Genomic DNA, 144,179 nt, shown 5'->3' on the forward strand with positions numbered 1-144,179 from the left:
TCTCAAAATTCATCCGTTGAAGTCCTAAACCCCCAGGATCTCAGAAAATGATCTCATTTGGAACTAGGGTGTAATTAATTAAGAAGTCATTAGCCAATATGACTGGCGTTCTGACTGAAAAGGGGACATTTGAACACAGGCGCACACACAGGGAGAACGCCATCTGGAGATGAAGGCGGAGGTCAGGGGGATGCTTGTAGGAAGGCCAGGGATGGCGAGCAAACCAGCAAACCAGCTTCCAGCAGAAGCTGTGGGGAGGCCCAGCACAGATGCACCCAGCACACAGACCTCGGAAATGAACCACCTGTGCTGACCCCTCAGTGGTGGGCTTCTAGCCTGTGGGATAGGGAGGCCACACGTCTCTGTTTTTCAAGCCCCAAAGTCCGGTGTTTGTTACAGCAGCCCTGGCAGGCGAATCAAGGTGGCGTGCCACATGCCTGCCGGCCGAGCCTCCACCACTTTAGGGGCGATGGAGGGGAAGATCTGAAATCATTCAGACCTAAAGTCTGGCTGCTGCAGAGTCACAGAGAGCACCAGGAAGCCCAGGCAGCACCTCCTCTTAGGTCTCATCAGTCTTCCAGTAAGAGGCACAGCCCACCCAGCTGACGGATGGAAATGGTGTTGACTCCTGTTCAGGCCCAGAGGAAGGGCTTGTGGCTTACACAAACATAAACACGGGAGATTAAAATGGGGAGAAGGACAGGTTGTCAGAGGTCTGGATGGTGGCTGTTCTGTGCAGTGGGGAAAATCCCCACCAATCTCAGAGGACATATTATATTTTCCCCTGTGACATCAGTAACCCTCTATAAAGGTTCTTAAAAGTCCACCCAGAGGATGGCGCCTGGGGGGCTCAGTCCATTAAAGCTGGACTCCTGGTTTCCACTCAGGTCATGAGCTCAGGGTCCTGGGGTTGGGTCTGTGCCAGGCCCTACAGTCAGAGCAGAATCCTCTTGAGATTCTCTCTCTCTGCTCCTTCCCCGTTCACACTTTCTCTCCCTCTCTCTCTCTCTCTCTAAAAAAATAAAAAATAAAATAATTTTTTAAAAAATCTTTTAAAAAAGTCAGCCCAGAGGTCATTTCAAAAGTGCATGAAAGAAGTTTGGGGGTGACATAAAGGTTCTATATCATGATTGTGTTGTTGTTTGTTACATGACTGTGTAAAATGTGTTAAAAATAATTTGTGTGGAATTGTACACTCAAAATTGTTGGATTTACATATATAAAATTATATATATATACATATATATAACAGGCATATAAAATTATACCTCAAATAAAGCTGATTAAAATTTTTAAAAATCAGCTCATAACAGAAAATTCTGGCTTAATGTATTTGCTGATCAGGAGGAAAACCCAAAAACAAAATCCAAAACCCAGTCATTTTGCAAAGTATCTTTTTTAACAAGAAATCAGACTGAAAATAGGCCATTTGATTTGATTGCAGTTTAGAAAAAATAGAAAAATAAAACAAAGATAATTCTATGGTACTTTTACCAGAAAGTAGGAAGAAAACACAGTTGGTTAATCTGATCTCTAAAATGGGGTTAAAAGAAAAGAGGAGCCAGTAAATCCTCTTCACTGAAATGCAGAATAAAAATTAAAAGGACTCATAAAAAAAAATCCCTGAGTATAAATGTTGTTAAATGCAGAAATAAGCAGAGAAGCATTCCCATTAGAACAAAGAACATTTGTAACTTTCAAGTTACAAGTTACAACTTTCAAGTTAAAAGATGAAGGTGAGGAATTATCACATCACTAACAAATGTCTACTGCTCTGACCTCCACACTGCATACTGTTTGGTGGAACATTTGCAGCACATGCTTTTTGGATAAACAAAGTCCCTTTGCATGTAGAAATAAGTTCAAAGAGTTATGTTCAGTATTGGAGAACTGGATGTTACCTTCAGGGTTATGTTCTAGCTTAGAACTAGCCTGAACTTATGCTTAATTTACAGAGGCGTTCAGGGAATTTTGCTCCAGGAAACACCTGCCCACTCCCGTCTCCAGACTTACTTAGCATCATAGTGAAGTAAAGAGGCTTGGAGGGTTAGAAAGCCCACCTCGTAAGGTGAGAGTCCAGAGAAGTTACAGAAAGCACCCAGAATAGAACATGACCCCAAGGGCACTACGGTGTGTAGGTTCCCTTACATTGAACGGTTTGCACACTTCCATCTCGGAGGTTTTCTTACTGCATTTTTTCTTATTACACATTATAGATGAATAGCAGATGTGTTTCACTTAGTGTGGTTAAACAGAAAAATCCGAGCATGGATATACATTGGCCCTGAGAACTGGGGCAAAATACATAATATGCTTGGACCTTTGCTTCCTCATCTACAAAATGGGATGATACCTACCTCATGAGTCTGTGGTAAGGACTATGTTGGACAATATTATATCTAAAGCACTTAGTGCTCTACCTAGTATTAAGTACTCAGTAAGTTACACAAGTATTAGATGATGCTTTAAATGGTTTTATTACAGCCTTTCTACAATTACATGGTAGAATTTAGAAGATCAGCTTTTAAATTTCTCATAAATCAACAAGTTTAAAATTAATTTCATCACACTAAAATAAATCTGTATTAAATCAAGAGCTGCTGAGTTTTATTTCAGTCATTTGCTCATTCAACAACTATTTAATTATTGAGGGTTTGGTAACACAAATACTATGTTAGGCATGAGGACAGAGCAGAGAGTAAGACAGATACAACCTCTTCTCTTATAGAACTTATCATCTAGAGGGGGAGCAGACACTACTCTAATAAATCATCTATGTGTTAGGTGGCGGTAAATGCTTTGAAGGGGCCCCCAAAGTAGGGAGTGTATGAAATGCTAGGGGGAAGGGGAGGAGAAGGATCACTAGGTTATACCTGAAAGGTATAGAATATAAACAGAGAACATAAAGGCCATAAGGGCACAAACCACATAGACATCTGGGACAAGAGCATTCCAGCAGAGGAAAAAGCACACACAAAGGTTCTAAGGCCAACATCTTCTTGATGTGCTCAAAAACAACAAGAAGGCCTAAGTGATGGGAGCCAAGAGAATGGCGGTGGGGTGTGGAAGGAGAGAAGTCAGAGGGGAGGCAGACCATAGTACCCAGGGCTGGGAGAAGAATCCCCTCGAATTTTTACATCAACCCCCAGCACACACACAAGGTCCAGAAGAATCCCTAAATCCTTATATATTACATATACAATTAAACAAAGAAAACTTCTCAATGTCTGGCATCCAATCAAAAGTTACCTTGCGGGGGAGGAGTCAAGATGGCGGAGAAGTAGCAGGCTGAGACTACCTCAGCTAGCAGGAGATCAGCTAGATAGCTTATCTAAAGATTGCAAACACCTGCAAATCCATCGGCAGATCGAGGAGAAGAAGAACAGCAATTCTAGAAACAGAAAAACAACCACTTTCTGAAAGGTAGGACTGGCGGAGAAGTGAATCCAAAGCGACGGGAAGATAGACCCCGGGGGGAGGGGCCGGCTCCCGGCAAGCGGCAGAGCAACGGAGCACAAAATCAGGACTTTTAAAAGTCTGTTCCGCTGAGGGACATCGCTCCGGAGGCTAAACCGGGGCGAAGCCCACACGGGGTCGGCGTGACCTCAGGTCCTGCGGGGTCACAGAAGGATCGGGGGTGTCCGAGTGTCGCAGAGCTTGCGGATATTGGAACGGGAAAGCCGGCTGCAGAGACAGAGCCGACAGTAAGCTCGCAGCTTGGAGTTGCCTTGAACCGGACGCAAGCTCGGTGAGCTCGGAGCGCGGCCGGAGGTTGGGCAGACGCGAGTTACTGGGAGCTGTTAGCTGAGGGCGCACAGGGGAGCGGAGCCCCGGGCTCTCGGCTCCTCCGGGCCAGAGACCAGGAGGCCGCCATTTGTGTTCCCGTCCTCCGGAACTCTACGGAAAGCGCTCAGGGAACAAAAGCTCCTGAAAGCAAAGCTGAGCAGATCACTCAGCCCGGCCCCTGGTAAGGGCGGTGTAATTCCGCCTGGGGCAAAGACACTTGAGAATCACTACACCAGGCCCCTCCCCCAGAAGATCAACAAGAAATCCAGGCAAGACCAAGTTCACCTACCAAGGCGTGCAGTTTCAATACCAAGGAGAGAGCAGCAGAATTCCAGAGGAGGAGAAAACAAACCACGGAACTCATGGCTTTCTGCCTGTGATTTTTCAGTCTTGCAGTTAATTTAATTTTTTTCTTTTTCATTTTTTTTCTCTTCTTCTGCTAAAATTTTTTATAACTTTTACCCTTTTCTCTTTTAACGTTTTTTAACTAGATTATCTAATATATATATTTTTCTTTTTTATACTTTTGTTTATTCATTTTCCTTTTTTTTAATTTTTCTTTTTTTTAATTCTTTTTTTTTCTTTTTTTCTTTCTTTCTTTTTGAACCTTTTTTTATCCCCAAATCAGAAGAGATCCTAATCTCTTCAATCTTTTTTTTCTTAAATCTTTTTTAAATTCTTGATTGAATTTTTAATTCAATCTCTTTTTTTAATTCTTTTTTTCTTTTTTTTCTTTCTTTCTTTTTGAACCTCTTTTTATCCCCAAATCAGAAGAGATCCCAATCAGAAGAGATTGGGAGATCCCAATCAGAGGAAGAAATCCCCCCTCACGATTTGGGATCTCTTCTGATTTGGTTAAAGCATATTTTCCTGGGATTGTTGCCACCCTTTTAGTATTTTACTTGCTCCTTCATATACTCTTAGCTGGACAAAATGACAAGGCGGAAAAATTCACAACAAAAAAAAGAACGAGAGGCAGTACCGAAGGCTAGGGACCTAATCAATACAGACATTGGTAATATGTCAGATCTAGAGTTCAAAATGACAATTCTCAAGTTTATAGCCGGGCTTGAAAAAGGCATGGGAGATATTAGAGAAACCCTCTCCAGAGATATGAAAGCCCTTTCTGGAGAAATAAAAGAACTAAAATCTAACCAAGTTGAAATCAAAAAAGCTATTAATGAAGTTCAATCAAAAATGGAGGCTCTCACTGCTAGGATAAATGAGGCAGAAGAAAGAATTAGCGATACAGAAGACCAAATGACAGAGAATAAAGAAGCTGAGCAAAAGAGGGACAAACAGCTACTGGACCATGAGGGGAGAATTCGAGAGATAAGTGACACCATAAGACGAAACAACATTAGAATAATTGGGATTCCAGAAGAAGAAGAAAGAGAGAGGGGAGCAGAAGGTATACTGGAGAGAATTATTGGGGAGAATTTCCCCAATATGGCAAAGGGAACGAGTATCAAAATTCAGGAGGTTCAGAGAACGCCCCTCAAAATCAATAAATAGGCCCACACCCCGTCACCTAATAGTAAAATTTACAAGCCTTAGTGACAAAGAGAAAATCCTGAAAGCAGCCCGGGAAAAGAAGTCTGTAACATACAATGGTAAAAGTATTAGATTGGCAGCTGACTTATCCACAGAGACCTGGCAGGCCAGAAAGAGCTGGCATGACATTTTCAGAGCACTAAACGAGAAAAACATGCAGCCAAGAATACTATATCCAGCTAGGCTATCATTGAAAATAGAAGGAGAGATTAAAAGCTTCCAGGACAAACAAAAACTGAAAGAATTTGCAAACACCAAGCCAGCTCTACAGGAAATACTGAAAGGGGTCCTCTAAGGAAAGAGAGAGCCTACAAGTGGTAGATCAGAAAGGAACAGAGACAATATACAGTAACAGTCACCTTACAGGCAATACAATGGCACTAAAATCATATCTCTCAATAGTTACCCTGAATGTTAATGGGCTAAATGCCCCAATCAAAAGACACAGGGTATCAGAATGGATAAAAAAACAAAACCCATCTATATGTTGCCTCCAAGAAACTCATTTTAAACCCGAAGACACCTCCAGACTTAAAGTGAGGGGGTGGAAAAGAATTTACCATGCTAATGGACATCAGAAAAAAGCAGGAGTGGCAATCCTTATATCAGATCAATTAGATTTTAAGCCAAAGACTATAATAAGAGATGAGGAAGGACACTATATCATACTCAAAGGGTCTGTCCAACAAGAAGATCTAACAATTTTAAATATCTATGCCCCCAACGTGGGCGCAGCAAACTATATAAACCAATTAATAACAAAATCAAAGAAACACATCAACAATAATACAATAATAGTAGGGGACTTTAACACTCCCCTCACTGAAATGGACAGATCATCCAAGCAAAAGATCAACAGGGAAATAAAGGCCTTAAATGATACACTGGATGAGATGGACATCACAGATATATTCAGAACATTTCATCCCAAAGCAACAGAATACACATTCTTCTCTAGTGCACATGGAACATTCTCCAGAATAGATCACATCCTCGGTCCTAAATCAGGACTCAACCGGTATCAAAAGATTGGGATCATTCCCTGCATATTTTCAGACCACAATGCTCTGAAGCTAGAACTCAACCACAAGAGGAAGTTTGGAAAGAACACAAATACATGGAGACTAAACAGCATCCTTCTAAAGAATGAATGGGTCAACCGGGAAATTAAAGAAGAATTGAAAAAAATCATGGAAACAAATGATAATGAAAATACAACGGTTCAAAATCTGTGGGACACAACAAAGGCAGTCCTGAGAGGAAAATATATAGCGGTACAAGCTTTTCTCAAGAAACAAGAAAGGTCTCAGGTACACAACCTAACCCTACACCTAAAGGAGCTGGAGAAAGAACAAGAAAGAAACCCTAAGCCCAGCAGGAGAAGAGAAATCATAAAGATCAGAGCAGAAATCAATGAAATAGAAACCAAAAAAACAATAGAACAAATCAACCAAACTAGGAGCTGGTTCTTTGAAAGAATTAATAAAATTGATAAACCCTTGGCCAGACTTATCAAAAAGAAAAGAGAAAGGACCCAAATAAATAAAATCATGAATGAAAGAGGAGAGATCACAACTAACACCAAAGAAATACAAACTATTATAAGAACATACTATGAGCAACTCTACGCCAACAAATTTGACAATCTGGAAGAAATGGATGCATTCCTAGAAACATATAAACTACCAAAATTGAACCAGGAAGAAATAGAAAGCCTGAACAGACCCATAACCAGTAAGGAGATTGAAACAGTCATTAAAAATCTCCAAACAAACAAAAGCCCAGGGCCAGATGGCTTCCCGGGGGAATTCTACCAAACATTTAAAGAGGAACTAATTCCTATTCTCCTGAAACTGTTCCAAAAAATAGAAATGGAAGGAAAACTCCCAAACTCATTTTATGAGGCCAGCATCACCTTGATCCCAAAACCAGACAAGGATCCCATCAAAAAAGAGAGCTATAGACCAATATCCTTGATGAACACAGATGCAAAAATTCTCACCAAAATACTAGCCAATAGGATTCAACAGTACATTAAAAGGATTATTCACCACGACCAAGTGGGATTTATTCCAGGGCTGCAAGGTTGGTTCAACATCCGCAAATCAGTCAATGTGATACAACACATCAATAAAAGAAAGAACGAGAACCATATGATACTCTCAATAGATGCTGAAAAAGCATTTGACAAAGTACAGCATCCCTTCCTGATCAGAACCCTTCAAAGTGTAGGGATAGAGGGCACATACCTCAATATCATCAAAGCCATCTATGAAAAACCCACTGCAAATATCATTCTCAATGGAGAAAAACTGAAAGCTTTTCCACTAAGGTCAGGAACACGGCAGGGATGTCCATTATCACCACTGCTATTCAACATAGTACTAGAAGTCCTAGCCTCAGCAATCAGACAACAAAAGGAAATTAAAGGCATCCAAATCGGCAAAGAAGAAGTTAAATTATCACTCTTCGCAGATGATATGATACTCTATGTGGAAAACCCAAAAGACTCCACTCCAAAACTGCTAGAACTTATACAGGAATTCAGTAAAGTGTCAGGATATAAGATCAATGCACAGAAATCAGTTGCACTTCTCTACACCAACAACAAGACAGAAGAAAGAGAAATTAAGGAGTCAATCCCATTTACAATTGCACCCCAAACCATAAGATACCTAGGAATAAACCTAACCAAAGAGGCTAAGAATCTATACTCAGAAAACTATAAAGTACTCATGAAAGAAATTGAGGAAGACACAAAGAAATGGAAAAATATTCCATGCTCCTGGATTGGAAGAATAAATATTGTGAAAATGTCTATGCTACCTAAAGCAATCTACACATTTAATGCAATTCCTATCAAAGTACCATCCATCTTTTTCAAAGAAATGGAACAAATAATTTTAAAATTTATATGGAACCAGAAAAGACCTCGAATAGCCAAAGGGATATTGAAAAACAAAGCCAAAGTTGGTGGCATCACAATTCCGGACTTCAAGCTTTATTACAAAGCTGTCATCATCAAGACAGCATGGTACTGGCACAAAAACAGACACATAGACCAATGGAACAGAATAGAGAGCCCAGAAATAGACCCTCAACTCTATGGTCAACTAATCTTCGACAAAGCAGGAAAGAATGTCCAATGGAAAAAAGACAGCCTCTTCAATAAATGGTGTTGGGAAAATTTGACAGCCACGTGCAGAAAAATGAAATTGGACCATTTCCTTACACCACACACAAAAATAGATTCAAAATGGATTAAGGACCTCAATGTGAGAAAGGAATCCATCAAAATCCTTGAGGAGAACACAGGCAGCAACCTCTTCGACCTCAGCCGCAGCAACATCTTCCTAGGAACATCGCCAAAGGCAAGGGAAGCAAGGGCAAAAATGAACTTTTGGGATTTCATCAAAATCAAAAGCTTTTGCACAGCAAAGGAAACAGTTAACAAAACCAAAAGACAACTGACAGAATGGGAGAAGATATTTGCAAACGACATATCAGATAAAGGACTAGTGTCCAAAATCTATAAAGAACTTAACAAACTCAACACCCAAAGAACAAATAATCCAATCAAGAAATGGGCAGAGGACATGAACAGACGTTTCTGCCAAGAAGACATCCAGATGGCCAACAGACACATGAAAAAGTGCTCCATATCACTCGGCATCAGGGAAATACAAATCAAAACCACAATGAGATATCACCTCACACCAGTCAGAATGGCTAAAATCAACAAGTCAGGAAATGACAGATGCTGGCGAGGATGTGGAGAAAGGGGAACCCTCCTACACTGTTGGTGGGAATGCAAGCTGGTGCAACCACTCTGGAAAACAGCATGGAGATTCCTCAAAATGTTGAAAATAGAACTGCCCTATGACCCAGCAATTGCACTACTGGGATTTTACCCTAAAGATACAAACGTAGTGATCCAAAGGGGCACGTGCACCCGAATGTTTATAGCAGCAATGTCCACAATAGCCAAACTATGGAAAGAACCTAGATGTCCATCAACAGATGAATGGATCAAGAAGATGTGGTATATATACACAATGGAATACTATGCAGCCATCGAAAGAAACGAAATCTTGCCATTTGCGACAACATGGATGGAACTAGAGCGTATCATGCTTAGTGAAATAAGTCAAGTGGAGAAAGACAACTATCATATGATCTCCCTGATATGAGGGAGTGGTGATGCAACATGGGGGCTTAAGTGGGTAGGAGAAGAATCCATGAAACAAGATGGGATAGGGAGGGAGACAAACCATAAGTGACTCTTAATCTCACGAAACAAACTGTGGGTTGCTGGGGGGAGGGGGGTTGGGAGAAGGGGGGTAGGGTTATGGACATTGGGGAGGGTATGTGCTTTTGGGTAAATTGGAAGGGGAGATGAACCATGAGAGACTATGGACTCTGAAAAACAGTCTGAGGGGTTTGAAGTGGCGGGGGGGGTGGGAGGTTGGGGTACAAGGTGGGGGTATTATAGAGGGCACAGCTTGCATGGAGCACTGGGTGTGGTGAAAAAATAATGAATACTGTTTTTCTGAAAATAAATAAATTGGAAAAAAAAAAAAAAGTTACCTTGCATGTGAAGTAGGAAAATACTGCTCCCGGGAAGGAAAAAAGCCAATCAATGGAAACTGCCTCAGAAATTCCTCAGTTGAGGGGTGCCTGGGTGACTCAGTGGGTTAAGCCTCTACCTTCAGCTCAGGTCATGACCCCAGGGTCCTGGGATCAAGTCCTGCATCGGGCTCTCTGCTGAGCAGGGCACCTGTTTCCCCCTCTCTCTCTGCCTGCCTCTCTGCCTATTTGTGATCTCTCCCTGTCAAATAAATAAATAAAATCTTTTAAAAAAATCCCTCAGATGATAAAATGAGCAGAAAATGACATTAAAACCATGATTACAACATATTCTGTATGTGCAAGAAACTAAAGGAGAGAATGAGAATAAGTAGGGAACATGATATATGTATCTGCAAATTGAACTTCTAGAAATGAAATTACAATGTCTGAAAGGGAAAATACAATGGATGGGATTGAGAGATTAAATATTGCAGAAAATATCAGTGAATTTAAAAATATGACAGTAGAAATTATCTAATATGACACACAGGAAGAAAAAAAGACTGGCAAAAATGAACAGAGCATCAGTTAGCTGTGGGACAAATTCAAATGGGCTGATACACACATAATGGAGTCACCAGAGAAGAAGAGACGGAGGGGCAGAAAATATGTTGAAGAAATAATGGCTGACGAAGCAATCCAAATCTGAAAACAACAACAACAACAATAAATTCACAGACCAAAGAAGTTTAATGGAACATGAGGACAAGAAACACAAAGAAAACCACACGGAGGCACATCACATCATATCATAACCGAAATCCATAAACCGGTAATAAAGGTAAAATCTTTTAAAAAGGCATATATTTTAAGAAAACCAAAAAACTGTGTACAAAGGAATGAGGAATAGCCATAGATTTCTCATCAGGAATAATATAAGCCAGAAAACTTTAAGTTAGAAGAAAAAAAAAAAGCTGCTCACTTAGAACTCTAAAGTTAAGAAAAATACTATTCAAGAACAGAAATGAAAGAAAGGCATCTTTAGGTACATGAAGGCAGGAAGAATTCATTCCCAGCAGACTGCCCTTTGAGATCAGCTAAGGGAATTACTTCTGGCAAAAAGGAAAGGATACCACATGGAACTGGAATGTGTGTAAGGGACGGAGGCATCTTAGACATGGTATGTATGTGGGTAAATATAAAATACTTGCTTAAATCTATTTAAAGAGAATTTTCTGGAAAATATGGTGTGTGTATATATACAGGGGAATTTTATTCATCCTTGAAAAGGAAGGAAATCACAAAAGAACAAATACGGTATGAGTCCATTCATATTAAGGTGCCTGGAACATCAAAATCATAGGGAGAGAAAGTAGGGTGGTGGTTGCAAGAGCTGGGAGGAGGGGGACTAGGGATTTGGTGTTTCATGGAGACAGCTGTAGGTTGCAAGAAGAAAAGATTCTGGAGATGGATGGTCGCACAGCAAAGAGAGCACGCTTAATGCCAATGAACTGTACACGCAAAGATGGTTGAGATGGTAAATTTCATGTGATGCATATTTTACCACAACTGGCTGTTTAAAACAAAAATAACAACAGAGTAAGTATGTGGGGTGTACAAGACTTGCAGAAGTAGGACCTCCACTGCACCGTTCACAGGGAGGACAGAAGTAAAATGTTGTGAGGTTCTTACACTCTACATAAAATGGCACAGCACATACAGGGGGACCATGTGATAATTGAAAAACCTATACCATAAACCCTAAAGCAACCACTAAAATAACCCTACAAGAATTTTATTCCTAATCAGCAACAAAGAAAATACAATGGAATCATAGAAAATGTCTGTCCCTAAAAAGGCCAAAAGTAGTGACACACCAGCAGAGATGTACAGCTACACCAAAAACTGTGTCTCCTTCAAATATGTACAACTATGTCAATTACACTTCAATGCAGTTGTTTAAACTCAAACCTGAATAAGCTGTCTGGACAGGTACAGAGTTTTCTGGTAGTCATCACATCTTTCCAAATATATCCTCTTCTCTTTTCCCTCTGGGATGTAACAATATAGCACTCGCTGTTCTCTTTGAAATCAGGTGTAGGCACATGACTTGCTTTGGCCCTTGAAACATAAACGGAAGTGATTCTACCCACTCCTGATGGGATTATCCTGGGCTAATGCATCATTGGTGCTGAGTTTCTTCCCCTGCCCAAGTGAAGTTAGGACCGTGTGTTTCCGTGAGACTTAGGTCAGCCTGGGTCTGCAGGTGCTTCCATGGAGCCCAGCACAAGTGGGGCAGGTGGTCTGAGTGAGAGGTGAACTTCATTGTGTTACTCACGGGCATGTTGGGAGATATTTGTTACTGCAGCTAATTTAGCCCATCCTCAACAAATATCCCATAACAACAGACATGTGCAATCACAGAGGTGGTAGTTTCAGATGACCTTGGAAAGCAAACTGGTCCAGTGGCCTCTGAGGTCTCTGCCAACCTGAAGAGCTATATGTCACAGGTGTTACCAGCTTGGTGTTTAAAAAGATATCACCACTTTGGGCACCTGGGTGGCTCAATGGGTTAAGCCTCTGCCTTCAGCTCAGGTCAGAAACTCCCGGTCCTGGGATCGAGCCCCACATCGGGCTCTCTGTTCGGTGGGGAGCCTGCTTCCCCCCTCTCTCTGCCTGCTGCTCTGCCTACTTATGATCTCTCTGTGTCAAATAAATAAATAAAATCTTTTTTAAAAAATAAAAGGGCATTACCTTTTCAAGCCCCTACCTACCTGGGAAGAACTTAGCTCCTTCGCAAAGTAACACCTAGATATTTCTGAGTCCTCAAGGACTCAGACACAGTTGGCTTATGTTCTTCAACTCCAGCCACCAAGTCAAGTCACCATACCTCACAGACTGTGACCAGTGCTCTCCACCAAGTCTGGCTCTCCCAAGGATGCCATGTCCTGTCATTCCCAATGCCACTGCTTTCTGAAACATCAAGGTCGTGCTGTATTCTCATCCCTAGGCATTTTTAAGCCTCCATCCACCCCCAGGGGACTGGACCACTGTTCGGGGTCCAACCCTATGCCTAGGAGTCTAGAAGTCTCCTCAGTCATTGTCCATCTGTGCCCATCTGTGTCCTGTCCCGTGTGGTCCTCTGCCAGTCCTGAGGAACAGGAATCTTTGGGAGGCTGGAAGCCCTCTGAGGTTCCTAGTGGGTTTTTAAATGTGCAGCACTGCCAGAGAAAAAAGGGGAAAGTACGAGAGACTTGCAGGACCCGCCATCCCAAGGACCGGGTAGGAGTGGATCTATTTTAGAAGAAATCCTTCTCCCTTCAACTCCTGTAGACAAATCTCGGTCACAGACTTCCCCTAAAGAGAATGAAGACAATAACTGGAGAAAACACGAATTTTGCAACAAGTTTTCCTTTCACACAATCAATAGCACCTCAGCATCAAAGCGATCTCTGAGAATTTTTAGGATAAATTTATTTTCTCTCAAAGATCCCAGGTGACTAGGAGGCAAAGGCTCTTCCACCTTATTATTCAAAAAACTTAGCTCCTTCAAATCTCAGCTCAAGTATTTCCTTTTCCAGTTGTGATATCTGGCTTTTTCTTTGCAAACTAAATGATTTCTTTGGGCAGTTTTTCCAAAACAGAGTTGTCCAGAAAGGTTTCTGTAAGTCTTCATGGTTCACAGAATAGGAAACTGTTCTCAGCTTTGAATTAGCAGCTTAATTTTTATTTCTATCACTCTGTCCAGGTTTCAGAGATCTTGAGTCCGGTTTCAGTCAATAATCTGGTGATTTCCTTTCTTACCCATGGAAGCTTCTGGAAGGAAGAAAACTTAGATCTAAAGAATGGGATCCCTGTCTTTCTTTGGAAATAGTTTCAATCAGATTAGCCTGCTGCACTCAGTAGCGTCAATTAAAACTAACGGGCAGAAACCCAAATAAAAAAGCAACAAAGTATCTGAGCCCGTTGAGCAAGAAACATACAAAATAATTCCGGGAAATTACAGTTCTCACAATATTTCAACATGGGGCCTTATCTGTTGTTTAGAAGCAAGGATATATTTATTTGCTATTTGGATCAGAAAGAATAAAATATAGAGCCAAATGGCCATTGGGGAAGAAGAGAAGACCTCAGTGAAGTGTGATGTCAATTTACGTGGAGGACGGAGCCAAATGGACAGGAAAAAAATGTATTTACTAGCACTTCACCACAGTCCAAGTTACTTAGGAGCTTAGCCAAGGCCTATTTTTAGTATTCTACTATATCTTTTGAATAAAGTTGGGTCTTAGGTGATACGAAGTGGCCCTGACCAGGCTCAGGCCAAGCAAACTCCCAACCAAAATTCTCTTCCTAATGTTTCTCGCTGCATTTCCAGCAGAAGAGGAGTCTGAAGACAGTTGTGCGCCTTAAATCAGAATCCCCAGCCAACAACTCCTAACCTTAGTTGAGGACCAAGGGATGCTTCCTGCTTATACGCTAGATTCCCCTACACTGGGCCGCGGAGGGGCCAATATCTATGGGCTTTGGGGGACTCCCAGCACCTGCGCACCATAAGCTTCCGACAGTTTTCTCCAGACACCAGCCCGGCCCTACAGGAGAGGGTCTGGCAGGTTGGGCTGAAAGCTCAGTTTCCCCGCAGGTCCGCCAGCCTCTCGTCTGGTCTCCAGCTGGGCACCTGGAGCTACTGCGTCCTAGTTACACGTTAACACGCTCTCTAACTGATCACAAAGTAGTCCGTGGGAGGAAGTCTTTTCCTGCCCGGGAGCCGCCAAGGACGACGACCAAGTCTTTGCCGAGGAGGGCCGCTCCCGCAGGACTCCGTTCCCACTGCCCGCACTCTGCCACCTCCGCCCGAGAGCTAGACCCCGCAGTCCAACGCTCGGTCACCCGCAAGCCTGCACATCGCGGGCCCCTCCCCACCCCGGCCACCCGACCCGGGCCTGCCGCGCCCCTCCGTCCGCGCCCGGAGTCCAGCCCCCGCCTCCCCGCGCCCGGCGCCCCCCGCCCCGGGTCCCGCCTCCCCGCGCCTCGCACCGCTGGGGTCCGCGTGCGCACGCGCGACCACGGCGGGGGCCGGGCCTCGCGCCCCTTCTCCTCCTCCTCCGCCTCCCCCATCCTTCCCCCTCCTCCCCCCTCCTTCCCCCGTCCTCGTCCCGGCCCGGCGGGGGGGGGGTGGTGGTGGAGGCCGTGCGCCTGCGCGGAGCCGGCAGTCCGGCAGGGCCGCAGCCGCGGGGTGGCCGGCCGTTGCCGTGGGGACCGTGGGCCCGTCCCTTCTCCGGTCCCCTGCCCCGCGCCGCCTCCACCGAGACGCGGAGGACGACCCGGACCCTCCTCTCCCGCCCGCCCGAGCTGCCGCCGGCGACCGGGCGAGAGGCGGTGCCGCTCCCAAGATGTCGCAGACGGCCATGTCCGAGACCTACGGTAGGAGGCCGGCGGGGCGCGGCGGGCGTGGGCGCGCGGGGGCGCGCGGGCTCGGGGGGCCGGGGGCCGGGGGCGCGGGGGCCGGGGGCGCGGGGGCTGGGGACGCGGGCCGGGCTGTGTGTGGCACTGACGTGACCTGCTTTTTCAAGTTTCCTCCCGCCTTCCCTCCGCGCTCGCACCCGTGGGGTTTCCCCTTTCTTCGCCCAGTTTCCTTGGCTCGGGGTTTGGGAAGCCAGCTCCAGACTTTCCTCGGCGAGGTTGTGCCCGGCGAGGATGGGAAGGACTTAGGGCGACGCCTGCATTTCAGTGTGTTCCCCCAGTCTTCCAGCGTGACCTTTCCTGGTTTGGAATTCCTTTCTTTGCCCTGGGATTACAAGGAGAAGTGATCGATAGACTAATCCACGCCTTCCTTCGGAGACCTCTCGCCTCATTCACTGCTGTTTCTCAGTCGCTCCAGCTTTTTAGTCCTTTCTGGGTTGCATTACGGCTATTTATAAATGTGCCTTTTTGAAACCATAAACACCCTGGAAGCAGAGTCCTATCTGTTTAATCTTTGCTTCCCCTAAAACAGCCACCCCTGGAGGGGTCTCCACAAATAATTTTTGAGTAGTGGAAAGCCTTCCCAATTCATACACTGTGTTTTTGTTTTGTGGTGGTTTAGCCCTGCGTGGTAAGAACAAATACTACCCTACACGTCTCGTTTGCGCCAGGCTTGAGGAGGTGTTTACCGGCCTCTAATCACTTGTTCAGATGTGTGCATCCTCAGATTAAGTCTTTGATTGGGAGTTTTACAATCCCAGGGAGAGGTTCGAGTTCAAAAGCGTGCACCTGATCTCGGATCACTTGTGCTGGCCTTGCTGTGCTCCTTTCACAAATAGGCGAGGAATGGCGTGATGGAGCCGGCAGGTGCTGGGAGGCGCTGTCCACACTGCGGGCCGCACAACAGGCGTGGTTCTCTTCTTGGAGCATGCAGTCTAGTGGGGGATACAGAGTTAAGGGCATCATGAACCTAAGAATGAGTAGTTAAAACTTCAGGCAGGAAGGAGTTCTGAAGGAGCGTGATTTGGGAAAGAACGTTAGAAGGAAATCTGACCCAGACTGGGGAGGTAGGAAGCAGTTCTCATGGCTGAACAGCAGATACCCAGGCCCAGACAGCCACGGAGAGAAATGGAGTTCCAATAAGGGGAGCCTAAACAGTGGGACAAAGGTGAGGGTGCGGCAGAGAGGGCCTTTGGAACATTTCCATCTTTCTTCTAAGAGGGGTGAGGTCTCATTTGCTTCACCTTCAGCCCCTCCTGTGACTTGTGCTTGCCCTGTTCTTGGTGCCATTGGACATTACATCTGTTCCTAGAAGAGTTAGGAAACCCTCCAGGAAGTTGATGGCAGTTTTTCATGTTGTCATTGCTATACATGGACCTGTGCACCTATGTGGTCTGGTTCTCCCTATAGAGAACCACAGTCAGAGAATTTGTAAAGAAAATACATTTCTCTAGCAATTTTCAGCTGTACTTTTGCTTTTCTTTATTTTCAAGTGCTCCTTACCCCACATTTTTTTTTTTTTTCTTTAACCTGGAGCCTTGGGGGTGGTGGTGGTGGAAAGTCTAAATAAGAAAACCAAGCGAGGATTATAAATTAGTAAGAAAGGACTGGAAGACTTTGGGAGATAAAGCTTTTTCATTTATCTTATATGAAATAACCTTGATAAAATACCACGCATCTCTACTTGACTTTAGACACAGTTAACTGAGCTCTTGAACATCACGGTTTGACTGATTAAATGATGATCCAAAGGCTTTTTTTTTTTTTTAAGCTTTTTTTAATTTACTTATTTGACAAAGATCACAAGTAAGCAGAGAGGCAGGTAGAGAGAGAGGGGGGAAACAGACTCCCCACTGAGCAGAGAGCCCGATGTGGGGCTCGATCCCAGGACCCTGAGATCATAACCTGAGCTGAAGGTGGAGGCTTTAACCCACTGAGCCACCCATGTGCCCTGATCCAAAGGCTTTAATCAACAGTATTCTTATGTCATGATACCTCCCAAGTACATTTTTACTTTTTTACTTGCAATTTTATCTTCCCCTCTAATAGAGGTAATTTAGAGGAAACTAATGGAATAGAGAATTAGTTTTAGAAACAGCAAATGTGGTAGTTGAAATTGCGGACCTAAAATAAAAATTTAAGAACCAACCAAAAGTCCTAAAGTGTCACCTTCACTTATCACTGACCATATTTGCACAGCATTGTTCCCCCAAAGTAAAACAATCATTTGACTCTTAGATAGCTGGCAAACGAATGTGTGCCTAACCTTTAAACTCCTTTGTGCTCTAGGGTTATTTTTTTCTTCCAGAAAAGGAGGCTCTGTGTAGCTCAACAGGGATAGGATGAAAATTAAAGAGCCAGTGCTTACAGAGTACCATTTATGAGCTATATCTACCTGTTTTTTAGCATGTTAAGGCAATATTTCACCTTCCATAGACTGAGTAGCAGTCAACATTTTGTTGTCTTGAAACTATATAACCATATAATATTGAATACTGTATATAATATTGTAATACAAAATTGAAATCTTAGATAGGTTTCAGATTGAAACCCTGGATCTGAATATCTCTAAACTGAAACAGTGTTTCTCAAATATTGTTAGATTCACTGCACTCTTAAAGCCTTGCCAGTTAGTGTGGCTTAGAACTTCCTGAGGAACTCCAGCCATCTAAGACTTGGGAGGTCAGAAATTGGCCCTAAATAATTCCTGACACCAAGACTTTGAGACAGAATTAACAAGTTGAATAGGTAGTACCAAGCAATGATGGTCAGAAAGGTGCTAAAAAAATATAAATGGTGCCAAAAATGCTAGGGAAGAAGAAAGTAAGGGCTAAAGCGGTCTACCATTAGGAAAAATCTCTGCAGTTTGGAGTTTATGCTTCCTACAGTGAATACAATTTGTGAAACAGGAACACAAATGGTGAGTCTTGGGCTGATTTTTATTACAATATAGTCTTAATATTTTTATTTTGTGCTTTATTTTGAAAGCACTATATTACAGTACTTACCACGTAATTTGGAGAAACATCAAGAGATTTTCTTTTAGGAATACATCATTGTTGATGGTTGTGGTTTGAATTGTATCCCCCCAAAAATATGTTCAGGTCCAAACGCCAGGTACTTGTGAATGTGATGTTATTTGGAAATAGGTGTAATGTAATCATGTTGAGATGAGGTCCTGTTGGGTTAGGGTAGGCCCTAATCCAAAGACTGGTATTCTTGTAAAATGAGAGAAATTTGGGCATAAACACATGCAGAGAGAATGTGATACAGAGATGCAGGCTGAGATCACCAAGGATGGCTCGCCACCACCAGAAGCTAGGAAGAGGCAAGGAAGGATCCTTTCCGGGAGCCTTCTGGGAAAGTATGGACCTCCTGACATCTGATTGCAGACTTCCAGCCTCTAGAACTGTTAGACAATAGGTTTCTCTCATTTTAAGCCCTCTGGTCTGTGGTATTTTGCTATAATGGCCCTAAGAAGCTAGTACATAGGCTTTGATAGTTAGAATATGACTCGTGGAGAATTTGGGGCTTAATAGGTGAGGCAGAGGAAGGAAGATATTTTGGGCAAAGGAAGTAACATCTCTAAAGTTACGTGGAACCAATAAAGTATTAAGTAACTTACTGTTAGAGAAATCGCCAAGACGGCCGTTACCTTAATATCAGAAAAGACAGGGCGTGTAAACAAGATCAACAAAGGAAGTGTATAACATCAGGATAAAGAACATTTCTCTAAATTGAATGCATTTATTATGTTTAATGTTTGTATTTTTCTTTTTCTCATTTGCTGAAAATGGATGAACATTTTAAGAACCAGAGTTTGGGGAACACTACAGCAGTGGGTCTCAAACTGATGGGCCCCTGAGTCCTCTGGTATGTGAAGACACAGGTTCTGATTCAGTAGGTGTGGGGTGGATGAGGTCCCGCACTTGATCAGCTCCCAGGCCAGGCAGGTGCTGGATTGAGTATCAAGACCCTGTGCTATATAATGGCTCCAATGCCATAGACGTTTGAAAATACTGTTCTTTAGAAAAGCAGAAGTTGCTGATAATTTTTCATGGTCATTTGAACTATAAAGGCTATCAGTCCTTGCCAGTGGAAACAGTTTGGGGAAAACCTTTGAATCGTCTGTGTTTTGCAGTGCTTTTCTCTGTCACTGCTTTCTCCATCAGTATGATCTCGATAATGGATATGTCCTGTACATTTGAAGAATACTTTTTTGCTTCTCTGTAGCTGCGAATATAATTTAAAAGCTAAAATGACATGCAAGGTACTGTTATTTAAAGGATAGAGTAAGGCAAAAGTAGAGAATAACCTACGGTGGCACTGTAACACATAAATCAAATAAACACTGTGTAACTGCAAAGTTTCTTCCTTTGTAATCCCCCCATAAACTTCCCAAACTAAAATAAATTTACGTGGAGAGATTTGACCGATAGCAATACATCCCTGATAGCAAGGACTTTGACACCCGGAGAAAGAATGCTTTGTGGCGCAGCCATAGCCAAGAGCAACTCCTCCACTCAGAATGGTCAACCCTTGTGTGACAGTACTCAGTTGTGTCCGTCTTTGGATTCTTTCTATTTCTCTTGTGTGCTGCATTTAAGTCTTAAAAAGCAGCGAATGATATTTAGCTATAGGGGGAGGGTAGAGTATTCATGAAGTCCTAATACATTATGAACGAGAAGATGTGTTTTAAGAGGGAGGTTTGTAATGTTTCAAATATGAATTTTTAATCATGTAGAAAAACATTGGGAACTTTAAAGCAAAGCCTCTCCCGTGTTATTATTATTATGTGTAATGTGCTCCCTTAGTTACTGTCCTGTTTCTCTTGTTCATTTGCTTATGCCTGTTATTACAGGAGTCCTCAGAAAATAAATACTACATTTTGGCACTGCCTGTGGGAACTTTGCATATCTTTTTATTTATTTATTTATTTTTAACTAATCTCTACATTCAGTATGGGCCTCGAACCCACAACCCCGAGATCAAGAGTCACACGCTGTACTGACTGAACCAGTCAGGCATCCCGGGGACTTTGAATATCTGTTTTATAATTTGGTTAAATCTCAATTGTGACAAAGAAAATTTTTCTCTCAAGATGAGACCATAAGTTCTTTAAAGGCAGGGGATTGCTGAGGTGACTTTCTGTCCTTGGTGTGGTGAATGGCTCCCAGACACAGCCTTCAGAGACTGCTGAAAGCACCTTTGACTGGATTCCATTCGAGAGCAGCCTTTTTCCTCTACGGTACAGAATTTGAAACAAAGACCAGGTTAATAGAAAACCCAACTTTAAGACGTAGTCTTCCTTTCATTATGGTAGAAGTCAAACAGTTTTTACATTGTGTGTAATATAAATGCAACTAATTAAAACCCCTTCCACTGCCTTTGGCTTAGGTCATGATCTTGGGGTGCTGAGTAGAGCCCAGCAAGTGTCTGCTTCTCCTTCTCCTTCTGGCCTCTCTCTCTGCCTCTCACCTGGCTCACTCTCTTTCTCTCTTAAACAAATAAATAAAATTTTAAAAGAAAAAAAAAAAACCTTTTTCCATAGACCACCTTTGCTTGAATTGAAGAGGTCACACAATGCATCCTTTAAGAAACAGATTTCCCTTCTGAGGCTTGGACTCTGGAAGCAGTTCCCAGGGTGTGGGAGCAGAGAGCTGGAGGTCCTTTCCGGGCTTTCTGGAGTCACAGGGCTTGCGTGCTGCTGCGCCGTTGAGCGAACCCAAGGAGGGAACATGTTGATCAGTGGGGGGAGTTGGTCAACGGTGGAGGTGAATGAGCTGTGGAGGCAGGATTTGGTGTGTCCATCAGGCACATTGTGGGGAGACTGGCTTCCTGCTCAGTAGCCAGGGGGCTCTTAGGAGCAGACAGACCCCTCCTGTGGTGGCAGATGATTCAGGATCTGAATCCGTGGCCACTGAACACTCAAATGGCCGGTATTTGGTGGTACCTGAGTAACTAGTGGGGGATGAACTCCCCTCGCTTGAAATCCTTGCTTACCTAACAACCTTTTGATTGTAAATTGATTCTCTGTGACCAAAAAATAGAAGAATTTTTATAAAATTATGCTTAACAAGATTTCTGTTTAATAGATAATAGGTGATTAGCTTTTTTGATCATTTTATCAAGTGGAATGCTTTCCACTGCAGGGGGTAGAGAACCCAACTAAGTATGCGGTAGGTAATATGAAAAAGTTTTGTTTTTCAAATAACTATAGATGAGGAGGTTTCAGGATTGGCTGATTAAGAAGCTCAGCTGTATCAGCAAGGACCTAAGTGCTTCCCATGTCTGTCCTCTAGCTAGCTCTATTGGTGTCATTCCCCTTGGTGACAAAATAGCTGTTCCTTGTAATCTTTGTGTGCCTTCCCATAGCCATGGACAAAAGGAGTTCTTTGCTGCGTTTATGGAGTAATAGTCCTTCCTGTTCATCTGGTTGGGCCTCATGGGGTCAGGTGCCTACCCCTAGGCCAATTATGTGGCCAGGGTAAAAAGTCGCACTGTTTAGCCTAAGCCTGTATGTATTTCTAACCAAGTCTCTGGCTCCAAATGACCATAATTGGCTTAAAATAACCAAAACCTGTCTCCAGTTTTGGGGTCACGTTCCCCTGTTACTTTGGCTCCTTGCGGGAGTAGCCATTAGGCAGATAACCTCTACTACAGCAGCATCTACCACAGTCTCCAAAAAATGCACAGTTTCAGCTGTTTGTTCTGGGTAGTGATCTTCCTGAAAATGATGGACCTAAGTGTTCCTTCACGACCCTCTTCCTCCAGTGAGGAAGTAGGCAGAGAAAGCAGCCCAGCAGTTGAGAGAGCGTGGGCCTCCATCTGCCTTGGCTACGTGCACACACATCAGAGTCCCTTGTCTTAGAAAAACTGAAATTTCTCTTGTCGTTTTATAGACACGATATACCTACAGGTGTTCTTAGTTCTTATTGTCTTTGTGAATGGACTAAAAACACGTGGTGTTTTGAAGACTGACAACCCTCTTCAGAGTCACTGTGACCATGATAATACTTTGGGGGCAAACAGAAGTTGGCTATTTGGCGACTGTCATTTTTCCGCTTTTCATATATTAGCACCTTGAGTAACTCGTCATAAATACGTATGTAATGTAGGATACTCTACCTGTATGAGAATGAAGTCCATATTCTTTATATTCAGTTCTGTAGAGACATTCGTAAGTTGAGACATTGCTAAGGCTTTATTAGTAAATTGATATTAAAGTGTCTTTTGTTATTATGCACACAAGTTCCTTTCAATGTTTACACCTATAAAAGCTTGGTCAGTTAGAGTATTTTCTCTGGCATGTAGCATACAATAATAAAGTGAATTTTCCCTATTACATTGTCCTAAGAACAGCATTATTTCTGGCTGTTGCATGATTAAACAAGCTTTCAGAGTGTGGGCTGGTTGAAGAGTCTTCTGGTGTTAACCTCTGGCTCTGTTTCCCTGGTTATACCAGAAGTTGTTCCTCATTGAAAAGCTGTTGGTGTACAGAGGCTGAATTCTCTTACCTCTAGATGAAGGGCAACATTAGAGCAGTGTGTACACAGAGTGCTCTGTGGCGGTGTCTCCGATCCTTGCAACTGCATGAGGTGGACACGGGCCCACTGATGGGTGAGGAACCTGAGAGGTCCAGTCCTGGAGCTGGGAGAGGTGGAACCAGAATCTGGACTCAGATTTGCCCTGCCTCGTGTGCCCGAGGGCAGTCAGGCTGTTACTCGGGTTCTCTGTCTTGTATAGAAATCTCCATAGAATCTAGGGTCAGTGGTGACCCAGAATAAACATTCCCACTGGATGTCATTGCTTTAGTGCATGTTCTGGACAAGCGTTGGACATTTAATATGAGTCAGACTTCGTCTCTGAACTCAGCATGAAACTGGGACACAGGGAATAGCAGGGACTGAAGTGTGGCCCTCCATACCAACGCGGAAGAACTTCACCGTCGATGAGGGACACTTTCCCAGATCCCTGTCATCTCTGTGTGTGTATCATTGTCGTCTCACAATCTGTGTAATTGCAGATATTGTTGTAGAACTTGAGACTTGCTTCATAGTCACAGTTCAGAAAGACAGCATTCTGTGTATGTATCCTCAAATAAAAAACTAACTGTTCAACTTGTCTCTTTTAATTACGCTAGTTGGAGTGTTCTCTGAGACATTTCACAAACCACTTTTCCCTTTTTTTTTTAAGATTTTATTTATTTATTTGACAGAGAGAGAGACAGCGAGAGAGGGAACCCAAGCCAGGGGAGAGGGATCATGATCTTGATCATGGCTGAGCAGAAGGCGGACCCTTAACAACTGGGCTACCCAGGCACCCCACCACTTACCCTTCTTAATACAGTTTTATCCTCATGTATCAGAATCAAATGAAACATTGTACTCTTTAAAGTATCTAAACTTGTTTCTTGCTGAAGGGTAATTGTTTTTATTAGGTTTCTTTGTTTCTCTGTACTGACCTGGCTACTGACTTCCTTTTTGGGACAGTTTTCCACTTCAGGAGCATTATTTCTTTTTTTATATGTCGTTATATCATGTGGAAAACAACTCCGAACTTGCAGTTGCCGTGCTGGGTGGCTAACCAGGCTCAGTCATGCATGCACACACCTGGCCCACAGGAGGTTTGATCCCGATGAGGCCTTCAGCAAAATTGCAGATGGTGTCCCTGACCTTGAGCAACAATCAGAGTCTGTGCTGCAAATGTGAAATCCACGGATGTCACCATTCCTCTCCTCTGGCATTTAATTCAGGCTCAAGCAGACCAGCAGAGGGCCAGAGTTAGGCTTTGCTGTTACTCCTGCCTACCTTTCCTTATTTTGCCTGACACCCTCCAAAGGCCACGTGTTCCACTGCTGCCCAACCCTTCTCCCTTCCCCAAGCCAGTACTTGACCAAGTTTCACAGTGCAGCTCCTCTCTGACCAGTGTGCCAGAACATTTTTTTCTCTGAAGGGCCATCTTCTGTTGCTCTACTGGCTCCTTCTCTTTGCTGTTGCTTGATGACCTTGGGGTCATTCCATATTCTGCGGGGTCACCTGGTGTAGGGCCTCACTCTCCACTCCCACTCCTCACTGCTCCTGGGTGACTGCCGTGTCCCTGCAGAGCGGTCAGAGCGCGGCTCAGTGCCCGGTTCCTAACTTCTTCTCTGCTGCCCCCACTCAGGTTACTTCCCTGGCAGCTCACATGTTCCATTCCACTCATTCCCACCCAGTCTTCCCTGGAGCTCTGGCCTCCTGGGCACCCCCATCCCCTCTGCCAGGTGATGAGCTGTCCCCTCTCCAAATAGGACACCATCGACCTTTCCTCCCACCCTTTCCTTCTCCATCCTTCAGCTGTAGATGCTGCTTCCCAGCCTGCCTTGCCTGCTGCTATATGGACAGAGCTCTCTTTCGATTCAGTTCTGTGGATTAACCGTCTGCTTCCGAGGGACTCTCAGTAGTACTTAGCGATCCTCTCCCTTCCCTGGCCGTCCTGCCCTTTCTCTCCACCTGCTGTTTTAAACCTTCACTAATCTGCTCAAGCCCCTTTTCTCATGTCTGGTAGATGAGAGGGAGGGGGAACAGGCCCTGCTGGGGAACCGCATCTCCTCCCCTTCCCTGCTCCAACCCCGGAAAGTGACTTAACCTCATGCTCTCCCTTGACCCTTCTCTTGTAGTCGCAGAGGCAAGGACGTCTCTCTTTGTGTCTGGGACCAGTCCCTGCCTCCTGCTTTGGCCCTCATCCCTCGAGTTTTCAGACTTATACCGCCAACCATCCTTTCTTTTGCTCCTGGTAACTTACCAGTTTGCCTGCCTCATGCTCTGCAAGCCCCCTGCACACCCGTTTCTTCATCCTGTCACAGCCAAGCTTCTGGGAAGGGCTGCCGTGCTTCTCATCTGCAGCACCATCTTCAGTCGCAGCCAACTGATTTTACCTCCGCCTTAGGTGAGACTGAGCTCGCGCGGGGCCCTGGGACTCGGACCTAGCGGACACTTGGCACCTCCGCCTTAGGACTGCTTCCCCACATCCCTACCGTGTTGGCTCATGGGCATTTTAAGTTCAGTCTCTCTGAATCTGCAGTCATTATTTTGCCATAAAATGGATTTCTCCTTCAGTGTTATCTCCCTTGCTGGTGTCACACACCGGCTGGAAACCACAGAGTCCTCTCAGATGACCCCACTGTTCCCGCGTGACACATTTCTTCTGCCAGGAAATGGAACGTGGACCGAATCCTGTGGTCAAGGCTACACACCTCTGCCTCCTTTCTGACCTTTGGAAATCTGAAAAGCCAAACTGTTGTTTGTGGGAGAAACTAGGAAGGCAAAGGCCATCTTGTCTACTCACTATGACGTCATTTTCTGGAAGATTCAAGGTCGTCATTGGCAATCAATTGCTGAACAAGTGTGCTGTGCTGTTAGAGTCACTTCCTGGCTCATTTCCTGGTCAGTGGTTGCCTTTACTCTCAGGACCTGGTTGTCATTGTGCCTCTGGCTCACTGTCCTCCTTGGATATGCTTCTAATCGGCTGCAGTCTGGGAAGTTGGTGCTTCCTTGAAATGAATATAAAGAAATATAAAGACAAGTCAGTAATGAATAAGTTTTCTCCCAAAGACTGAAGCCTTTGGCTTTGTGTTTAGCTGTTTCGGTTGGCTTGGAGGCCGTTTGTTCCTGATCTGTATTTTGTCTGTGTTCCTGAATGGTCTGACCTTTTTTTTTTCCCCCTTTTGCTTCCATTTATTGTACTTTATTTAAGAAATCCTGCCCTTCCCCTTCAGATGATGAATGAACTTTCAAAATTTTGCCTTTTACACTTGCATTAATTTACCTGAAAACAATATTTGTGGATGTTTTCAGGTAGGGGTTCAACTTCATATCTCTGCCCCACGTGGATACCCAAATGTCCAGCTGTTACTTACCAAATTCTCTGTTCTCTTCTCCCAGGCATTTGTGATACCTGATCAGTCATAAATAAGTAGGCTTGTTTCTGGGATCTCTACTCCATGGTCAGTGTCCATCTTTGCCTGAATGGTTGACTTAAATAGAAACACATTTCTATGTATTTGATAGCTTTCCCTATTATCTCATTTAAATTTCTCATGGAAAATTAAAAGCACATTAATAGCATATATTCATTTCATTTTTTTCTATTTTGGGATATGGTCATTCCCCCCACCTTCTAGCTTAATTCATGCTGAGGAAACCCTCATCAGGTGACTGTAATTATCACAGATTGGAGTCAAATAACCTCTTTGTGATTTAGAGCCTTAAAGTTAATACCCGTTATAATAAAACCACATCAAATTTGATGTAAGTAGACATAAGTATTTAACTAGTTCACATTAGGTTATCTTCTTGTATAACCTTTCTGTAATATGGCTGTTCACCTGCTCCTGTTAAACCCTTTTGTAGCTGTGAAGCCCTGCACACTTAATATATGAAACACATACTCTATATTTGATATATGTGTCATTCAACTTCAAGCAAGGAAAGAGAAAAAGAAAGTCAAGCTAAACAGATTATCAAAACAAAATAAATCAGTAAAATCAATGCACATTCTACTGTACCCACAGAGACGGGGGCATGAGGCCAGCAGACCTCAAATACCTGCTCTCTGAAGAGAGAGCATCAGGCTGTACCCCTGACCTCCAGCTTGAAGGTGAGTGCATGGGGCCCCCATCTCCTGGTGCTCAGCTACAAGGAGGTCTGTGAATTCCAGACCCCCTCAGAAAGAGGAGGGGTATCAGCTGCAAGTCTCATACAGTTGGCTTCTTCTCACTACAAGGAGGAATTCATTACCCATCGTGGTGCTTGGTTTTATCTGCGTTAGCCAAACACAGATCTCTCCGCACAAAAAATATCACACCGGACAGCTTGGCTGCTAACGCGTCCTCCTTCCTTCTGCTCCATTTCCTGCCTGGAGCCCACCCTGTGGTGCTTCCTCCAGGTTAGGACTGTCCGTAGTGGATTTATAGTCAGTGTTGGATATTGTCTCCTCTTCTTTTATTTCTTTTAAAGCTGTTGATTTTGAGATAATTATAGACCCACATAAAGGTTTAAGAAAAAATACAGAGCTCTCCTGTGCCAGTTCCCTGATTCCCCCAGTGGTAACATCACACAAAACTCTCCTAAGAGACCACCACTGGGTATCCACAGGGGGATACCACCGTCTCCGAAGATAACACCATATCGGTGTGGCCGCAGCTGCAGAAACACACATTTCCGTCCCCACAGAGAGCTCTCCTGTAGTCCCTGGGTAGGCACACACTCGTCCTTCCTGGCAACCATTACTGTGTTCTCTATGTCTGTAATCTCGTCATTTCAGCAGTGTCCTTAAATGGAGTCATGCATCGCATCATCTTTTGGGACTGACCATTTCTCTGGGGATCCCTCCAGGTTACAGCATGTACCGTCAGTTCATGCCTTTTTCCGCTCAGCAGGATTCCTTGGTTGGATCGTATGAGACTTTGTTCACCTGTTGAAGAGCATCTGGGTTGATTCCAGTTTGGGGCTCTTGTGACTAACACTACTATAAATGTTTGTGTACAGGGTTCTGTGTGAACATAAATCTTAATTTTTCTGGGATAAATGCCTAGGAGGACAATTGCTGAGTCATATGGTAGTTGCATGTTAAGTTTTTTAAGAAACTGAACTAATTTCCAAAAGTGTGTTCCACCGGCCGTGTGTGGGTGGTAGGATTTCTGAGCATCCTTGCCCTCATTTGCTGTTGCCGCTGTTTTTGATTTGAGCCATTCTGGGAGTTGTATAGTGATGCCTCATTATGGTTTTGATCTGCATTTGCCTGATTATTGGTTAATGGTGTTAGAAATAGTTTCACATGCTTACTTGCCATTTGCCTATGTTTTTCAGCAAATCTCTTTCCATGTAGAAACCATTTTCCAGTTGGATTGTTTGAGTTTATCCTGTGGAGTTTTGAGAGGTTTTTTTTTTTTTGTTTATTTGTTTCTGTTTTTGTTTTAAGTATACAATCTAAATGCTAGTCCTTTGTTGGATATATATATATTTTTTTAATTTATTTTTTATTTATTTTCAGCATAACAGTATTCATTGTTTTTGCACCACACCCAGTGCTCCATGCAATCCGTGCCCTCTATAATACCCACCACCTGGTACCCCAACCTCCCACCCCACCGCCACTTCAAACCCCTCAGATTGTTTTTCAGACTATGGACTCTGGATATATATTTTTTGGTCTTTCCTTCCTCTCTGTAGCTTATCTTTTCATTCTCCTAACAAAATTTTCTTAAAAAAAAAAAAAAAAAAAGAAGGATTTATTTGAGAGCGTGTGTATGTGTGTACACAAGCAGGAGGTACGGAGGGAGAGGGAGAGAGAATCTCAGACCTTGCGCCAAGCACAGAGCCTGACATGGGGCTTGATCCAGTGACCCCAAGATCATGGCCTGAGCCAAAACTAAGAGTCAGATGCTGAGTTGACTGTGCCACCAGATACCCCCAAAATTTTCTACAAAGCAGAAGTTTTCAATTTTGACGAAGTCCAATTTATACCTTTTTCTTTCTCTGGCTTGTCTTTTGGAGTCAAGCCTAAGAACTCTTTGCTTTTCCATAGATACTAAAGATTTCCCCCCAAATTTTATAGTATAATGTTTTGCCTTTAAGTCTGTGACCTATATTGATTTTATTTTGCATAAGGTATGAGACTCAAGTCATAGTGTCATTTTCTCCCTTTATGGATATCCGGTTGCTTCCTCTCCATTTGTTGAGAAGGCTAAGTTTCTGGCATGGAATAGTTTTTGCAGTTTTTGTTTTGTTTTGTTTTGTTTGTTTGTTTGTTTTTAAGATTTCATTTATTTATTTGAGAGAGATCACAAACAGCGGGGAAGAGTAGAGTAAAACGCAGGGCACCCAATACGGGCCTCGATCCAAGGACCCTGGGATCATGACCTGAGCCAAAGGCAGACGCTTAACCAACTGAACCACCCAGGCATCCCTGGTTTTGCCGTTTTAAATTCTGTTGATGACTTAGTGTAGGTCTGCTGCTGGGTTCTCTGTTCTGCTCCATCGGTCTGTGTGTCTCCCAGTGTTGATACCATACAGACATCATTATTGCAGCTGCATAATGAGGTTCAGATCAGGTGAAGTGATTCCTTAGCTATTCGAGTTTTTTTGTCTTTCCATATAAACTGTAGGATAAGCTTGTCTATGCCACAGCCTTACCAGAATGGTGATAAAAACTTCATAAACATGTCAGTTTGGGGAGAATTGACATCTTTTCTGTGTCTAGTCTTCTAATCCTGGAACACAGTATATCTCTCCTTTATTTAGATTTTGTTTTTGTTGTTTTTTCCGCTCAGCATTGTATACTTACTAACATTGAAGTCCTTCATGTGTTTTGTTAGACTGACACCTAAGTAAATGTTTTTTTAAGATTTTATTTAAGAGAGAGAGAGCAGGCGTGCTCCCACAAGCAGGGGGCGGGAGCAAAAGGAGAGGGAGAAGCAGGCTCCCAGCTGAGCAGAGAGCTCCACACAGGACTAGATCCCCGGATCCCAGGACCATGATCCAAGCCTAAGCCAGAGGCTTCACTTAGGTGCCACCTAAGTGTATTTTCTGAGTGATTGTGAGTGGCATTATATTTTTAATTTTGATGCCCACATGTTTGTTGTTAGTATTAGAAATACAGTTGATTTTTATATTCTGTAATCTTGACCTTGAATTCACTTATGGGTTGTAGGAGATTTTTGGTTTGGTTTTGTTTTTTGAGATTCCTTGAATTTTCTTGTATACAATCATATTACCTACCAATATAAACAGTTTTATTTCTTCCCTTTTGATCTGTGTGCCTTTGTTTCCTTTTCATGTCTTATTGCACTAGCTGGAACTTACTATGTGGTATTGAAAAATAGTGGTAAGAGCTGACATTCTTACTGTGTTCCTGATCTTAGGGGGATGTAGTCTCATCATTAAGGATAAGGTTAGCTGTAGGAATTTTTAAATGCTCTTTATCAAGTTGAGGAAGTTCCCCTCTGTTCTTTTTTTCCCCTCCTAGGGAGTTTTATCACAAGCATGTGTTGACTCTTGTGAAATGCTTTTTCTGCACCAATCTCACTTCCCTTTTTTAGCCTATTAATATTGATTTTGAAATATTGAACTGGCCTTTCACCTCTGAAATAAAGCCCACTTGGTCATAGTGTATGATTGTATTTATAAATATAAATAATAGTGAATTCTATTTGTTAGTATTTTATTAAGTACTCAGAGATATTGTTCTATAGTCTTTTGTTTCAATACTGTCATCTGGTTTTTGGTGTCAGTGTAATAATAAATATAAATTATATAAATAAAATTTTCAATATTTTTATGCTATGTAATATGCATATATGTAATATGTTACATAACTTAATATCTACTTAACACATACTTATATTAGCATATTACTTGTATATAGCATGTGAAACATCTTTAATATGTCAAATATATAATGTTAAAATTTTTAAATAAAAACATATAGTAAATTAGGTAATAATAAATACCAGCTTCCTAAAATGACTTGGGAAGGGTTTCCCCTTCTGTTTTCTTAAAGAGGTTGTATAGAATTGTGTTCTTTTTAAAATATTTGATATAATTCTCTAGTGAAACCATCTCAGCCTGAATATTTTTTGTGAGTTTTAAAACTAACAATTCAATTTTATTAATCACTGTAGGGCTCTTTAAATTTTGTCTGTTTTATGTTGAGTTAGCTGTTGTACTTTGTGTTTTCAAAGAATTGACCTGTCCCATCTAAGTTGTTAAACTAATGTATGTGGAATTATTCATGTTACCCCTTGGTTATTTTTTTGATGTCTGCAGGGTCTGCAATGATTGCTATTTACTTCCTGAAATCAACTGTTTGTGTCTTCTTTCCTTTACTTTGTCAGTCTTAGTTGTATAAATGGATTAAAGGTAACCCTCTATAATAGCCCCTATTTTGTTTTCTTCTTCACAGCAAGCTAGGACATTAGTTCAAAGTCTACCAGCACTACACTAAAATTCTTACACCCTAGGTTGCTTAAAATACAGCCCAAATAAGTAATATTTTTAGCCATTTAGAGACTTCCTGCTTTGCATACCCTGTGAAATTAACACTCACCATCTGCTAACCTTTGATAAACAAACTCAGGAGCTATTAAAGACTTCAAGCCGCTGGCTGCCCCCCAAGCTGCTGGGTGACATCGTGTGGACACATAAAGCCTCTCTCCAGACCCTTCTCCCTCAGAAGTCCCCTGCCGTTGTCCCCTTCTGGGCACCTCGTCTGGAAGCTCTCCTGCCGTGAGGGATGTCCCCTCCAGTGCAGCCTGTCAGAGTGCTGCCCAAAGGAAGTGGTGTGTGCCGTCTCCCAGCCATGTCTTTTTCCTGGCTCGGCCCCTAATTCCTTGAACTCGTAACAGTTTTGCCAGAAGTTTATCAGTTTTATTGATCTTCTCAAGGAGCCAGCTTCTGTCTCATGGATTTTCTCTCTTGTTCTTCTATTTTCAGTTTCATTGATTTCTGCCCCTTTTTATTTCCTTCCTTCTGCTTGCTTTAAGTTTATCGTACTCTTCTTTTTCTAGGTTCTTGAGGTAGGAATGTAGATAATTGACTGACGCTTTTTTCCTAATGTATGCATTTAGTGTTCTAAAAAGTTTCCGCTCAGCAGTGCTTTAGTTGTATCCCACAAATTTTGATAGGTTGTAATTTATTTTCCATTCAGCCCAGTATATTTGTTTGCTTTCACAGGAGACTTCCTTAAATTGTAGATTATTTAGGGGATCCTGGCTGGCTCTGTCAGTTAAGCCTCTGCCTTTGGCTCTGGTCGAAATCCCTGGATCGAGCCCCACATTGGTCTCCCTGCTCAGCGAGGAGTCTGCTTCTCCCTCCCCAACAGCCCCCCACCAACTCATGCTATCTTGCTCGCCTCTCCCTTGCTCTCAAATAAAATCTTTTAAAAAAAAAGAGAGAGAGAAATCATAGATTATTTAGAAATATGTTGGTTAGTAGCCAAGTATTTGGAGATTTTCCTGTTGTCTTCATATTACTGATTTCTACTTTGATTACATTTTAGTTAAGAGAACACATTCTTGTGAGATTTCCATTCTTTTTAAATTTGTTGGAGCTTGTTTTGTGGCCCAAGGTATAGTCTAACTTGATAATGTGTCTCATGGGTCCTGGGAAAGAGTGTGTTCTGCTCTTGTTGGTGAAGTATTCTGTAAAAGTCAGCTAGATCGCTTAGGTTTGCTATGATTTTTTCCTTCTGTATCCTGCTGATTTTTTTCTCTAGTTCTCTCAGTTGTAGAAAGAAGGGTGTTGAGGTCTCCAACCGTAATTGTGGATTTGCCTGTTTCTCCTTTTAGTTCTGCCAGTTTTTGCTTGACATACACTTTATAGCTCTATTTTATTAGTTTCAGGTGTGGGTTCCTGTCTTGCTGGTGGATTTATTCCTTTATCATTATGTAATAATCCTTTTGGTCTCAGGCAATCTTCCTTGCTGTGAAGTCTGTTTTATCTGATAATAATAATGCTTTCCTTTGACTAATGTTTGCATGATACAGCTTTTTCCATCCTTTCACTTTCAGCCTGCCTGTGTCATTCTAATCGAAGTGAGTTTCTTGTTGACAGCATATAGTCATGTCATGATTTTTCATCTAATCTGCCAGTTTTCGTCTTTTAATTGGGATATTTATAGTTTCCATTTATTGTAATTATTGGTATATTAGGACTTATTTTTACCAGTTTTTAACCTGCCCTGTTTTTCATTTCTTTTTCCAGTGTTCCTGCAGTTTATGTGAACATTTTTAAGAATTCTGTTCACTTTATTTATATTTTTGAGTATATCTCTTTGTATAGGTTTTTAAAGGGTTGTTCTGTGTGTTACATTATAAATACATTTCACAGTCTATTGCTGTCATCATTTTCTCCATTTGAGGGACATATAAAAACCTTGCCTTCTTTTACATCTCTTTACTGTGTCCCACCTTTGATATAATTGTCTTAAATGTTTCCTCTCCTCATATTTAGAAACACATAACTGTTATTCTTTTTGTTTAAACAGCCAGATCTAATTTAGAAAGCACAATAGGGGAAGAAGAAAAGTCTATTGTATTTATGCTTTTTTTTTTTAAGTTTTTATTTAAGTAATCTCTACACCCAACATGGGACCCAAACTCATGACCCAGAGATCAAGAGTTGCCTGCTCTTCTGACGGAGCCAGTCAGGCGCCCTTACTTAGATGTGTTTTTGTTTGCCGTGTTCTTCCTTCCTTCCTGACATTCTAGGCTCCTTTTATCATTCACTTTCTGTTCAGAGAACTTCTTTACCTCTTTTAAACATGCTTTTAGGATTGGTCTGTTATGGACAAATTCTGTTAGAGTCCCCCCACCCCACCCTGCCCCCAAGAATGTCTTGATTCTCCCTCCATTCCAGACGGTCATTTTCACTAGATACAGGATTCTGGACAGAGAGTTCTCTGTCAGCCCTTGAAAAATGTGCCGCTTTCTTCTGGCCTCTGTGGTTTTTTGATGAAAAATCTGCTGTCACTTGAATTATTTTTTTTTTCTCTGTAGGCAAGCCATCATTTTCTCTGGCCTGTCATTTTCTCTGGCTGCTTTCAAGAACTTTTCTTTGTCTTTAGTTTTCAGAAGTTGAGTTATGATGTATGTTGGCATAGATTTATTTGGATTTGTCCTCAGCTTTTTGAATCTGGATTCCTGTCTGTTGCCAGATTTAGAAAGTTTTCAGCCATTGTTTCTTCAAGTACTTTTGCAACCTTACTCTCTTTTTCCTCTTCTTTCCTGACTCCAGTGATACAAATATTAGAGCTTTTTTTTTTTTTTTTTAATAGGATCAAGGGTTCCTGAGGCTCTATGCATACATTTTCAGTCTGTTTTCTCTTGGTTGTTTAGATTGGATATTTTCTATCATTTTGTCATCCAGTTCACAGATTGTTTCCACTGTCCCTTCCATTTTGCTATATTTTTCAATTCTAAAAACACCATTTGGTTCTTTATATCTGTTATCTCTTTGATAAGATTTTCTCTTTGCCAAAGGTTTGTTTTTCATTTGTTTCAAGCATGTTTGTATTGTTGAAATATTTTTATATTTAAAACTCTTTTAAAAGATTTTAAGTTGCTTTAAAATTTTTGTCATCCATTTCTTTTTTCTTTAAGATTTTATTTATTTATTTGTCAGAGAGAGTGAGAGAAAGCACACACAAGCAGGGGGTCAGCTGGCAGAGGGAGAAGCAGGCTCCCTGCTGAGCAAGGAGCTGGATGTGGGACTCAATCCCAGGACTCTGGGATCATGACCTGAGGTGAAGGCAGACACTTAACCGACTGTGCCACCCAAGTGTCCCTTGTCATGCATTTCTGATATTTCTGTCATTTGGGCATTGGAATCTATTATCTTTTTTTCTTTCAGTTTGAGAGCTTGCTGGTTCTCAGTATGTTGAGTGATTTTTCCTTGAAGCCTGGACATTTTTTATATTATGTTACGAGACTTGAGATCTTTATTTAAATTTTTTATTTAACTGGTTTCCATTCTTGGGCACAACCTCGTTAACTGCCAGGTGAAGGTAGAAGTGCATAGTCCGGGTTGGGCTTCCGTTGACCTGTAGGTGGAGGGAGTGCTCCTTGGTACTGCTTGGTGGGGCCAAGAGTGCTCATGTTCCACGTCTCCCACACCACCACCACCACCACCACTGGGGCTTGGGGTCTCTGCTGAAACTGTAGGGAGGGCTGGGGGCGGCTCATGACCAGCTACCAGAAATGAGAGTCTTGGCTCTGTGCTGCTACACCACCCTGCTGTAATGAGGTCCTCCGGCCTCCCTGGGGGGCATCTAGGCTCCCCACTCAGCCTTTGCTCGTGTGGGTCAGGGTGGGGTCTCAGATTTTCCTGTGCTGCTTGGCTGCAGTAGAGCCGTTGATGTGTAAAAGTTTTTTCCTTGCTAGGCTGCCCTCACCTGGCTATACGACTACATAGAGCAGCGTTGGGGCAGGAGGTGGGTGGGGTGAGGCTTTTTAAGATCTTCACCCATTGCCATTTGCAGATTGCCAGCTTGTTCAGCTCCAGGTCTAGGGTATGTGAGGCGAAAGGAAAATCTGAAAAACTCACCCGTGTCCCTTCTCAGGCCCCAAGGTCCCTGGCCAGTCTGCCTTCTTTGCTACACTTTCAAAGTCTCCTTATGTTGCCTTTATATATACTGTCTTGTGTCTTAGGTTATACTGAGCGGGAAGAAGTATTTCTGTCTCAGCTTCTGGAAGCAGAGGTATACCTTGGTCTTGAGTATAATTTTTGTACATTGCATTCTACATTAGAGAGTTTTTGGTTTTGTGCTCCTCCTCTCAACACTGTGATTATCTCACTGCCTTATTAGGATAAGGAACCTAATTTCCTTTGGGATAAGGAACCTAATTTCCTTAACAGGAATTTTTCCATTCTTCCTGATTGCCTTTATAGTCTTAGTTCTTCCATTTCACTATGGGTCACAGTTATTTTGGATCTGATAGTCCCTTTAATTTTAATTCTGTTGAAATTCTGAGGCATGATTTCTTTTAATGTTGGCTCTATACCGCATTCCCTATTTTCCTGTTCCCAAATACCAATTAGAACTGTATTGGACCTTTTCCTTTAATCCTCCATGTTGCTTAAACCCACACAGTTTCCTCTCCTCTCAATTCTTTGTTTGCCTTCTAGTAATTTTCTTCAGTCCCTATTCCAGTTAAATTTCTCATTTTTGCTGATTTCTTTTTTTTTTTTAAACCCATCCATTCACTATTTAATTTTAAAGACTGAAATTTTTATCTCTGGACACATTCTAGAAATCTACCTAATTTTTTCATATTACTTTATTCTTATAAATTTGGTTCCTTTTTTATGGTATTTGTAATCTTGGGTAAACATTTGACCCATGAATGACACAGGCTTGAACTGTACATGTCCACTTCACATGAATTTTTTTTTACAATATAGCAATGTAAATGTGTTTTCTCTTTATTATGATTTTCTTAGTAACATTGTTTTTTAGCTTGCTTTATTGTGAGAATACAGTATATAATATATAACATAGCAAATAAGTATTACTCTACTTACGTTATCAGTCTAGAGTGGACTAGTAGTCAAGAGTGGACTGTTAGTAGTGAAGCATTTGGGGAGTCAAAGTTGTATGTGGGTTTTTCAGCTGCACAACATAGGATGGGGGAGGGGAGTCGTGTCAGTGCCCCTAATCCCTATGTTGTTCAAGGATCACCTGTACTTTTTTAGGTTCTTTTTTTTTTTTTTTTTAATCAAACTCTTGGAAGTGTAATCCGTCTGCAGGTGGTGGACTTGTGATGGATTGTTTCCTTGAGTGTCTTGTAATTTTATATTGTGAGCTCATCTTCAAGGAGCTGTAAATGTGAGAATTCTAATTCTTGGGTGGAGCACATATCCTTCCAAAGTAATTCTTCCAGGCATCCTAGTCATGTCACTTTCATTCTTACTGTTGCTCAGTTCTTGATTTGGAGGTTCATTGTGCACATGTTTATGAAAATTTGAATTTCAAACCCACCTGTCTTACCAGCCCATGATTAGTCTTCAAAGGGAAATGTTTTTCCCATTCATTAAAGAGGCCAGGCAGAGTGAAAGAAATCTCCTCATCTCCCTGAGCTAGTGAATAGATGTTTTTCCTCCAGCCTACCCTTTCACTTCAGACCTAGTCTTGAGAAGAACTCAGAGTTAGCTCTCTACTCCCTCCTTCGCATGGGCACAAGCTCTTATGCTCTGTCCCATACACATTTTACACTCAATACTGACACATCTGGGCCCCTATTGCTTTTTTTCTGTTTCTTCTCTTTCCCAAGTATCTAGAATTTTCCTTTCTTTCCTAAAAGCTCAGCTATGCTTTTTTTTTTATGTGTATTTTATCCAGCATTTCTAGATGTTTGACCCAAAAGGGTTTTGAAACAAAAAGATTTTCTACTAAAGTACGAATACTTACCTGTTTGAGCTACAAGATGTAGAGTATGAAGAATTTGTTGGAGGGGCCCTGGGTAGCTCAGTTGGTTAAGCATCTGATTCTTGGCTTCAGCTCAGGTCATGATCTCAGGGTCATGAGATCAACCCCCGCATCAGGCTCTACACTAAGCAACTGAGTCTGCTTGAGATTCTCCCCTCTCTGCCCCTCCCCCTGCTCTCTCAGATAAATAAACAAATCTTTTAAATATTGTTGGAGGAATTTTTAACATATGGAAACTACACGTCTTCCTTGTCTTTTGCCCAGCAAGGTGTAGTTCAGTGGATATGTTACTCTTTTGTCTGTTAGAGCTTTGGTACAATCTAGGTAACAGTTACCATAATAAAGTGCATTTAAGCCAAACTTCCAAAGCAGAAAATAACAGTGGAACAAGAACCAAGCCAAAGTCCATGTCTAGATATGTGAGTTTTGTTCCAAGATCACATAGATTTGTGACACTCATCTTTCTGTATACATATAAAACATAAGAAATATTTCCATTTGCATATAGAAATTCTTTTCATTCTCAGTATTTGCTGTTCACTACATATTGGCAGCATCTCTATTTGGCTCTCACCTTTTTCTGTTGGCAAATTGTATGGTTGACTTTTGAGCAACAAAGGGGTTAAGGACACCAAACCTCTGCATAATTGAAAACCTGCCTATAAATTCTGACTCCCCCAAAACTTAACTCTTAATATTCTACTGTTGTCTGGAGCCTTACTGATAACAAAAACAATCACTTAACATATATTTCTGATGTATTATATAACATATTTTTACAATAAAACACGCTAGAGAAAAGAAAATGCATTAAGAAAATCACAAGGAGGTAGGCGCCTGGGTGGCTCAGTCGGTTAAGCATCCCACTCGGTAGCAGCTCAGGTCATGATCTTGTGGTTGTGGCACTGAGCCCTGAGTAGGGCTCTACCCCCAATGTGGAGTCTGCTTCACATTCTTTCTCCCTCCCCGTCTGTTCCTCCCTGCTTTTGCTTGCTCTCTCTCTCTCTCTCTCCAATAAATAAATAAAATCCTTAAAGATAGTCACAAGGCAGGGGCATGTGGGAGGCTCAGTCAGTAAAGTGTACAACTCTTGGTTTTGGCTCAGGTGTGAGCTCAGGGTCATGAGATCGAGCCCCTCATTGAGCTCCACACTAAGCACAGTTTCTGCTTGAAATTCTATCTTTCGCTCTCCCTCTGCCCCTTCTTGTGAGCACGCGCTCTCTCTCTCACAAATAAATAAATAAATCTTTTTTTAAAAAAGAAAGAAAATTACAAGGAAGAGAAAATACAGGTGCAGCTCTGTCCTGTAAAAAATTCTCATGTAGGGGCACCTGGGTGGCTCAGTGGGTTAAGCCTCTGCCTTCGGCTCAGGTCATGATCCCAGGGTCCTGGGATCAAGCCCCGAATCGGGCTCTCTGCTCTGCAGGGAGCCTGCTTCCTCCTCTCTCTCTGCCTGCCTCTCTGCCTACTTGTGATCTCTGTCAGATAAATAAAGAAAAAGTCTTTAAAAAAAAAAAATTCTCATGTATATGGAACCACTTAGTCATTCGAGGGCAACTTTACGATGTGTAGGGCTTTATATTTTAAATAGAAGAAGATGTTGAACAAGACTGAGAAATTCCAGGACTTCCATTTTAACCTGGCAATCTTAACCTTTGATTTCTTAGGTTATAAAAGCTGTTCAGTGAACATGATTGATTTGCCATGTTTTGTTTCATGTGCCTGTGTAGTAAAATTACATGATTTGCCACTTGCCCCATTTTTAAGTCTACAGTTCATTTGTATTAAGGACATGCACATTGTTGACAACCATTGCCAAAATCTATCTCCAGAACTTTTCCATCTTTCCACACTTACACTCATGTCCATTAAACAATACCTCCTCATTCCTCGCCTTCCCCAGGCACTGGCGGCCGCGATTCTACTTTCTGTCCCCGAATCTGACTAATCTAGGTACATTATATAAATGGAATCATACAGTGTTTCTCCTTTTGTGACTGGAATGTTTCCCTTAGCTAATGTCTTTTGAGGGTCAACCTTGTTGTGACATGTGTCAGAATTTCCTCATTTTCAAGGCTGAGTAACATTCTAGTGTATGTTTATGCCATATTTTGTTTATCCATTTATCTATAAATGGGTTGCTTCTTTTTGGCTGCTGTGATCATGAATGTGGCATGCTTTAAAATCATGCCGTAAGAAGTGTAAAACCTGATATAGTTAAATGCTGACAATTCTGATATCATTGTCCTGTAGGTTTATTGCCTGTAACCATGGGAAAATCGTGAGAGGATAAATAGGCTCGTCTCTGAGTGATGCTGAATATAGTTCTGAAGAAACAGGGCTAGACTGAATGTCAGCAAAGAAATAGGCCATTTGAACTTACATCAGGGAGAGAGGAGCCAGGGCCAGGAGAGCTTGGTCTGGGTTTGGAAAAGGTGTGTGGAGGTAACACTTTCACAGGTGCAAACCAAGGAACCGGGGACAGACCAGGGCCTTCAGGGCCACAGAATGAGTCCAGCAGTGGGGTTTGGGGGGGATGGGGGGCTCGTGATGGTAGGATTCTGATCAAGGTGTGAGGGGTGGGGGGGGGCATGGGTCCTCTGCAGCTCCTGGTCTCAGCAGAACTAAAGTTCTTTGCTAACAGAAGAAGCAAAATTAATCATTTAGGCCACGTGGGGCTACTGATGCTACATCATGCTAATTTAATTAAAATTTTACTGGAGAGTCTTCGTTTCCATTATATGGAAAATAATTTTCCAAATTTAATATATTACTCTGTGTAAAGAAGAAAGGAAGAATTCTTTCTACACTGAATGAGACAAATTTCCCACTTCAAATACTGACCCAAACTTGGCTTAAGCTGTCCTTCCCACAAGTTACAGATAAGGGAATAGAAGCAAGACCACAAAAAATCTTCAGGGGTGGGGGAAACATACCTGTTTTTAAAAAGAAGAAGGGAGTGGATTTCTCAAAGCCTAGAAGTTTCCCAGGGTTTTTCTTTTATACAGAAAACTCTTGAAATTTCTAGACTATTTTTGTCACTGCTTATACATATTTCTTTGAATAGTGACTAGCAAAGGGACAAATTTTATTCGCTACAAGAATAGTCTTCAAACTTCCGATATCAAAGGAAATTTTCCCAAGAACAGAGTTCAGAAAACTACTGAGAGTTGGCATATGTGCCCAATACCAAAAAGGTGAAAAGATGAGTTGCCTCTTTTTTCTGTTATATTAACAAGTAAGATTTTGCTAACTTTTTTTGATCATAGTCTAAGGACACCTTTGTAGCACATGTTTTAAAGTTATTTTTCATGATCTCTTTTTGTTTTTCAGATTTTTTGTTTAAGTTCTTGGTTATTGGAAATGCAGGAACTGGCAAGTCTTGCTTGCTTCATCAGTTTATAGAAAAAAAATGTAAGTGACAACAGATGGTCCATGTTTCATGCATGTCTTCCCCTGAGAGTGCTCTCTTGCTCAAATTTGTTTATAGCCAAACTTCTGAACATTATTTCAAGAAAAAAGTTATAGTTTAAAAGTATATTAAAATCATATTAAAAGCTTATATTAAGCTTCTAGCAGTATGACTAAGTTTTTTATTAAGTTATTTCTGTTTTATGGTGGTTCATTGTTCAATATATTATCATACTGTACACTTTCCAGATACTCTAATACATTCCAGATATCAAAATACAACACGGTGAGGCGGAAGGCCACAGAGGACTTTCTTGCCCTGACAGGGAGCCGCCCAGGAAGCCCGAGTAGTACATTGTAGATAAGAGTCCTCTTGGGTCCTCGGTGGCCTTGTACTATAGTGGAGATGGTTATTGTCATCGGTTCTGTTTTGTAGGTTTAGGAAACAGGTTTAGAGCAATTGGGTGTGTGCCCTTGGGAATGGACCCTAGAGTTGGTTAGACTCAAGTCTAGGTCTTTTGACCACAGACCCATCTTTTTGCCATTGACTTACACTGTTTTGGTAAGGGAAGTTGAATATTTTATTCCAAGGTAGTATCAAAGACTTGTAAGTTGAAAGACCCTTAAAATGAACAGTGCTTTTACAATCATGGGAAGAATTGTGGAGGATGACCTATTTCACAGCAGTCGTGTGAAGACACAAAAAATAATTAATTTCACGTACTGAATGTGCACCTAAGTGGTGGTAGGTCACATGGGGAAATAGCAGAGGGAGCTTTGAAAAATACTATAGGAACATATTCTGCTACTTCTGTGTTCATTGTCCAAGAGCTTGTTGGGACTTCTGTCTCGTGACACGGAGCCCGCATGGGCTAGTCACAGCCAATCCTCAGTGAATGTAACAAGTATTTCCTCATTGGGTGGTCCAGGTCTCTTCACAAGGTGCCAAGACTGCACGGTAGCATCTCGGAAAAAAGTGCCCCGAGGACGTTGGGCGCAGAACCCACCTGCCTATCTTTGTGTCCCCTCCCTGTGGCGAGCTCTCCCTTGACAGTCCTCCCCAACTCCTCACCATGGCGACGTGTGTTGGGTTAGTCTGCGTGGTCTATGCATGATGGGAAGGACTCCACTTGATTGGTCCTGTGGCCAAACTGTAATCAGGACGCCCTTGGACTTCAGCCATCACCTTCTGATGCTTTTACTGTGAGGTTTCTTGATAACTTGAATTCTAGAATGTCCACACTAGTTCCCCATCCTCTGGGACAGGCTGGTGTGGTCGGTATTAACTGGTCAGTCCCCCACCCCGGCCCCAGGAAACACTCAGCGCACCTCAAGTGGCATTGGTGATTTCTAACACACTTAGATTCTGCCCTGCGGTTAAGAAGTGTAGGTCAGTCATGGGCTGTGTAGCTGTGTTATTAGTGATAACTTGGCTCTTCATCCCCCACAAGGACTTTTTTCACAGACAGTTCATCCCCGGGCGGGTTTAGTGAGCTGCTCTGTTTGCCTGCCTCTCAGTAGAGACAGTATCAGCTTCTCCAACAAATTCATCCCAAATTACTGTCACACAACCTGCAAATTCATGGAAACTCCACAGCTACGATGTGTTCAGAATTTTTGTTATTCGGTTTTGTTTTATTTTGTCTATCTTTTCCTCCTTTTCCTTTAATCTTTGGTGTCCGTCAAGTTCCTGTTGGGGGCTACAGTCCTTTTCCTTCCCTTTTATTTCTTTGTAATAGTTATCCATTTAGGTAGTGGAGACAGTCACCACCTCAGTACTGACAGAGTCACACCTCAGTGACAGACCTGTCACTGGGCTGTCAGCCTTTCAGACTGGCCCCCAGGTACTTTATGCCGTCTCCACGTGTGAGTGCCCTCGCAGCGGACAGGTGACTGTGACTGTCTGTGGCATGGCCACCTCCAGGCCTAGGCTTTATGATGGATGGTTCGCTCTAGGGGTTTTGTGAAAGAGCCTTATCATCTCCTCCAGAGTAGGAACTGTATGTGTATTCTGTTTAAAACAGTGTGTGCTTCTTATCAGCTGACCACTGGAAAAATGAAAGGCTACAGTAAATTACATTTCCATTCACTTTAGCCCTTGATTTTGCTTGTTTAAATCTGTTAGTCTGTTTCTTTAATGTTCTGAAATTAAATATCTTGTTCTTTTTCTTTTTCAGTCAAAGATGACTCAAATCATACAATAGGAGTGGAATTTGGTTCAAAGATAATAAATGTTGGTGGTAAATATGTAAAGTTACAGATATGGGATACTGCAGGCCAAGAACGATTCAGGTAGCTTTCTCTCTAATGTAATAAAAATATTTGAAAATGGGTTTTGAAATAACCAATTATAGTCTCTTTATGTATACATATATATAGTCTCCTCCTTCCCTGCACAGATTTCAGAAACTTCACCTCCGGAAGCTTTAAGACAAGCCAAAAGTCAAGTTTTCTCCATGCAGCATTGAGGAGGGAATGCATTAGAGTCTCTAAAGAATGCATTAGAGTCTACTAAAGAATGCATTAGAGTCTCTCGAGTGAATGCACTCTCCCGTAGAGGCTGATTTATTCTTTGGGACTAGTGAGTACATTAGAGGGTGTGGTATTGTGTACTCTACAGTATACTTTAGATTGAAATGAAGGCAAAGTAATAGCACAGCAGTTTTTCTCTTCACTTTTTCAGGAGAATTTTTAAAAACCTCTTTTGGCATTTTTGTTTTGTTTTATATTAAGTAGAGCATGTTCTGTTGGTTGATATGCATCCCACCGAATATTCTGTCCTGCACATTTTTGTTACACTACATTCATAACCCAGATCGCTGCAGATGAGATTACATGTTTAATATTCTGTAACTACTACAGCAGGGAAGTGGGTTAGTATTTTAGTTGTGGTTTTTGAACAGATACTCAAAGTCAAAACAGAACAGATAAGCAGTTTTAAAACTTAGTTAAGTAAAACTCACTCTTACTGGTAGCATTAAAGTCAGGTGTATATTGCATTTGAAATGGTCAATAATTGCTTCAAAAAATTTTAATCACAGTTATTCTTCTCTGATTAAACACTGTGGATTCAAGCCAGACTTAATGTGTTTTCCCCCCAAACCCTTACTAAAATGACTTATTATAAAACAATTGAAATGGCATTTACTTACAAAGACCTAGAAAGGGAGAATACATAATGATGATGAAGCGATTTCCCCAAAAAAGAACCCAAATGTCAGTGATCCCGAATGGATGCTACGTGCCTGAAAGCAGAGGGAGCTGTGTCTTCAGGGCCTGGTGGGGGAAGGGCGGCAAGCGGGGGTCGCGTCCTCCTGCTGAGTCCCAGAAAAGGTCAGGATGTGGAAGCCTGGGGCTCTGCAGGTGGGAGGGTTAAAGTGCTTACATCTGCCTGTGTACGCACCCACAGGAGGAGAAGTTCAGTGTGAGTTGAAATAGGGTCAGGACTCGGAATTTCTAATGCCAGCAGAGGGCAAGGTTGAGGGAAGGACGAGAAAAGGAAATTTGTGCAAGTTTGCGATCCCAAGCCTCTCCCCACTTCTTCCCGGTTGCCGGCATCCAGGTGTGTATGTGTTCTCAGGCAAGGTAAACGGTTTTTCTCTCCAGAGAAATGAATAGCTCCAGAGGAAAGGCCAAATATACAAACGTGTTGGCTCCCCCGCCCCAATAAAACAGCCCACTCGCTATAATTCTCCACCAAAGAAACGAGATCCCCAATGTACCAGGCCCACCTCACACCAAATACCTGAGTGGAGGGACAGTCCCAGCCGGTATGTATCATGTGAAATTGTGGAGGACTCGGAGAACTGAAGATGCAAACAGATCCCAAGAGAAAAAGAAACAGTCCCACCGAAGGACTAGCAAGAGGAATGGCATTACACTGTTCCACAGCAACTTGCCTAAGCTCGAAGGCACGGAAGGCTTGCCCTCCTAATTCCGAGTGGAAAACTCCTCTCCAGCCAAAACACCAAGCTTGGCCAGACTGTCCATTAAGTGTGAGAATTAGGGCAGAAGAGCTATAGATAATCAAGAATAGGGGAAACAAAGGTCATCTTTTCATGTATTCTTAGAAATTACAGGAGGAGATACTTTGTCAACACAAGGAAGTAAACGCTGAAAGAGGAAGGTGAACTCCAGCCAACCGGGGACCCGGCTGGGGAGGCGAGCGGGGACAGGGCCAGCGCAGCCATCAGGCAAGGGTGCTGCCGACAGGAGGAGGAGGAGATGCAGGGAAGGGGCTGGGAGCATACGGGTAAGCTAGATTCTTGTCAAAGCAGGAAGGCAGTAAGTCCTGAAACTCATAAGTCAAATGTTTTCACAAGCGTCTTATAGAAAGATGGAAGCAAATACCAGGAAGACAAAACTAAGATCCATGAAAGTAGGGACATTTGTATTTTGTTGTTGTTGCTTCTCCAAAGCCCAGGGTAGAATGTAGCACATGGACGTTCACCATGTATTCCATTAAAGACTGCATTTAGGAAATCAGTCAGGTCTGAAGACGGCCTTGGGAAGTGGGGCTCCCGGGAAGAGTGCGGCAGGAGACTGCAGACTGCAACATTGGGCCCGTTAGCCGTCTTTGCTTTTCAAACTTGGTGGCGGTATTACTTCTGGTTTAAACTACTTTGAGAAAATTAAATACCTCAGAAAAGTACTTTTCTTAAGCATTTAGCTTGTATACCTGAATAATTTGTCAGATGGCACGTGTCAAGGTGAGATAAATGATGGTGAAGTCAACGACTCAGCATGGGTGTAACTTAGTTTCTCTTGAGGAGAACTCTTACATACCTCTTTCTCTAGAAACCTGCTAGTTTCTAGAAACTAAGATAGGAAAAAAAGTTGCCTCTTCACGTATGTGGAAAAGAAGCCTCCCTCCAACTTGGGAGAGGAAAACCCCGGGAAGAACTCACAATCCGGTCCTCCTCACGCGGCGCCTGTCTGCCATTTCTTAAAGCATATGCCCGTCTGCAGAGCAGTCTAGAGGTGGAAAGGGGAAGCTTCAGGCTACCTATCTGCCTTTGGAGTTTAGGAGCTAAAAGTACATTTAAAAATAGCTGCCGTTTTCAAAGTGTCGAAGCGTAATGAATCCTTCTGTTTATTTTTGATAAGGTCCCCAGTTCTCTTTTTACCCTGAAAGGAAGCATCGTTCTGTGGTGCCCATTTTCTGACACCAGATGAGGGAGGCGGGGTTTCCCCTACCAGTTCCTCAGTTCTCCAGTGTCAAGTCTGTGGCCAACAATTCAGCTAGTTCTGACTCTCTGGAATTAGCAGCAGGCCGCAGAGGCTAAGGGCGCCATCCCTCAGACCCGCTCCTACTTCATACACCAGTCACAGGCCCCATGACCCATCTCCCAGGCCCAGCAGTTTGTTAGAGTGACTCACAGAACTTAGGAAAGCGCCGTATTTGCTGCTGCCGGATCATCATAAAGGGCAGAACCCAGGAGCAGCCAAATGGAAGAGCTTCACTGGACGCTGCTGTGGGAGCTGAGTGCTGAGCTCCCAGACCCTCTGTGGGCGCACTACCTTCCCTCCAAGTGTTCACGAAGCAGAAGCTCTCTGACCTCAATCATTTAGGGTTTCTTATGGAGGCTTCAGGAGGTAAACAGGACTGATTAAATCACTGCCCCTTGGAGACTGAACTCAGTCTCCAGCCCCTGAGCACCGGGAGCATTGTAGGTCTTGAGGAATTGGCTTGCTCAGGAGAGTGGACCGCGGGACACAAGTGGCAGTGGGGACATGCATGGTAGTGGGGCCACCAGGCACAGGTGACTGCAGGAGTCCAGCCGGAGACTCGGTGATTTGGATCATGATGGCACCAGTGAAGATGAAGATGTTCGTGCGACAGAACCGACTCGTGGTTCCAGCATGGAGATGGGCAAAAAGAGGAGGCGAGGATAAAGGCGGAGCGTTCTGGCGGTATAAACAGAGGGTTGGTGGTGCCCTCCTCCGCCCCAAACCAGGATGGACCTGCAGCCTGGGAACCAAAGTGTTCTGTCTTCCAAATGTGACATGGGACATGTTCAGAAGGCAGTCATGGAGACGGTGGGGCAATGGCCAGATCTTTCAGAAGTAGTCTGGGCTGAAGAGGACATTGGAGTCAAGGTGTGAGGACGAAAGAGAACGCGGGACTGAGTCCCAGCACTGAGGAACTCCAGTACAAACAAGGCAGGCCTGGAAGAGTGACCCAGAGCTTGAGGAGGAGAGCTGGCCGGTGAGAGAGGAGGCCGTTGTGGCTGCAGAGGTGGAACGAGGGAGGCGTTCAGGGAAGGGTGAGGACCAAGAAATGCTGCTGGGCTCAGAGCTGCGGCGTAAGGGAGGCAGACACCAGAGAGGAGGGGAAGAGAGAGAGACAGCGGGCAAAAATGACTCTTCGGAGGACTTTGGATCCAGAGAAGAGCTCTGGAAGGACAGGGCTGCATATCTTCTTGTATTTTAAGATGGGAGGTATACCAGAGCACATTTTATGTTGCTAATGGGGGAAATATCTAATGAAGAGGGAGAGACTGATAATGCAGAGAAACTGTTAGTGACACTAACCCGCAGGACCGGAGAACAGCTAAGATGCTCAGAGGCACTCAGTGCGGATAGGTAAGCTAGGTAAAGCCCTGTTTCCTTGGTAGTAAGCAGGGAGGGGCTGGAGGGAAGTACTGAGGGGTGGGGGTGGCTGTGGGTTCCTGGTTGGAAGAGAGCGTATTCCCATCCGAGGACTTCCCCTGGGAAAGAGTAGGGAGCAGCTGTGCAGGGGCCTGGGGGAGACTGGAACCCCAGAGGGAGCAGAGTAGGATGGCTGAGTGCTTAGTGGCCACCTAGCTCTCCAGAGTGCTTCTCTCCCGCTAAGTTCAAAGATAACCTCAAGTTCTGTGGGAGAGCTTCATCTCCCTGTTCGAAAATGTCCTATTTTTCTCAGTCTAACGTCCCCACCTCCCCAGCATTTCTGTGACATGATTTCAGACAGAAGAGCCCCCTTACACTCAGATGTCTGAACCGTTTCTGTTTGAAGCAACATCCGTCCCTATGTCGAGGTTTACCCAGAAACATGGGTGACGGTGCTCAGTAGGAAGGGTCTCGATTGGCCGGAAGTCAAAGCAGTGTGATTCTTTCAGGTCTGTGACGAGAAGTTACTACAGAGGCGCCGCAGGAGCTCTCCTCGTCTATGACATCACCAGGTAATGCGCACTCCCCCGCGGGAGACGCAGCTGGGGACTCTACTCCCCGAGTCTCATCTTTCCGAGGCACACCTGCATGTCGTGTGTGTGCTGTGTGGCTGGGAATCTGGAATCCCCTCAGCCCTTTCGTTTGGGGTCTTAGAGGCGATGGAGGCAAGCCCTCCCCCTGCTTACCCGGTCAGGAAATCTGCGGGTGAGGTTCGAGATACATAAAGCATCCCTGGGGTGTGTGTATTTTAGCACGGTGCTTTGACACACTCCTCCAGGCTCGCAGGGGGGAAGCTTACACGTGGTCAGTTAGTAGAAGTAATGGACACTGATGAGCGTTGAGGGCACAGGCTCTGCCCTGCAGCTGCCTGGGTTCAAGTCTCAGTTCCAGGTCAGTAGCTGTGTGATGTCCTCGGTTCAAAGTGCTCTTGCTGTCTGGACTTCAGTTTCCCTGTTATATGCAGTCATGCTGATTGTGTTACACTCACGAGATGTTCTGGTGGTTAAATTGGTTAATGTGAAGCTCTCGGCACATGCTAAGAATCTGAGTGCGCTTCCTATGTGTAGCTGCTACTCACATATCACGAATTAAATTAAAAATTCAGTTCCTCGGTCTCACTTGCCCCATCTCAGGTGCTCAGTGCCCACATGTGGCTGGTGGTGGCTGTATGGGACGGTACAGGTCATAGAACATTCCCGTCCTTGCAGAAGTCCCAGCAGACAGCGCCAGTCTCAGTGTTTGCTGACACCACCTGAAAAACAGCATCTCTGCCCTATCGTCTGGTGGCTGTCTGGGTGGGAACTTACACAGCTAAGAGGGTCACCCTTGTGCTGTGACACACCCCCTGTCTGCATGTTCAGGATGAGGCACGCTGGCCGGGAGGTGGGCGGCTGCTGGTCCAGTCCCCCTGCACTTGCTCAGGTGGTGAAAGGCTCAGCCTGCTCACCAGTGAGGTCATGAGGCTGTCTAGGGTGCCGGCAGGGCGCAGGTATCCCCGGGTGTGTCTGAGCTGAAAACAGATCTCCTGGAGCTCGACAGACGTGGGCAAGCCCTGCCTCTGCGGCTGGCTGCCGTTGTGCCTTTGGGCAACTTAACTCTCTGGGTTCAGGTTTCTCATGGAAAAGCGAGTTACAGTGTATGTCACAGAGCCCTTAGAAAGAATGTGATAAATCCTACAAAACAAAGTACCACCACACTGCACAGAGCCGGTGACCAGCAGCGGTTGGCTCTCACGTCTTGCTTACCCATGTTGCACATAATGGCGCTTAGAGTTAAGAGCTCAGTAAATATTTGTACAATGAGTAAATGAATGTCTGTTTCCTTTTGCACCTTGACTGGGCAAAAACAAACAGCAAAACCTCTGACTTGCGGTTTCATTTTTCTGGAAACAGAACAGTCCAGCCCCACTAGGTATGGTGTGTGGTTGGGCCTTCAGGCTTCCTGCATTAAATTCAAGCTTGTCGGCGATACCCTGACATGTGCAAAAGTGGCGTGTGAGTAGTGTGAATGACTGGAAAGAGTTGCTGGTCTTATAAAATACATGTACTGTTTTCACAATCTTATATTACGCAGCCGAGAAACCTACAATGCGCTTACTAATTGGTTAACAGATGCCAGAATGCTAGCGAGTCAGAACATTGTGATCATCCTGTGTGGGAACAAGAAGGACCTGGATGCCGACCGTGAAGTTACTTTCTTAGAAGCTTCCAGATTCGCTCAAGAAAATGGCAAGTGACCCTTAACCTATACGACTGCTTTTCAAATGGGCAAATTTGGGGGTAATAACATTGCTTTGAATTTACATTATTGGAATTTTAAGATTAAATGGCACTCAAGAAAAGTGAAATTTCCTGGTGTTTTTAGTGAAGTTAGGTGTCTTTAGCCTATTTTTACTGTATTGCATTCTGCCTACAGAAGTCATGATGTTGATAAAGACCAGTGTACTAATACTCTGTAATGACTTTTTGGTCTGAGCACAGGCATTGGTCAGAAGTGAAGTTTGTAATGATATTTAAAGGCCCTAATTGCATGATGTCCTGTCCTGTTTTCTAATGTAATTTGGAGCTAAGTTGGTGGAACATTAGCTCTAAATAGAAGGGGAAAGCAGTGGCAGAAATACTGGGCTTTTGGGTTTTATTTTACTTCGATTAAATATAAGTCATTTGGTTATATGCCTTCAAAAATTCTCTGAATTTCCATGTAGAAAACCAGAGAATGACACATAAAATGAACGGTTGCTTATAGGTAACAGAATGATCAGAGTTCAGACATTTTAAAGAACTTTAATTTTTAGAACCAGTCAAGAATTAAAATACCCTAGTATTGACTTTCAGTTGGCCTCTAGGACTACCAAATTCTATTCTTACAAACTGACCGGTTTTACGCTAAGAAAATAAGCATGTGAGATGAACGTGAGCTATCGTGAGTTTGTAAAGAAGCCATTTAGACGTCCGGAAGCCAGGAGAGCCCGCCTTGACACTGGGCTGGTGACCGCTCTGGTGGGTAAGAGAAGTATGAATCCAGAGAGGACCTCTTCACCGTCAGGAGGACAAGCTGCAGCGTAGCCCCTCCACCCACCCACCCACCCCCCCCGTGTCAGTTGTATCTGTGGTGACATGAAGAGTTTTTGGAGACTCTGGTCTCCTGTCGACAACTGGGTGTCTCCAGGCAGCCTGCTTCCTCAGCGGGCCACGGGCCAGCCCGGCATCCTCCACCGACGAGCGCCAGCACGAGACACCTGTCACTGCTGAGAGGGGCTTAGAATTCTGCTAACATTTAAAAAAAGTATTGACATTTACTGATGCTGTATTTACAGAATTACATGCTTTTGAAGTAACAGAGTCCATTTGCCTGCTGTGGGAAGAGAATGCCCAGCAGGCCGTCGGGACTTGAGCTGTGGTCACCTTCTAAACGTAGCTTCACATTTTGTTTGCTGTCGCTTCCAGAGCTGATGTTCTTGGAAACCAGTGCACTAACGGGGGAGAATGTGGAAGAGGCCTTTGTACAATGTGCGAGAAAAATACTTAACAAAATTGAATCAGGTAAAAGGCTTTCCATTGATAAACTTTTCTTCAGCATATTTTCCTCTCTAGCTCAACAGTACCACTTTTTAATTTTCCAGGAGTGATTTGGTCAAAGAGCACCCTCTCTACACCTGCCAACCTAAAATTGCCACTTACGGTCTTGAAGGTCTCGTCCTCGTGGCTGAGGCAAAGGCCCACCCCTTTTTTCCAGGGGCTTCCTTGCACCATTGGTGAAAGAGAATGGACAGGGTTTCCGCATGTGTTTGCTTTCAGAACCACAGCCTTTTGTGGGTCCGTTGCTTAGAGGAGGAAGGTCCACTCTCTGTCAACAGCTTGCTGGCCCTGCTGGGCAGTGGTCCCATGGTGTGATGGGGGACCACTTGGGTGAGATTGAGGGAGTTCTAGGTGCATGCATGATGTGCATACTTCCAGCTTGGGCATCATGAATTTATTTCTGAAGCTAACTGAGTGTGTGCCTCGGTTGTAACCTGTCTCATTATTGTTGTATTTGTTGCTTCGGTAAAAATAATTTTAAAATAACCCAAATTTAGACAACTACTATGTAATTGTCATTTATTAAAGTTGAATTTTATTTAAATATTACTGAAATTATATGTGGACATTTACTTTTTAATTGATTCCATCAAATATCTGAATGTCTGTTCTTTGTCAGGTGCTGGGATACAAAAATGATTTGATCATAATCCTTGTCCTCAGGAAACTGTCTTTCATGGGAGACATCAAAAAATAATTACAATACAGTGTGGTGGATACAATAACTGAGGGGTGCGTAGGATCCTGGGATCACACAGAGAAGGGGACCTGCCTAGCTAGGTCAGGGAGGTAGTGTCTAGGAGGGCTCCAGGAGGGACAGCTGAGCTGAGCCTTTCACAATGTGAGGAAGAGTGAGCTGGCTAACGGGGTGGGGTACTCCCGCCAAGGGTACAGCATGATTTGAAAGTAACCGAAAAGAAAAGTCAGTGGACCAGAGAGACTCCGGTGGGAATGGCAGGTGAGAAGGTTGGAGAGAGGCGGCAGCCAGGCTAGTGATTCTCATCAAGGATCTGGAACTTCATCTTGGGGTTACTGAGTCGTACCCTGGCTGTACACTAGAGTCTCCTGGGATGCTTGAAAATTCAGATCCCAGGCGACATCTCTCAAGGTCCTGAATAATTGGGCTGAAGTGTGGTCTAGGCATCAGCATTTCTAAAAGCCCTCTTATGTGATTGCTTCTAATGCTCATCCAGGATTAAGAACCGCTGCTGTAGAGGCCAGGAAGCTATTCAAGGATGTTAAGCAGCGAGCAGTGTGGTCAGGCTGAGACTCGAGGTAAATCACGTATGTAGGTGGCCATGTTGAGGAAGGATTGAAAGGACAGCACAATTAAGGCATTTTTGAGTAATCCATGTAAAAGATGACTGATTAAAGCTTTGAGGAGAACGTAGAAGTAGAGACGAAGAAATATAGATGAATGAGAATTATTTTGGTAGTAGCGTCATATGACTCGTGCTGAGTAGTAGGGCAGGGCGGTCGATTTGGGGGTGGGGAGTGGTGAGGAGGTGGGTTAGGAAGGCATAAGGAGCCGGGGGTAACTAAATGTCACACGTGGGTGACTCGGTAAAGAGAGGTCATTAAACCAGAGGGTAAGCAGGGTCAAGGGCATGTAGATGATTCTGTTCTGGACGTCTTCCCTTTGCAGTACCACTGGCACAAGCCCATGGAATGATCTCATAAGCTCTGGGGAGAAGTCTGGGCCAGCAGTATGCATTTGTCAACCATCAGTACATAGAGTAGTTGAAACTATGGAAGGAACAGGATCATCTGAGAGCAGTTGAAAGTGAGAAAAGCACTGATCAAAAGCAGAACCTTGGAGACCGAGAGATGGAGAAGGGGAGGAACCTACAAAAGAGGAGTAGGAAGTGGTCAGAGAGATGTATGGAAAGAATCAGGGGAAAGTGGCTGTCATTTCAGGCAAAATAATAAGAGTCAAATACTTGTTCACTATCAAATGCAGTAGAGAACAGTCTCCTAAGTCAAGAACTAAGCTAGAAAAATACCCGCTGGGTGGGCAATAGGAAGTCGTTGGGCTTCTTTATCAAGATCAATGCCAGGGGGGAGGGGGGTTGGGAGAAGGGGGTAGGGTTATGGACATTGGGGAGGGTATGTGCTTTTGGGTAAATTGGAAGGGGAGGTGAACCATAAGAGACTATGGACTCTGAAAAACAATCTGAGGGGTTTGAAGTGGCAGGGGGGGTGGGAGGTTGGGGTACCAGGTGGTGGGTATTATAGAGGGCACGGCTTGCATGGAGCACTGGGTGTGGTGAAAAAATAATGAATACTGTTTTTCTGAAAATAAATAAATTGGAAAAAAATGTTAAAAAAAAAAGATCAATGCCAGTAGAATTAAGAAAATAGAAGACAGCAATTGAGGAACAAAGAGGAGGTGAGAAGACAGAGTGAGTGTTGACTCTTCTCTGGAAGGAAAGTAGTGGTAGCGTAGGGTACAAAGGGTTAACTTAAAGAGGTTTTGGTAATGGAAGAATGTTAGCGTGTGAATGCCGAGAGAGAGAGAGAGAGAGAGAGAGAGAGAGAGAGAGAGAGAGAGAGAGAGAGAGAAAGAGAGAAATAAACAGGTGGAAGGAAAGGAGAGGAGATGACAGACAGCAGGATGCAGGGTGAGCTGCAGGGAGGGTGCGGGCGAGCTGCAGGGAGAGAGTGTCAAGGGTCCAGATGGAAAAGAGGGACCCTTCATCCTTCTGGATTTTCTTGGTCTGAAAATAAAGGATTTTTTTTTTACTAAATTTGGCAGAAAAACTGTTACTTTTAAAGACTCCGTAACATTGTTATTAAAATTGGCTTGGCGTTGAGTATTATTAAGCTTAGCACCTGGTTTGATGTAATTACTTTGCTTCCTTAATACTGCATATACAATCATCAAGATAAAAAGATCATCAAAATCATAATTACATCTAGGTGAGAAAATATATAGATGTAAGTTAAAATTTTTCAGCAGTACTTTAGATTTTCTGAATAGGCAGTACATTCACATGGTTCAAAAACCACTGTTTCCTCTTTTTTTCAAGACTTATTTATTGATTAGAGAGAGCACACACGCACAGGAGCCACAGGAGGGGCGGGGGAGGAGAGAAGCGAGTGCCCTGCTGAGGGTGGAGCCCGTCGTGGGGCTCAGTCTCACCACCCTGGAGTTAGGACTTGAGCCAAAATCACTTAACCAAAGGAGCTACCCAGGCACCCCTCCTCCTCCTCTTTTTTTTTATTTTTTTATTTTTTTTTTACACAAAAGTTAGTGTACTATAAATTCTAAGCCTTGCTTCTTCTGCTTACTGGACCTACAGATCATTACAAATGAACACATAGAGACTTCCGTACATGTACATGCGTATGCTGATGCACATATACACATGAGTGTGTGTAATGTTGGTTGTCTGTATTGCCATCATTTAACCAGTTTACTTTGGACGTTGGAGTATTGCCAACATTTTGCTGTCACAAATACTGCAGTAAATAATCTTTTACATATCATTTCCCCTGTGTGAAGGGTATGTAGAGGTTGAGTTCCTGAAGTGGAATTGCCAGGTCAAAGAACATGCATCTGGAACTTGGGTAGAGACTGTCAGATTCCTCCTAGCATGGGTTGTAGCAATTTATGATCCCACTACAATGAATGAAAGTGCTTCTTTCACCGAAGCCATGCCTGCAGGGTGGTGCATTAACATACTTGGGTTCTTACCAGTCTGATGAGTAGGAAATGGTCTCTTTGTGGTTTAATTTTTAATTAATTTATCTTTGTATACATAATATATTCATATATTTCCAAATTCAAAAAATACAAAAGTGGATACAGTGGAAGTCTCCCTCCATTATAGCCCCTCTCTTGTCCCTGAGCCATCTAAAACCCCTTCTTGAAGTCAACTGTTATTCTTACTTTTTTTTTTTTAAGATTTTATGTATGTATTTATTTATTTGAGAGAAATAGCAAGAGAGAGCAGAGCAGGAAGGGGGGAGGCAGAGAGGGAAGCAGGCTCCCTGCTCACAGGCTCCCTGATGAGCAGGGAGCCTAACAGAGGGCTCCATTCCCCAACCGCTGGGATCACGACATGAGCCAAAGGCTGACGTTTAACCAGCTGAACCACCCAGGCACCCCCAATTCTCATTCCTTCCAAAGATATTTTTGTGCCCATATAGGAAAACATATGTGTATATTTTTTTCCTCATTATTCAGAACAACTGTTTATACACAGCATTCTGCACTTTTTTTTTTTTTTTTCACTTAACATATTCTTGGGGATCACGAAAACATGAAAGCTTTTTTTTAAAGAAAACTTGCTTGGTCCTCAGGTGAGCTGGACCCGGAAAGAATGGGCTCTGGTATTCAGTACGGGGATGCCGCCTTGAGACAGCTGCGGTCACCGCGTCGTGCACAAGCCCCAAGCGCTCAGGAATGTGGTTGTTAGAGAAGCACAGAGTATCCAGGTAGGTGCTCTTGTCACATCACCTCTGCTGGCCCTCCTACCGTAGACTCTGTCCGCCGCTCTGGAGTCCTGCGCATGCTTACCTGTGAAGCTTCTCATTCCTCTTTGCAGCGACGTTATGAACCTGAGAGGTGAGTGGGTAATTAAAAGTTAGATATTTCAGCAACAGTGGAATACACATGCTTCTCAAGCTCACGTGGAATGTGCAGCGAGACAGACCACATTCTGAGCTATAAAACCACAGTTTAACAAATTTAAAAGAACAGAAATTGTACAATGTCTTCTCTTGGACTACAATGGCATGAAAGTAGAAGTCAGTAACAGAAAGATAACTGGAAAACCCAAAATATGTGGAGGTTAAACAACACACTTTTAAGTAACTCTTGGGTCGAAGGAGAAGTCTCAAGAGGAAATTAAAAACATTTTGAACTAAATGAAATTCAACTTATGAAAATGTGGGGGGAGGCTGTGTAAGCAGTGCCTAGAGAGAAATATAAAGCATTGAATGCATACTTAGAAAAGAAGAAAGATCTAAAATCAGTCATCTAAGTGTCTGCCATAGGAAACTAGAAAAACAAGAGCAAATTAAATCCAAAGTAGGCAGAAGAAATAAGAATTACAACAGAAATTAATGAAATTAATACCAGAAAGTCAATAGAGAAAAATCAATAAAATCAAAGCTAATTCTTTGAAAAGATCAGTGAAATCAATAAACCTATAACCAGACTAATTAAGAAAAGGGGGTGCATAAATTACTAATATCAAAAATGGGAGAGGGGACATCACTGCAGGTTTTACGGACATTAAAAGGAAATAAAGGAACACTATGAATAATTCTATACCCACAAACTGGATAATGTAGATGAACTAGACCAATTAATTAAAAGACATGATTTGCCAAAATTCAAGAAAAAATAGACCACTTAAATAGGTCTACATCTATTAAAGAAGTTGAACCTGTGATTAATAATTTTCCAAAACAGAAAGTACCGGACCCAGGTGGGTTCACCGGTGAATCCTACCAAACATTTAAGGAAGAAATTATACCATTTCTCTACAGTCTCTTTCACAAGAGAGAAGCAGATGGAATGCTGCCTACCTCATTCTATGAGGCCAGTATTACCCTAATTTTGAAACCAAAGACATTAGAAGAAAACTACAGACCAATATCTCTCATGAATATAAATGCAAAAATCCTCAATAAGATATTAATAAATTAAATCCAGCAATGTACAAAAAAAATTATAAACCACTTCCAAGTGGGATTTCTTCTGGGTATGCAAGGCTGGCTCACCATTCCAAAACCCATCACATGAATGGGTTAAAGAAGAAAAATCATATGATCCTGTCAAGAGAAACATCCTTTGACAAAATCCAATACACATTCATGATGAAAATTCTCAGTAAACTAGGAATAGAGGGGAATTTCCTCAGCTTGTTAAAGGATATCTACAGAAAACTACCACTAACATTAAACCTGAAGCTTTCGCATTATTGAAAGGAACAAGGCAAGGATGTCCCCTCACCAGTCCTTTTCAACATTGTACTGGAATTTCTAGCTAACGCAGAAGATGAGAAGAGGAAATGAATACAGATAGGGAAGGAAGAAAGTGTCTTTGTTCACAGTGACTTGGTTATCTATAATGTAGAAAATCTGAAAGAATCCACAGACTCCTGCCTAAGCAGTTACACAGCAAGGTCAGATAGCAGGATACAAGGTTAGTGTACAAAGCCAGTCACTTTCCTGTGTACCACTGATAAACAAGTACAGTTTGAAATCAATACTGTTTATATTAGCATTCAAAAAAGCGAATACTTAGGTATGATTCCTACAAAATATGTACAAGATCTATATGAGGAAGACCAAACTGATTCTACAGTTTATGGAGTAGCAAGAGACCCAGAAGAGCCAAGACAGGATGGAAGAACAACAAAGTTGGAGGACTATGGCTACTGGACTTCAAGACACTGTCCAGCTGTGGTCGTCAAGACCGTTTGGTATCGATGAAAGAAAAAACAAGCAGATCACTGGAACAGAATAGAGAGCCCAGAAATACATCCACATAAGTATAGTCACTTGATGAAGGAACACAGATAAGGTAATGGAGTGAAGATAGTCTTTTCCATAAAAGGCGCTGGAACAACTGGCTATCTGCATTAAAAAAAAAATAAAAAATCTAGACACCTGCCTTACACCCTTCACACAAATTAACTCAACATGGATCATAGACCCAAATGTAAAACATAAAACTCTTCAACTCCTATAAGATAACATAGGAAAGAAACCTAGAGGACCTTGAGTATGACAGTGACTTTTTCGAACCAACACCAAAGGCATGATCCATGGGAGACGTAATTGATAAGCTGATACAAGACTTCTGCTTGAAGAAAGACGAGGAGAGATAGAGAAGACAGGCCACAGACTGGGAGAAAATATTCCTAAGAGACATCTAATAAAGGATTATTATCCAAATAGACAAAGAACCCTTCCACCTTAATAAGAAAAATGGCCAAACACTATAGCGGACGCCTCACCGAAGGAGGCATACACTGTAGACAGCAGCGAGTATATGAAGATACTGCAGGCATCGTCGTCGGGGACATGCAGATGAAAGCAACAGTGAGATACCACTACAATACACTTAATGGAATGGCCAGAATACTAGACACGGACACCAACGGATGCTGGCAAGCATGTGGAGTGGTCGGAACGGTCACTCATTGCTGGTGGGAGGGCAGAATGGTGCGGCCACCTTGGAAGACCGTGGATCAGCTTCTCACAAAGTAAACACACTCTGTAAACATGACCCAGCAGGCTCACTGCTTCTGTATTTACTGAAAGGAGGTGCAAACACCAAAATCTGGGGTGCCTGGCTGGCTCAGCTGGTAGAGCTGGTGACTCTTACTCTCAAGGTCATGAGTTCAAGCCCCATGTTGAGGATGGAGCCTGCTTAAAAAGAGAAAAGAAAAGAAAACACAAAAATCTGCACGTGGATGTTTATAGCAGCTTTATTCGTAATTACCAAAACTTAAAAACATCTCAGATGGTCTTCAGCAAATGGATAGACTAACCTGTGTACATCCAAGCAGTGCAGTTATTCGGTGCTAAGAAGAAATGAGCTATCAAGCCATGAGAGAGTGGAGGACTGTGAGAGCACGTTACTAAGTGAATGACGCCATCTGGAGAAAAGGCTCCGTCCTGCGTGTCCCCACACTGACATTCTGGAAAAGACCAAACTGTGGCAGTAACAACTAGGTCAGTAGTTGTCAGGTTGAGGATGGGAGGAGTGAATAGGCAGAGCATGGACGATATTTGGGGCAGTGAAAATACCCTGCATAATACCATGATGATAGACACTTGTCACTGTGTATTTGTCCAGCATCTGGAGGAAACCACGGTGTAAATAATGGACTTCGGGTGACGATGACGATTGTGTGTTAGTGGAGCCATCAGTCCTAACAGACGGACCTCCCTGGTCTGGGATGTCGATAACGGGGGAGGCTCTGCACGTGTGTGGGCAGAGGCGTATGGGAAAATATAAAAATAAAAAATCTTCATAAGAAAAACACAAAATCTTCATAAGAAAAAAGTCCTAAAGCAACCACTAAAATAACAGGACAAAAGTTTTGGCTAATGAGTGAACATAGGAATGTACATGGAGTAACACATAATTAAGCTAACTAATCAAAAAGAAGGCAGAAGAAGAAAATGAGTAAAGAACAGATCAAACAGGAAATGGTCAATTAAACTCTACCAATTAGAAAAGATGTTCTGCTTGAAAGAATTTAAGCTTTATAGGAAATCTTTAGGTTCTTGGTCAGAACGAAAGGGTGAGTGGTAAGTGGAGGGAGTAATTGGGATAGAGATTTTTCTGCCTTTGTATCCATAAGGAGACTTTTGGGTAAGTTGAAGTCTAAATGTGTCTGTTGCTAAAATAGAAGGCTTATTTATAAAACTTGCAAATGGAGATTTTACCTTTCTAAAGCTTTCTTTTTCCCATTTACAGCAGTGGACTTTTTTAACATACCTACCACATTATCTAACAGGTTTAGGTAGGTTTAAGTGAAGTTGGAAGATACATTCACTGAGTCCCTGTGGGACTTCAAGCTATGTTTGTCTGTACATTTATAGTTATGCATATTTCTAAATTGTTCTTAATATTTTTTAGGTGTTCATACAGTGGTACTTGGGACACAGTTGTTGGACCTTGAAGAAGAAGTTTTTTACCACCATCTTTTTCTACTTTAAACAGAAGTAGATGTTTGTGTGAAGAAAAATGATCCAGGGTGTTACGCAAGCTCATAGATGTGGCACAGCAAATCTGATAGTAATAAATCTCATTAAATGGACGGTCCTGTGAGGTGTATACATGTATGTAAAGATTTTCTGCTCCATATTTCCCTTTCACTTTTGGTTGCAATCCTGTGTGCCGTATATATGCTCCAGCGAATCACGTCTCCACAGCATGGTATCTGACGTCGGGCATGGTAGAATGTTGCCCTAAGTGCAGTCTAAGATGTTGTTGTTCTTAATCATATGTTAGTGGTGAGGTGTCCTTGAGTCATCACGTCGGGTGTCGCGCACAGCTGGTTACATTTATGACCTGACACTCACAGACTCTGGCCTCGGTGGCCAGCGCAGCTCTGACGTCACTCCTCCTGCCACCGTCCGCCAAGTGTCTCCGTCATCTGCCCTTGAAATGCTAGACCAGTAGTTACCCCCACACGGAGGTAAAATGAAACATGGAGTGTTTCCATGAACTTTACACTGTCCAGTACTCTGCCGACTTTAAAGTTTTTTCATCCAAACCAGTTCGGGAAGCATAGCCTGAGGACCCGCTGTGTTTTAGGCGCCAGACTGGGAGATCCGTTAAGCTTTTGGCTGTTCGTAAGCGTGACGGACGGTGTAATCTGGGGCTGCTCCCGTGTTTCTGGTTTGCTGCTCTTGATGGTCCCCCGCTGGAAGACATTGTTTGTTAACTGTGCTTTTCCTGGGATTCAGTGTATGATGTCACTGCCTCTTTTTTAAGTCTTTTATTGTTTCGTGTTTGTTTTAAGGAAACCCACTAAATCAAGTCAATATTAAAGGAATACCACTCATTAAGAAATTTCTGTATAGCTTTCGCTGAATACTTAAATGCCTTACTACGGTTATCAAGTTGACATGTTTTTAATTCACCTACGGTGTATTGAAGTATTATATATATTGTATTACAAAGACTTGTTCTGATATTTTAAAATGTCAATGCAAAAAGCATATAATAGAACTTTTCTTTAAAGTTGGAATACAGTGTTATTTAAGGCTAAAAGGTTAAAAAGCATTCTTCACCTTCAGTATGTTCTTTCACTGTGACTTTTAGCTGCAGACTGGGAGATTTCATTGCCTTTCTGTTAGAAGCTGCCCACCGCTTTTATTGTTTGATGGAGTCAACAGAGCACAGCGGCGCCACAGACTCTGGAAGGTGGATTTGGAGGAAAATAGTACGTATCTGTTTTAGGTACTTCCATTTTGCTTTTTTTTTTCCAATGCCATGGATATTTTCTTTTGAAAAGTCAGAATATGACGCAGACTCTGAGACTGAGCTACTCCGTGGACCGGGCTGGGAGATCATTGGATGCAGTGTCGCATTTATGACAGTTCCGTGGGCCGCTTGCGTCTGAGCCGCGTTTTGCCTGGGACAGGAGCATGTCTGTTCTACACATCATTTATTCAAAAGCAGGAATTTTTTAAATGAATGTGAAGTTGGTTTATAAATGAGCCTATTCATGAAACCACAGGTACTGCATATAATTCCACATCCTCTGACCAATAAAAGTTGCTGGAGAACCAAACCATGGTGGTTCTTAATAAAGGCCTTCGGGAGAAATGGAGGAGGAGGAGAACTGAGTGTTGGCCGGTGGAGTGTCCTCCGCCAGTTCTCCGTTCTGCACAAATCCCAGCCCCTGGGTCCCAGGTTATCCACCCGGAGATAACGCAGCCGGCACAGGTCCGGGCGTGGTCTGCCCTGCCCCTCTGCACACACGCACGCTTCAGGCACCACGAGTGAGCAGGTACCTGTGCTTCCGACCATCTAGAAATCTGAGGTGCCCACAACCCCTTGCTTGGGTTTGATTCATCTGCTAGAATAGCTCATAGAACTGAGAAAAACCATTTACTTGCTAGAATGCTGATTCATCGCAAAGGTTACTGGCAAACCACCAGATGGAAAGATACATGGGGCCGGGGCTGGAAGGGTCCCAAGCCCAGGAGCCCCTGTGCCCCTGGAATTTGGGGTGCACCAGCTTCCTAGTCAAGGATGTGTTCTTGTTCATCAGCCTGGAAACTCATCAAGCCCTGTTCCAGCCTGCCCCCCAGTCCTTCCCAAGTTGAGGTTGTGGAGCTGAAAGTTCCAGCCCCTCCAATGATTTGGTCTTTCTCTGGTGACCAGTTTCCGCCTGAGGCTCAGGGGCCCCCATCTTCAGTCGCCTCATTAGCATAAGCCCTAGCGTGCTCAGCGGGGGCACTCTGTGACTAACAGAACACAGCCCATCACAGGAAGTGTCAGGGGTTTTAGGAGCTCTGTGCCAGGAATCGGGGACAAAAACCAAATATAAAACATAATAAAAACAAACAAACAAACAAAAAGACAAATATATGTTATTATATTCTAGTCTAGTAAATGTTATGTATACATTTTCCACAACTTACGGCTTTCCAGGATACTCTTAATTCACATTTCTAGAAAAGTATTTTTTCAGTCTTTGTAGAAAAATATTCTGAACTCCATTTAGACTTGGAATTGTTTGTTCTTTTACAAGTCCAGCATTTAGTGAAAATAAGAATGTCACAGTTTGGAAATCTAATGGTTTTATTAAAAACCTGTTTTATTGTGACTGATGAAATCTTAAGGATTTCATAGCAGATCAGTATTATTCAGAGTGATGAAAAATCTGATGTTATAATTAGAAATTTGGGGCACCTGGGTAGCTCAGTCGGTTAAGTGTCTGCCTTTGGCTCCTGTCCTGATCCCAGGGTCCTGGGACTGAGCCCCACGTCCAGCTCCCTGCTCAGCGGAAGTCTGCTTCTCAGTCTGCCTCGCCTGTCGCTCTACCTGCTTGTGCTCTCTCTCTCTGTCTGTCTCTGTCAAATAAATAAAATCTTTAAAGAAAAAAAATTAGAAATTTAAATCATTAGCAAATCATACTGTAACACCATTGGTGGTTCTTCATTTTCTGTCAAATTTATCCTTTTTTTTTTTTTTTGAGGGGAGATTTAGAGGGACTTCAAAACACCTATGAATTTTTAATCTTTTTATGTGCCAGTTGTAAAGTGACTCTCTTTCCTAATCATTCTACCTGTTCATATACGTATAATCAGAATTTATCCCAGTTGTGGCTTAGTTACTTGCCAATTGTATTAAATTCTTAGAGGAGTTGTTTCAGACTTTTAGAGGGATTTCTCTGAAAATACCCAGCAGATTCAGGAAGCCCCGTGGCTAAGTGTCGGCCATCACCCTCCCAGGTTAGAAAATACTGCGTACTATGAGAAGACAATGGTGTGATCCTGTGTGTGTCTCTGCCTGCTCTACCTCTGACCCATTTTTCATGCTGTAACGTTGCAAACATCCAAGGCATCTGCCACTGCACCCACACTAGTTCAGTATGCATCTCCGAAAAGAATTTTTTTAATTTTATATAATCATCGTGCCATTAAGAACTTCTTTGGTTTTTTTCCTCTTTTTTTTTTAAGATCTTATTTATTTATTTTACAGACAGAGATCACAAGTAGGCAGAGAGGCAGGCACAGAGAGAGAGGAGGAAGCAGGCTCCCTGCTGAGCAGAGAGCCCGATGCGGGGCTCGATCCCAGGACCCTGAGATCATGACTTGAGCTGAAGGCAGAGGCTTGAACCCACTGAGCCACCCAGGCGCCCTGCCATTAAGAACTTCTTAAAAGATACTGATACAAAGCCAAGAATGGTTGGTTTTTCTTGTCTTGCAATTATATAAAGTTTTCTGGCATTTATGGAAAAAGCAAGATGCAAATCTTTTGTACAGTGTTTTCAGAGCATGTAGCTAACTCACAGCAGTGCAGTCCCTGGCCCCGCAGGCCCTTGTTCCTGCAGCAGGAGCACTGGGGTGGCCGGCACAGCATCAGTAAAATACTGATTTCTCTATGTTGAGGGGGGGGCCCTCAAGTCATTTTATATCGAATTTCTTTTTTGTAATATGAGTAATTCAGAGTAAATCTCCCCCATTATTCCCTTTTCCAAAACAGTCATTGTATTAGTTTCCATGGCCATAAATATACATCACATACCCACAGTACATATTATGCCCGTTTCCAGGGGAGACTGGTGCTTTTGTAGGACACGCACGTTTCTCTGAATGCCCCCGGCTTTCCCATTGTGCCTTTGCATGGACCGTGTGTTTTCTTCACTTGAAATGCACCCCCACCAGCTCTGCAAGTCTGTGGGGCTCAGCCTGTTGTCCTGGAGGGGATGCTGTGGAACTTCTTTGCTGGGAGCCTCCTCTAAGCCCCTTCCTGCCCCGGACAGCAGCACACTCTGCTCTTGTCATTTATTATCCTAACCTTTCTTTTGATATTCATCGCTTTTATCTATATGTTATTCTTACTTGTCTTTTATCCTGGGCTAAGACCTCCCCAGAATGGGGCTGCCTTTTGTGTGCCCCATGCGGGACACATAGGAGTGTTTGTGGGAAGGACAGATGATCATCAATTCTGTCCCCACGGCTTTCTAAAGTACTCGGATGTCCCGTCTATCCATGGCAAGATCCCTCTTTTGCAAAATCCCCAAAAGGTGCTCATATGATCCTGCTAAATCCCTTTCTGTCCAGGAGGGAGTTTCATAACTCCTAGAGCCCCTTTGCAGATGACATCACCGAGACAGTGAAGTAGAGGAGCCCAGCCTCTCCCCCCGCAAAGATCAACCTGGACAACATTGGACACATTTCCACGAAATCAGCTCCAGGAGAGCTCAGGAATCCACTTAACTTCAACACAGTGGGACAAAAAACCTGAGAATAACCACAAAAAGGGGGAAAAAGAAAAGCTTCATTTTGCCTGTGTTCTCGCATCCTGAGGCCGGCACGGTGAGAACAGCCCCTCAGAAGAGTTCTCCCCACCAGGCAAGGGAGAGTGGAGGGAACGACCAATCTCCCGAGTCTCTTGGGGCACCACACAGAGGACCCACTTCAGTTTTACCCCAGCTAGCGTCCTGCAACACTGAGACCTATAGAGATGGCCAAGAGCAAGGAAGAGGGCCAAAGGCTCTCGGTCGCAGCCACTCTGCAGGAGCAGCTGTGATCGCCAGTGACCTCTGCAGAGGACCCCGCAGCTCTCACCGCTGCAGATTTCATTCTTTTTTTTTTTTTTTTGCCCCTGTGCCAGGTGCCTGAGTCCCTCCTTGCTCCCTCTCAGTGCCCCCGCCAGAGCTCGGGGTCTGCAGCTACATGAGTGCATGGTGCCAGCCTGGACTTCCCCTCCGCCGTGCCAGGGCTGACCCCCCAGTGCCACGTGCACATTCACCCCAGCCCCTCCAGCTGGGTACTCGCAGGCCACCAGCCTGACTCTAACCGCTGGTCAATACTGCAGCCGAAGAAGTGCACACCCACAGCCAGGGTCCCCCAGCTGCTTGCTTCTGGGCCTGCAGTTGGCCCAAATCCTTGTTGCTGGCTCTGGCCTCTGCCACTACTCCGACACCTGTGGCTGGCTTCCGCAGCCAAGTATGCGCACACCACCAGCCTGGCCACCACTGCTGCCTGCCCTGGTCCCAAGCTACTGGAGAGGAAACATCACCGAGGATCCCAACAGCCCTTGGAGCCGCCACAGATCCTCGCACACCAGTGCTTGCCAAGGGTCACCCAGTTGATGCCATGGACCTCACTGGCCTGAACTAATGCAGCATCTGACCTGGAGCCACCACACCCTCCGGCACTCGGCACCCTGCGTGACAAGTCCTGGTGACAAAGCACGCCCCAGCAGCCCCCATTCGCAGCGGCAGGCTTTCCTCCCTGAAGCCAGTCCATGCAGTCAAGGAGATGACTGCTTCTCCAAATGCACATACACCTTCGCAAGGTGACAGATCACAAAGAACTGGGGAACACAAGAGCAGCGCCAGAAACGTCCAGAAGCTGACCCCCAAAGGAATGGAGAGACATGAATTGCCTAATGAAGAATTCAAAATAGTTGTTCTGGAAGGTGCTCAGAGAATTACAAGAAAACACGAGCAGTTTAACAAACTCAGAAAAACCACAAGAACAAAATGAGTTCAACAAAGAGAGACTGAAAACATAAAAAAGAACCAAACACATTTTGGAGCTGAAGAATACAACTATTAAAATGCAGAATTCAGTGGAGAGCTTCAACAGCAGACCGGACGGAAGAAGCCACGAGCTTAAGGGCAGATGGTATGAAATTACCCAGAGAAGCAAAGAAAGAATGAAAAGGAATGAAGAAAGCCTACAGGACTTACAGAGCACCATTAAGAAGCAACCCACCTGGGACGCCTGGGTGGCTCAGTCGGTTAAGTGGCTGCCTTCCGCTCAGGTCATGATTCCATGGTCCGGGGATTGAGTCCCGCATCTGGCTCCCTGCTCGGTGGGGAGTCTGCTTCTCCCTCTGCGTCTGCTTGTGCTCTCCCTCATGCTCTCTCTCTCTCTCTCTGAAAAATTGATTAATAAAATATTTTAAAAAAATTTTTTTTAATTTTAAAAAATTAAAAACAAAACAAAAAAGCCTACCCATGGCTTTGGAGTCCCTGAAAGAGAAGGGAGAAAACACTTTTGGCGGGGGCACCTAGTGGCTCAGTCAGTTAAGTGGCTGGTTTGGGTTCAGGTAGTGACCTTGGGGTCCTGGGATCAAGCTCCCTGCTCAGTGGGGAGCCTGCTTCTCCCTCTGCCCACACCTCTTGCTTATGCTCTGTGTGTGTGTCTCTCTCTCTGAAATAAAATGTTTAAAAAAAATTTTTTTTTTTAAGTAGAGGCTGAGAACTCCCCAAATCAGGGGAGTCATTTGGACATCCAAGTTATTGAAGTTGAAGAGTCAACCAAAATTTCAGTCCAAAACTATCTTCTCCAGGACACATTATAATAAAATTGTCTAAAATCATATGTCCTATTCCCTTTCCGAAATTTGGGTAACAGAGTTTTCCAATTACTTTACATTCTAGGGGTAAGAGCTTTGACATTTAGGCAGCAGAGTTTTTTCTTTGGATGAGTATATTTTGGGAATTCTGTCTGTACTCTTGGTTGACCTCCTGGTACCTCACGGTGCAGCCTGTGGGAAAGCAGGTACTCAGCATGTCCTCTCCATTTTCATGACCAAGATTTAGGCTTGAGAGCTGTGAGAAGCAGTTGAGGATATGATTATGGTGTCTCTGTTTTAGACCTAGGCATGCTCAGCTTGCTAAATATTGTATGACGGGTCATAAATGCTTGGGGGCAGAATGTGTCAAATCTCTCCGTTTTGTTCATTACATACTTTGTTACACTTGACAAGTCCCCGTGTTGGAGAAGCCAGAGCCCTAATCAGATCTTGAAAACTTGGACCCTGCTGCCTTTTCAAAGGGGGAGAGGAATGGCAAATAGTTTTCCTACTCTAATGTTAAGATTAAATGATTTCACCTGAAACTTGAACTTTGTATCTATTTAAGTTGCTTAGACCAGTTTTTACCTGATTTTTCAAACTTTCATCCTGTCTGAGCTATGAGAACTATAGTTCAGCACTTAGAGAAATCCATTTGCTGAGTGCTCCTTGGTGGCTCCCTGGGTCTCTGTTCCAAGTACAGCCTGGGGTACCCATTCCAAGACCCCAGCAGATGCCTGAAACTGTAGATCCTACTGACCACTATATATATATATATATATATTATATATATACATACACACACACACACACACCATGTTCTTTTCATATATATATATATAGCTATGATAGGTTTAATTTGTAGATTAGGCACAGTAAGAATATCCAAATTGTTAGTATCACCAGCTTTGTGCTTTGGGACCCTCAGACAGTAAAATCGGGGTTCCCTGAACACTACCGCAGTACCACCATGGCCACACTAAGAGCCAAGTGGACCCCGTGACTCCTCGTGGGGGGACGGGGGAGTTCGTACAACGTGGATATGTCAGAGAAGGGGAGGCTTCACCTCTTGGGTGGGACACAGCAGGTTCGCATAAGATGTCATGATGCAGCTGAGAAGAGCATGCAATTTAAAATTGGCAAATCATTTATTTCTGAAATTTTACATTTAATAATTATGGGCCAGAGTTGACCACAGGTGACTCAAACCAGAGATAGCTGCCAGCTGGAGAGTGGGGTGGGGTGGGGGGAAACCAATGATTTCTTAAAAAACAAAAACCAAAAATGTTTATTAGTGAAATTACTAAAAACTTTTCGTTTAACAAGCTCATTTCTAATACTATCAGTTAAAATTTCTATAATAATAAAACCTTTTTTCCAAGGGTTTTGCATAATTTACAGCTTAAAAGTATTCTTACATTTAACACCTGATTCAGCTTTCAGAACAGTCCTTTGCAGTAGTATGGAGCAGATCTTCCCCCATCTCACAACCGAGGGCCCAAAATACGGGGCATAGGAGCAGGCCGCCCCTAGGAAGTGAGCAGAAGGCACTGGGTGCCCACTATGGACCCCACTGCTCTGCAGCCAGACAAGGAACTGGGATTTCTAGTGGCTGGAATCCTTTCTTGCCTTAAAATCTACTATGAAAATTTCAAACATCCATTTGTTGGAATTCTTAAAACTATAAACAGTTCTTAGTTTAACTAGTGAGAGTGGTTTTTACTTTAAAAATAATCTTTGGTGCTAAATTATTGGGGGGGATATGTTGATTTCATCACTGTAAAACCAGCTTTTGATTTAAAAAAAAAATTGAGGGGCGCCTGGGTGGCTCAGTGGGTTAAGCCACTGCCTTCGGCTCAGGTCATGATCTCAGAGTCCTGGGATCGAGTCCCGCGTCGGGCTCTCTGCTCAGCGGGGAGCCTGCTTCCCCCTCTCTGCCTGCCTCTCTGCCTACTTGTGATTTCTCTCTGTCAAATAAATAAATAAAATCTTTAAAAAAAAAAAATAAATAAAATAAAAAAATAAAAAAAAAAATTGGGGCACTTGGGTGGCTCAGTGGGTTAAGCCTCTGCCTTCAGCTCAGGCCATGATCCCAGGGTCCTGGAATCGAGCCCTGCATCAGGCTCTCTGCTCAGCAGGAAGCCTGCTTCCCCCATCTCTCTCTGCCTGTCTCTCTGCCTACTTGTGATCTCTCTCTCTGTCAAATAAAATCTTTTTAAAAAAAATTTTTTTTTAATTAAAAAAAAAAACACCTTGCAATTTGGGTAACTTGACTTTTGTGCCTGCCTTCAGTTAGTTGAAAATACTACAAGTTAAAAGTGCATGGCTGAAAAGGCACGCTTACTGGTTTTCAGAATGCTTGCCACGATCTTCTCGTCGGTGGCTTTTAAAGCTGTCCAGAACTGAAGTTGTGGGTGAGTTAAATAGTAAGGGAAAGGTAAGAATGTGCCCTGGGGGAGCCTGTACTGATGGCTGTCACCCCCCTCATGGGAAGATTATCCTCCCCTTACACGGTGAGGTTTGCAGCCCTCACCGCAACATTGCATGTGATTTGCTGTGACCACATTCCTGTTGACCCAGGCTAGCCCTGGCCTGTGCTGCTTCTCATCTCCATTTCTTTAAGTTAGTCCTTGAACGAGAGGAAAAGAAAAATTGCTTTATTTACTCAGGATTTTTCTTAACTTAATCTCTAACTATCAGATTATTCTACTGTGGCATTTTTTTCTCCTATTCATTTCCAGGAATAATTTTGGCTTTGTACTAATAAAATGCTAGCCTGTTGCTTCCGACTTTTACCAAATAGAGTTACCTTTCGGGCCCTGTGTAGTGGTCTCAACTTTAGGCCAAGTCAGGTGTTTGTTCATAGGGTTGACGTCATGTTTTCCTCGCAGGTCAGGTCTGTTCTGTTACTGGGTGATGCCGCACAGCACGGGACTCCGCTGGGGGCAAAGTAGAAGTTCAACGGATGTTGTAGAAAATAATAGAAAGCAAACAGGAGGGCTGAGGGTCGGGGGTCATCCCCAAGTGAGCACGGGACAAAGGACCTGGAGCTAAGCCAGGGTGCAGAGCCCTGCCCGAGACAGAGGTGACCAGCTGAGCCAGGTGAGCCATTCGAGGGGGCTCTGGGCAGGAAGCAAGCATTTGGCTGAAAGCAGCATGGAGATGAAGGAACTCAAAGTTCTGAAATCCTAAAGCCGTAAGAACATGAAAAGAGAAAACCGATGTCATCACAGAGCTATTAGTCAACACCTAGGCCATAAAAACAATGACAGATAAAGGAACAGTAAAGCCAGTGCACACACGTAGTTACTCTTCCCTAGATCAGAAGATGGTTCAGCTCAGGTCATGATCTCAGGGTCCTGGGATGGAGCCCCGCATCGGGCTCTCTGCTTGGTGGGGAGCCTGCTTCCTCCTCTCTCTCTGCCTGCCTCTCTGCCTCCTTGTGATCTCTCTCTCTTTGTCAAATAAAAAAAATCTTTAAAAAAATTTTTTTAAAAACCCAAAACCGTAAGTTTTATACTTTCTCTTTATTAACCTAGAAAAGGTTAGTCTTTTTAGTGACAATTCAGGATTTATATCTTACTGTTCACAAAGCTCAGCGTATACCTCATAGCAGTAACCGGAGACTGCTCTTAGCGGAGTAAAACTACTTTCTTCATGACTACTACGGTATTTATGGAAAAGCTAGAATTGAGTAAAGACAAAAGAATCTTCAGGGGGCAGACATACCTTTGAAGAGGGATATTTAGTTTGTGTTTTCTCTAGGATTTTTTTCTTGAATATCTAATACACTCTTTGTCAAAAATCAAAGCAGAATGAAAGACGCACTGTGGAATGTCCCCACCCCCCATGCTTCCCTCAACTCTGTACGAAACCTCTTGTCCTTTGTGTACTCCCCTCCAGCTTCTTGATTTGGACACATAGCCCGTAAACAAAAGGTAACATCTTACATACTATCCACTTTCCATCTCTACTGTATCTTGGAAGGCAGCTATGCTCACCACTGTATCTTGGAGCTCTTGCATATCTCAGTACACCGAGAGCTTAATCTTCTCACTGAAGGCTACATAGTGATGCTTCTGACCATGTTTTCTCTAACCAGCTCCTGACTGGTAAACAATTGAGTCATTTCCAATTCTCTGATTCTTTTGAGGTTTTTCCAAAATATTTACTAAATGAGAGCACTGTTAACTTCTCAGTCTTTACCTACATTCTCCTTCCCTCATTTATTGGAAAAAGTAATAGCATTACTTCTAGTTTAACCCCTTTCTTATATATAGGCAAGAATAATTTAGAAAATTCAGTATCTGGTATGGCCAGTGTGCTCTTCTCTAGATCAACCTGTCTTTACCTCATAGACCTACAAGAGCAACCTCTAGAAACCTTCTCTTCAATCTATGGCAATTCACGAAAACATATGATGTGACATCTTATATCTAAGGGCTCTTCACTGGATAGTGTTAAGTTTATTGACTACTCATTTAATTGGGAGGAAAAAAGTTCAATTTCTACTTCATATTCACCAAAAAATTAATTCCAGTTGGAATAAAAACCTGAAAACAATAAGCAAGGGTTTTTTTTTTTTTTTAAAGGCATTGGGAGAACATACAGAATTTTTTTAATGATCAAAGGGCGAATCTTTCTAAAAGTGACACAAAATCCCCCATCTGTAGAGTAAAGGTTTAAGGTTTGACTCTGCATATTAATATTTCCTATAAGACAACAGAACGCATGAAGTTTGGCATCGGCTAGGACAACACATTTGCAACACAGTAACAGAAGATTGACGCCAATGTATAGAGATCCTAGCAAGCTAGACAGACAGGAATGCACTTTAAAAAAAAATGTGTTTTTCTAATTTTTCCAAAATATTTTTAAAAGATTGGCAAAGCACACAAAGAAGAAAGCACACAAAGAAATAGATGATTAACAGACATGAAAAAGACGTGAACCTCTATTACCAAGTAAAATGTAAATTGAGATAACCACATTATATTCCTGATTTTGGTAATATATGACTTTTTCTTTTTTGTCAGTCTTGCTACACATTTATTGGTTTTGTTCTTTTTGAAGAACGAGCTATTTGTTTCATTTTTGTTTTCAAATTCATTGATTTCCATCCTTTTACTTTCTTTTCTTCTACTAGTTGTGGGTTTATTTTCCTCATTCTTTTCCAGTTTCTTAAGACGGGAAGATCGAGAACTTCTTTCCTAATATTAACACTCAAAGCTATAAATTTCCTTCTAAGCACTGTTAGCTGTGCCCACAAATTCTAATAGGCTGTAATTTCATTTTTCTTCCATTTAAAATATTTTTAATTGTTCTTGAGGCTTCCTTGGGAGATTCTTATGAGTATATTGTTTGATTTCCAACTGATTTGAGATTTTCCTGTTATCTTTCTTGTTACTGATTTCCAGTTTAATTCCATTATAGTCAGAAATATACTTTGTATAATTTCAATTATTTTACATTTGCTAATGTTTATTTTATAAACAGGATATGGTCTACTTGATGGATATTCCATGTGCACTTGACAAATATGTTTTTCTGTTGTTGGGTAAAGTGTTCTATAAATGCCAGTTCTTCGATTAATGATATTGTTTAGCTCTTCTATATCTTCATTGATTTTCTGTCTCCTAGTTCTATTACTGATAGTGTCACCAACTGTAATTGTAAATTTGTCTAATTTTCCTTCCAATCGTCAGATTTTCCTGCATATATTTTGCCTAAGCATGATTTTCTTTGCAATTTTAGCCTTTTCTGACAGGTCAACTTAATCTGCCCACCCGAGCTCCTCTGTTTCCTGTCACAGCCCTGCATTCCCTGGGCATACAGAGAATCCTTGCTCTTCTTGCATGTTGTGATTTTGTAGGGAAGATCCTTGCCGTGCTTCTAGAAGTTCACCAAGCTTTAGGAACACTCACCATGTTCATGACAGCATTATTAAGACAGATGCTCATATATGCTATAGCACTGTTGTTAGGATCTAAGGGAAAACTCACTTCTCCTCTGTGTCTCCTCTGTTCTCAATACTAGAGCACTGTCCACTTCTGACACCAGATTTGTGGGTTTTCCACACATCAAGCAATTCTGTGACACCAACAAGTATCCTACAATTTAACTTAATTCTGACAGTATCTACCTGGATATAGTATGAGACCCCACAGGTTGAAAACTCAGTCCCACAAGACTGCCCTCCTTCCCCACACCAGATGCCAATTACAAGCCCAGATTATTACCTGTACTTCTGTCTGACCAGTTATAAACTGGAGGTTCCATGACCCTCCTTGGGTCTATTAGATTCCTAGAGGGTCAACAACACTATCATCATGGAAATATAACTCAACACCACAATGAGATATCATCTTACACCTGCTGGAATGGCCATATCAAAAACACAAGAAATAACAAGTGTTGGTGAGGATGTGGAGAAAAAGAAACACTTATACACTGTAGGTGGACATGTAAATTGGTGCAGCAACTGTGGAAAACAAACAGTATGGAGGTTCCTTATGATCCAGTAATTCCAGTTCTGGGTTTTTACACAAAAGACATGAGAACACTAATTCAAAAACCTATATGCATCTTTATGTTTATTGTGGCATTCTTTACAATAACCAAGATGTGGAAGCAACCCAAGTTTCCCTCAATAGCTGAACAAATAAAGATGTGATGTATATACACAATGGAATAGTATTCAGCCATAAAAAAGAGGAGATCTTGCCATTGAACCCATTGGGTATTTCACTAAGTGAAATAAGTCAAAGAAAGACAAATACCATATTATTTTACTTATAGGTATAATTTAACACCCAACAAAACAAACAAAAAGCAGAACAGTCCCATAAATACAGAGAACAGGCTGGTGATTGTCAGAGGAGAAAGGGTGGGAGGGTGAGCAACCCGGGTGAAGGGGATGGAAGGACACAGCCTTCCAGCTGTGGGATGAGTAAGTCACAGGAATTAAAGGTACAACACAGGGAATAGAGTCAATGATATGTAATGGTCGTGTATGGTGACAGATGGTAGCTACACGTGTGAGCACCACATAACGTGCAGACTTGTTGAGTAACTATGTTGCACACCTGAAACTAATGTCATGTGCTTCAACTGTACTTTGGGTTAGAAGAAAAGAGACTTCCAGGGAAGATGGCAGAGTAGCGGGACTCCAGGCCCACCTCATCCCATGGATACAACTCGATAACTCACCTCAGTGTAAATAACCCAGAAAAACTATCTGAAGGCTGAAACTCTACAACTAAAGGTAGAGAAGAGGCCAGTCAAGGAGGGTAGGAAGGGCAGAGACTCAGGAGCTGTTTGTGGGAGGGAAGGATGCCACGGTCACGCAGAGGGGAGAGAAACAGACCCTCACACCACGGAGCCCGCACAGGGAAGATGAATCCCCATGACATTTGGCTTTGAAAACCCGAGGGGCCAAAGAAATCAGCAGGCTCAGCTCTGGGAGAGCATGTGGGCGAAAGGAAACTGAGTTCCCGCCCTTAAAAAAAAAAAACAGCACCACAAACAGCCCACGTTGATACCGCAGCAGCTTGAAAAGTGCCTGGGGCATATGGGAGGGAGAGTTATTTACTAATCTCAGAGCACAGTACCTGTCAGGAGAAACAGCTCCAGCAGGAACAAAGGACCTGGCAGGCACCATTCCCCTCCTCCCATGCAGTATAAACACACAGCTACCCCGGGGTGGGGGGGGGGGACACTCACTAACTTGCTAGCTCCACCTCCTCCATATCCCATAAACAACACCCCCCCCCCGCAAAAACACACTATTCTGCTCATTCACCCCTCTGGAGAGCCCACCTCAATCCAGGCACAGCAAGAAGTCAAAGCTTGCTAGCCTCACACCCCTACCCCAACACCTCCATGCTATATGCTGGTGGCTCTGCCCTCTCCAGTAGGCTCTTGACCAGAGCCCATTAGGGCAGTGCACAGACCTGGAAAAGAGCAAGCAGTCCCTACATTGGCCAGCACGGCTCCACAATAATTCCTGCCCCAGAAAAAGGGAAAGATAATCACGCAAACTAGTCCGGCTCCCGCGGTGGACTGGAAGCAGATAACTGGTCTGACTTCAAGCCCTGCTCACCAACCAAAGCTACACAGGGAAAGTGCCCCACAGTTTGGTGCTACTGCATCTCTGGCAAATCCTTGGTCTGACTCAACTCAAGCCCAGGGTGTCCCCAGACTAGTCCATGAACACCACAGGGACCAAACACTGCCCACGACAGGCAAAGAGAGGCATTGCAGATTATTGGACTGAAGGAAAAAGTGGCTCGGCCACAACAGCAGGGTGCACACAACATCCATAGAAGACACCCCTGAAGCAACAGGTTCTGGTGAGTAGGGGACACTGTACGGCAGGACACTACAGGACCTCTTCATAAGGCTGTTACTTTCAAGTGCAGGGCTTGCAGCTATCTTCCCTAACACACAGAAACAGACACAGGGAATTAGATAAAATGAAGAGACAGAAGAATATGTCCAAAATGGGAAAAACAACAACAAAAACAACAAAACAGGACAAAATCATCATAAGAGACTAGCAAAATGGAGATAATGTCAGATAGAGAATTTATTTTTTTTTAAAGATTTTATATATTTATTTGGCAGAGAGATCTCTCTCTCACAGGAGAGAGACTCACAAGGCAGAGAGTCAGGCAGAGAGAGAGAGGGAAACAGGCTTCCCACTGAGCAGAGAGCCCGATGTGGGGCTCGATCCCAGGACCCTGAGATCATGACCTAAGCCGAAGGCAGTGGCTTAATCCACTGAGCCACCCAGGCGTCCCATCTGATAAAGAATTTAAAGTAATGATCATAAAGATACTCAGTGGACTTGAGAAAAGAGTGGAGGACCTCAGTGAGACCCTTAACAATGAGATAAAAAAGAACCAATCAGAGACAAAGAACACAATAAATGAAATTAAATATACACTAGATGGAATACATAGTTTACTAGATGGTAGAAGGATGAATCAGTGACCTGAAGGACAGAGTAATGGAAGGTAGTAAAGCTGATCAGGTGAGAGAGAAAAAATTATGCAAAATGAGAACAGACTTGGGGAATTCAAGCATAATGACATTCCCATTATAGGGATCCCAGGAGAAGAGAAAGAAAAGTGGGCAGAAAACTTTTTTAAAGAATAGCTGAAAACTTCTCAAATCTGGGGAAAAAAATAGAAACTTAGATCCAGGAGGCACAGAGATTTTCCCCACAAAATCAACCCAAAGAGGTCCACACAAAGACATAGAAATTAAGATGGCAAAAGGAAGTTATAAAGATGGAATTCTAAAAGCAGCAAGAGAAAAAAGCACCTGGGTGGCTCAGTTGGTTAAGTGTCCGACTCTTGATTTCAGCTCAGGTCATGATCTCCGGGCCATGAGACTGAGCCCTGTGTTGGGCTCTGCACTCAGCACAGAGTCTGCTTGAGATTCTGTTCTTCTTCCACTGCCTCTCCTCCTATTCTTTTTTTTTTTTTTTTTTTTGTCAGAGAGAGAGAGAGGGAGAGCGAGCGAGCACAGGCAGACAGAATGGCAGGCAGAGGCAGAAGCAGGCTCCCCGCCGAGCAAGGAGCCGGATGTGGGACTCGATCCCAGGACGCTGGGATCATGACCTGGGCCGAAGGCAGCTGCTTAACCAACTGAGCCACCCAGGCGTCCCTACTCTCCTCCTATTCTTGCTCTCGTGCTCTCTCTCTCCCTCTAAAATAAATAAGTAAATAAAATCTTTTAAAGTAACAAAAGAAGACAGTTACATGCAAGGGAAACCCCACAAGGCTATCAGCTGATTTTTCAGCAGAAACTTTGCAGAGCAGGAGAGAGTGGCATGATATATTCAAAGTGTTGAAAGGAAAAAAATGTGCAGCTAAGAATAATCTACCCAGCAAGGCCATCATTCAGAATACAAGGCGAGATAAAGAGCTTCCCAGACAGACAAAAGTTAAAGGAGTTCATGACCACCAACCCAGCCCTATGAGAAACATTAAAGGGGACTCTTTGAGTGGAAAGGAAAAACCATAAGCAAGAGTAAGGAAAGTAGGAAGCACAAAAGCAGTAAAAATAAGTATATCTGTAAAAATCAGTCAAGGAACTCACAAAATAAAAGAATATAAAGTATGATACCATATTCCCAAAATGTAGGGATGAGAGGAGTAAAGAATGGATCATCAATTTAATATAAACTCTATATGCTGAAGACATTACATACAAACCTAGAGGTAACCACCAAACAAAAACCAGTCATAGATATGCAAAAAATAAAGAGAAAGGAATCCAAGGACCACTAAAGAAAGCAACCAAGCACGAGAAAAGAGAGCAAGAGAAGAAAGGAACACTGGTGGTCACTAGAGGGGAAGTGGGTAGTAGTACACTTACCTTGTAGTATACTTACCTTGATGAGCACTGAGTCACGGAATAATACAGAATTGTTGAATTGCCTTACATACCTGAAACTAATATAATATTGTTAACTGCACTGGAATTAAAATTTTAAAAAACTTAAGAAAGGAAGAACGGTAAATACAGTGTCTGCTAAACACCAGGCACTGTCTAGACCATGGAAGACAGAGGTGGCAGCTGAGCAGGGAAAGGAGGACTCGTGCCCTCTCAGAGCTGGGCCTGGTGTTTGAGAACAGGGGATTCCATTTTACAATGGAGGCTGTGTCTAGGCAAGTCACTGTCCTCTCTGAGCTCACTTTACTCTTTTTAAATGAGGAGGTTGGATAATATATATCTCTAATATTATATGCTATTAGGACCATATATTATTATCATATTATGATCAATATGATATGATAGTATGCTCTCTAAGCCCTAACGTTCTGATTCTAGCACCGTTAGAATGAAGTTCACTTCAAAATCAGCAAAAGAGTTGCAGCAACATACAGACTTCAGGATGTAAACACTGTTATCCAAAGGGAAAATAAAGATGACATGTTTTTAAAAAATGTTTTAAGGGGAGCCTGGGTGGCTCAGTCGTTAAGCGGCTGCCTTCAGCTAAGTGTAGATCCCAGAGTCCTGGGATCAAGCCCTGCATCAGGCTCCCTTCTCAGCGGGGAGCCTGCTTCTCCCACTCTCACTTCCTCTGCTTGTGTTCCTTCTCTCTCACTGTGTCTCTCTCTGTCAAATAAACAAATAAAATCTTTTAAAAAATGTTTTAAATAGTAAAATAAGTTCCTTGGGTGGCGCCCAGAGATCAGGAAAGCAGTTTACTTACTAGAGTACTGGTTTATTATAAGAGGCTGTAACTCAGGAAGAGCCAGATGGAAGAGAGGCATAGGGCAAGGTATGTGGGAGTTCCCATGCTCTCTGGGGACAGCACTTCCCCCACATCGCCATGTGTTTACCAACCCAGAAGTGCACCAAACCCTGTCCTTTTGAGTTATGAACGCTTCCTTACACAGGCACAGTTGGATCGATCTTGGTTCTTGATCTCTAGCACTGTCCCCGCCCCAGAGGTCAGGGTGGGGATTGGAAGTTCCTAACCCTGCAATCACAGCAGTCCTTCCGCACCACCCCCATCCTTGGGCCTTTCCCAAAGTCACTTCATTAACACACAGTCAGGTGTGGCTGGGAGGGCTTTGTCTAGAAGAACAAGGCACACCTTTCACCTTTAAGGCTCTGAGCTGTTTCAAAAACCGAGGATAGAAGACCAAGTATTATCACTGTTGCTTGCTTTGCCCCCAACGTTCCAAGTTCCCTCTTTGGTCTGAAGTATACCCTTTGACTCTTCCTTTAAAGCCGGTCTGCCAGCTCTCAGTTCGCTTGGCTTTCCTTCATGAGAGAATGTCATTATTTTCCCTTCATTCCTGAGAGAGATTGCACTGGAGACAGAATTCTGAGCTGACAATTGTTTTCAAGCACTTTAAGGAACGTGTCGCTTTTTCTGGCCTCCACAGTTTATGCCGAGGAAATGGACCTTCATTTGAATTATCCCCTCTAGGGAATGTTTCATTTTCTCTGGCTGCTTTGAAGATGTCTTTAAGTTTTCAACAGTTGATGTTGTATCTGGGCTTGGATTTCTTTGGGTTGAGGCTCAGCTTCCCTGGGCGATTGTCAGCCATCATTTCTGTGACGTTTTGCAGCATCATGCTTTCTCTTCTCATTCAGCGACTCCTGGGACATGACCCTGGAATTTTTCTTTGTTGTTCAAATTGGATGATTTGTATTGATTTAGGTCTTTCTCTTGTCCTCTCTTGTCATCTACTAAGCCTATTCAATGAGCTTTTAAAAATTTTAGTTACGTACTTTCCAGTTTCAATATTTTCATTTGGTTCTTCTACCACCTATTTCTTTACTGATAATTCCCTCTTTACTTTCTTATCTATGTTTTTTAAACATTTTACTTATTTACTTGAGTGGGTAAGAGAGAGAGGAGAGAATGCACCTGAGCCAGGGGAGGGGAAGAGAAGCAGATTCCCTGCTGAACACGGAGCCTGATGTGGGACTCAATCCCAGCACCCCGGGATCATGACCTGAGCCGAAGGCAGACGCTTAACCAACTGAGCCACCCAGGGGCCCAATAATTTCTACTTTAAATGTTTATTTCAAGTGTGTTTTGTTGTGCCCTAGTTTTTGTGTTTGAGAGACCACCAAGGAGCCAACACCGATGCAATCACAAAAGGGTTTATTCGACAAGCCCAAGTATACCCGTCACAGCAGAATTGGGACTTGGACCCCGAACTGGATTACAGTCAGAGTTTTTAAAGGCAGAGTAGGAGTGGACTTGGCAGTAGGTAATTGGACTACGCCTGCTTGGCCCTATGTTCTTGTTTCTTCTGACACAATTTATTACAACGTTAAGCTGTCCTATTCCCAATTGGTCTTTGGTACAGCGTGTTGTTTTCGAAACCTTTGGTCAGCCTTCCTTGAACCAGGGGTAACTGAGTTGGGTAGGTGAGGACAAAGGGGACGCTCAGAAGGGCTGTCACGGTAAAGAAGACTGTCAGGATATTGGAGGCCTGTTATGTGTCAAGCCAAGGCTGTTTTTCCCTCTAATGAGACACTAACATGAAGACAATTGGGAGTTTCCTGGTGGAATGTCACATATCAAACATCTTTGTCCGTGAGTTTTAGGTTTAGAAGAAATTTAACTTTATTTACATTTCCTTCTACCTCAGTCTCCTTCCTGAGAGAGATTGCACTGGAGGGGAGGGCAACATTAGGAACTGAGTTACTTGTCTCTGGAAGTTGGGCTATTGATAAGAGAGCTTCTTTGTTGTAAATCACTAGGACATTTGTAGACCAAAGGAGACTCCTGTCTTGCAAGGATTGTGATCTCTGCAAGTTAACTATTTGTTTTCCTTTCAGGGCAGCCAGGGGTGGCTGAGGAATGTCACACATATTACTGAGGGGGGCGGGTGGAGAGGGGGTGCAAGGTGCCAGCTTTTGCTTTGTCCTCAGCCAGCCTCCTGCTCCCTCATCATTCCCCCTTGAACAATTTTGACTTTTAAATCTTTAAGGTAGTTGGCGGTGGAAGGTCTCATCTTCTGTAACTTCTTTGTGCTGAGCAGGGGCTGAAGAAGGGAGGATCTTGTGGGAAGGAGGCCGGGACAGGAGTGATTGTGTCTGCATCAGGGGTGTTATTGGATGCAGAGGGCATGGTAGGTACAGGCAAGGGTGGTGGGGAGATAGGGGTTGTCTGAGGTTTGGACGGAGGAGGTGCTAGTGCAGGGTTTGGGCCTAGGTTAACCTGATTATTCTGGGCCGAGAGTCTCAAGATGAATAGTGTACCTGGGTCCTGGTAGCCGAGTCTAACTACGTCATAGATTCTTAAGCCCCAAGTAAGTCCTACCTGCCATCATGTATCTAGTTTGCCAGCCTCTATGAATTTCAGGGTGATCAGATTACTGGTTTCAGATCTCTGCGATGTGTGATTTCTTTTAAGAGTAATTAAATCATCTTTGTAGAGAGCCGCCCACCAAATTTCGCCAGTGGAGACACAGCTCCAGCTGGCACAGTAAAAGTGGGAGGGGCCCCCACACTGTCTTGCGCGGTTTCCCGTAAGGTGTCCCGGGCAAACATAAAAATGTCGTTTGTATAGTTGGCTTCTTAATCCATGGAGATGGGTGTCCCCACGTAGTTTTGTTAGATCAAGAGTAAGATCAGGGGGGCGCCTGGGTGGCTCAGTGGGTTGACCCTCTGCCTTCCGCTCGGGTCATGATCCCAGGGTCCTGGGATCTAGCCCCGTGTCGGGCTCTCTGCTAGGCAGGGAGCCTGCTTCCCCCTCTCTCTCTGCCTGCCTCTCTGCCTACTTGTGATCTCTGTCTGTTAAATAAATAAATTAAAAAAAAAAAAAAAAGTAAGGTCAGGGAACCAAGCACATTGTGGAGTGATTTTTGAGAGGGAATATACAACCTCTGTAGCAGAAACACTTATTACCTGCCATGTTAGGTTAATTGATTGGTGGGGATTGTCCCTGGCGTGAGGGGGACATAGCATAAACAACACTAGTGGGGCAAGTGAGAACAGTGCAGTCTTAGCTTTAAGGGATTGTCCTTGTCGGGCTGACATTTCCATTCTGGAACAAAGTCCTTGAGAACAGCGTGTGAGTCAGCTGGCGGGACGTGGGTGTAGTGGACCCAGGGAGTAATCCCGTCGACCCTGAGAGCGGTGGGAGTGGTCAGGATCACGATGTAGGGTCCCTTCCAATGCGGTTGGAGTGTCTGGTGTTGCTGTCTCCGGATGTACACCCGGTCACCTGGTTGATTTCGATGGGAGTACGGGGGTGGCCCAGTCTAATAGAGGGCCTTCAGCTTAGGCCACACCTATTCATGGGTTCGTTGTAACATTTGGAGGGAGAAAAGTAGTCGGTGATCATCAAACTCAGCAAGCACCTCAGGTTTTAAATTGGGAATAATAGGTGGGGGACTACCGAACATGATCTCATAGAGGGTAAGTCCCATCTAATATGGGGAGTTTCGTACCCTATATAGGGCGAAGGGGAGGAGAGTCACCCAATCCCCGCCAGTCTCTAGGGCTAATTTAGTTAAGGTCTCCTTTAATGTTCTGTTCATCCTCTCTACCTGTCCTGAGCTTTGGGGCCTATATGCACAACGTAATTTCCAATCTGCCTCAAGTACTAGTGCTGTGTTACCTTAGAGACAAATCCTGGTCCATTGTCAGATCTAATCTTAACAGGAAAACCATACCTCAGTAAGATGTCTTCCAGCAGTTTCTTGGTCATGGTCTGTACTGTTTCATGTTTGGTGGGAAATGCCTCTGTCCATCTTGGAAAAGTATCTACAAACACTAGTAAATACCTGTACCCATATTTTCCAGGTTTTACCTCAGTGAAGTCCACTTCCCAGTAGGCTCCTGGGCAGTCCCCCCGGAGCTGGGTGCCTGGGTTAGATCCATGGGCGGTGGCATTACTTAATTGGCATGCGTGGTAGCTTGCCACAATTTGTTTGATCTTTGATCGGAAGTCTTTGATGGTAATCTTTGCATGTCGCACCAAGTCTTCCATTTTTTTTGTTCCCATGTGGGTACTCCTGTGCATTTTGGATAGGAGTTGCCGTCCCAGTTCCTCTGGTAGGATTATGCTGCAATCTGCAGCTCTTCACAGCCATGTAAGCATTGTGTCCCAGGCAGATGCCTAATCCATTGTAAGTCTGCGTCAGTGTAATTGGGGTTGTCTGGCAAGTTTGGTGCTCCCGGATCAGGCAGTGTGATCACTAAGACATGATTCACTGAAAGAGCTGCCTCTTTTGCCTTTAAGTCTGCCAGCCTGTTTCCCCTGGCCACTGGTGTGTCTGCTTTTTGGTGTCCCAGACAATGGATAATGGCCAGTGACTTAGGCAGCCAGAGGGCCCTTAGGAGCTCGAGGATTTCTGCCTTGTTTTTAATAGTCTTTCCTTCTGCTGTTAAGAGCTTTCTTTCTCTATAAATGGCTCTGTGGATGTGGGCCATGGCAAAGGCGTACCTGCTATCAGTATAGATGTTTATCACTTGCCTGCTCCCATGGTTAGCACCTTGGTTAGCACAATCAGTTCTGCACATTGGGCAGATGTCCCAGCTGCTAAAGGTTCCACCCAGACAGTTTCTGTCTCTGTGGTCACAGCTGCCCTGCATACCTGACTCCTTCCCGGACAAAGCTACTGCCGTCTGTATACCAGATGTCAACTGCATTCAGCAGTGGTCAGTCCTGGAGATCGGCTCTGACTCCGTGCACCTAAGCCAGGATTTCTTGGCAGTCATGTAGGGAGGGTTACCAGTCAGGGTTAGGGAGCAGTGTCGCTGGGTTTAGGGCTGTTGGCTCCTGGAACAAAATTCTGGTAGGGTTCAAAAGCAAGCCCTGGTGATGGGTCAAGTGGGCATTGCTGATCCATCGGTCTGGGGGTTGTCTGAGCACCCCTTCAATGGCATGTGGGGTAGTGACATATAGCTCCTGCACCACAGCCAGCTTATCTGCCTCTTTAACCATGGTGGCCACTGGAACAATAATTTTTAAGCATGGAGGCCATCCATGCTTCTAATTTCTTTGAGAGGTAGGCCACCAGCCTATTCCAGGGGTCTATATACTGAATTAGGACTCCCTTCGCCACCCCTTCCTTTTCATCCACATATAGGAGGAAGGGCTTAGTCAGATTACTTCGGCAGCCCGAGTGCAGGGGCCGAAAGCAAGGCTTGCTTAAGGTCATTGAAGGTTTTTTTCTCATGGCCTCAGTCCACACAAAGTCCTGTCTTTGCTTTGTGGCCTCGTAGAGGGGCCTGACTATGTCAGCGAAACCAGGAATCCACAACTGGCAGAACCCAGCCGACCCCAAGAATTCACGCACCTGGCAGATGTTTCGAGGCTGCAGAATCCTCATGACGGTCTCCTTCCGTGCATCCATGAACCACCTTTGTCCATCTCTCAGTTTGTACCCCAGGTAGCTCACCTCTGTTCTGCAGCTCTGGGCCTTCTTAGCTGAAGCCCGGTATCCCAGAATTGCTAGCGTTTGGAGCAAATCCTTGGTGCCTTGTAGGCATGTTTCCTGGTCTTCTGCTGCCAACAGGATATCATCTACATATTGTAATAGAGTCAGATTAGGGTGCTTGGAATGGAATTCACCTAAGTACTCGTGTAGGGCTTTGTTGAAGATGGTGGACAAATTCTTGAATCCTTGTGGAAGCGGAGTCCAGGTGAGTTGGCCATTGATGCCCTTCTCCGGGTCCGCCCATTCAAAAGTGAAGAGGTCTTGGCTCTTTGGGGCCAAGGGCAAGCTGAAAAAGCCATCCTTTAGGTCTAGCACTGTGTACCAAGTCTTGTCTGAGGGCAAGGTGGAGAGGAGAGTGTAGGGGTTTGGGACCGTAGGGTGCATGTCCATCACCCGTCGGTTAACTTCCCTCAAGTCCTGGACTGGTCTACAGTCATTGGAGTGTGGCTTTCGCATCGGCAACAGGGGAGTGTTCCATGCAGACTGACAAGGCCGCAGTATGCCCGAGTCTAGCAGTCGCCGGATGTGTGGGTGATCCCTGTCCATGCTGTGAGAGGCATGGGGTATTGGCAGACCCTGACTGGATCTGCTCTGCTCCTGGCTTTAGTTCAGTGTATTTCGCTGGCTGATGTTGGGCCAGTCCCATTCTCCCAGTTTCTGCCCACGCTTGGGGAAACTCCTGCAACCAGTGGTCAATGTTGGTCATTGGTGCTGGGGGCATCTGGTGAAGATAAAAATCATCCTCAAGGTTCATGACAAGCACCTAGATCGGGTGCCCCTCGTTATCCAGAACCTTTGTCCCTTTAGGGTGGAAACTAATTTGGGCTCCTATCTTGGTGAGTAGATCCCGGCCTAACAAGGGGTAAGGGCACTCAGGGATGACCATGAAGGAGTGGGGTACCCGGCCCACACCGAGATCCACTGTTCTTTGGGTAGTGCATGAATATGGTTGAGTGCCTGTGGCCCCCTGTACCCATGAGGTCCTATTTGTCAACTTCCCTTGAGGTTGTAGCAAGACAGAGTGCTATGCCCCGGTGTCTACTAGGAATTTAATCGGTTGCCCCTCCACTTTAAAGGTTACCCTGGGCTCGGGAAGGGGTGCCGAACCCCGACCCCCCATTCGTTTAAATCTTCAACCTCCAGGATAGTAGCAGAGGCCTCTGTTTTATTTTTTTGTTGGGGTAATCTTTTACCCAGTGGTCTTCTTCCTTGCAATACACACACTGGTTTTTATTCAGTTTGGGGCGTTCTCAATGGGGGCTGTCCTCCTTACCTGCTCCTGAAGCCAACTTCTTGAGATGTCTCTGTTTTTCACGTGGGTCATCCATGGTCGTGGCCAGTAGGATCTTAGCCAGGTTCCAGGTCTGACGGTCACTTATCTTAGCCTGTTGTTCCTCCAGGCTCTCTCTGTTATTGTAGACTCATTCTGCCACCACTATCAGATCCTGTAGGTTCTTTTCTCCTAGGCTTTCTACGCTCTGCAATTTCCTTTTAATATCCAGAGCAGCTTGGCTAACAAAAGCCATAACAATGGCAGCTCTGGTTTCTGGGGCCTCTGGATTCATAGGGGTGTACTGTCTGAACGCCTGTATGATCCTTTCTAGGAATGCTGCCGGACTCTTCATCTTTACCCTGTCTTGCATCATATACCTTGGCCAGACTGGTGGGCTTGCGTGCTGCAGCCTTGAGACCTGCCATTAGAGTCTGGCAGTAGACCCGGACCCTCTCCTTACCTTCTGCTGAGTTGTAGTCCCAGGCTGGGCGAGACAAGGCGAAGGCTGCATTTATGAGGTCGGGGTTCTGGGTTGGCTGTCTGTCATCACCCAGGATGGACTTCCGGGCTTCCACCTGGATTTGCTCTCTTTCCTCAGTGTAAAGAGAACCTGTAAGAGCTGCTGACCATCATCCCAGGTGGGCTGATGGGTGAAAAGAACAGTATCCAAAAGACCAATCAGATCTTTTGGGTTATTGGAGAACTTTGCATGTTGGGTTCTCCAATTGTATAAATCACTAGTAGAGAATGGCCAATATAACATCGGTTGTCCCCCTGTTTCATCGGGGGGTCCCATGGCACAGAGGGGAAGGACAGTGGAATCGGCCACTCCCCAGTTTGGGGCTGGGGCTGCCCAATGGGTCCGTCCACGTGTCCCTGCCACCAGCCCATGCACGGGGGCCCCTCCATCTGGGAGGGGGAGTGGCACTCCCTCGGCAGCCCCTGATGCTTCTGCTGGAGGGGCAGATGTGGGGGGGACCTGGTAGGGTGCTGGAAAAATCAGGTCTTCTGTGGGAGTGCCCTGATGGACAGGGTAAAGTGGAGTCTTTGGTTCAGACTCCGTTTTCTTGTCAGACTTAGGAATTGGGTTCTGCAGGGCTAGGATCTTGGATGTAGGTCCTGCTTTGGGAGGGAGAAAAGGTTTAAGCCAGGAGGGAGGATTCTCGATCATGTCCTGCCAGACCAGGATATAAGGTACTTGGTCAGGGTGGCCGTGTGGTTTTTCTCTGAAGATGACGGCCTCAACCAGTAAGATAATAGGTAGTTGAAAATTTCCCTCCCGGGGCCATCCAACATTAAAGGATAGCCACTCAGACGTGCAGAAAGTCCGAAACTTTCCCTTTCATACGTCTGTGCTCGGGTAATGAGCTCTCTCCCTGACATCCGAGAAGTGGTCAATCATCAGAGACAGAGGGGTTGTCTGTGTCTGTCCCATCACGCCCTCAGTCCACACCAAGACAAAGACACTAATGACAATTAACAAGAACACACTCACACAGACAAAAAATCTGGCGCGGCAGTGAAGACAAAACTGAAAGGAAGTTGAGGGGCGGTCCGACCACAACGGCAGCCAGCTCTCCTCACAGATGAGGACGTCATCCTCCAGGCAGAGACAAGGGACGTCTCCCAAGACCCCCGGTCAACAGAATGCTAGCATGCCCGCTTAAGCCAATGTCGACCTAGATACAGCTTGGAATTCCTACAAGTAAAAATGCAGATTGGAGCTCCCAGAAAGTATGTGCGCAAACAGGAAAATGAGTGCACTCACCAGCCGGCACAGGACCCTCTGGGTCGGCATCCTGGGGGTCTCCTAGATCTCAGTGGGACCTCCAAATGTTGTGCCCTAGTTTTTGTGTTCAAGAGACCACCAAGAAGCCAACACCAAGGCAATCACACGAGGGTTTATTTAACAAGCTTAAGCTTGGGCCCAAGTATACCCATCACAGGGGAATAGGGACTTGGACCCCGAACTGGATTACAGTCAGAGTTTTTAAAGACAGAATAGGGGTGGACTCAGCAGTAGGTGATTGGGCCACAACTGCTTGGCCCTATGTTCCTGTTTTTTCTGACATGATTTATTACAATGTTAAACTATCCTATTCCTGATTGGTCTTTGGTACAGCGTGTTTTCGAAAACTTTAGTCAGCCTTCCTTGAACCAGGGGTAACTGAGTTGGGTAGGTGAGGACAAAGGGGACGCTCAGAAGGGCTGTCATGGTAAAGAAGACTGTCAGGATATTGGAGGCCTGGTATGTGTCAAGCCAAGGCTGTATTTCCCTCTATTGAGACACTAACATGAAGACAGTTGGGAGTTTCCTGGTGGAATGTCACATATCAAACATCTTTGTCCGTGAGTTTTAGGTTTAGAATAAATTTATTTACATTTCCTTCTGCCTCAGTCTCCTTCAGTTTTATGGAGGGGAGGGCGACATTAGGGCTTGAGGAACTGAGTTACTTGTCTCTGGAAGTTGGGCTATCCGTAAGACAGCTTCTCCATTGTAAATCACTAGGACATTTGTAGACCGAAGGAGACTCCTGTCCTGCAGGATTGTGATCTCTGCGAGTTAACTATTTGTTTTTCTTTCAGGGCAGCCAGGGGTGCCTGAGGAATGTCACACACATTACCGAGGGGGGGGCAGGTGGAGAGGGGGTGCAAGGTGCCAGCTTTTGCTTTGTCCTCAGCCAGCCTTCTGCTCCCTCATCAGTTTGTGATTAGTTATCGGAATATTTTAATCATAGCTTCCTGAAAGTCTATGATTGTATATATTATCTTTTTTTTTTCTTTCTTTTTTTTTTTTTTTAAAGATTTTATTTATTTATTTGAGAGAGAGAGACAGTGAGAGAGAGCACGAGTGAGGAGAAGCTCAGAGAGCGAAGCAGACTCCCCATGGAGCTGGGAGCCTGATGCGGGACTCGATCCCGGGACTCCAGGATCACGCCCTGAGCCGAAGGCAGTCGTCCAACCAACTGAGCCACCCAGGCGTCCCTTTTTTTTCTATTAGAGTTATTTTCATGACTTTTTACAGGCTGGGTGATTTGGGATTGCAGCCTATGCATTTTGAATGCTACGTGAGGAGATGCAAGCAAATCCTATGGAGAACGTTGACATCTTTGGTTTAGCAAGTTGTCCGTCTGGTTAGGTCCAGGGCACAAGTCCTGTGAGTGTTCATTCTAACCTCAGTTCAGTTTTCAAGGCCTTTACAATACTGTTTGGATCTGCCACCATCTTGTGACCACGGTGAGACCTAGGGAGAGAACTACCTATCAGCAGAGGTCTCAAATATGTTTGGTATGCTAGTTAGAGTCCGTTTTACAGGTGAATAGTGTGGACCAGGTGAGCAGGTCAGGGGTGAGCTCAAGCTCCTAAAAAACTCTGGGGAGTCCCTACTCTCTCTCCCATATTTCCTGGGTGCTCTAGCCCAGCCCTCCCAGCCCATTCCAGTAACTGAGTCTCAGCCCCACCCCCTTGGCACCACAGCTCTACCAAATGGAAAAGAAATTCCCTTCCCTCGGACTCTTGGCTCCCACAGGCTCCTATTGGCAGCCAAGGTATTAGCTGGGGCTTCAGCATGAAAAATGGAGGAGGAGAGCAAAGAAAGGTCATGGTCCCCACCCTGAGCTCTAGCCCTTCTGTTTTTGTTCTGCAAGCCTGGCCTCTCCAGGGCCTCTGCACCACTGTGCTCACTTGTGCAACTGGGGCTGTGCTGCCTTCTGGCTGGGAGATACCCGAGGAATACAAACATGGTAAACTCACCACTTCAGCTGGACTTAGAATCCGGCGTTCTCCCCGACCTGCTTGGTGCTATTTACTTCTTCGAGTCTTCCAGTAGTTGTGACGCGCATGCTGTCCGGGTTTCCTTGCTGTGTTCAGTGAGAACAAAAGGAAGGTGTGTGTTAACTCCACTTCCATCTGGAACACAAACCTTCCCTATGGTACTAAAAGCTAGAGAACGTGTAAAACATTATTACGTACTTGTACACCCCCCAAAGAGCGTCTGTGTAACTCTGTAGATAAGTGCTTGGAGAAAAGGTCTGCGAGTTCACATACCCAGCTTAACACTCTTTTCCTCTTCGAAGGGGGTGCAGAACTTTGGTGAAGCGGTGGCGGCGGGGTGGGGGGGTGTCTGGAAGAGCCTTCACTTTTGAGACTCTGCTGCTTTTTAAATTATTTTAACAATGCACTATTGCTTTGGTAATTTTCAAAATAGGAAGATGTGAGGGAAACGACAAGGAAAAATTTACAGCTCAACTTAAAGGGTAGATACAGAAAGTATTTTTGCTGATTATGATACATCTTGTGAAACATCGATCTGATGAAAAATCCATTGAGGAGCCAACATGATCATACATTTTCTTCAACCACTGATGTCCTAATCAGATTTCCCACAAAACAGAAATTTTAGCCTGCAGGATGAATTAACTTTATTCACATTTTCCAAGTAATTGCAATATTAAATATAAGCTAAAAGCAATACATAGTTCTTAGAAAATACAACCCCAAATTCTCATCCCCTGAGCTTTGGGATTACAGGTGCCCAGCCTTTGCTCCTTCAGAATGTTAAAGTGAAGTCCGTACTCAAAATAAACATAACGACATGGGGAGACTGTTCTTAAGTACAGTTTTGCTAATTATAAAAGAAATCCAAAAAGAGGCTTCCAGTGTCTTCATGCAGGTGTCCTTTCATCAAAATGGAAATAAGTACTAGAGAAGTAACTTATCTCCATCTCACACTAGTAGGCTTGAAGGGAGCAAATCTGGGCCAATAATCTAGACATGGTTCCTTGCATAGAATTTGGTATTATGCAGATACTTATACTGAATAACTCCCTATTCATTCTGTTGTATGAAACTCCATTTCAAATGCAAACATTTTGAAATGATCGGGTCACATCTTTAGGATCCCTCTTTAAATATTAAAGTAACTTATCACCAGACTATAGTAAGGACCTTATGAGTCAGGCATTAGCATTTTACTATCAAACCAAATACAGAATCCAGATAAATAAACATTAGCACCATTTTTAATTTAGTCCAGGGTAAAACCATCCACGAAACTATTTTTTTACTAAAGCAGTCGACAAGAAAAGTTGTTTTCACGTCTAACATATGCTTTGCCTCTCTCCCTCTTTGCCAATGATACTTTTAAACATTTTAAATACCAAATACTACAGCATTCCATTTTTAAAGTTTACACTCAGTCCAGCATTTCAAGTTAAAAGGAGGAGGGGAAACAGATTTTTTTTAAAACCCCGCCAATAGCACAGATTTGTTTTGGAAGGTGACTTCTAACAATGCACAGACGCCCTTCATGCAATGTAGCTGCAATTCAGTTGGAGTGACCTTGCATACACACCTTTCAAGTTATTAGCAATTTTTATTGAATGAAACAATGACAAAGCGATTATATATATGAAGTGCCATTAATATGTGCCCACTACATCAGGAGCAACTAAGACAACCTACACCCTATTATATGTTTAGTAAACTTTAAAAAATGTATATGTGTGCTTAGAAATGTTATGGCAGTGGAGGGGTCCATATATATACAGAGATATATAGATACATATAAAAAACCAGAAGTACCCAGGCTTCGGATACTCCTGCATAAGAGCAGCCTTCTAGGTTTTAAGAGAAAGAAAAAAGAAAGAACTGGTTCCTATTTACTTCTCATCCACCTTGGTCCAGGAGACTGCTAGCTGTTTTTCAGGATTCTATTACTGTTTTTAATAAAAGTAACATAGCAAACATGTTTATGGTCAACAGTTTTCAATTTAAAGCCAAAATACAAAAGCGTCTATGTAGCAGTTACTTTATTTTATCTTTCTAAGTGTCACTGGAATCTCCAACAGTTTTTAACTTTTCAACATGAAAGGTAATTTTAAAAAACTATCTTCCTGTCTTCCAATGTGTCCCATGAACTAGGAACATGGTTACAAATACGTTAGTTTCTAGAGAGAGAAGGAAAAAGTAAGACCATTGAATTGTTACCACCTAAAAAAACATCCTGGGCTCAAAGGGTAATTCTCACCCCTAAAAAGAAGACACTTTAACCAACTAATGGCTTGGGTGTGGGAAGGGCACTCACAATTAATTCAGATTGATTTTTTTCATGCACATTAAAAGTACTTTAAAAAGGTTGTTCGTTTGTCCTCTACTTAAAAAGGGGGACAACTCGTCACTATTGCCTTCTAGGTTTTATTTCTATCTGGAGTTTTCAGTAGTAAGCACATTAAATCCGAGTCTGTCTCTGAAGGAGAGAGTCTGGCTTGGTCAAAGCCTAGAGGAAGTTGGGTTTCTAAGGCAGCCCATCGGTGGGGGGCCTGAGCCACCCTCAAGGGTAGCTTCCCTAAGATTGTCGGGTGCAACAGGAACGTTTGAGCTTCATGGCTAAAACCAAACATGCAAGAAGTGGTCAGAAAGGAACAGTTTCTACAGGCAGTGACACCATCACTACGCCACAGTAATCTCACCTTCAGGTACTCGCAGTGGTTAAGGACTTTAATATAATTACAGCAGTGTTTACCGGAATTATTAACAAGGTCGTTTGGACCAGCATACAGAACCTCCTGTTAAATATACATCTCAATGATTAGAAGAGCTCTCTATGTAAAAGAATTCACTGCGAAACAATGCAGATGTTTAAAAAGTATTTTTTTTTTAAAGCTCATGATTAAGTGAGTTCTCCAAGCTCAATAGGGTTTTAAGAGGACACTGTGTTAAGACTTTATGTGTGAAGTCTTGAGAGCAGGGGCGCCTGGCTGGCTCATTCAGCAGAGTATGCGACCCCTGCTCAGAGGGTCATGAGTTCAAGTCCCATGCTGGGTGTGAAGCCTACTTAAAAACAAAAGTAAAAACTGACCATAATGCTTCAAAGATACAGAGTAAAAATATCAAGAAAATATTCAAACTCATGTCTAATGGCAAAGTTTATTCACCTGTCTTCAGCTGAGCACCCGGCCTAGGCAGAGGCCTTTTTTCTCTCTTATAGAGAATTTAGCACTCATCCTTCCTGTAGATTCCTGTATCTGCTGGGTAGAAACCAGCGTTTCTCAAAACCATCTTCTACCCCAAGAGTAAATGTACCAGGGAAGGAGAACCCCGTTTACACACTCACATCTGTGCCTTGACACACGCTACTATTCTCCCTCTGCCTGTTCTCTGTAAGGCCTACTGGCTAGGAATCCAGGAGTAACACGTTTTGGCCAAAAGTCTGAGTAACGTACAGCGTCAAAGCTTTGTTATGAATGAGTCTGTAGAGAGAAAGTGCAGAAAGGAGGGGTAAGCCACATCTCTAATTGGTATCTTAATATCTGCCCCCTGTCCCCAATGAGCAGGACAATCTCAACGTAATTACATAAATTTCACATTGTAAGTTCTAAATGTCACTGCCATTATAGATGAGGCGAAAGTCCACAGTAAGTTATGTGTCAAAACACCACAATGCAGTGAGGAACTGATTCCCCGTTATGTGCTCAAAAAAAAAAAAAAAAAAAGTTGCAATAATAATAGAAAAAGTTTCCAAAGAAACTTCAGTACTACCCTAAAGACACAGCATGGCACTTCATTCATTGGAATGCATTCGATCTACTGAGCTATGAAATAAGTGCCTCAATGACAATTTAAAGAGAAAAGAGGACCCTCACCCAACCCAGAGAATTCTTAAATATCACAGTCTACGTGACGTGGGGCCAAAACCAAAACACAAGTAAGTTCTGGTTTCACTGCGCAAGGAGTCAGTATTAGTGCTGAAACACACTTGACGAGCTGCTCTTCCACAAGAAAACTCCACATAAGGAAAATGGGTCTCAAACTGCAAGTTGGAACGATCTTACTGGCTACGGGGTCTGGGAAGGGGTGAGAACAGGAAGGAAATGGGCTCCAGCTAAGCTGGCGGAAATACCGAGTGTGAAGCATCTGTAGCCACTTAAAGGCATTCGGTGTTGGTGTCTGAAAAGATTAAGATGCTTTAAAACAAAACTCTTATAAGAATATCAAATATTTAGGGAATTAGCTTCAGAAATACCCAAATGTCTATGGCTTCAACTGTCGCCCTACTGCTGAGGTAGGTGACCAGGATCCAGCGAAACAGAGCAGTCTTCGGGAAATTCCCTACAGAAAACGCCGGGTCATCGCTGGTTTCTTAAACCTGTGTCTGTTTTCCTCTGATGGTTTTTCTTTTGTTCTGCTGCTTCTTTCTTCCGCTGACGCTTTTTCGAAGAGGCTGTCCCAGCAGCCGTTCCTGCCTTCAGGCCCGTGCTGAGTAGCATCTCATGTACTCCGTCACCCACGGGTTCTCCGAGGGCGGAGGCTTTATCCTCCGGTTCTTCTCCACCTCCACGGAGTGGGCGCGCTGCCTCTGAGTGACCAGTTTCCGTTTTTCCACCTGTCTTCTGTTCTTGGCTCGCAATGCTGACTCATGAATCTAAGTTATTCAAAAATAAACGCCGATTATTTCCACAATAAATGCATAATAACTTACATGGCTTTTGTAACAATTTTCAAGAGTATCTATAACGAAGCTAGGCACAGGTCACCTAAAGCCCGGCAGAGGCAAGCCCGGCCCTGAGTGTGACAGTTTCTCCAGAACGGCCGTCCCCACACCCACTGTCAGCGACCAAGACACTAAAGCCACCAAAAACAGCCACAGGACTGAATTTTAGTTAGAAATGCAAGCAACCAATTTGCAAAGTGCCTCTAGAAAATGGCTCTGGAGGGGCGCCTGGGTGGCTCAGTGGGTTAAGCCGCTGCCTTCGGCTCAGGTCATGATCTCAGGGTCCTGGGATCGAGTCCCGCATCGGGCTCTCTGCTCAGCAGGGAGCCTGCTTCCCTCTCTCTCTCTGCCTGCCTCTCCATCTACTTGTGATTTCTCTCTGTCAAATAAATACATAAAATCTTAAAAAAAGAAAAGAAAAGAAAATGGCTCTGGAAAATTATTGAAAAAGCTTATTAGCATTAAGCCTGGATAAGTATTCCATTAAAGGACTTTAAATGTTTTATGACAACATACTACACACAAAAAAGCAAAAAGTCTCCAGGGATTTTTACCACTTAAAACATTTCATACTACAGAAAAACTCTCTTAAAATTAATCCCAGAGTCTTTTGTTAAAGCACAGCTTCATTGTCTCAAATATCACTCCAGAAAACACCATCTGCTAGGGCTCATGCAGAAGTCTGTTCAGTGTAAATCTGATGATGATATTTCATCAGAATTCAAACTGTTCGTACTTTCTGCTTCTTTTCATTCATTCCTTGCTTTAGGCTGTAGTGGTGGTGTTGACACTAATGTCCATAACTGCTCTGGGGCTCCACGCACCGAGACCTCTTGTGAGACACGTTCTCAGGACCAAGAGGATGACGAAGGCTCCAAGCAGCAGGGGGCACCCGGTACAGACAAGCAGGGGAAACATGAGCATCCACACTGAATGCAAAGGGCAAAAGGGAGTCTACAGTAGATGCCAAGAACTACAGGAGATGCCAACCAACAAAAGAAAACAAAGGAGTCAAGGAACACCAGTTATCAAAGCCAAAGGAACTGGAAACCTCTCAAGAGGCCCATGGCAAATCTAGGGGCTGCCGCCAGCCAGGTCGTTCTCCTCCTCCCTTGACCTACTGGCCCCCCAGGAGCCTGAAAACCCTGACCCCAGCCACTTCTTCCCCTGCCTCCATATTGGTAAACCTTCCAGATCCCAGCTAACCCCCAGCAAAACCCCTCAATCCCCAGGAAGCTCACACCCAGAGTTCTGTTTGCCAACCAGATGCCCGGGTCTGGACTCTCCTTGGCCCCCCGCCATCCCTGAAGACCTACCGTGACCCCAAAGCATCGCAGTAAACAAAGGACATGCTCACGGCACAGACCCCACCTCCCACCTTCCCAGGAAAGGCAGGGAGGCTGGGTGCATGGGACCCACCTCATGGACCGGAGCGGACGCACAGACATTGTGAGTTTTCTGGCTTCCTGTATCCGTCTGCTTTTCTCCCCACCCGTAAAGGGCAAACGGATGCTTGTTCTCTTTTATTTTACTCGATGATCTTTGAGGACTTTTGACTGCTTTCCTATTTCCTCTGGCAAATAAGGCACTTGGTTGCTGTCGAGGTTCAGTACTGTTAGGTAACTTCTCAGTCTCTTTTGTTCTGATCTCTTGTTCAGGTTTTTCTTTGAGATCTTTCACTGGTGGGGCTTTTGGAAAGAAGGAGATAAAACAAAATGAAAATGCTTTCAAACCATGGTTCTACGTAATTACTTTAAACATTTGGGTTGTAAAGTTCAGAATGCTTAATTCAGTAACTTGTTCACTTATAGCTCAATTCATAATTTCCTGGAAAGCAGAAATACGGAAACAAGTTAGTATCATACTTTTCAGTCTATTCTGTTTTAAAATCAACAACAAATACATCACTATTGAACCAAGCCTATTCAAAAGCAACAACTGTTATGTGTATTCTTTTTTTTAAAAAAAGATTTATCTATTTATTTTAGAGGGAGGGGGACAGGTGAGGGGAGAGGGAGAATCCCAAGCAGGCAGAGCCCGAAAGAGGGCTGGAACTCATGACCTGAGCCAAAATCAAGAGTTGGGCGCTCAACCCACTGAGCCACCCAGGAGCCCCTGTGACTCATATTCTGAGGTTAAGCATCTTTTTTTTTTTTTTAATTTTTTTTTTTAAAGATTTTATTTATTTATTTGACAGACAGATCACAAGTAGGCAGAGAGGCAGAGAGAGAGAGAGGAGGACGCAGGCTCCCCGCTGAGCAGAGAGCCCAATGCGGGACTCGATCCTGGGACCCCGAGATCATGACCTGAGCCGAAGGCAGCGGCTTAACCCACTGAGCCACCCAGGCACCCCTGAGGTTAAGCATCTTAATTAAATATTAACAGCTAGAAAGCACCACAGCCTAACAGCTTTCTCCACAACCCCAAAGTAGGTCCAGTCGTCAATGTCTTGCTTCAGAGAAAGATCTGGATTTGTGGTAATCACCCAGCGGCCGCAAAAGGTTAGTTTTTAAATTACTCAACTAGAGTTCCAGGATTCCATTTCTTCCTGAGGCACCACGATTATGGAAAGCTCCTGATGGCATTTACACACTCAATTTCATGTCTTTCTGCTGTTCCATGACTATGGAAAGCTCCCTAGGACTCTTACCTGCTCCTTGTAAGAGCCAGCTGGTGACATCAGTCACAATAGGGAGTGGTTTCCATAGTTACTGGTGCTCAGCTCCACATTCCCAGTGTGAAGAACTGGACAGAAGGGCTCCCCCAACGCTTGTGACAGAAATGACCACATGAATCAGAACCCATGGTCTACACTGTCCTAAATTCTGTCAGAGGAGCTGGAGGAACTCTGAAGGAAAATCGGACTGCCCTGCTTGAAGTCAACACCAGACATTAAGGATACGCTCTAAAACATACGCACTTCCCTAACATGAGTTTCATTATTTTTTTATAAACCTTTTATCTTTTATAAAAGTTACACGGCTTTGTTTAAACCCTTTGCAAGCGCATGTTTCATTTCAGCCCAGATTTATATTATTTGTTTTTATGGACATAAAACTTGTCTATAGCATTATATAAAGTTTGGGTGTACAACATCATAATTTGGTATTTGTATTACACTGCAAAGTGATCACCACTGTAAGCCTAGTTACTGTCCATCACTGAGCGACTGACTTCCTTCACCCATTCCGCCCTCCCCCAGCTCCCTCTGGGAAGCGCCCATTTGTTCTTTGTGTCTATGAGTCTGTTTTTGTTCTGTTTGTTGATTTGTCTTGCTTTTTAGATTGTACATATAGCTGAGGTCATATGGAATTTGTCTCTCTTAGTCTGACTTGTTTCACTGAGTACGAAACCCTTTAGAGACACCCATGTTGTTGCAAATGGGAGATTTCCTACTTCCTTGTGGCTACTCTAAGCAGTAGTCCATCGTGTGTATTTATACGCCTTCCGTCCTTTATCCACTCATCCATCAGTGGCCACTTAGGTTGTCTCTGTATCTTGGCTACAGTTAAGTCATGCTGTGATAAACACGGGGTGCCTTTGTCTTTTCCAATGAGTGTTTTTGTAGTCTTCAGATAAAACCCCAGAAGTGGAATTGCTGGATCATGGTTAATTCTAGTCCTACTTTTGGGAGGAATCTCCATATTGTTTTCCACAGTGGCTGAACCAACTTCTATTCCTACCAAGGGTGAGAAGGCTTCTTTTCTCATCCTTGCAATCCCTTTTATTTCTGATCTTTTTGGTAACAGCAATTCTAGCAGGTGTGAGGTGTTATCTACAATTAGATATCACAGTCACATCCCTATCATAACACCCTATCACCATATCATAACCACAAATGGTTTTGACTTGCATTTCCCCGATAATTACTGATGTTTAACATCTTTTCATTTGCCTTTTGGCCATCTGTATATTTTCTTTGGAAGAATGTCTGTTCGGATCCTCTGCACATTTTTTTTTAATTTGGGTCATTTTGGTTTTTTTTGTTCTTGTTGAGTTGGGGGAGTTCCGTATATGTTTTGGATATTTAACTCCTTATGGGATATGTCATTTGCAAGTATCTTCTCCCATTCAATAGGTTGCCTTTTTATTTCGTTGATGGTTTCCCTCGCTGTGCAGAAGCTTTTCAGCTTGATGTAGTCCCACTTGTTTATTTTTGCTTTTGTTTCCCTTGCCTTTGGAATCAGGTCCAAAAAACACATTGTGAAGACTGACGTCAAGGAGCTTAGCGCCTGTGTTTTGTTCCAGGAATTTTATGGATTCAGGTCTTTAATCCGCTTGAGTTAATGTTAATGTCTGCTGTAAGACTGTGATCTAATTTCATTCTTTTGAATAGGCGCTCCTTATGCATCTGGGGCATCATTTCGCTTACCCTGGCTGTTTAAAGATCTCTAAGGTCTTAAGGATACCCCTCGCTTTATATGTCCCAGAGTTTGTCTCCAGGTGATGAGTTTATAGGTTGCTATTTCAAACCCTCGCCACTGCTTTAGGACATACTCTTGTCCCTTAATATTTTTAGCTGTGATTCTTTTCTTGCTTCTGTCCATGGTCCCTTTAGAGTGAGCTCCTGAATAGGAAGTCCAGATCCTGTGGCACAAGTGTAAGAAGCCTCGATGGGTCACTGCCATTTCGGTCTTCAGCAATGACAACTACCTTGACTCTACCAGACTGTTTCATTTATTACTACACATTTTAAGAAATAGATCATGCACTGACCCACTGTGCCACATCTTTAAACACAGGCGTAAGCTGTTTGCGGATAAGGTGGGACACCCGTCTTCCATCTTACCATGAGAACCTAAATCCATTCATCATCGCTCAAACATTCCTGAGTCACGTGTCCTCACCTTGTTCTCTCCTCTTTTCTGGAAGAGTGGGAGAGGAGACCATCAAGACCAAGACAAAGGAAAATAGAAAGGGGGAGACGAAGGTTTGTGCAATCACAGGACTGAGAGAGAGGGAAAACAACCCAAATCATCATTGTTCAATTCCCTTCCTTCTCTTCCTGTCCCACTCTGTATGTGTCCAACCCAGGTCTGCCGGAGCAGCCAACCCAGAGAAGGTCACAATGATGTAGTTCAAAGAATAAGCCAGCCTGGAAGAAAACAGAAAAGAGAATCTCAGCAAGGGGGAATGTCTTGTTCAAACGCCTGGGAAAGAAGAGGAAGTCTAAATAGTTCAAAATGACAGGCACACGGAACATCTGTGGAGCAGATAGCACTGAGTTTCTATGCCAAACTCAGGAGTAAGGCCTCTACCGTCGTGGAGGATGAGCGAGAGGTGAAGGTGAAGACCAGGAGTCATGGTGGAGGTGGGAGGCAAAGAAGGACCAGAGGGACCCACCGAGCCCAGCAGGTGCAGACTCTCAGGCACTTATGAACTACACACGGATTGGATCAGCAGGGAGGTGGGGCCAAAGCCATTCCAGAGCGGCCAGCTCAGCAGCACCGGGTAAGGTGGACCCGGACGCGGCACAGCACTGGGGACAAAGAGGAGGCTACAGCTACCACAGGTGTTTGGAGTGGAGGGTCAGGCTAATGAACCTCTGATAAAAGGCCAAGGAAAGGATACTCGCCTCAGACGTGAAAGGCTTCTGGAACGAGGAAGCAGGCAGCAGCTGGACACTGACTCTGGGGCCCAGGAGAGAAGGCGGTGAGTGGGCAGGTGGGAGCTGGTGTTCGTGTGTGGAACAGGTCACCCCGGAAGCAGCGCAGGCAGAGAAGGGGAGAGTGGAGTCAGGCCCGTGGGACCATTATGTAAGCAGCAGCCAGGCAGAGGAGGGAACCCCCGAAGGGCAAGAAAGAACTGCTAGAAAAGAAGAAAAACTAACCAGGTGAGCAAAGAAGGGAAGCGCTTCGGTAAAGGAGATAGCAGTTAACAGGGCCAAATGTGACCGGGCGTGGGGGTCAGTAGGATGAGGAGGAAGAGACTTAGCATCTGGCAACCAAGCTGTCCCACAGCTCACGGAGGGAACATGGGGTCAGGGAACAGACCACAGCAAGTGAAGAGAGTGGATACCTCAGCTCTGGCAACCGTGGACCCCAGGACCAACTCTCCCCAGCATGGAGTGCTCAAAACGCAGAGCGTCCGCAGCATCCAGCACCAGGAACTCAACTGTCCTCGAAGACCTGAGGCCCCAAGTTATCCCTGCAAGTGATCTGTCAAGCCTAAGTACGAGCAACCAGCAAACAGAGAGCAGGCACACAAGGAGTTATCACTGGCAGACGATAAAATAACAGCATTCACCCTCCGCAGAACTTCCAGAAAAAGACAAACTGCAGGCCCTCCGCAGCAGCAGGAGACAGAGACGGAAACTGCAGAAGCCACGGGGCTGACCACTAGAATATTAATATTTACAAAACTCCAAGCAGTGTCTGGCCGAAGAGAACCGTGTGTGAATCTGGGATTCAGAGTCCTATTCAAAGGAAGGAGGCTCGGAATAAAGCCTCCAGACCAAAAACAAACAAACAAACAAACACACAAAAACAGTATTCTGGACATTATATCACAGCACAGCCCCGTTTCTCAGTAACCAACAGAAGATTCAAACAAAAGTAAACTCAGTCTTGTTTTAGGACTGTGCTCTCCAATACCTAACCACATGTGGCTATTAAGGATAAGTTTAAGTGAATTAAAATAAAGGTAACCATTCAGTTCCCCAGATCTGCTAGTCTGAGTTCAAGTGCTCAGTAAGCGCATGTGGCCAGTGACGACCGTGCTGGGTGATACAAAGAATATATCCACCGTCGTAGTAACACTCTGATTTTTTTTTAAGTATTTGAACAACAGAATTAATACATTCAACCTAATGGATACATGCACAACACTGCAGCCAATAACTACAGGATATAGAATCTGCAATAATATAAATGCTTGATGTTTACAAGAATGGACATATCTAAGGCTAGAAACCAAATTTTTAATTAATTAATTAATTAGTTAGTTAATTAATTTGAGGGAGAGAGTGAGAGCATGAGCAGGGGGAAGCGCAGAGGGAGAAGCAGACGCCACGTGGAGCAGGGAGCCCAACCTGGGGCTCAATCCCAGGACCCCGGGACTACATCCTGAGCTGAAAGCAGATACTTAACCAAATGAGCCACCAGGAGCCCCTATAAGCCAACTCTTAATATATTTACAAAACTGAAACCACACAGAATGTATCCTCCAACTATAGTGTAATTAAACTTGATAAGATAAAAAGAAAAAACTTAAAAAATCTCTAGTTTTGAAATTTAAAAACATTTCTAAATAGTGCACAGATCAAAACAAATCATATAGCCACACAAAAATGGGAATATACTCAATGTCATATTTAAAAACGGTTAAAATTGGAAATTGTGCTAGGTATATTTTATTACAATTTTTAACAATTAAAAAAAAAAAAGTAGTGGTGAGATAAGTCCTGCCTTCCTTAATCCTGATCTTATCAGAAATGCTTCTAGGGGCCCCGGATGGCTTCGCTCGAGGAAGCATCCACCTCTTGATTTCAGCTCAGGTCATGATCTCAGGGTGGGGAGATGGAGCCCCACGTCAGACTCTGAGCTCAGTGTGGAGTCTGCTTGAGATTCTCTCTCTCCCTCTATCCCTCCGCCTGTGGTGCACATGCGCGTGTGCTCGTTCTGTCAATAAATAAATAAATAAATAGTCTTAAAAAAGAAAGAAAAAGAGAAATGCTTCTAAAGTTTCTTCACCAAGCATAATGTTTGTAGATTTTTGGTATATGGGTTTTCTTTCTTTTCTTTAAAGACATATATATACATATTTTTTTCATTCATTCATTATTTATTTAGTGTGAGCAGGGGTGGCGGGGTAAAGGGAGAAAGAGAATCCCGGCAGAGTCCATGCTGAGTGAGGGGTCCCACATGGGGCTCGATCTCACCACCCTGAGATCATGACTTGAGCTGAAATCAAGATACAGATGCTGTATCTTGACTGAACAACACAGCTGCCCCTAGTTTACTTTTTTTTTTAAAAGATAAATATGTTTCCTTATGTTTGTCTTATACATATATGTTGATTTTTATTAATTTTTCATGTATTTTAAAAATCATAATATTTTGCTTAAGTAATAAAAAACAAAACTTGTGTCTTTCTCCTGCAGCGAGTTAAGATTTATCATACTCAACTGATGGTGTAGTTAAAGCAGTAATCAGATGGAAATTGAAAGCCTTTAATCAATATAGCCAAAGAGAAAGGCAGGGGGAAAAACAATGTCAATAATAAGCACCCATCTTAAAAAGTTAGAAAAATAGGGATGCCTGAGTGGCTCAGACGGTCGAGCGGCTGCCTTCAGCTCGGGTCATGATCCCGGGGTCCTGGGATCGAATCCCAAATTGAGCTTCTTTCTCAGCAGGGAGCCTGCTTCTTTCTCTGCCTCTGCCTGCCTCTCTGCCTACTTGTGATCTCTCTCTCTCTCTGGCAAATAAATAAATAAATCTCAAAAAAAAAAGTTAGACAAAAAATAAACAAATAAAATAAAAAAAAAAATAAACAAAGAAAATTAGAGGGGGTGCCTGGGTGGCTCAGTGGGTTAAGCATTTGACTCTTGGTTTCGGCTCCAGTCATGGAGGGTTCTGGGATCCAGCCCTGTGTCAGTCTCTGAGCTCAGTACAGAGTCTGCTTGTCCCTCTCCCTCCCCCGCTTGCATATGCATTCTCTCTCTCTCTCAAATAAATAAAATCTTCAAAAAAAAGAAAATTAGAGTAAGGGAAAAAAGATCATAGATTACTAAAAACATATAATAAAGAAAATCCACATAGCCAAGAGTTAGTTTAGGAAAAAAACTAACAGAATTCACAAGTTTCTGGCAAGAATGATCAAGAAAGAGAGAAAAAAGTAAATAATAAACATAAGTAAAAATATAGCAAATGGAAAAAAAAATACAGCAAATAGAGTTTAGGTTAAATACGCACCAATGAAATGTGCGCAGAGCCCTTCATCCCAAAAGCCAACTAGAGTGAAGGAAAAAAGGCATAACTCACAGCACAAAAAGCAAGGGAGGCGATGACATCAGGTGTTGATAAAATTTTGGAAGCTGGAAAGTAGAGGAAGATGTAAAAGGGACCTCGCAGGGTTGAGTAGGATGAATCCTAGCTCCCTGCGGAAGAAAGCCCCACAGGACACAAACTGAACCCCAAAAGGAACTGGAAAATGAAGCAGAAGGTCCAGCATTAATCAGTGCCCTAGCCCGTGTGCTCTTCTGACAACATAATATGAATGCACCTTTTGAGAACTGGGCTGGGAGATGCTTCTAGAACCCCCATGAATCTGGGCAGACTTTGGTAAGCAAAGAATGCGGTGAAGAGGTGCTACATGGCTCCAGGTGGTAAGGCATAAAGGGCAATCCAGCATCTGCCCTGCTGTCTCTCAGGAACACATGCCCTTGGAGGCCGGCCAGCACGTAAGGAGGAAGGCCGGGCACACGAAGATGTCACATGCGAGGGTCCCAGCAGGCAGCCCGCAGCCCTGGCACCGTCCAGCCGAGGCTGCAGGCAGCATAGAGTGGAAACAAGGCACACGCCTGTGCCCAGGCCAAACTCCACCCACAGAAACCACGAGCAATAACCAATGAGTACTGGAATCTTAAGCAACTAGTTTTCAGGCTAATTCTGTGATGTAGCTGTAGATACCTCCTGCATAGCCTTTCCTCAAGTCTATTAGCCAGGTGATGGCCCCTCTCCCAGCCCAGAAGGCATACGGGTTACTCTCCAGAGGGAGAAAGAGAGGGTACAGGAAAAGTAAGGGGTGACAACTGCCTGAAAATAGGTTCATGTGGTAAAGAACAAGGCCCCTGCTCCCTTTCCCCAACTCTGTTCCCAGAATGCTGACAGCCAGGCTTGTACCCCTCCAGGCAGGAGATTGGGGGCCTGCTGTTTGGGAAGTGAACACAAGAAAAATGGGTGTATACTATGCTTGAAGTCCTCAGAGAAACAGCTGGTCCTCATCCAATTAGTCAACAAGCACCCCCACATAGAGAGCTCCTGAAAAGCTCTCCAAGCCTCACTCCTACATGCGAGCGGACAGGCTGAGAACAAACATGTGAGTCCATCCTCTAAAAAGAAAAAGATCAAAATATACAGAAAAGACTGGGAAATACAAGGAAGCTCTCAAAGGATATTTATGGCTTTTTCTTTTTTGAGTGAAAAGAAATCCAAGAAAAACAGGATGCCATTTTTTAATTTTTAATTTTTAAAAAATAACACTTGGGACAAAAAAAAATGTAATCTCTTCAAAATTTAAGACTAGAAAGGGAGATTTAAAAATTTCAGTATAAAGTTTGGAAGATAAAATTGATGAGTTCTCCAAGAAAACAGAATCCAAAATTCCAGTGTCAGAGAAGTTTTAAATAAAAATGTTAGAGATTTGATTCAGGAGTTACACCATCCAACTAAAAATAATCATGGAAAGAAAAAATGAATAGACCACAGGAAATTATTTTAAGTGGTACTAGAAAATATTACTGAACTATAAGAAATATTCCAGACTAAAGAGACCCACCAAGTTGTCAGCGCAATGAATGATAAAAGACACACATATATGGGGCATCCGGCTGGCTGAGTTGGCAGAGCATGCGACTCTTGACCTCAGGGTCATGAGTTCAAGCCCCACATCTGGTGTAGAGCTAACATTAAAAAAAAAAAAAAAAAGACATACACATAGAATTTTAGAACATGTAGGGTATAGGATAAGGAGAATCTCTTAGAAACACCCTCCTAATCCCCTCCACCCCCACAAAAAGAGGTCACATACACAGGGTGTCAGAGAGGCATGGTACTTCTAAAAAACAAGACCAAAAACTAGGATCCAATATAAAAATGCCTTAAAATACTGAAATTTGTAATCTAGAGTTCTCTCTTTTGCAAAATATCAATCCAGCTTTTGGATATAGTAAAGGCATTTTCAGTCATGCAAGGTCACAAAAGTATTCTCAGGATTTACAGAGGATGTGTTACACCAAAAGGAAGGGATTGGCCACACAAAGGAACTCTTGAGATTTATAAGACCGGGCTCAGATAAAGGAGGTAAACAAAAGGAAGACTCAGGCAAACAGTGAAGAAAAGCCCCAGACCGATAGCTGTGTCAGATCTGGGCAGCATAAATAAGAACAGGAGGATGAGGTTCAAAAAAAAGGTCTCCGAGGAAAAAACTGAATGAATTGAACACCTCATGTGTCTAGCATAGGACAAGTTTTAAAGTACAACCAGACTATTTCAAGCTGAATTAATGATGGGAATATAAAATATATATAAACAAACAGAAAAAAAATGAAGCAATGATTAACTTCAGGAAAAACATAAACGAAAAGAAAATGTAGTCAGAATATACTACACGCTCACCAGTAAATACCATTTTACCCAGCCACAATAATTCAAACAGAATTGTGCTTAAACAGTCATACAGTCATATAGAGCTTAAATAGTGCTTAAATAGTCGTATAGTTAATACTGTGGGACAAGTGGGTGCTGCTGTATATATATCGGGGGGTGGGGGGGCATAGCGAAGATCTTAAGCTAAATCATCTCCCATGATGGGAAGTCATTATACAACATTTAAAATAAAAAAGCCAACAGGTAAGTCTAGATGAGAAGAAGGTGGCCAAAGCTGAAAAGAGTTGGAACGTGCACCCTAGCAAGCAAGGGATATGGGAAATCGGTCAGAATTATTTTTTTCATTTTAAGTGTATTTTTAAAAATTATGCATATGTATAACTTTGCTAAAAAACAAATTTAATTTAAGAAATAGGACTATGAAAAAAGGAATTAGAGACAGTCCAGGCCACTCTTCAAGGCATGCTTCAAAGCATTCCATAGTAACACTCCACTGCCACCTACCCCGCACAAAGAACATCCTGACAGCTTTTTAGCACCCTCTCTTAAATCAGGACGAGAAGCCAACGGTCATTAGACATTTGAGAAAACTAACATGAAATACAGGTTTATAAACAAAAAGAATAAAAAATGGGGAGAAGTGGGGAACCAGAGACTAGGCTATAGAAATCCAAGAAGAAAACAAAAAACTTCTAGTAATATCCTCACCAAGGTAATAGAAGATACTGTATGCATGAATCAAGAACAGAATACTATTTCTTAAAAAGGAATAAAAAGAGAAAGAGGGGTGTAGGAGAGGGAAAGAGAGGGGGAAGAAGGTAAATCCAGAAATCAAAATTAATTATATTTAAAAATAAATAGGATGCCAGTAATTAAAAAGAAATATAATAGCAGAGCTGGGAAGATACAATTGAGACTATCACCCAGAAGAATAGAAGAAAAAGACATATGAAAATAGGGGGTAGGATGCATATTAGAAAAGGAAGGAATAAATTCATGAAGTCTAACATCCAGCTAAGACGTTTGGAAGGAAAGGAACAGCAACAGAAATAGAAATGAAAAAACAACTCAAGAAAACTTATCAAAATTACAAAGCAGGAGTTTCACTGTGAGGACTCACCCAGAACACTGGAGGAAAACAGACATAGACCAAGGAAAAAATTCCAAATAAAAGGACAAAGAGAAGACCCTAAACACTTCCTGACGGTGGGGACAGGTAATCAAGAATCAGGAAGACATAGGATTGTAACAGCAGTATCACGAGTTACAACACAACAGAGCGATGTCTCCAGATTTTTGAGAGACAATATTTCCAACCTGAACTCCAAGCTCAGCCACAAACTCACCAAATCATGAGGGCAGGATAAAGCTATCTTTCGACATGCAAGGTCTTAGGAAATTCATGTCTCACATACCCTTTTTCACGAAGCTACTAGAAGACAAGCTCCAACAGGAGGGGTAAACCAAGAAGGAAAATGATGTGAGGGCCACACTAGGGCTCCTACCCGAGAGGGAAACCAAGGAGTCTGTGGGGTGGTGGCCAAGGGCCCTCCCAACATGGGACCAGGCAGGGCAGCAGGTAGCAAGAGCAGCAACCAGGCCAGATGGAAGTAGGTCAGAGGCCCTGGCAGGAATGTCTTAAGATGTCGAGAGTGAGAGCAAACCCGATGTGCTGGTTGTATTGTAAGAGAAAAAGGAGTCATGGCAAACAATACAGGACAGCTTTGAACAACATTTCCCAGGCACCACATTGTAGATACTGACTGTAACCTAACCAACTCCGGGCTGACTATATTGCAGAAGGTATGGGGAGGGGCCTTGTGTATGGGTTAGGAGAGGGGCGAAAAGAACGAAAGCCAGATAGATAATGCTAAAAACTGGGGAAGAAAATTAAGAAGTGTCAATACCATCAATAACAAACAACAATTGCTTATTTATTGTTATTTACAAGGAACACTCTCCATGTTACTTGGAGAAACAGATACCAGCACCAAAAGAAAAACCAAAGGAGTTGGAAGTGGAGCCCTAAGGAATGGGCAACTGGTCTGTGTGTGGCTGGGGAGCTGCTGCATCTCTGTAATAAGCCATACAGAACTGTAGGATTCATGTGTACATCTGGCTTCAATAAAAAAAAGAACCAAATGTTTACGTTCTATAGGAATTCAAGAATGCTCATCCTTGTAGTATGTAAAACCATCCACTGGAAAACAAGGATTTTGCAGTCGGGACTGCAGCAAACATCCTTCCTTCTGCCCAACACCTGAACCAGAAATATTAGCAGAGAAGAAATGACTGACCTTAACCACTGGTTGGAGTCAGTGTCTCTAGGGAAACCAAAATAATCCTGAATTCAGGCAAACACGGTACCATCTAGACCACAATGCCATCTGAAAGCTGCATTTCTATACCCACAGAAATAACTGACACCTCTTTCAGGAACAATGAAGGGGAATGGCCAGAAGGAGAAAAGCACATGGTCTGATTCAGTACATCTCACATCTTGGTCTGTGGATCAGTGCCACAGGAATCAATCAGAAGGCCTTTTCCCCTACCCTCCCCCCACCCCAACCCCCCCCACCTTCTGTTATTCAAATTTCCACCAGCGATTGCTGTAACTAGGACTCCGGCTTCCAGGTATTCATAAATCTCTGGTAATCGACAAGGAACACGAAGACGGAGAGGCTGCTCTGCAGCAGATGTTGCTGAGAATAACTTAAGATGACGGAAGGAGAGCTCGGTCGCCTGGCTCTCCGACTCAAAGATGACATCTCCTCTCCTCCTGAGCCTCTTGCAGAGAGACCACTACAAACTGCAGACCTGGTTAATTACCACTTACCATGCCATAAGCAAACAAAAATAAAGCCACTGATCATTTGGCCTGCGTTTCCATTTCTTCATCTATAAAACGTAAAAAATTATGCTCCCACCAGTTAGAACTATTTTGAACGTCAAACGAGACCATACATATTCTAAGATTAGTGACTGGAGGCTTAAGAAGCTCTCGGTTATTCTAATTGCAGGAGCCTCTTAAAGTCGAGTGGGGGGGCACCTGGGTGGCTCAGTGGGTTGGGCCTCTGCTTTTGGCTCAGGTATGATCTCAGGGTCCTGGGATGAGCCCCACATTGGGCTCTGATCAGCGGGGACCCTGCTCCCCGCCCCCCCTTTCTCTGCCTGCCTGTCTCTGTCTACTTGTGATCTCTGTCAAACAAAATCTTTAAAATCGAGGGACCGGGGCGCCTGGGTGGCTCAGTGGGTTAAGCCGCTGCCTTCGGCTCAGGTCATGATCTCAGAGTCCTGGGATCAAGTCCCGAATCGGGCTCTCTGCTCAGCAGGGAGCCTGCTTCCCTCTCTCTCTCTCTCTCTCTCTCTCTCTGCCTGCCTCTCTGCCTACTTGTGATTTCTCTCTGTCAAATAAATAAATAAAATCTTAAAATCGAGGGACCCAGGATGGGGGTGGAGAGGGAGAGGCATCTGGCCAACGTTAGAAGGCAGAAGGAAGGAACCACTCGTAGCTCCAGGCTGTATCCCGCCTGAGGCATTTAATTCGGCGCTGGGCACCAGCGACCATCCTCCTGGCCTCTCATGCTGAGACCGCAGCTCGGCGACCGTCTGGCCAGGAGACAAGGAGCAGGGCCCTGGGAAGCAAGACACCCAGCACCCATGAGCCTTGCTCCAGCGGCTGCTCCAGCCCTCCACGGCGGCAGCCTTCAGAGAAGGATGCGCGCTTGGGCTCCGTGCGCGGGCAAGGAGCGGAGAGCACCTAGCCCTCACGAGGAATTTTCTCCCACCAACCAGGAGTTACGCAACAGCCTGCGTAAACAAATTCAAAATATTCTTTAGAGACAACGCAGCGGGTCAGGGAGTTAACACAGCAAACAGCGGCCCCATTCATAAGACTGAAAGCCTGGCTCCGTGATTCTTAACCTCTCCCGGGGTAGGTCCTCTTTGAGAATCCGGTGAAAGCTGGGCTCCTCTGCGAAAAAAAATGGGCGCTTAGATATAAATAGATGGGATTTCAGAGCGCAGTGAAGCAACCACGGCCCTCGGTGAAGACACGGAGTTCAGCAGCGCTTCAGCTGAATTCCTGTAACTGGCTCAACCCGGAGCCATCCTATTATGGAAATAAAGGGTGGGAGGGCAAGGGCTGGGCTGACAGCATCCTTATTTTGTCAAGGGACATGAATTCTTCATCTACTAGGAAAAAAAAAGGGGGGGGGTTGCCCGGAGCGCAGCGAGACCCGGAGCGGGGCAGCCCTACGCAGGCCCTACGCAGGCCCCTCGCAGCCCCCTCCCGGCCCGGTACCTGGCAGAGCCGCCGCTGCCGCCTCGTCCGCGCCCTCCGCGTCCCGGGCCTCCTCGGCCTCCGCCGCCTCCGCGCCCCGCTCCTCCGCCGGCCCGCGCGCCCGCCGTTCCGGTCCCTCCCGCGCCGCGGGCTCCGCGGGCGGCGAGGCGGGGGCGCCCTGGGGTGCGGGGCCCCCGGCTCCCGACGACGACGCGGACGACGCGGAGTCGTCCGAGGCTCCGGCCGGGCCCCAGTCGTCCCAGAGCCAGGGCGCGTGCGCCTGCTCCAGCAGCCGGCGGCCCAGGCGGTAGTGCAGCAGCTCGCGGTAGCACGGCCCGTACTCGTCCCAGCGCGGCTCCCGGTAGCGCTTCATGTACTCGCTCTTCACCCCGCTCCCCGGGGCCATGGTGCCCGCCGCCGGCTGGAGTGCGCGCCGCCGCCGCCGCCGCCTACGGAACCGGGAACACGACACAGAGGCCCGGCCCGCCCCTCCCGCCGGCCCGGCCCGCCGCGACGTTTAAACCCGGAGCCCCGCCCGCACGGGGCGGGACGCGGGCGGGGGCGGCGGTGAGGGGGCGGAGGGAGCGGGCGGCCGGCCCCGGGAAGGGGCGGGCCCCGGGAGGACCCGGCAGGTGGCGTCGCGTCCTGTGACCCTGTCCGGAGAGCCCCGGCAGGGCACGGGGCGGGAGGAGCGGGCTGGGGGACAGGGGCCACCTCGGGGGACGGCTCGGGAGGTGGGACGCCAGAGGCTGCGGGCTAGGAGGACAGGGCCGCGGGAGGCCGGGGCCCGGCGGGCGCAGGAGCGAGGCCAAGCAGGGGCGGGACTAGGGGGTCCCCGAGGCGCCCTCCCAGCTTACCTCCTGGGTGCAGCGCCGGGCTGGCCTGCGTCTCCCTTCCCGTCCTCCGCGCGCCGCGCGCTGCAGCTCCCAGCCACCCGGTCTCCCCGGCGCTTTCCTCCCGAGCAAGATGTCGCCGACTGCACGGCGGCCCGCGTCCCTGCGGCTGGCGGCAGGCGAAGGCGCCGCCTCAGTCCCCGGGAGCAGACACCTCCCCCGCGCGCTCCCGGTCCCGGCCCCCGCCCCGCTGCTTGGGGGCGGCTGCTTCAGTGCCTAGCGCGAGGCGCGGGAACGCAGCGCCTCCGGCAGCCCCGGGCTGCATGGGCCCCCGGCCCCCGCCCACCTGCCCGAGGCACCCGCGCGCCCATGTCCCCAGACGCCGCAGTCCCAGGCGCCCGCTGCCTCAGGAGGCCTCGGTTAGGGGGTGGAGTTGCTGCCCTGTCGCGGGAGCGGTGCGTCCCCTCCCAAGACCCTGTGCGCTCCCTCCTGACGCACCTGCGCCCCTCGCCTTTCCCAGAAACGAGCCCACGCGTTGGCTCTCGGCTTCCCTCCTGTGTTCACGGCACCTGTTGCTCTGGCTTTCACCTCTTTTTACGTTTTAGTACAATTCCTTTCTGGTCGATACCCCAAACATTTTTTAAACTTCATGAAAACCGCCAACCCACCCTCTCAGAGACCTTAGTACAAAAAAAAAAGTCTTGACAGATTCAGTTGCCTTGTGCGAACGTATACAATGTTGCTGTAGTCGTCACAGTTTCAAGATCTGCCCCACGCAGATTCTTACCCTCTATTGAGAGGAGCTCTGATACATTCTTTACGAAAAGATTTGAAAGAAGCTTTGAAAAATCAAAGTAATTAGCAGTTGAAAAGCAGGCCTCGGCCAGGAGGTGAGTACCATACTGGGATTCCCGCCCCGCCCCCCACCCCTTCACCCAACATATGGGTTGTTGTTGTTTATTTTCCACCTCCGATTTTTGAGTTTTGCTTCTGCCTTTGTGTTCCGTCCCAGCCTCATCGTAGCTGAAGGGTCTAGAGGTAGATACTGCTCAAGTGGGATCCGTCAGACTGTCCTGAGAACTTGAAGTTAGCAGTGCCGGAGTCACTACCACTGGATGGTTAATGGCACTTTTCACTCCATGACCCCCACCCCATGACCCCCACCGTTGATGTCCCCACAGTGGCCCTGACTTCTCCCTTCCCCAACTTTACCTTTTGTTCCTTGAGTTACCTCCAGAAACTTTCTAATGCATTTCACTTTTGTTTAAGCTGTCCCAGTTAGTTTCAGATGGGTTGCAACCAAAAAGAATTTTAACAAATACATTAGTAATCTGGAGGGATTGACGAGCTGCAGTTACGTGAAACACAGAACACAATGTGTTTCAGCTGGCCTTGGCCTCATAATTAACCACCCCAAATCTTGGTGGCTTAAAACAATTAAGATTTATTATTTCTCCTAATTCTGGGGGGTCACCAGGCAATTCCTCTGCTGGTTTCACTTGGCTGGTTTAGAGTCACTTACACAATAGCATTCAGCTAGAGGGAGAGCCATCCTGGAAGGCTCCAGAGGGCCTCACATGCCTTCCTGGTCATGGACTGCCTTGGTGGCCCCACTATGGCCTCATCCTCCAGGGGGCTAGACTGGCTTTTTCACCTGGTCCTCTTTTGAAAGGGTAATGACAGAAGCTGGGGGGCCTGGGAAGGTCATAAGCATCTTTTGTGGTACATACTAAGATTCAAACCACAAGGCCAGCCGGATTCAGAGAGGGAGAGAGAGATGAACTCCACTGCACATGTAAGGAACGGCTGCACTTACCTTGCAAAGAGGCGTGAGTTCTGGAGGGAGAAATTTGTGATCAAACTTTACAGTCACACATCTATACACACACACACACACACACACACACACACAATGTATAACGTAGTATACCATTTTTTGTAGAACTAAAAATAGAATAAAGAACAATTTATTTGTTTACTGTTTTGCCCAATTAAGGGTATTACTTTCATTCTAATTCTTTAAAGTGTTATTATTCATCAGGGCTCGTCTACTTGGAGATAAAAAAAAACCAATTCAACTAGCTTAAACAGAAAGAATATTTAAAGGTGACAGGGTGTCTCAGTAGGTGAACCATCTGCCTTCAGCTGTGTCTGCCTTCAGCTCGGGTCATGATCCTGGGGTCCTGGGATCAAGAGCTTTTCCCTGGGCGTCTGCCACTCCCCCTGCTTGTGCTCCCTCTCCCTCCTGCCATCAAATAAATAAATAAGTCTTTAAAAGAAAGAAAGAGAGAGAGAGAAAGAGAAGGGAAGGATATTTAGTGACTCTAGCAGAGCTAAATCCAGTGACCCAGTCAATGTCATTGGAATTCTATTTCTTTTTGTCTTTGAGCTCAGCTTTCCTAGTGGGGCTGGCTCCTGTGTCTCCCCCTGTAAATGGACATCTCCTATATAGCTGAGGAAGTACCCTTGTGGCCCCAAGCTTATGATGTCTTAGCAGAGGACCAGCAGCAAGAGAGAACTTCTTGGTATTCCAATTAGAGAAAGATTCTTTAGTCACAGGCTGAGCTGTTGCTAGGTGTAAGAAGTGATACGATTGGCCAAGCCTGGGTTACCGAGCCCAGCCCTGTAGATGGCGATAGGGTGGCAGGCTGAGAGTGACAGCCCCACGATAAGCCCAGGAGGAGCAGTAGGCAGACAAAACTGCATGTGCTCCTGGGTGTGTTTGTCTTTGTGTCTCAGAACAGGACAAGACAAGAGCGTTCTAATTTGACAGCACCTGCGAGGCGGCAGCGTGGGGGGCGGGGGGAAGCTGGGAGGTAGTTGATCGTAAGTAAGGTACAGCTGTTAGGAAATTGACTACAATCATAAGCAGTATCTATCAGATTGTATTTCTCCATCGGGGAGGCTAACATTCCCTCTAAAGAACCCTCTGTTCATATAGCACTGAGGGTTGCTGGGGAAGGGGGAGACAGAATGTCCATTAGTTCTGCAGGTGGAATTGGGACCACGGAGCAGAGATGACAAGATATAACTGTGGCAAATGTCGTGGACTTGGAGCTGGTTTCTTACGCAAGAGGGAAATCTTAGAAACGGCCTGAGAAGCTCACAGAAGAAACAGGGGAGTGGAATGTGAGTGGCATTGAGGAGAAACCCCGAGGCAGGCTACAGGCTCCTGGACAGACAGGAGAGGGAAGATCTGCCCCTCGACTTTGGGAGAGGGGAGGTTTCTGTGAGAGGCAGCCCTGGAAGAGCCTCTCCTCCTGGGGAACTGGGGAAGCCAATAGAAAGGAATACGGAACTCCTGGAAGATTATAGGAAAATAATCGGTATTTGCCATATCGGCATACAGATTCCATATGAGACCTGCAGCTGACTATCCAGCATCCATGGAGTGGGATCCTCACACAAGGGGAGGGCTTCAGGCTGTCCTCCACCTTCAGTGGAGCACCCCGAATTCTCTGAGCTCCCTGCTTCCCAGAGCCCTGCCACCCAAAGCCTCAGGCGTTATGACCCTCAGGGTGCCACCCACTCCTGTGTCAATAACCTTGTCCTGAGTCAGGGGAGGCTGTCTTCCTTTTTTTTTTTTTTTTTTTTTTTAAAGATTTTTATTTATTTGAGAGAGAGAGACAGTGAGAGAGAGCACGAGCAAGGAGAAGGTCAGAGAGCGAAGCAGACTCCCTATGGAGCTGGGAGCCTGATGCGGGACTCGATCCCGGGACTCCAGGATCACGCCCTGAGCCGAAGGCAGTTGTCCAACCAACTGAGCCACCCAGGCGGGAGGCTGTCTTCCTAAGGCTTCCTCCATCTCACTCTTCCTTTCTTCTGGAATGTTCTTCCCATGTTGTATGCTCTCCTCTCAACTCTCCTGATCTCCCGTCTGCCCCCTCTCCAAACACAAATGTAAGTACTCAGATGTCCCCCATCCACTCTGCCATCTTTCTAACTCCATCTCCCAGGGGAGAAGCTACGTGTGCTCGAGATTTTCCCCAGCCTCCCTTGCAGCCAGAGTGCAACTGTGAGGCCCTAAACTCTGATCATCAGACCCTGCTGGCCCCAGGCGCAGCATCAGGGTTTACTGTTGCAAAGAAGCAAGGACCAGGAGGCTCTCTCTTTGGCCGAAATGCTGAGTTCAAGTCTGAGTTCCTGGGGCAGGCAGTGGCCGTGGTTCTCAGAGAGAGGCTGGCATCCAGAGCTCAAGGTGTCTGAGACACCAGCCGCATACCTCGCTCTCCTGGGCAGAGTGGCAGTCTTTGTGGTGGTTCCTCCTCACAGAGCTCCAAGCCTGTTTTTACAGCCCTTCTACAGATTCTGGAAGCCACCCAGGCAAGTTTTAAATAGGTGCGTTTTCTTCTAAAATTAGCAGAGCTGATTTCTCTGATGAACAGTTAAGCACTTTGTTTAATAACACTGGACAGTCAGGACTCCTTCCTCTTTTCTGCGAGGGTTCCCAGATGCCTCGGCAGCTTCCAATTCCTCCTTGTCCTTGTTCGAACTAAGGATTCCCCATTCTTCCCTTGCCTCTCTCATCCAGCTGTCTCTGAACAAGGGTTCCCATAGCAGTGATGACCATTCTCGGGCATTGACGCCCCCACGTCCTGCCCCTCTCTGCAGGGCCAGACCACCTTATCACCCACTCTCTCCCTGTGCATAGCTCCACTGTGTGCTTCGTGTTCAGATCTGCCATCTTGCCCCCCCCCCCACCAAGGCCTCCTAAATTCCCAGTTCCTGCTGACAGCATTTTTATTCTCCCACTCGCAGAGTCAAAATGTCAGAGTCATCTTCGAGACTGCAAATCACCTGCTGGGGTGACCTGTCGATCACACCGTGGCTCATGTGTCCGTCCTCTCCTCATCGTATCATCCCAGTTGGGGGCACACTCACAAGCCAAAGCCCCCTTCGGGGCCCCGCAGAGAGCAAGGACCTGAGCAAATAAGGAGCTACACACGGGGGAGGCCTAGCTGAGTTTCTCTACCCACAGGGCCTGCTCCAGTCCTCAGCTGAAGGGGAAGCCAGGCCTGTCCCCTGGGAAGGAGCTGTCAGAGCTTCAGACTAATCTAGATTCTAAATAAGAGCACAGAAAAATAACATGTAAACAAAATCATCAAGCAGAGCTCAGGACTGTTGAACCGCCTTCTCTCCCTCCTTGTTTGCAATGAACATAGTCAGGAATTATCATCTACAAAGCTATGGGCAGAAAGTTCCTTCCATAGGAACAAGATCTAGACCAAGCCTTTGTTGGACTGGATTATTCCTGGTAGTCATAACCTTATTTCTCAAGGCTGTACCAGGCATAGGCAAAACGAAAGTATGCAAAAAAAAAAAAAAATATATTGAGCTTGAATGCTTTCCTACCAAGAAGCCTGAGAAAATACCGCCAACTAGATGGCCTGGAGCCCTGTTCACAAGGAGAAGATGGCTGTGCGGAGAAAACCAGCCGTATACACAGTGTCTGCATATCTGCGCAGACGTTGGTTACTCAGACTCCTCCCTATCTGGGGCTTCAGGAGTCCCACAAGGGAAACCACCCGAAGTCCTTCACAAAGAGAGAACAGGCAAAGAAAGGTTTTGTGCCAGGATCCACTGATCACAGACCCTGAGCTTCACCACTTATTTGAGCTCCTCTGAGAGGTGTGGACGCCTGGGGCTGGCTCTCAGGCGGGGACCCCTATCTTAGTCTACTCAGGCTGCTGTAATGAAGTCCCATAGGCTTTGTAGCTTATGAACAACAGAAACATATTTCTCTCAGTTCTGGAGGCCGGACATCTGCGATCAAGTTGCCAGCACAGTTGGGTTCTGGTGAGAGTCCTGTCTTCCTTGCTCATGGATGGTGTCTTCTATGTCTTCTCATGGCAGGAAAGGGGGCGAGGGAGCTCTCGGGGGCCTCTTTTCTAAGGGCACTAATCCCATTCAGGACGGGTCTACCCTCATGGCTGAATCACCTCCCAGAGGCCCCAACTCCTAACACCAGCTGATGGGGCATGGGAGGGGTTGGTTTCAACAGATAAATTTGGGGTTGGGGGACACAAACATTCAGACTGTAAAACCCCTGTGCCCTCCTCCCTTCCTCCACCACGGCTACATTTTACCTCCTGTTCGCCTTCATTCCCTAAACAGCCATACAGGCTCTTCCTGCTTCCTTCTCCCTCCTTCTCCCCACCTCCTTCTCTCTCTCTCCTTGACTTCTAGCACTGGGCCTCTGAGTCTGTTCAGAATGATCCCCTTTCCCTGATCCTCCTCCTCTTGGCCCTGTCTAACAAAGAAGCAAAAATATCTCCAATTGCCTTGACTACTAGATAATAAGCCATCACACCCAGAAGCACTGTGATTACCATGGTAATTTGTCAGACCTTACAATTCCGGGTACAGTCTCCGCTGCCTGAATCGGTAACGCCTGCTTTGAAAGAGCGCCCAGACTGCCACTCGTGCTGTCTTGCTCTCTGGTGTTGCATGCTGAGCCCCAGGTGGTCTATTTGTGTGTGTTTCGGAAGACATTCTTGGCCCTGTTTGCATACACTATCAGCCCACCCCCGTGCAGATCAGGACACGCATCTTTTTTTCTGGGGCTTCATAATTTTCATGGAAGGATGGGCATTCTACACTCCACTTGGTAAAACTCATAGAATGTCTATACTCCAGGTCTTTCTCCCAGAGAACAGCACCCCCCACTTTAGGAGGCTTGGGAGCAAGAACATAGTTTTCAGGGAGGACTGCCCAATGGATATGCACACACTCCGTTGCTCTAGGCAATTCTTTTTTTTTTTTTCCCCCATCTGAATCTTTTCTTTGCATTCTAGCCAATCCATTAGAAAAGTGTTCTTCAAGAGCATTGCGGGAGCCTCCCAGAATGGTTTTCTCCTGAGTTGCTTTTGGTGTTAGGGGATTGGCCTCGCTGGGGGCCTCTACAAGAAACAGCCAGATACTCTCTATGAAAGCCACGCGAGGCAGTTGCAATGATCTGCCTGCCCCATCACTCCTTTCCCTAAGAAATTTGTCTTAGTCCTGGCTTGACAAATTGACTTTTTTTTTTAACTTTCTGGAAAATTCTGTGGTTTTTCTTTGCTTTGACAGCTGCCTAGAGCCAAATTCGTGGTTCACTCGCATCCACTAGCCGACCACGACTTTGTTCTGTTGCATGTTCTTCTTCTTACTCTGATTGTCTCTCTCACTGGTCTTATTCTCTTGTAGGATGTGTATTTTCGATGCTTACTAAAATCCTTCCTTAATCTGCTACTTCTTTATTGTTTGAAAATTATTACTCACCCTTCAGAATTGAAGTAAAATGTAAACTTTCTTAATTCAATGAGATTGACAGGAGTATGTGATATAAATACCCAGATCTCACATAGGAAGGCAAGATTATTAAAGACCTTAATTGGAAATCAATAGCTAGGTATACTTAAGTCCTTTTTAAGTTGAGGTGGGTATAACAGCCCACAAGTAGATGGGTCAAAATAAAAAATGAAATGAATAGCTTGTGTTTCCATTCTTTGCACAGTAGTTGCTATCATTTCAAGGTGTTTGAGTGAGGGGAGAGCAGCGAGGGCTAAGACAGTCTGACAGACTTGCCGTATGCACAGCCACGCCTGCCACCCACGCACCGGTCTCCAGCAGTAGACGTCATAGTGCAATTGGGCTGGTGTAATCAGCGTCCTTTTCCAATGCAACATTTGGAATACTCAGCTTTGTTGTCAGACAAGAGAAGTGATTTTGGAAATCTTTTCACAGTGGGCGGGCAACATCAGGAACCCCACCCTCCTAGACCTTGACATCCATCACTGAATTCCAGTGAAATTCAGTTTCAGGCAATCACCAAGAGCTGGCTGCGTGTCCGGCTCCATGCTCAGGGGTAGGAAAGCTGAAAGACCCGGGTCCAGCTATGTGGCCAGCTGTGCTGAGGGCAGAAAATATAAAAGATTCAATTCATTTCTGAACTCTGAAGGACTCAAGTCTCAATCTCCAGGCTCACTAACATTCACTGGTTCCCAACTGATGGTGGGGGGCTGGAGGGCAGGTCACCTACTCTTTTGGGAATATGACAAAAGCCACAGACACTTTCACCAGAAAAAAGAAAGAAAGAAAGAAAGAAAGAAAGAAAGAAAGAAAGAAAGAAAGAAAAAAAGAAAGAGATGTCTTCCTGTCATCCTCTCCCCATGCTGGCTTTGGATCCCAGGAAAAGAACCCTTATCTTTTATTCATGAGACTATATGATATGTAACAGAGCTAGCATCAAATGCCTACTAATATCAGGAACTTTTCTCATGTTATCTCAATGAATTCTCAAAACAACTCTGTGACATAGACTTTTAAAATAAAGGATGAATCTGAGGTTTAGCCCTAATAAGTACCCGAACCAAGATTCCTCAGCTGGTAAGTAGCGGAGACAGAAATGGAACCAAACTATGGCCAACTCCATTCATGTTGCTAGAAGGGGAGATTAGGACAAAAGGAATTTGTGGGGCACCTGGGTGGCTCAGTTGGTTAAGTGTCTGCCTTCAACTCAGGTCACAATCCCAGGGTCCTGGGATCAAGTCCTGTGTCGGGTTCCTTGATCAGAGGGGAACTGCTTCTCCCCCTGCCTCCTGCTTTCTCTCTCTCTCTGACAAATAAATAAATAAAATCTTAAAAAAAAAAAAAAAAGACAAAAGGAATCTGGCTGAGGAGTAGTGGCCAAGTACCCTGAGGCAGAGAATAAAGAGAGTGGAGACAATGTGGTGTGGGGTAAGGATAGTAAGCACGGGGCGGGGGGGGGGGGGGGTGGGGGGGGTGGGGGGGCGCAGGTTGACTGAGTGTGAGTCTTTGCCACTAGGTGAGCTTGGTCAAGTCATTTAACTTCTTTGTGCTTCAGCGTCCCTAGGTATAAAATAGACATAATGACAGCTCTCGTGAGGACTGGATAAAATTATAGTTCATGAAGTAATAGAACTGTATATTTGTTCAATAAGCAATCAACAGAGGGTAGTTCTTTTTATGAGAAAGCAGCAGCATAGGATGACCTTGTGCCTTTGAGCAAGAGTCAGAGGAAGGTGCTCATTTCAGAAGTCTAACCGAGGGGCACCTGGGTGGTGGTGATCTCAGGGTTATGAGATGGAGCCCAGCACTGGGCTCTGCACTTAGCTCCATATCTGCTCGAGTTTCTCTCTCCCTCTCCCTCTCCCTCTCCCTCAGCTCATACTTCCTCTCTCTCTCAAATAAATAAATAAATCTTAAAATAAAACAGAAGTCTAACTGAGAACCAGCTTCACCATCATGCAGGACCCTTTGGTGAGAGCTTAAATCAGTTGTTTATAAAGATTTTATTTATTTGACAGACAAAGATCACAAGTAGGCAGAGAGGCAGGCAGAGAGAGAGGTGGGGAAGCAGACTCCCCACTGAGCAGAAAGCCCAATATGGGGCTTGATCCCAGGACCCTGAGATCATGACCCGAGCCAAAGACAGAGGATTAACCCACCGAGCCACCCAGGTGCCCCTTAAATCAATTTTTGACACATGTTCTTTCTACATATTTAAGAGAGAAATGTTGCCCACATTGAGGGGATGATACTGTATTGGTCAGCTCGGGTTACTATAACTGTATACCAAAGACTAGGGGCTACCATAACAGAAATTTGTTTCTCCCAGGTCTGGAGACTTAAGTCCAGCATGATCATTTGCTGGTGAGAGCCCTCTTCCCGGCTTGGAGACAGCTGCCTTCTCGCTGTGTCCTCGCCTGATGGAGAGAACTCTGCGTCTTCTTATGAGGGCACCAGTCCTGTCATATCTGGGCCTCACCCTTAGGACCTCGTTTAACCTTTATCACCTCCTCATAGGCCCTATCTGCAAGTACAATCATACTGGGGGTTAGGGCTTCAACATCCAAATTTGGAGGGAACGCAGTTCAGTTCATAACATATACTTTGACGGTCCTGGAGATCCATGGTGACGTCAAAGTGCACTCAACTTTCAGAGCCAATTAAACGTTGTTGCCTGAATGACTCAGGAGTGTCAGAGAGTTGCTCATCTTCTGAGTCTGGAGAGGAGAGGGTGGGTACATGAAAAAGAGTTGAGTGAGCATGACAAATTAACAACAGGTTTGGAGGCTACTGACACTGTCCCACATCTCCTTATGCCTTCTTTTCAGAACCCTGGGAACTGGCAACCATGACAAGGATGGCTGGTCAGAAGCCAGGCTGAACCTTTAGCACTGTGTGGTCAGGGGGAGATAACACCCCCATAACTTCAGCCAGCCCGTGTTGGTGGTGCGTGTAAGCATGTCTGCCAACAGATAAGGCAGCACTCAGACATTGTAGGGTCAAATTTGCCAACAATTAACACAGAGTTTTCCTAGCACCGTAACAGATGTTGAAAATGCACTTGCTTTGGATGTTACAGTTGACTCTGTTTTGTCTCAAATAGAAAACAAGATTTTTTAAAAAATTGGTCTTCATAAACTTATCTACAAGAAAACTTTTCTACATGCATAGTAAGCGTTTTAACCTTGCCCAAAAGGATGTATGGGCTTTGCCCTCAGAACCTTGTAGGTAATCTCCAAGCTCTTAGTATGTCCTCACTGATGAGTGTCTTTGTTTACTTGGGGATCTCAGACCATATCAGAATGTCTAACAATGTGATTTATGGTTGGGGCTTTGAGTCACGCAGTATCATCTCAACTTCCAAAAGATCTGGAGACTGAGGCGAGCTACACAGGCAGTTGACTGGGGCGTCTCCATAGAGTGGAGGTGTAGGTGAACTTCCTTAGTTGGCAGTGTTCCACAGATAACGTCGACATCATTGCTGGGAGGAGTTAACACTGTCCATGACTCCATGGGGACAGGACAACCAGAAGCTCTGCATTTGGAACCCTCCTGGACGACCCTACTGGCTGATTTCAATCTCTATCCTTTTGCCGGTATAAATTGTAACCATCAGCTTTCAGTGAACGCTTCTAAAAAATGATCAAACCTAAGGATGGACCTGAGGAGTCCCAAACTTGCAGTTGGTGTCCAAGGCAAGGGCGGTCTTATGTACTGTGCACCCTAACTTCTCAATACTAGAGATTAGACACAAGTACACTGTGTATCAAAGAAATCTTGATTTTGAAAGTAGAGAAAAAAGTGTTTGAACCTCTGATCATTGCTACAAAGTTGAATTAGAATCTCCGTTGGCAGGAGTAGGTGAGAGTAGGTAAACCAGTCTTTCATGGATCTCCTGAACTTCAGATGCTGCCTACAGACTGGTTATTCCATAATCCTCCAGCCTTGAAAACACGTGTATGAAGTTATTGAGTGAAGGTAAGTAAGTTTCTCAAGATCATATACTTATTGTCCAAATTGGGACCAGAATTTACTCTTGCATTGCACCCATTCACATGGAAACACATACGGATATCATTGGTGTTAACGTCAAGTGGACTTTCCCAGACCACTGTGGCTCATGATTGACAATCAAGATGTTTCAAACATAATTTAGATATACAGGGTGTTAAAATAGCAACGGAAGTACAGCTCAAGGGGGCCTCAGATCCTGAAATCAGTAGCCAACATCATACTTCATTCCTTGCCATGGTGTTGAAATTCACTATTTTATAATAATGCCTCTCTCTGCAGCGGAAGGCTGGTTGGAAACGCTCCTTTAGCTCTTGCCTTTTCCTGTACTGAGCCTTTGTCTTCTTAAAATGGAAAGATGCATACATAATATAGTGGTTCTAGTGTAGGATTCAACTCATTAAGCATTTATTGGAAGCCTGGGAGGCAGAATTTACTGCAAGATAAAGAAGTTTCTTACAAATTAAAATGTGGTTGGACGGAGCTCAGCTGAACACCCGGCTTCTCTACCTACTCCCAGATTTTCCCCAGGTTAGCCCTTTGCCTCTGTGTGAGCCTCAGTTTCCAACCCCCAAAACATGGGAATGATGACAATGCCTACGCCATAGAGTCATCGTAAAGATTAGGTGAGATGCACACTGAAGGCTTCACAAGAACTCCAGAAATGCTAGAAACTTCTTGAAATGTTATGCCTTAAAAAAAAAAAAAAAAATCGGAATCTTTTACTAAAGAAAGTCCGACCAAGGACGTTTAAATAAATGACACAGATAGAAATAGAGTACTTTTTCTTTTTTTAAAAAAAGATTTTTATTTATTCATTTGAGAGAGAAAGAGAGAGAGAACAAGTGGGGAGGTGGGATGGAGGGGCTGAAGGAGAAGTTGGCAGGGAGCTGAAGGACGAGAGCAGGGAGCCCCCTGTGAGACTTGATCCCTGGACCCTGGGATTATGACCTGAGTTAAGACAGACGCTTAACCAACGCAACCACCCAGGTGCCCCAAAATAGAGTTCTTTTAGATGAAGCTAAGGTAACAATCCTCACTCTCCAGAAAAATGGGAATATTTGGTAAGGTTTTTACTTCTTGTTCATCTCAACAGGAGAAGGGGAGTAGTCTCTGAGAGAATTTCCTACCCGGTCAGATCAGCTTCTACAGTAGACTGATTCCAAAATCCCAGTCTCCAAAAACAATAGAGGTCTATTTTTCACCCACACAAAGACGGGGCTGTCCTCCCAGCAGTGAGTCAGAAATCCTCCATCTCTCCACCCTGTGACACAACCAATCCAACACAGAGCTTCCAGATCACAAGGAGAAGGGGAGAAAGGGGGCTAAGTTGGAAAAAGCACCCTCTCTTTTGCTCTTACACGACCTCCGCAGTCACAACTCTTTGATACCACCAATGTAGGTTTTATACATTAAGAAATTCTGAGACGCCAGCTGGGGGGGTCCTACAGTTCAGTTCTGACACCATCTACATGGAGGGAACATCAGATACCATGGGTTAAGGGCTTGATCCCATGAGTCTGCTCCCTACTTCCGAGGCTCATCACAGGTTATCCCTCAATCACCTACAATTTCTGTCCCACTTGACTGCAAATCAGAGATTCCCAGGACCCCTCTCCTTGAATGTGATCATTTGCTGGACACAACGGCCTGCAGAATTCCAGCAACACTTCCTTAGGTTTACTGGTTTATTAAAAAGAATATAGTGAAGGCTATCAGAGAACAGCCAGATGAAAGATATATAAGATGATATCCAAAAGGTTCTGAGTGCAGGATTTTCTGTCCCCGTGGAGTTGGGGTATACCACCCTCCTTCCATATAATGTGTCCATCAACCCAGAAGCTCTCAGAACCCCATATGTCTGGGATTTTTGTAGAGGCTTTTTCATGTTGGCAAGGCTGATTATTATCTCATTCTCCAGCATCTCTCCCATCCTGGAGGATGGTCAGTAGGGCTGAAAATTCCAAGCTTCTAATCACAGCCTGGTCCTTCCGGTGACCAGCCTCCATCCTGAAGCAATCCAGCAGCCCACTCAGAGTCACCTCATTAGAACAACAGACTGTCCTGTCACCCAGGGAATTCTAAGGGATTAAGAGCTCTGTGTCAAAGATCAAGGTCAAAGACCAAATATATTAGAACCAAAGATATTCCCAGTGTTCTTATCACTTAGGAAAATATATGGATTCGAGGAGTTCTGTGACAGGACCCAGGGACAGAGGCCAATATATACACATTCTGTTATTTCACAGGGATGGAAGAGGCATACCTGCTCTTAATGCCTGGGCCGAGAAGTGACACACATCCTTTTTAGATGCAGTCATACGAACTCAGCCAGACTGCGAAGGAAAATGTAGAGGGGTACGTTGGTATTTGCTGAGCGCTGGGTCTGCCGGGGTCAGCCATCCGGACCTGCAGACACAGCCCCTCCACACCGCTGAGCTCACCTGGAGCCCCTCCTGCCGTGGTCCCTTGGGTGAGTTCTGACTTGTCCTTAAGCTCTACTCAAGCCTTCCATCCTCCAGCCCCCTCCCCTCTCTCACAGCAAACCCTGAGCATGCCTCCTCCTGAATGCGTTTGCATTCAGGTGTCACCCGTGGAGTCAGGGTTGTGTCCTCTGGCTGCCAGACCAGGAGGTCTCCGAGCCAGTAACCAGACACATTCGCTCAGCGGAGATGGCCTGAGCCTGTGACGTGTGCTATACCAGAGATCTCGGTGTAAATCACTCTCTTAAGTCACACTGGATTTCAAAATACTGTGGGCCCTTGACCCCACACAGTTGAAAGTCTAAGTATAACTTTTGACTATCTCCAAACTTCACTACTGATAGCCTCTGTTAACCGGAAGCCTTACTGATAACATGAATAATTGATTAACACGTATTTTGTAAGCTCTATGTCCTACGCACTGTATCCTGACAATAGAGCTGGAGAAAAGAAATCGTCCTGAAGAAAACCACAGGGAATATACATTCACAGAAGTGTACTGTATTCGTGGAAAAAATCCGCGTGTGAGTGGACCCATGCCGTCCAAATCATGTCGTTCAAGGACAACTGTATGCTCAGTTCCTTTTCACCAAGAAGTAGAAGCAGAAAGGAAAGAGCAGGAAGGAGGGGGCAGTAAGAAGTTTTGAATTATAGAGCATTGGGGTTTGTTTTTATTTTTTTGTTTTATTTTGTTATATACAGTTAAATTACATATGAATACCTATATAAAACATAGAAATAATAAAAATAATGTGTATTTATATATTATAAATTATGTATATGATTTTATGTATATTTATATAAATAGTAATATATTTTAATTAGTGATGAACTGTACTAAGCTTTCTTTGTTTACTTGTCCGTCTGATTCTAGTTTTATCTCCCAGAATCTGGAATAGCATCAATCAATCTACTCCTTTGATTACCTGAGCGCCCTTCAGCTTGGGAGACAGTCCTGCCCTATCAGAAAGTCATTCATAACATTATAAGTGGCCTGAGGGTCCCCTAATCAAGCCCCCCTCTTGGTGAAGAGGAAACTGAACCTCAGAGGCCAAGTCAGTCCTCCTGTGCCCTAACTAACCTCCCCTCCCATGCCCCCAGCCCTCACCTTCTCTTATCTAAAAATAAGAATGAACATCTTTTCTCCACTGCTCCTTAGTTTTCCCAATTTTTATAACATGTATTTGTTTTTCTACAGTAAAAAACAAAAATACATGTTTTAATTTTTTTTAAGATTTTGCTTATTCATTTGACAAAGAGAGGCACCATTGAGAGAGGGAAAAGAAGCAGGGAGAGTGGGAGAGGGAGAAGCAGGCTTCCCTCAGAGTAGGGAGCCCGACATGGGACTTGATCCCACGACGCTAGAATCATGACCTGAGCCGAAGGCAGATGCTTAACACCTGAGCCACACAGGTGCCCTAAAATACATGTTTTAAATATTCAAAAGTTTCCTTCACTTTCCTTTGATGACATTGCAGACGCCTCCTTATTCTGACTGGCCAAACCCATGCTCTCTGGCTTATCACGGTTCCTGGATCTTAAAATGCGGATCCCAGGATTGAACTGAGATGTGGCCCAACAGGCACCAGGTGCAGACTAATTTTCATGTGCAATGGCCTGGACACAATCTCCATGTGGATGCTCCAGGAGGGCCGGGCATGATTGTATGTATCTTAAAAAAAAAAAAAGATTTTATTTATTTACTTGACAGACAGACATCACAAGTAGACAGAGAGGCAGGCAGAGAGAGAGGGGGAAAGCAGGCTCCCTGCTGAGCAGAGAGCCTGATGTTGGGCTCGATCCCAGGACCCTGGGATCATGACCTGAGCCAAAGGCAGAGGCTTTAACCCACTGAGCCACCCAGGTGCCCCTGTATGTATCTTTTAATCACAGCATGCTGTGGTTCCTTTAACTCCTCCATGTTTTTTCACATGAATTGCCAAAATGTTTCTCCCATATTTGAAAATCTAAATCCAGGGGCCGCCTGGGTGGTTCAGTCCTTGACGCGACTGGTTTTTGGCTCAGGTCATGATCCAAGTCCTGGGGAGCCTGCTTCTCCCTCTCCTTCTTCCACTCCTACAGCTTGTGCTCGCTCTCTCTCTCAAATAGATGAGAGATAGATAGATAGAATCTTTTTTAAAAAGTTAAAGAAAATAAAAATCTAAATCCAAACTTGGCATTTGTCCTGATTGTCATTTTACCCATTGATCTGAGGTCCCCATTCCAGGCTGTCAAGCTTGGATGTTAAGTCTGGTTATCTACAGACTAGCTTTCCCGGTCACTTCGATAGTGTCTATGAGCTTAGCAACCAAGTGTTCCATTTCCAAATACTGAGAAGCTAGAATAGAATACTTCATGCTCCACTATGATATCAATCCAGGTTGGCTTTTTTTTTTTTTAAGAGTTATTTATTTATTTGACAGAGAGAGAGAGGCAGCGAGAGAGGGAACACAAGCAGGGGGAGTGGAAGAGGGAGAAGCAGGCTTCCTGCTGAGCAGGGTCAGTCCCAGGGCCCTGGGATCATGACCTAAGCCAAAGGCAGACATTTAACAACTGAGCTACCCAGGTGCCCCTCAGTCCAGTTTTTCAACATAATTGTTCAACCCACTCATCCCTCACCTGCCCAGGTGTGCCTCTATCCAGCCCACATTTTCCAGTTCACACATAGGATTTTATGTCAGATGCCACATGAAACCAACAAAATGCTCTCTTTGGGATTCCTTGGTATTATTAAGTGACACCACGATCAGAACACAGAATGGCATCAGTCTGGCACAACTGACATGCTCTCTCTGAACTAGTGCAGACTCCCAGAAATCTCCTAATCCCTTCCCTCATAGTTAAAATCACACATTCAACAATCCATCCCAGGAGTTTCCTGGAAAGCAAGGTCAAGCAGACCTACAGTTTCTCAGAATCTACTACATTTTCCTTTAAAAAAATGAGATACTAATCTGAGTTCAATTCCTTGTAATACTCCTATCATCTGTGATTCCTCTAAAATCACCAAAATATGGTTTCAAATTATATCCAGGAGCATCTTTAGAATGCCCAGTTGTAGATTATGTGGGTCTGAAGTCTGGGAACTCATCAAGCATCTCACTTTGTCCTGGATTATGTTTTTGCCTAAAAGGACAATGCAGAAGGTGGTGAGGCAAAGGGAAACACTGGTTTTCATAATAACACATGAAAACTTTTCTGGGGGCATCACTGGACAAAGAAAAGTGAATGCCTGAATCTTCTCCAACCCCAGTGCCAGTTTTAGGTCCAGACATTTCCAGACCTACCAGCTGGGGTCCTCAGGGACTGAGTTTTCTCATGGAGCCTTGGATCTCTCCAAGGCTCAGATGGCATTTCCCGGGCAGCAGGCCACCACGAATTAGAAGGTAAGTGATATCATGGCCCGATTCAGCCTAGGGTATCTGTTTCCTCCTCCCAAAACTTCAAGTTCTGTGCGATCTGCTTGCCAAGGCAGACATCATCATGTGTCATATTTATAAATAGCTCCAAACATCTCTGCAAGGTCTCAGGGGGCCCCTGGACATAAAGGGTTCAGCTGAGATGAGAAAAAGGAGAATGTTTTAAAGTTCTTCAGTAGTTGCTTTGCATGAAGTGAAAGCATTGGACCGAGCCCATTACAGAGGCAAGGATTTTTAGATGAACTCCCTTTTAGAATTCAGTTTGGGCTTTTAGGACAGCAATAGTCAGCATCTAACTAGAAAATTTCTGGGAATTGAGGGAACTAATTTTGGGAAGATCTGTAAAAGACTGAGGTAGTGAAAAGAATATAGGACTTAGTTCCCAAAGAGGCTGATGGCCCAATTTATTCAAGCTAGAACCCGTTTGGTGGCTTTCTGACTTGATGCTCTGTTCAGCCCGATCCTCTCCCGGGGTCTCAGCTGGGAAGTCAAGCTCTCAGCTTCTCACAGTTGGGGCTGAAGGGCCAGATTTGTCTTCTCCAGAGAATCAAAAGTGGACTTATTTGGGGAATTACTCAAAGAGTGGCCAGCAGAATTGATTCTAACTACAAAAATTATTACCCAGCGGTATTCTGCTGAGACCCAGGACTGTGGACTGAAACAGACCCATCAGGCACTTGGGGACCTAAGGTGTCCAAGACGGCAACTGACCAGCCCTTCATGGAGTGCTCTGCTTGCCTGGGCTGCTGCACTAAGAAGGAGGTTCTCCAAGCATTGATTTAACCCGAGTAACACCACTACACTGGTGGCCCTTTCACCTTTTATCACTGACTACATTCCCCAGAGGACAGCAGAGCCAGGTTCTAGCCCCATTCCTTGGTCCTGCAAGAAGTGAAGGCAAGAGCAACGTGGGGAGGGAGCACACCTCCGCTGTCTACAAGGGCACGTATGTTCTGAAAGGTGTGCCCTGTCCCTCTCCCTGCCTGAATCATGCGGGAGCCATGCTGGGTGAGCGCAAGGCAGGCAGAAGGGTTTGGGTCTCTAGAGAACTATGCTGAACCAGATCCCTCTGGGGGGCAAGTATGGATTTGCTGGAGGAAGTGTGTTGATCTCTAAATGAGTGCCTGAAATTGCTTTCTGCCAGCAGATCAGAAGTAGCCGTCCACTCAAGAGGTGGCTGGTCATCTAAGCAAATTGCATGGCTTTTGTCTCTTAGGTGACCCCAACTTCCCCCCAACGGCCAGCCCCTCTGCCCCAACTACAATTTAAATTACAGTTGGTCCATCCACCCAACTACGATGATTGGCCACCTGCTTAACGACCTTGGTTTCCACACCTACCCTAGGAGTCCATGAAAATACCTCCCCTGTGTCTGTCCCTCCTAACCAAGAGCTTGGCAGGACTCTGCTTACCATTCAGAGCTCAGGAATCTGAGACTTCAGACTTCAGCAGGTCCCTTGAACATACGTGCCAGGTCCCCCATCTCCCCTTCTAACTGCCACACTGGTTGGGAAAGTAGCAACTAAGGTCCAGCCTCCGGTTTCAAGTTTTCAGATGTAAGTGTGAGGACTCTCCCGGGAGAAAGAACAGTGACTCCAAGGACTGCTTGTGGATAGTGTTCAACCTTCTAAGTGACCCAGATTTTTTCTTTGAGGTCAGTTCCAGGATCCCTGCTACTCATTTGATGTCCTGGAAGACTCAGGAATCTAGCTTGGGACAAGATGCTCTGGGTCCTGCAGATTAGGGCTCTGAACTAAAACTTGAGCTCCTCAGGGCTGGGATCATGTCTGATAGTTCTAACACCAGTTCCAAGCTGTGGGTGGTTTTCTCTCACACCGCCAATAAGCAAGGCTAAGACATCATCTGGGTGTCCTACAATTCAACTCATTTCTGAATCAATCTTCCTGGACATGGTGTCGGATCCCACAGGCTGAGGGCTCAGTCCCCCAAGTCTACCCCCACTTAAATAAGATGCCAGTCCCAAGCCCACATGGTTCCCTGTGCCTCTGACCAACTAGCTGTGCATCAGAGGTTCCAATGACCGCTTCCTTGGGTCTGATTAATTTGTTAGAGCAGCTCACAGAACTCAGAGAAACATCTAACTTACCAGATCACCAATTTATTATGAAAGGATATAACTCAGGAACAGCCAGCTGGGAGAAATGTACGGGCAAGGGTGAGGTGGCCCCATGCGCTCTCTGAGCCGGCTGCTCTCCCCGAATCTTCATGTGTCCACCCACCAGGAAGCTCTCCAAACCCTGTCCTTTTGGGTTTTTGTTGAAACTTCATTGCAGAGGCATACTTGATTCAATCACTGACCATCCGTGATTGAACTCGATCTCCAGCTGCACTCCCGTTTCCCAGAAGTCGAGGGGTAGGACTGAAAACTTCCAACCCTGTATTCACAGGGTGGTTCCCTTGGCAACCAGCCTCCAACCTCAGGTGCACTTCAAAAGTCTTCTCATTACCATAACCCAGGTGTCTATGAATAACAAGACACCTGTGTCCCCTTTATGCATCTGAAAGTCAGAAACTCTGAATTCAGAGGACAAGAGACCAAGTATTATAGCAAAAGCTCCTTTTGTCCTTATTGCTTAGGAAATACTGAGGGTTTTTGGAGGTCTGTGCCAGAAACAGAACAAAGACACACTACCTATTTCTTATTATAAATCACAATATCACAACACCCTTCACTCAATTCAGCAAATAGTAACCCCTAAGAAGATGCATTTGCAGTGAATCTAATTAAGGTCAAGTGTCAAGGACCTCACTTGCCTTGGTCCCCTCAAGATTCTGAGAGGGACTCTAACAATGTTTTTAGAAAGTTCTTGGTTTGTGTACAATGTACAACAGCAAGTAATTTAAATTGCAACTTTCCCCCAATACACTTCCCTTCCCATGGACTAGGAGTAGCTACAGGTAATTTGGGATCTGGCTGGTAGGATGTCGAGATGGGGTTTGGTGAGGCCTATTCATGTGGTCACACGGGCCCTCCACAGGGACTGATGACACAGTGACACCAAGCACTCTGAGCACCTGGCCAACAGAGGGCCACCTGCCACTCCATCTGCCCCAACCACAGCTGATGCCAGCGCCAACCTGCTGTACCTTCAGGGACCATGTCCCTTCATGGTGCAAGTAGGCTTTGTAGGCTAAATTTAAAAAATAGTAAAAAAGAAATATTTGTTGTAGGAAACTGTAAAATACAAGGAAGTGGAGAAATTACGTTATAAGAAATGCTCATAACCTCCTCACTTGGATGCAATGATATTTATTTAAGTGTATACTCCTTTTATTTTATTTTTTTAATCTAAGTTCAATTTTGTTAACATATAGTGTGGTATTAGTTTCAGGGGTAGAATTTATCACATGGCCTCGTTAATGTCCATCCCCCAGTTAACCCATCACCCAGCCCCTGCCCCTCCAGCAACCCTATTCGCTCCCTGTAGTTAAGAGCCTTTCATGGTTTGTCTCCCACTCTGTTTTTATCTTATTTTTCTTCTCTTCCCCTATATTCATAAGTTTCGTTTGTTAAGTTCCCCATATTGATGAAATCATATGGAATTTTTATCTTTCTCTGATTGACTTATTTCACTTAGCATAATACCCTCTAGTTCCAACCACGTTGTTGCAAATGGTAAGATTTCATTCTTTTTGATGGCTGCTTAATATTCCTCTGTGTGTGTGTGTGTGTGTGTGTGTGTGTGTGTGTGTGTGTGTATCACATCTTCTTTATCTATTCATTTGTCCATGGACATCTGGGCTCATTGTTGCTATAAACATTGAGGTTCATGTGCTCCTTCAAATGGCTATGTTTGTATCCTTTGGATAAATACCCAGTAGTGTAATTGCTGGATCATAGGGTAGCTCTATTTTTAACTTTTTGGGGAACCTCCATGATGTTTTCCAGAATGGCTGCACCAGATTGCAGCCACCACCGACAGTGTAAGGAGGGTTCCCCTTTCTCTGCATCCTTGCCAACATCTGTCATTTCCTGACTTGTTAATTTTAGCCATTCTGACGGGTGTGAGGTGGTATCTCATTGTGGTTTTGATTCGTACTTCCTTGATGCTGAGTGATGTGGAGCACTTTTTCATGTGTCTCTTGGCCATTTGGATGTCTCCTTTGCCGAAATGTCTGTTCGTGTCTTTTGCCCATTTCTTGACTGGATTTTTTGGGGGGTTTTGGGTGCTGAGTTTGATAAGTTCTCTATAGGTTTTGGACTAGCCCTTTATCTGATATTTTGTTTGCAAATATCTTCTCCCATTCTGTAGGCTGTCTTTAATTTTGTGGACTCGTTTGAAAAAGTGAAATTGAGACGATGCTTATTTTGTGGTTTAATCTACTAGTTTTATGTGAGATGCTGGTTGCTTTCCTCAACCATTTCAACATCTTGGAGAACCTATTTCAAGTGGTTGCTCAACTGGGCCATCTTACACCACGCACCCAAGCTTATCCAGCTGGGCTAGCCTTGACCCATGATTTACCTCTTCCAAGTTATGTTAATGAGAAGTAACACTGCAGGGGTCTTGTACATACACATCTTTGCTGTCTCATACATTATTTCCTTAAGATAGATGCCTGAAAGTAAAATCACAGAATGAGGCATTGTTATGGCTTGTGTTTCATTGTCTAAATTGCTTTCAGAAAAGTTTCCAATTTCCACTCCACTTGCTCCCCACAAGCCTGGGGAGGGTCCCCATTCCACCAGCCTTCTCGGTACTGCCTTGTGTGTTAGCTTCTTAAATATCATCAATTTCATAAACGAGAAGCAGCAACTCCCGGGGCTTAAATGGTCATGACTTTGATCAATAAGAGTGCTAAATATTTTTCACGTGCGTTGGTTTGTATATTTATCTTATATCTTTTGTGCTTCTATGTATTATTTATCTTAAATTATGGATTTGTTCATACAGGTTGTTTGCCTGCTTTTCTATTAGGATTTTTAAAGGTCAGTTTTCTGTTTTCTGTAGTTATGACTGTATTAACCATTTCTCTATCCCATTGTGGTGAGCATTTTCCCTGTCAATTGTTTGGAAATGAATGGGTGGCTGGGCTCCATCAGTCCTAATGTTTCCATCTTAGTTCTGGATAGACGGCCTCTTTGTCTTCCCTGAACAGATCTATCCAGGGCACCCCAGTATCTTTTTTTTAAACGGGGCTTGAAGGACAGTGAGTGAATCAACCCATGATGGGCACTTAAGTTTGCAAAAATTATTACTAGTTGAAGTGTAAACATGATTTACCAACAAGACCTTTCTTGTCAAGGCAGTCCGTGGTGCATGCCTCTTCCAGGACCTCCTCCTCTTCTCATGGCTGCCTTAGGAACCTCACTTAAGGCTCCCCTGCTGAGCACCTTCCAGGGGCTCCTGCAAGATGGAAAGCCAAACCCTTGGCAGGATGCAGAAAGCCTTTCCTGATCTGACCCCTGCCTTCCTTTCTATCCTCCTCTCTCCCCAGCATTCCCAGTGCCCCAGTGCCGTGCTGCTCCCAGTTCCCTGAGTGGGAAAGTACATAAAACTCCAGCTCAGCTTCCAGGCACTGCCTTCCAGCAGCCAACAACACCCCCCCCACCGTGCATCACAGCTCACATCCTCACCATTCATTCGGCACTCATCACTGCGGTTCTAACAGCTTGCTCGTCCGTCTGTCTCTGCCCATACTCTGTGATCTCCGTGGTATCAGGAGCTGTCTCTTCACTCTGAAATGCCCACTCAACACATCGCAGGCACGCACTGTGTACTCACGGGAGGAGGAAAGAGAGGGAGAGGGGGAGGGCTAGTTCTTGTCTCTGTAGATCTGGCACAGTGGAAAGGTGCTTTGCAAAGTGTAAGTCCCTTTCCACTCAAAGGACATTATAGTCACTCGCGGAGGTGGTGGCAACATTAGGCTACTATTATCTTCCACACTGAGATGGAAGTGGAAACTGTCTTCAGCCTCATGGGCAGACAGACAAACTTCACGGAAGAGGACATCATTGCTGCAGGGTGAAATTTCTCACTTGGTAAGAGAATTGAATATCTGAAGCAAGGTGGTTTATTTTTTTAATTACACTCTCTAGGGTTTCAGCAGCCACCAGGTGTGAATGTCAAAGGGACCACACCATCTGCTCATGTGATTGGGTCCCTATGTGATTTGTCACCTAGGATTTTCAGGCATCAGATCTTACATACGTCCTGCGGGGGGCTAGGTCAGGAGAAGCCTCTGCAGTGCCAAACTGCCTTTTGGGGTGATGCTTAATGGTGAATCCTGAGTCAGGACCTGCCGACTCCCTCCCACCCCCTCAACCCCGCATCCCCTCACCCCCCACCCCCCACCCTCGCAGAGAGAGCTGGCCCCGCCCCCAGGGCTGCTTCCTGTGTTGGCTTCAGGCACCCTGCCTGCCAGCTCTGCGTGGTCACCCACCGGTGCCCTGGCCTCCTTGCCTGCTCAGGTGATTGCTCTGTGCTGGGTGCTGGAGGTGCAAGGGATGCTCCCTGAAGGAGCATCCTTCAGGGGGACGAGGGGCCTTCCCCACTTGCCATGCTCCAATGGTCTCCTGAGCTCTTTTTCCTTTAGAGAGTAGTTCCCCCTAGGGCTTCTTTATGCCAAGATCTGAAGTTATTGGCTAATTATTGTAGCCATCTCATGAAGCAGATCTATTTCGAGGAGTCAGGAGACCAAAACCGGGGGGCACAGAAGGAAGGCGCGGTGCACACAGGAGCAACAGAAGCCCAGGGACCGTCGCAACCTAGACTCTGCCATGAGTGACTATAGCCGTCTTCCATGCAGCAGCTGCTCACCAACCTGTCTGCCCCTCAAGTTATCCGAGTTTTTTTTTTTTTCTTTAAGTCTTATTTATTTAAGTAATTACTACACCTAGCATGGGGCTCGAACTCATGACTCTGAGATCGATGGTCGCACGGTCTTCCTACTGAGCCCACCAGGCGCCCCTCATCTGGAGCTTTTATTAAACTGCAGATGTCGAGTGTCGTCCCCTAGACTCTGACTGGGGTGGAGGGAGCCCAGAAGTCTGCATTTTCACAGACTCTTCAAGGGACTCTGATGCACCCCGCCAGAGAACCACACCGTGGGAGATGCCACCTTCCCTGGGTTGAACTGGGATTTGGAGATTCACTCCTCCGACGGGGGTCCACGGACCACCAGCGGCATCACATCATCAGGGACCTTGCTACTAACTAGACTTCCTGACCATCTCAGATCTGCTGAATTAGAATCTGCATCTTCACAGAATCCCCAGGTGAAGCTATGCACCAGAAAGTTCGAGAAGCACTGATCCCACTGTGGTAGAGGGAAAAATGAGAAAAGGCCAAGAGGAGTCCTACGAAACTCTTAAGGAAGCTCGAGTCACACTGGGAACACTCGGAGGTATTCGGAGTTACAAGTGTGTTTATTTCTAGAGGGGAATTTTCCGTCAAGGAGAGAGGCTATACTCTGCCTGCCATGGACGGGGGTGGGTGTGTTACCTGAGTCATGCAGGTGAGGAAGGAGCTAGTTCTGTCTCTGGAACAGCACACACCTCTCCCTAAGCAGCAGCACATGCGAAGACCAAAGCCCATGACTCTGAAATGGGCGATATCCTCAATAGCATAAAAAGGGAAAATGCAGGCCGATTTTGCTTTTCGTTTCAACTCCCTTGTTTATTTGTGATGGAACACAGATGTCCGCTGGAGCCTCCCTGCAGCATAAATTTGTTATGCTAAATTGGTTTGGCTGGGACCCATCTCCAAGGCCACCATCAATCCCAGGCCTTCGGAGTGAAAGCCCTCCGCAGGATGTGTGCCGGCCCTCCGCGTCTGATTCCCACATTAGCGCCCACCCGTGTCTGCCCCCCTGGGGCAAAGGGAGCCTCTGGAGCCCTTCCCACCAAAAGTCCCCTCACCCTGAGCACTTGGTGAAGTTAAGACGCTTTACTGGAGGTGTGGGATCATAAAGGCAGCTAGTCCTTTCACTGTGTCTCTCCCTAGGGACACCCCTCTTCCTTCCCCCAAAAACAAAGACCTCCGGTTTCACTCCGTGGGCAGGACACAGCCTATGGACACATGCTTCTGTGTGTATGGACACATGCTTCTGTGTAAACACCTGGTCTTTCCCTAAGATTACGTCTGATAAGTAACGTCTCCTCCACCTGCGGCAGGGGTGGGGGCGACTGAAGGCAGAATAGGGTGAACTAAAATGAGCCTTCGCTGATTTCTCAGACTAAGACAAAGATTCCTCAGCCAAGTTCAACTCCATCTCTCCGCATCCCTCCCCTGACCCTAAACACGGAGGCTTTCTGATAAGGATAGGAAACAGAAGAGAAAATATGAGTACTGGGTCCCGGTGGGGAACCCCTCCGAGGCTGTGTCTGCGGCCTCAAGGGTAGATCTGACAGGTGGCAGATCAGACCCCAAGCTCTAGGATTTCCTTGGGCTCTGTCTGTTGGTAACCGGGGGCCATTCACTCACACCACATCCAGAATGCTCCAGATCAGGGCCTATGAGTTGGGGAGGGGGATCTGGGACCACACTTCATCCCTCTTTCATCTGTGCCCTAAAAAAATACCTGTCAGGGAGCATGGAGTCAGGAAAGGAAGGAAGCTTTCCTGCAGGGCTACCGTGGTGCCCCTACCTGGCAGGCTTGTAACGGGGGATGGGGAGAGGTGTGCTAGACAAGGCTTAGGGGATCAGGAATTTGTGGCCTGTTTGCGCTTACTTTTTTTTTTTTAAGATTTTTAAAAAATGTATTTATTTAAGACAGAGCAAGAGAGTGAGAGCAGTGAGGGAGACGGAGAGGAAGAAGCAGGCTCCTGCCTGAGTGGAGAGCCCAAGTTGGGGGCTCGCCAGGACCGTGGGACCATGACCCCTGCCGAAGGCACAGGCTTCACTGACTGAGCCGCCCAGGTGTCCCTGTGTTCACCCTTCTTATAAAATAACATGTTCTTTTTTTCTATTTCTTATAAAATAATATGTTCTTTCATGTTCTTCTTATAAAATAGTGTGTTCATTTTCTGCAGGAAAACTCTGAGAGCAGGATTTTGCAAATGAATTCAAGGAGAATAGCTGGGCGGAGAAGCAGTGAGTCCTTCTACCCAGGATGGCGGGGGGAGGAAACGGCCGCCCACCAGTCTGTATCTAACATGAATAATAACCGCCCTTTCTCTTTGCCACAAAAGCACACTGCCCCCGTCAGATGCAATGACATCATAACTTCCGGGAAGCATCTTGCTTTTTCAGGCTTGAAAAATGTGCTTTTCCCTTTTCAATAGATTTTCTGTGAGGAGTTCTGACGTGCCCTAGAGCCAGAGGCAGGAGCAAAAACGCATGTGGGAGAAAAGGGGACAACAGTTTTGTTGCCTCACTGTGCATTAGAATAGAAGCAACCCTCCTCCAACATTTCGCCACATTTATGCCCCCTATTAAAGCACAGTCCAAACACGACCACTGCCAGGCCTGACCCACCACAGCCATGGCCCAAGCATCTGCCTAACCAGGACCCTGAGTCCGCTGACTCCAGATCAGGGAGCCCCTGTGATCCGTTTCCACAGAGAGGGGTGGGCAGGGGGCTCATCTGGGATCTGTGGGAGTGCTCCCTTACTCTTTATTTCCCGACCTCTCCTGCTACCCATCTGTACTGCTACCTGACTCACGCGCGGAGGGGACAACCCCCGGCCACCCGCTCCCGTGCTCAGAGAATTCAGCAGGAAGCCGGAAGGCCACTGAGCACGCTGGACAGGGGCCGGAGAGGGTGTCCTCCTGCCATGGGCTTCCTGGCCCCAGGCCCCACTAGACACCACCTCTGGGACCTGGGACCAGGAGCGGGGATGCTGCTTGTCCTCTGGGCCCCATAGGGAAGGGGCCAGGGAAGGAACAAGAGCCAGGCCCACCACAAAGGAAGCTGGAGGACAGCGGCTGTCTCTGGGTGGGATGCTCTGTCCCTTCAGATGTCCCCAGGGAGTCACCCACCCACCCACCCAGTCCCTTCCCTGCTGGGAAATGGAGGTAGTATGACCAGCAGTCAGCACCTTGTTCCCTGGCAGGGCGCAGGGGAGAGGCTGGAGTCCCCCCGAAACCGCCTCCCCGGATGTGTCAGGGCTGGACTAATCCCCAGTCCCAGGGCCCAACCTCAGTCCTTCCCTTCCACTCAGGAAATGTCAATGGCATCGGGAGAAGGATAATCTCACCTCTTTATACACTCACTCCCTCATGTACTTCTGGGGCAACGAGTTCAGAGCAGCGGCCGCCTCAGCTAGGGCTGAACTGATCCACGTGCATGGCACCCCGCCCCCCCCCCGCCCCCAGGGATGGGTGAAAAGAAAGGTAGGCAAGCGCTGGAGGGGTGACGGTGAGGCAGGGTGGGAGGGGAGGCGAAGGAAGAGCACAGGGAGCAAGAGGACACAAATCCAAACCTGAGTTTTGCCTCAAACATGCATCTGCAGAACTGGGACAGGCCACCCGGAGATTATGGAACAGGATGAAGCATTGGTTACAGCTGCCCCAGGCACTGCCTGGTGACATGTGACTGAGGTCTGGGCTGGCACCACGTGCTGGCCTCTCGGCCAGGAGGCTGGAGGGGGCCTCAAGCCCCAGGCACCGTAGAGCACTGGCAAGCTTCTGCATGACCGGTCCTTCTGTGTAGAACGAGGACATGGGGCTCAATGCTCCCTGAGACCATTCCGGCTTTACGATTCTGTGATTCTGGGTCTGAGGGATTTAATATTGATTGATGAGTCACACTCAAGGCCTAGAGGTAATTGTGGGCTGGGTGATTCTTCATACAGAATCAAAGCATCGGGTCAGTAGAACAGAATTACTCACCCTTAGAGTTCAACATCGGGCAATATCGCTAGCAGAAAATGTTTTTAAAAAACTCTATCTCGGGGGTGCTTGGGTGGCTCAGTCGATTAAAGCATCTGCCTTGGCTCAGGTCATCATCCCAGGGTCCTGGGATCGAGCCCCACATTGGACTCTCTGCTCAGTAGTGAGCCTGCTTCCTCCGCTCTCTCTGCCCGCCTCTCTGCCTACTTGTGATCTCTGTTTTTCAAGTAAATAAAGAAAGGCTTAAAAAAAGAAAAATAAAAAAACTCTGTCTCTGCAAAGCCAAACCAGATCAGAAGGAGAAGAGGAAGTGATTGCCTCATCAGAGGGAGAGCAGCAGGATAGGTCAAAGGCCTGCCAAGGAGGGCATCTCCAGCACCTGTCTGGACCGAACCTGGCATATCATAGTTGCCCAATTACTGTTTGCTGAATTGGACTGACATAAATAAAGAATTCCTAGCGTCCTGTGCCAGACATTGTTCATAATGCCCCAAACCATTCCTCTTTCTTATATCTTTATAGAAAGCCCATATTTTAGCTGAGCACATCAGTGCTCAGAATAAAAATGACTTTTCTGAGTTGCCCTTGAAGCATTGTATTTTGGCCAAGTTTTGACCAAGGAAGTGCAAATAACATTATCCCATGACAGCTTTCAGCTTTCCATAAAAGACAACTGGTCTTGTCCTTTGCCTTCCTCCTTCCTGCTAGCTGGAATGTGTGTGTGATGACCAGACCTAGGCAGCCATATTGGACCGGGCAGTGGTGACATGAATTGGGACTCAGTGCAGCAAAGTAGATAGTCCTGAGTGTCTGAGGATTTTCTGGACTAGAGCCTCAGTTCTAGTCCTGGATACTCTATCCCCAGCCTTTTAGAGGAAAGAGAAATACATTTTTATCTTGCTTATGTCACGATTTTTAGTCTCTTACCAACAACGGAACCTGATCCAAATTGATGCACCCTTGTCTTTGTCACCTAGAAGTCTTCAGTAGTGCTTATGGAATGAATAAATGCCATAGCAATAATATTATTATTGAAAAATAACTAAATTAAGGAAATACAGACAAACAAGCCATTTTCCTATAAGGATAGAAGAGAAAATTTGAGACTCATGCTTGAGTCCTGCCTACAGTTAATAATAATAACTGGATATTCACTGGAGTTGCAACAACTGTTGAGATACTAACCCCCAAAATACCCTACATAGAGTTGCCCTAGAGCTTGTGAGTTGAAATGTGCAAAAAATGAAATAGTGTTTTCTATAATCATTTTATACTTTTTCTCGAACACCTGTTTTCTCCCCAAAGCAAAAATAACCTTGTTATTTCCAATTAAATTTCATTAATGACTATGAAGTCATTTTAGGATTAAAATTCAGATGTTTCTGCCTTCCTTTCCCCTGGGGATGTGCAAGGCTCTGGGGGACTCAGGTAAGTGCTGAGGAGGGGGTGCTGACCTCAGTCCACCTTTGCCCATGTGGCCATGTGGCCCTCCTTTCGGGTCCTCATTCCCACAACTCTGCATCTTTTGCAGCTCTGCAAGGAGTCACGCCCTCCTCAACAAAACTCTGGGCCTCCTCTAGGTTACCCAGCCCTCTTGGCACTTCTGGGGCCTCCCAGGAACCTCAGGACCTTTCCCTGATCCAGTCTGAACACAATAGCCTTGACCCCCCGGACACCCCACTTAGATGCTTCCCCAAGCTCCAGTATGCTGACCCTACCTGTGCACAGCTCCCAGGGTTCAGGGGTCCCTGTTGACGTATCAAGGGGTCACTGTCATGGCTCATTCAGCTTGAGTGTGCCTGACACAGAGTTCCTTCTCAGAAACTTGCAGTATCCATGATCTCCCTACTACCCTACCACTCCTCCCAAATTTGGAAAGACTCTCTTCCTTTCATCTCGGAAAGAGCTTTTCTCCCTTCATTCTGTGGTGAAGGAAATAGCTTCCAAATGTCACTTCTGAGTGTCTTCCTGCCACTTACAGGTAAACTTCAAACACTCTGATGGGTCCCCTCCCCCAAAACCAGGCTCTTGCCAGCTGAAACTCTCCATTTCTAGACTTACTCAGCTGTGGTCTGCAGAAGCCTATTTTCTTTAGTGCCAAGTCTAAGAAGGTGGCTGATTTTTGTCTCTGAACTTTGCCTCTAATGTTGGAAAGAAGGGCTGCAGGGGAGAAAAGAATGCCAAGAATTAAAATGAGCAGCTTATATTTCAAAATGTTTTCCTACCACATTAAGATAAACAGATCTTCTGGGTCTCAGAAAGTGCACAGAGGGGAAACAAACAGCCCAAAGAATCAGAGAGAAGCAGGGTTCCCAGAGCAGTAAGGCCCAGGCAACCCCCCTCCCTCTGAACTATTTCCGCCCATTTTCTGTTACTTGCTACCGAAAGCATCCTATCCAAGAATGAATGAATTTGTCTTGGAGGATATTGCTTAGTCCATGATGCAATGTCCTTTCTAAGAGGGCTGTAGGTGACAATGACTTTTGTCTCATTTCTCTGAGCAACTGTGTTTCTGAGCAGTTGGCTTGTTTTCTCTCACTGGATACCATGAATCACTGCGGTAGAATGTCCTGGGGATGTTTCATTCGGGTATAATAAGATGCACAGACACAGAAATGTCTGTCACAAAGGAAGACATTTTTTTATACCCACAGATTCCCTAAAAGTGAGAGACGCACAGGGAAATAGCAGGTCAGTGAGGAGACCGGGGGAGAGTGGGGGATGGAGGGGAAGATGTCGCCAAGAGCCTCCATTGTGTCTTCCATGGGACAGGCAAGGTGAGGCAGGGGAAGCAGGTGTGGGATTGGTAGTTTGAGTAACCTCAGTGCGTTTGGGAGCATGGGAGGTGTCCCAGGGTGTCTGCTACCTGGGCCTGGGTGATTAGGGCAGGGGGACAGTGTCCCGAAATAGGAGAGCCCATGAGGAGGTGACTGGGGTATGGGTTCTGGATTGCTGGTTTGCCAATGGAAGGTGCTTAAAGATGGGTTGTTGACTATCTCTAGGAATTAGCCATCCCTGGGACAGGCACTGGCCTTCGCACTGTCATCAAGGCCCCAAACATCAGAATAAAGACATGATTGTATGGTGACAAACATAATATAATTTTTAAAATAAATAAATAAATAACATATTTCAGCTCTCTCTCTAAAAAAAAAGACATGATTAATACAATCATATTGGGGGCACCTGGGTGGCTCAGTGGGTTAAAGCTTCTGTCTTTGGCTCAGGTCATGATCCCAGGGTCCTGGGATCGAGCCCTACATCAGGCTCTCTGCTCAGCAGGGAGCCTGCCTCCCCCTCTCTCTGTGCCTGCCTCTCTGCCTCCTTGTGATCTGTCTGTCAAATAAATAAATAAAACCTTTAAAAAAATTACAATCATATTGTATCTCCCTCTTTGCACAAGCCGTTGGTGAGCTCAGAATTAAACTTACCGTCCATTTCTACCTGCCTGACTAATCTCCCTCCTCCTAGCTTTATCTTAGCTTTCCAACCCTCTATGCTCCAATTTGTTCGCTCATTTTCATTTTATCCTTTATAATCTTGTATGAGCTCTCATAAGGCTTTTTTAGAACAAGACGACATGTAAGTACGTGAGGAAAACACTGCAGCTTCCCACGAGGCTTGGCACGGAGGAAAGCACACAGTCATTCTGTCAGGCAGTCACGAACGCTGCGGAACGTGTCTTCTAGCTGGGAAGAGAGGCTCTGCGCCTAGAAGGTGAATGTGACCGCCTGCTGTGCTGACGTCATAGGTATTTAGGACGCACCGACCTACAGCTCCGCCTTGGGACCTAGCGGAAAACTGGGGGTGAGGAGATTTCCTTCCCCCGAGGGCTCTCTGGAGGACTGGGAATGGCAATTCTCTTTCTCTGCCGATAAACTCATCTGGAAGCAAGCAGACGCCTTCAGATTTATCCAGTTAAACTTCAAACTGCCTCAAAGATGAAAATATTTCTTTCCCAATGAAAGCTTTCGTTTGGAGCACCCAACCTTTAGGAGACCTTGAAAGAACTCGGTCATAGTCACGGACAGGTGTCGCACGATTTTTTGCTTGTTATAGTCAGGCCTGATTCATGGGCTCTAGGGCGACGCTGGCCCGTCTTCCAGCTGAGGACACGGACTAGGCTGCATCTAGCGGTGCGTGTGGAGAAGTGGAACCAAGACCGGAACTGAGGCAGTCTGATCCCTAACTCTGTGCCTGTGACTGCCCGCAGACCTGCCTCAGGATGAGGAGCTCTGAGCCTGGGCTGTTTCAGTTGAGAGCGACCGAAATCCAGTCCAACTGGTTCATATCAAACAAACAACAGTGAGAAGGAATTTGTGGACTCAAGGAATGAGGGCGCACCGGGTCCCCAGATCCGATCTGAGCATCCGCACCTGGCTGTCCCTCTCCTAGCTCCCACCCCAGGGGCCACAGCCGCCTGTAACCCCCACCTCTCACCCTCCACGGCCGCCCAGCAGAAGCGAGCCTCCCTCTCCAAACACCGCAGACCAGTCTAGGACTCTTACTGGACAGTTTGGATCGTTGGCTCATCCAGGACCAACTGCTGTTTCCAGCTTGGTTCGAGCTGGGTCATGGGCCTGGCCCCCGCCTTCTGGGGGAGATGGGTGATGCACGACCATGTGCTCCATAGCACAGGGAGGGAAGAAGGGTACTGGCCGACGAAAACAGAGATGGTGACCAGAAATCACCCACACCAGTAGCCCGGCGCCTGCGTAAGCGGCTGCATGGGACAGCACCTCTGCCCACACATTCCCAAGCAACGAGCAGGTGCTCTGCTCCCCACCCCGCCAAGCTCAAGGGTCCATACGTGGGGGATTTCGACACCCAGGTTCTCACACTCAGACATGGCATGTGCTCCACTAGCAAACCCTCACATCATGAAATCTTCTTCCATTACAGAGCAATGCAGGCATAGGAAGAAAGCCACCGGATGACCATGGGTGCATAGTGGGGCCCTGAGAACCCTAAGGCTTTGACCCTGAAGCAGAGACACACTGACGAGATGGTTTCCCATGAGAACTATGACACCCCCTGGTGTGGCTTTCTGGATTTTCAGTGCAGAGTGGTTTCAAATATGTCAAGGCTGGTCCAGGCCACGCATCCTGTGTTTTCTTCCAAATTCCAGCTTGCTCTACAAATGACCCCAGGGGATGGATAGTTTGAAGGTCACCAGGGTCCTCGAGGACCCACACATCTTCTTGCCTCCCAGCAGCCCCGGGGGTAGATGCTCCTTTAAGGAGATTAAGGTGCACACTGTGGGTTGTCCGAATACACTGTGACCAACTGAGACAGACCCATGATGTTTCCATACTTCTAATGAGGCCATTTCTGTCCCTTGGGCCTGGGCAGACAAGGGCCCTACACCAGTGTCTGGGGAAGGAGAGGGCAGCCCAGGGGTGGAGCCATGGCAAAGAAGGCCCCAGGACCCTGGGGCCCCTTTGTGTTCTGTGTGACTCAGCAGAGTATCAGGTATACCTGGCTTGCCTTTCCTTTTCCTTCCTCCTTCCTTCCTCCTTCCTTCCTTCCTTCCTTCCTTCCTTCTTCCTCCCTCCCTCCCTCTCTTTCTTTCTTTCTTTCTTTTGAGAGAGAGAGTGAGAGAGCTTGCACGCGGGTGGGGGGGAGAGGAGAGAGACCCTTCAGCCGTGTCCACGCCCAGTGGGGAGCCCAACACGGGCTCAATCTCACAACCCTGAGATCATGACTGAAATCAAGAGTCAGACGCTCAACCAACTGAGCCATCCAGGGGCCCTAAGGCTTTTCTAAAGCTGTGAAATCAAATTCAGGTGTTGTATCTGTCAAGAGAAGGTGTACTGCTCTGAAAGGAGAAAAGAAGTTTCTTTATAAAAAGGGGCAAGGGAGCCTGACTTGAGTAATACTCTCTCATCCAATAAAAAACCCAGCAAGCATCTCACACTTAAACTCCACAAAATTGCCATGTTTACATCTGTCTTTCCGTGGTGGAAAACACGAAAAACCCCTCACACAATTATCACCCACACACTGTGTTACATCCTCAGACATCGACTCCAAAAGCTAGCGATGAGGCTGTTTCTGCGGAGTTCAGGCTTACGGGAAATGCTCAAGATTTTCGTCTTTGGAGATCAAAACTAAACAGAGTGACTGTATGATATTTATTTTGTATGAAGGTACAGAGTGTTTTTTCCTCCCTGACTGCCGACTGGGGAAAATGGTCTGCGCTCATACTGATCCCGGGGAGCTGGGTCAGTGCTGGTCTGCCCGGGGTTACATCATTGGTTCCCATGTGGGTCCGTTTGTCTCCTTGTTCCAGCATGGCTCCTGGGCCTTCAAAGACATGATCGAAGTCAGTACCTCTCCTTTTTTCTACTGGGATCAGGACAGTCGTAGGGCCATGAGGAAAGGTGGCTTCTACTAAATGACACATTGAAAAGAGGAATTGGAGCCAAACCTGCTGACTTCTGTTTCTTCCAGCTTTTTCTTATTCCCTGAAATCCTCTGAGACCCATGAATCATTACATCTGTTGATCTTAATGAGGCAGAAGGATCTCTTGAAATATCCCTATTCT

At 44.9% G+C, this 144,179-nt stretch overlaps 2 protein-coding genes across 3 annotated transcripts; one reads left to right on the plus strand and one right to left on the minus strand.

The window, feature by feature from the left end:
• Nucleotides 1–15,134: 15,134 nt before the first annotated feature.
• On the plus strand, nt 15,135–61,243 carry RAB4A (RAB4A, member RAS oncogene family). Of its 2 annotated transcripts, XM_044239282.1 has the most exons (8): nt 15,135–15,330; nt 40,666–40,746; nt 42,921–43,035; nt 47,844–47,906; nt 49,468–49,622; nt 50,841–50,936; nt 55,278–55,412; nt 59,581–61,243. In XM_044239282.1, exons 1-7 carry the CDS (start codon nt 15,300–15,302, stop codon nt 55,391–55,393), a joined length of 657 nt encoding a protein of 218 aa, XP_044095217.1. In that variant the 5' UTR covers nt 15,135–15,299; the 3' UTR covers nt 55,394–55,412; nt 59,581–61,243. The 2 variants fall into 2 exon arrangements, with proteins under 2 accessions (XP_044095217.1, XP_044095218.1); XM_044239283.1 differs by lacking the exons at nt 15,135–15,330; nt 40,666–40,746 and having other exon boundaries at nt 42,950–43,035; nt 49,506–49,622.
• Nucleotides 61,244–89,095: 27,852 nt separating this feature from the next.
• Nucleotides 89,096–109,205, minus strand: LOC122900535 (centriole, cilia and spindle associated protein). Its single transcript, XM_044239284.1, has 3 exons — nt 108,821–109,205; nt 94,610–94,878; nt 89,096–93,121 (listed from the first exon to the last, which is right to left on the minus strand). The coding sequence occupies exons 1-3, from the start codon at nt 109,203–109,205 to the stop codon at nt 92,945–92,947; spliced, it is 831 nt and encodes a 276-aa protein (XP_044095219.1). The 3' UTR covers nt 89,096–92,944.
• Between the last annotated feature and the right edge of the window lie 34,974 nt (nt 109,206–144,179).

The sequence above is a fragment of the Neovison vison genome, chromosome 2, assembly GCF_020171115.1.
Source record: "Neovison vison isolate M4711 chromosome 2, ASM_NN_V1, whole genome shotgun sequence".
NCBI classification, from domain to species: Eukaryota; Metazoa; Chordata; class Mammalia; order Carnivora; family Mustelidae; genus Neogale; species Neogale vison.

Bases quoted from the DNA above. Each gene is read 5' to 3' on its own strand.
- RAB4A (XM_044239282.1), top strand. From the start codon at position 15,300: ATGTCGCAGACGGCCATGTCCGAGACCTACG. The intron at 43,036-47,843 runs GTAGCTTTCTCT...TGATTCTTTCAG, and splicing joins GCAGGCCAAGAACGATTCAG to GTCTGTGACGAGAAGTTACT. The intron at 49,623-50,840 runs GCAAGTGACCCT...TGTCGCTTCCAG, and splicing joins CAGATTCGCTCAAGAAAATG to AGCTGATGTTCTTGGAAACC.
- LOC122900535 (XM_044239284.1), bottom strand. From the start codon at position 109,205: ATGGCCCCGGGGAGCGGGGTGAAGAGCGAGTACATGAAGCGCTACCGG. The intron at 94,879-108,820 runs GTACCGGGCCGG...TCTTTCCAAAAG, and splicing joins GGCAGCGGCGGCTCTGCCAG to CCCCACCAGTGAAAGATCTC. The intron at 93,122-94,609 runs GTGGGTCCCATG...TGAATAACTTAG, and splicing joins CGTCCGCTCCGGTCCATGAG to ATTCATGAGTCAGCATTGCG.